This window comes from Macaca mulatta, chromosome 3 (genome assembly GCF_049350105.2).
Source record: "Macaca mulatta isolate MMU2019108-1 chromosome 3, T2T-MMU8v2.0, whole genome shotgun sequence".
NCBI classification, from domain to species: Eukaryota; Metazoa; Chordata; class Mammalia; order Primates; family Cercopithecidae; genus Macaca; species Macaca mulatta.
The window spans coordinates 58,963,343-59,084,245 of NC_133408.1; the positions used below are offsets into that span (position 1 = coordinate 58,963,343).

The 120,903-nt window shown below is 45.5% G+C and overlaps 1 protein-coding gene across 14 annotated transcripts; it reads left to right on the forward strand.

Moving 5' to 3' along the window:
• The first annotated feature begins 27,522 nt into the window (after positions 1-27,522).
• LOC677692 (beta-glucuronidase) lies at positions 27,523-101,411 on the forward strand. Of its 14 annotated transcripts, XM_028845725.2 has the most exons (12): positions 79,819-80,178; positions 81,853-82,038; positions 82,297-82,481; positions 82,666-82,808; positions 85,682-85,869; positions 86,816-86,968; positions 87,178-87,356; positions 87,441-87,587; positions 91,731-91,815; positions 94,203-94,379; positions 97,626-97,761; positions 101,036-101,411. In XM_028845725.2, the coding sequence occupies exons 1-12, from the start codon at positions 79,969-79,971 to the stop codon at positions 101,200-101,202; spliced, it is 1,956 nt and encodes a 651-aa protein (XP_028701558.2). In that variant the 5' UTR covers positions 79,819-79,968; the 3' UTR covers positions 101,203-101,411. The 14 variants fall into 14 exon arrangements, 2 of the variants coding, with proteins under 2 accessions (XP_028701558.2, XP_028701559.2); XM_028845726.2 differs by lacking the exon at positions 82,297-82,481; XR_013415243.1 differs by lacking the exons at positions 79,819-80,178; positions 81,853-82,038; positions 82,297-82,481; ... (6 more) ...; positions 94,203-94,379; positions 97,626-97,761 and adding exons at positions 27,523-27,613; positions 31,403-31,569; positions 32,823-33,484; positions 42,242-42,278; positions 48,517-48,611 and having other exon boundaries at positions 101,036-101,129.
• Positions 101,412-120,903: the final 19,492 nt, after the last annotated feature.

Below are 120,903 nucleotides of genomic sequence, written 5' to 3' on the forward strand. Positions count from 1 at the left end.
CCTGTAATCTCAGGACTTTGGGAGGCCAAGTTGGGCAGATCACCTGAAGTCAGGAGTTCGAGACCAGCCTGACCAACATAGAGAAAGCCTGTCTCTACTAAAAATACAAAATTAGCTGGACATGGTGGTGCATGCCTGTAATCCCAGCTACTCGGGAGGCTGAGGCAGGAGAATCGCTTGAATTGGGTGGCAGAGGTTGCAGTGAGCTGAAATCGCACCATTGCACTCTAGCCCGGGCAACAAGGGTGAAACTCCGTCTCAAAAAAAAAAGAAAAAAAGAAACAGAAGCTGCAAAGCGTTAGGGCTTAGAGGACATGTACACAGGCACCCAGGTAGAAGAGGACAGTCAGTCTGGCTGCCCAGATGACAAAAGAGAGATTATCAGTCCAGGTTTGTTTGCAGCAAACAGCAAGCTTGCAAGCTTGGCATATGTGGAGTCCATGCTGTAGGGATGGAGAAGGGAACTCAGGAAGTGGAGAAAGACAGGAAGGCAAGCTGCGCATGGTGGCTCATGCCTGTGGTCCCAGCTACTTGGGAGGCTGAGGCAGGAGAATCGCTTGAACCCTGGAGGCGGAGGTTGCAGTGAGCTGAGATCATGCCACTGCACTCTGGCCTGAGGACAGAGCAAGACTTGATCTAAAAAGAAAAAAAAGAAAGACAGGAAGGCAGCATAAAGGCTTGCAAAAAAACCCAAAAAATCAAAAACAAATAAACAAAAAGCAGATAAGTCAAAAGTGTCTGCAGCTGAGTCCCTGATGGTTGACACTGAAATGGACATGAGCCTTTATCTTGACAAAGCATTAAAGACTTTATCTTGACTTGGCATTAAAGACTCATAGGAGGGCAGGACACAGTGGCTTATGCCTATAATCCCAAAGATTTACCGGTTTTACCATGACTCAAATCTTAAGATCTGTTTCTACTATTCAGTTCTTCAAACTGAAGCTCATTGAAAAAATAATGTATAATGTTATTTGTTTTATTATAGCAATTATTCCTCATTAAAGCAGTATTTAATGCAATTTCCAGTTATTTCTTTTTTTTTTTTTTTTTTTTTTTTGAGATGGAGTCTTGCTCTGTCACCCAGGCTGGAGTGCAGTGGCCGGATCTCAGCTCACTGCAAGCTCCGCCTCCCGGGTTTACGCCATTCTTCTGCCTCAGCCTCCCAAGTAGCTGGGACTACAGGCGCCCGCCACCACGCCCGGCTAGTTTTTTGTATTTTTTAGTAGAGACGGGGTTTCACCGTGTTAGCCAGGATGGTTTCGATCTCCTGACCTCATGATCCGCCCGTCTCGGCCTCCCAAAGTGCTGGGATTACAGGCTTGAGCCACCGCGCCCAGCCAATTTCCAGTTATTTCTTTGGAGAATTTTATGTCATTGTTGCATTACCTTGCATGTTGTGAAGATGTGATGTGTGTTGCTTATCACAAAAATCAGTAAGCACAATAAAGTGGATGCCAAACCATCAAACACACAGATGTTCCTGCTGTGTCCCTGGATATGTAATAAGCAGGTGTAAAAAATATTTTAGGCTGGGCGTGGTGGCAGCCTGGGTGACAGAGCGAGACTCTGTCTCAAAAAAAAATCATAATAATAAATATTTTAATTACAGTTTTCCTATAAATATAGCTTATGAGAAAAAAACTTGATAGGGATAATACTGTATATTACTAATTTTTAACTATCCCTACGCAAACCTTATGACTCATAGAATTTTCTCATATACAGTATTCAGTGCACATTATGATTGGCTCAAGTACAGTAAGTTACTTCTAAGTAAAACTCTCAAGTCTGAGTCCCTATTTGTAGCTCTGCTTTTGGCTGTACATTTCTAGGATCAAGGCTGCTTATGTCTTTGCGTTCATCCTTGGGGTTTGAGAGCACTGTATTTGGGAGCGAGTTTAAAAATACATTAGGAGAGGGAAACCATTAAAAGTTTCACTGTCAGAGATATTGCAGGTGCTAATACTGGATTTCATCTTTCAGATTTAATTTCTTTTATGGGTCTGGCTGGGCACGGTGGCTCACGCCTGTAATCCCAGCACTTTGGGAGGCCGAGGAGGGTGGATCATGAGGTCAGGAGATCGAGACCAACCTGGCTAACATGGTGAAACCCCGTCTCTACTAAAAATACACAAAATTAGCTGGGTGCGGTGGCAAGTGCCTGTAGTCCCAGCTACTCGGGAGACTGAGGCAGGAGAATGGTGTGAACCCTGGAGGCGGAGCTTGCAGTGAGCCGAGACTGTGCCACTGCACTCCAGCCTGGGCAACAGAGCGAGACTCCGTCTCAAACAAACAAACAAACAAAAAATTTATTTTATGAATCTGTTAGTCATTCAATAAATCCCATAAGTATGTGTAATATTTCCATTATGTAAAACTCGTTTGTTACTTTAAAGCCTGTAATAGTGTGTTTTCAACCCGTTGCAATACCTTTGCTGAAATATTAACACATTAATAAAACTTTTCTTAAAAAAAAAAACAAAAATAAAAATACAAAAATTAGCCAAGCGTTGTGGTGCATGCCTGTAATCCCAGCTACTCGAGAGGCTAAGGCAGGATAATCACTTGAACCCAGGAGGTGGAGGTTGCCGTGAGCCAAGATCACACCACTGCATTCCAGCCCAGGCAATTAAAAAAAAAAAAAAAAAGGCCCAGGTGCTGTGGCTCACACCTGTAATCCCAGCACTTTGGGAGGCCAAGGTGGGTGGATCACGTGGTCAGAAGATGGAGACCATCCTGGCTACCATGGTGAAATCCCGTCTCTACTAAAAATATAAAAAATTAGCCTGGTGCAGTGGCGGGTGCCTCTAGTTCCAGCTACTCAGGAGGCTGAGGCAGGAGAATGGCATGAACCTAGGAGGTGGAGGTTGCAGTGAGCCAAGATCATGCCACTGCGCTTCAACCTGGGTGACAAAGCAGACTCTGTCTAAAAAAAAAAGGAAATATCAATAAAGAGATAGAAAACCTGAAAAAGAAACTAAGAACAAATTTTGCAACTAAAAAGTATAACAAATAAAATGACAAATTGGCAGAATCAGTGATATAGTTTGAATGCTTGTCCCCCCAGACCTCATATTTAAATGTAATCCCAATGTTGGAGGTGGGCCCTGGTGGGAGATGTTTTGGTCATGGGGACAGATCCCTTAAAAATGGCTTGATGCTCTCCTTGCAATAGTGAGTTATCGTGGGATCTGGTTGTTGAAAAGTGTGTGGCACCTCCTGCCTCTCTCTATTCCTCCTGCTCGTGCTGTGTGGTGGGCTGGCTCTCCATCACCTTCCACCATGACTGTAAGTAAGCTTCCTGAGGCCTCACCAGAAGCAGATGCCAGCACCATCCTTCCCACAAAGCCTGCAGAACCATGAGCCAATGAAACCTCTTTTCTTTGTGAATTGTGCAGTCTTAGGTATTCCTTTATAGGAACACAAAGAATGGCCTAATACCAAAAAAAAAAAAAAAAAAAAGCAAATTTGAAGAAAGGACTATGGAAATTATCGAGTCTGAGGAATAGAAAGAAAAAAACTTGAGGAAAAGTGAACAGAGCCTAAGAGACCTGCACCAAAGTATGCATGGTCAAAGTTCCAGAGTAGAAGAGGGGTGGGTGCTGAGAGAATATTTGAAGAAATAATAGCTGAAAACTTCCCAAACTTGACAAAAGATGTAAATATAAAAAATCCAAGAAGTTCAATGAACTCCAAGTAAGATGAACTCAGAGACCCATAGTGAGACACATTATAATTAAAGTTTTGAAAGCCAAGGAGAGAACCTTGAAAAGAGCATGAAGGAAGCAATTCCACATGCAAGGAATCCTCAATAAGATGAAAATCAGCAGATTTCTCATCAGAAGCTATAGAGATCAAAAAGTTAACACAGTGAAGTGGTAAAAGAAAAAGCTGTCAACTAAGTATCTTATATCCAGCAAAACTATCCTTCAAAAGTGAGGGAGTGGCCAGGTGTGGTGGCTCACACCTGTAATCCCAGCACTTTGGGAGGCCAAGGTGGGCAAATCACGAGGTCAGGAGTTTGAGACCAGCCTGACCAACATGATGAAATCCTGTCTCTACTAAAAATAAAAAAATTAGACAGGTATGGTGGCACATGCCTGTAATCCCAGCTACTCGGGAGGCTGAGGCAGAAGAATTGCTTGAACCTGGGAGGCAGAGGTTGCAGTGAGCCGAGACTGTGCCACTGCACTCCAGCCTGGGTGACAGAGTGAGACTCTGTCTCAAAAAAAAAAAAAAGTGAGGGAGATATTAAGACATTCAAGATAAACAAAAGTTGAGGGAGTTTGGGCCAGGGTGGTGGCTCACGTCTGTAATCTCAGCACTTTGGGAGGCCGAGGTGGGCGGATCACTTGAGGTGATCGAGAGTTCGAGACCAGCCTGACCAACATGGAGAAACCCCGTCTCTACTAAAAATACAAAATTAGCTGAGCGTGATGGTGCATGCTTGTAATCCTAGCTACTCAGGAGGCTGAGGTAGGAGAATTGCTTGATCCCAGGAGGCGGAGTTTGTGGTGAGCCGAGATAGCACCATTGCACTCCAGCCTGGGCAACTGAGCAAAACTCTGTCTTAAAAAAAATAAAAAGGCTGGCCAGGCATGGTGGCTCACATCTATAATCCCAGAATTTTGGGAGGCCAAGGCGGGCGGATCACAAGGTCAGGAGTTTGAGATCAGCCTAACCAGCATGATGAAACCCTGTCTCCACTAAAAACACAAAAATTAGCTGGGTATGGTCGCAGATGCCTGCAATCCCAGCTACTCAGGAGGCTGAGGCAGGAGAATCTCTTGAACCCGGGTAGTAGAGGCTGCAGTGAGCGAAGATTGCACCACTGCACTCCAGCCTGGGTGACAGAGCAAGATTCTGTCTCAAAAAAATAATAAAAAACAAAAACCTCATTGTACTGGCTAGACTATTTTGTATGAAAAAAGAGGGAATATTTTGTACAGTGCTGAGTAGAAGTGATGGCAGTGGACATTCCTGTCTTGACCTGATCTTTAGGGGAAAGCATTTAGTCTTTCACCATCAAACATGTTATTACTTGTAGGTTGTTTGATGGTGCCCTTTATCAGTTTGAGGAAGTTCCCTTCTATTCCTAATTTGCTGAATTGATCCTGTCAAACACTTTTCTGAATCTATTGAGAGATATTCTGAATCTAATGGTTTTCTTTTTTAGTTTAATAAAGGAGTTGCGTTGATTGTTTAAAAATAGCCTTATTGAGATATAATTCATATAGCATAAAATTCGCACATTTACAATGCACAATTCAGTGATTAGTACACTCAAAAGTTATGCAACCATTGCCACAACATAATTTAAAAACGTTTTCATAGGCTGGGCATGGTGGCTCACGCCTGTAATCCCAGCACTTTGGGAGGCCAAGGTGGGCAGATCACAAGGTCAGGAGTTTGAGACCAGCCTGGCCAACATGGTGAAACATTGTCTCTACTAAAGATACAAAAAAATTGGCCAAGTGTGGTGGCTGACGCCTCAAAAAAAAAAAAAAAAAAAAAAGATACAAAAAATTAGTGGGGCGTGGTGGCACACACCTGTACTCCCAGCTACTTGGGAGGCTGAGGCAGGAGAATCGCTTGACTCTGGGACGCAGAGGTTGCAGTTAGCTGAGATCACACCATTGTACTCCAGGCTGGGCGACAGGGTGAGACTCCATCTCAAAAGAAAAAAAGAAAAAAAATTTTCTATAAAATAACTCCACAGCTATTAGTGTCTAAAACTTATTTTCTTCCATGCTGTGGATTGTCTTTTCACTTTCTTGGTTGCATCATTTGCAACAAAAATGTTTTGATTTTGATGAAGTCCAACATACTTATTTTTTTATTTTGTTTTTTGTACTTTTGGTGTCATCTCTAAAACAACATTACCTAGCCCAAGGTCATAAAGATTTACTCTTGTTTTCTTCGAAGAGTTTTATAATTTCAGCTCTTAAATTTAAATCTATGGTCCAGTTTGAGTTAATTTTTCTATATGGGGTGAGGTAGGGGTGCAAGTGATTCTTTTGCGTGTGGATATGTAGTTACCTTTGCAGTATTTGTTGAAGAGACAAATTGTGGTCAAGTAGCATCATGGATTTGATTTCTATCTCCTTAGTGAATAATAATGTTGAGCATCTCTTCATATGTCTATTGACTATTTGTATACCTTCTTTGGAGAAATATCTGTTCAAATTCTTTTCTCATTTTTATATTAGGTTGTCTTTTCAAATGTCCCCATCAGATTGTCTTGGAATTCTTGTAAAAAATCAGTTGACCTAAATGTAAGGTTTTATTTCTCTTTCTTTCTTTTCTTTTTTTTTGAGATGGAGTTTCATTCTTGTTGCCCAGGCTGGAGTGCAATGGCATATTCTTGGCTCACTGAGACCTCTCTGCCTTCCAGGTTCAAGCAATTCTCCTGCCTCAGCCTTCCCGAGTAGCTGGGATTTCAGGCATGCGCCACTACACCTGGCTAATTTAGTATTTTTAGTAGAGATGGGGTTTCTCCATGTTGGTCAGGCTGGTCTTGAACTCCTGACCTCAAGTGATCCACCCACCTGGGCCTCCCAAAGTGCTGGGATTACAGGCATGAGCCACTATGCCTGGCAGGTTTTATTTCTCGATATTAAATTCTATTCCATTAATCTATATCTATATCCTAATGCCAGTACTGTATGATCTTGACTACTTTTGAGATTGTTTTGGCCATTCAGGGTCCCTTGCATTCCCATATAAATTTTATACTCAGCTTGTCAAATTTTGCAAAAATAGCAGCTGAAATCTTGATAGGAATTGTGTTGAATCTGTAGATTAATTTGGATAATCTGTAGATTAATTTGGAGAGTATTTATATTTTAACAATATTACATCTTTTTTTTTTTTTTTTTTTGAGATGGAGTCTCACTCTGTTGCCCAGGCTGGAGTACAGTGGTGCGATGTTGGCTTGCTGCAAGCTCCGCCTCCCGGGTTCATGCCATTCTCCTGCCTCAGCCTCCCAAGTAGCTGGGACTACAGGCGCCCCACCATGCCCGGCTAATTTTTTTGTATTTTTTTTAGTAGAGATGGGGTTTCACTGTGTTAGTCAGGATGGTCTCGATCTCCTGACCTCGTGATCCGCCTGCCTCGGCCTCCCAAAGTGCTGTGATTACAGGCGTGAGCCACCAGGCCCGGTCAACAATATTACAATATTACATCTTTCAATCCATGAATATGGAATGGCTTTCCATGTGTTTCTGCATTCCTTAGTTTCTTTTCTTTTTTTTTTTCTTTTTTTTTTTTTTTTTTGAGACGAAGTCTTGCTTTGTCGCCCAGGCTGAAGTGCAGTGGCCTCATCTCAGTTTACTGCAAGCTCTGCCTCCCAGCTTCACGCCATTCTCCTGCCTCAGCCTCCCGAGTAGCTGGGACTACAGGCACCTACCACCATGCCCAGCTAATTTTTGAATTTTTAGTTGAGACAGGGTATCACCGTGTTAGGCAGGATGGTCTTGATCTCCTGACCTGGTGATCTGCCCACCTCGGCCTCCCAAAGGACTGGGATTACAGGCATGAGCCACCGCGCTCAGCCTCCTTAGTTTCATTCAATAATGTTTTGTAGTTTTCTGTGAATAACTCTTGTACCTCCTCAGCTTAATTTTCTTTTCAGCATGTTATACTTTCTTCTTTTTTTTTTGAGATGGAGTTTTGCTCTTGTCACACAGGCTGGAGGGCAATGGCACAATCTTGGCTCACTGCAACCTCTGCCTCCTGGGTTCAAGCAATCCTCCTGCCTTAGCCTCCTGAGTAGCTGGGATTACAGGCACCCACCACTGCGCCCAGCTAATTTTTGTATCTTTACTACAGACGGGGTTTCACCATGTTGGCCAGGCTGGTCTTGAACTCCTGACCTCATGATCCACCCGCCTCAGCCTCCCAAAGTGCTGGGATTACAGGTGTGAGCCACTGCGCCTGGCCTCAGTATGTTATTCTTTTTTGATGCTATAAAATTCTTTTCTTTCTCTTTTTCTTTTTTTTGGAGACAGAGTTTTGCTCTTTTTGCCCAGACTGGAGTGCAATGGTGCGATTTTGGCTCTCTACAACCTCTGCCTACCGGGTTCAAGTGATTCTCCTGCCTCAGCCTCCTTCTAGCTCCCTCTGCCTTTCTGTAGCTTCTGGTGAGGCCTAGCAATTTTTGGCATTCTTAGGCTTATAGATGCATCACTGTGATTTGTACCTCCATCTTCTCATGTTCTTCTCCCTGGGTCTCCTCTGTGTCTCTATATCCAAATCTCCCTCTGATATGGTTTGGCTCTGTGTCCCCACCCAAATCTAATGTTGGATTGTAATCCCCAGTGTTGTGGGAGAGACACGGTGGGAAGTGATTACAGCTGGGCGCAGTGGCTCACGCCTGTAATCCCAGTACTTTGGGAGCCGAGGTGGGCAGATCACGAGGTCAGGAGATGAAGACCATCCTGGCTAACACGGTGAGACCCCATCTCTACTAAAAAAAAAAAAAAAAAAAAATTTAGCCAGGCATGGTAGTGGTCGCCTGTAGTCCCAGCTACTGGGGAGGCTGAGGCAGGAGAATGGCATGAACCTGGGAGGTAGAGCTTGCAGTGAGCCGAGATCGCACCACTGCACTCCAGCCTGGGTGACAGAGCGAGACTCCATCTCAAAAAAAAAAAAAAAAAAAAAAAGTCAGTAAGAAAGTGATTGCATCATAGAGGCAGATTTTTCCCTTATTGTTCTCATGATAGTGTGTAAGTTCTCATGAGATCTGTTTTTTTTTTTTGAGACGGAGTCTCGCTCTGTCACCCAGGCTGGAGTGCAGTGGCACGATCTAAGCTCACTGCAACCTCCGCCTCCTGGGTTCACGCCATTCTCCTGCCTAAGCCTCCCGAGTAGTTGGGACTACAGGCGCCCGCCACTACGCCCGGCTCATTTTTGGTATATTTAGTAGAGATGGGGTTTCACCATGTTAGCCAGGATGGTCTCGGTCTCCTGACCTCGTGATTCGCCTGCCTCGGCCTCCCAAAGTGCTGGGATTACAGGCGTGAGCCACCGCACCCGGCGGAGATCTGGTTTTTTAAGTGTGTAGCACTTCCTCCTTTACTGGCTCTCTCACTCTTGCCGCCATGTGAATACAGCTTGCTTCCCCTTCGCCCTTCCACCAAGATTGTAAGTTTCCTGAGGCCTCCGCAGCCGTGACTCCCGTACAGCTTGTGGAACTGTGAGTCAATTAAACGTCTTTTCTTTGTAAATTACCTAGTCTCAGGTAGTTCTTTTTTTTTTCCGTCTCACTCTGTCGCCCAGATTGGAGAGCAGTGGCATGATCTCGGCTCACTGCAACCTATGCTGCCAGGGTTCAAGCGATTCTCCTGCCTCAGCCTCCCGAGCAGCTGTGATTATAGGTGCCTGCCACCGCGCCTAGCTAATTTTTATAGTTTTAGTAGAGACGGGTTTTCACCGTGTTGGCTAGGCTGGTCTTGAACTCCTGACCTCGTGATCCACCCGCTTCGGACTCCCAAAGTGCTGGGATTACAGGCGTGAGCCACCACGCCCAGCCGGTAGTGTGAGAATGGACTAACACTCCCTCTCTTTTCTCTTATAAATATATCAACCCTTAGATTTAGAGTCCATGTTAATCCAGAAAGATCTTGTTTTAACTTGATTACTTCTGAAAAGACCTTATTTCCAAATGAGACCAGATTTACAGGTACTCTAAGTTAGGACTTGAATGTATATTTCTGGGGACACAGTTTAATCCTCTACTTTAGGGTTTCCACACTTGCCCATAATCAGGTTGAGGAAGTTTCCTTCTCTTTCTAGTTTATTGCTATGTTTGTTTAAACAGTGAATTATACTTATAGAGAGTTAAATAGTAATAAAAGTCTTATATATTGTCCTATGTACTTTCCATTTCCTATGCTCTTTATTCCTTTCTGTCAATCCAGATTTTCATTTGTTATCCTTTTCCTCCTGTGTGAAAAAGGTATTTAATATTTTGTGTAGTGCAGTTCTGTTGGTGATGAATCCTCTCAGCCTTTGTATGTCTGAAAATATCTTTATTTCACCTGTGTTTTCTCTTGAGACGGAGTCTCACTCTGTCGCTCAGGCTGGAGTGCACTGGCGCAATCTCAGTTTACTGCAACCTCCACCTCCCAGGTTCAAGTGATTCCCCTGCCTCACCCTTCTGAGTAGCTGGGATTACAGGTGTGCACCACCACAGTTAGCCAATTTTTGTATTTTTAGTAGAAATGGGTTTCACCATGTTGGCCAGGCTGGTCTTGAACTACTGAACTGAATTATCCACAAGCCTCAGCCTCCCAAAGTGCTGCTATTACAGGCATGAGCCACCATGCCCAGCCTTATTTTCACAATATTTTAATAAATGATTGTTATTGTATAGAAATGCTGGCCAGGTGCAGTGGCTTATGCCTGTAATCCCAAGACTTTGAGAAGCCGAGGCAGGAGAATCACTTGAGGCCAGGAGTTTGAGACCAGCCTGGACAGTAAGTGAGACTCTGTCTCTATTAAAAAAATAAAATAAAAAAGAAAATAAAAGAAAAAATAGAAAAAAACTAGAAATGCTATTTTAGGCCAGGCACGGTAATCCGCTCACGCCTGTAATCCCAGCACTTTAGGAGGCCGAGGTGGGCGGATCATGAGATCGAGATCAAGACCATGTTGGCTAACACAGTAAAACTCAGTCTCTACTAAAAATACAAAAAATAAGCTGGGCGTCGTGGCCCGCGCCTTTAGTGCCAGCTACTCGGGAGGCTGAGGCAGGAAAATAGTTTGAACCCGGGAGGCGGAGGTTGCAGTGAGCCGAGATCACGCCACCACTGCATTCCAGCCTTGGCGACAGAGGCCATCTCTAAATAAATACATAAATACATAAATAAATAAATAGAAATATTATTGTATACAGACATACTTCAAATACATTGCAGATGCAGTTTCAGACAACTTCAATAAAGTAAATGTCACAATCAAGTGAGTTACACACATTTTTTGGTTTCCCAGTGCACATAAAACTTATGTTTAGGGGCGGTTGCGGTGGCTCACGCCTGTAATCCCAGCACTTTGGAAGGCCGAGGCGGGCAGCACCTGAGGTCAGGAGTTTGAGACCAGCATGATGGGGTGAAACCCCATCTCTACTAAAAATACAAAAATTAGCCGGGCGTGGTGGTGCGCACCTGTAACACCAGCTACTCAGGAGGCTGAGGCAGGAGAATCACTTGAACCCAGGAGGCAGAGGTTGCATAATAAAAGTTACGTTTAGGCCGGGCACAGTGGCCCATGCCTGTAATCCCAGCGCTTAGAAGGCAAATGCAGGAGGATAGCTTGAGGCCAGGAGTTTGAGACCAGCCTGGGAAACATAGTGAGACTCTTTCTAAAAAATTAAAAATAAAAAAATTAGCCAGATGTGGCGGCATACACCTGAAGTCCCATTTACTCATGATGCTGAGGCAGGCGGATCACTTGAGCCCAGGTGTTCAAGGTTACAGTGAGCTAGGATCATGCCACTGCATTCTAGCCTCTTTTAGTGAGACCCTGCCTTTAAAAAAAAAAAAAGTTATGTTTATACTATTCTATAGTCTTTATTTATTTGTTTGTTTATTTATTTTTTGAGAAGGAGTCACCCAGGTTGGAGTGCAATGGCATAATCTTGGCTCAACATCCACCTCTGGGTTCAAGTGATTCTCCTGCCTCAGCCTCCTAAGTAGCTGGGATTACAGGTGCATGCCACCATGCCCAGCTAATTTTTGTATTTTCGTAGAGATGGGGTTTCACCATGTTGGTCAGGCTGGTCTTGAACTCCTGACCTCAAATGATCCGCCTGCCTGGGGCTCCCAAAGCGCTCAGATTAGAGGCGTGAGCCATCATGCCCAGCCTGTATTGTCTCTTAACTGTGCAATAACATTATGCCTATAAAAACAATGTACAGGCCAGGCATGGTGGCTCACGCCTGTAATCCCAGTACTTTAGGAGGCTAAGGCAGGCGGATCACAAGGTCAAGAGATGGAGACCATCCCGGCTAACACGGTGAAACCCCGTCTCTACTAAAAATACAAAACAAATTAACCTGGCGTGGTGGCGGGTGCCTGTGGTCCCAGCTACTCAGGAGGCTGAGGCAGGAGAATGGCATGAACCCAGGAGGCGGAGCTTGCAGTGAGCCGAGATTGCGTTACTGCACTCCAGCCTGGGCAACAGAGTGAGACTCAGTCTCAAAAACAAACAAACAAACAAACAAAAAGTACATACCGTAACTTTAAAAATATTGCTTAAAAATGTTAATGATCATCTGAGTTTTCAGTAAGTCATTACATTTTTGTTAGTGGAAGGTCTTGCTTCAATGTTGGTGGCAGCTGACTGATCAGGGTGGTGGTTCCTGAAGGTTAAGATGGCTGTGGCAATTTCTTTTTTTTTTTTGAGATGGAATTTTGCTCTTGTTGCCCAAACTGGAGTGCATAATTAGCCACTATGCCAGGCTAATTTTTTGTATTTTTAGTAGAAATGGGGTTTCACCATGTTTGCCAGGCTGGTCTTGAACTCCTGACCTCAGGTAATCCGCCCACCTCGGCCTTCCAAAATGCTGGGATTATAGGCATGAGCCACCGTGCCCAGCCAGCAATTTCTTAAAATAAGACAACAGTGTGGCCGGGCGCTGTGGCTCATGCCTGTGGTCCCAGCACTTTTGGAGGCCGAGGAGGCTGGATCACATGAGATTGGGAGTTCGAGACCAGCCTGACTAACATGGTGAAACCCCGTCTCTACTAAAAATACAAAAAATTGGCTGGGCGTGGTGGCACATGCCTATAGTCCCAGCCACTGGGGAGGCTGAGGTAGAAGAATCATTTGAACCTAGGAGGTGGAGGTTGCGGTGAGTCGGTACTATGCCTCTGCACTCCAGCCTGGGAGACAGAGTGAGACTCAGTCTCAAAAAAAAAAAAAAAAAGAAAAAGAAAAAAAGATACGACAACAGTGAAGTTTACGGCATCAAATTGACTTCCAACTTCACTGTGGCATGTGATGCTGTTTGATAGCATTTTACACACAGCAGAACTTTTTTCAAAATTAGAGTCAGTCTTCGCAAATCCTGCTGCTACTTTATCAACTAGGATTTTATATAGTATTCTAAATATTTTGCTGTTATTTCAATAATATCCACAGCATCTTCACCAGGAATACATCACATTTGAAGAAGCCATTTTTTTTGCTCAATCATAAGAAGCAACTGCTCATTCATTCAGGTTTGCTCATGGGATTGAGCAATTCACTCCCATCTTTGGGCTGAACTTTTTTTTTTTTGAGGCGGAGTCTCGCTCTGTTGCCCAGGCTGGAGTGCAGTGGCACGATCTTGGCTCACTGTAACCTCCGCCTCCCGCAGCAATTCTCCTGCCTCAGCCTCCGGAGTAGTTGGGATTACAGGCACGCGCCACCGTGCCCGGCTAATTTTTGTATTTTTAGTAGATACGGGGTTTCACCATGTTGGCCAGGCTGGTCTTGAACTCCTGAGCTCAGGTGATCCACCCTCCTCCGCCTCCCAAAGTGCTGGAATTATAGGTGTGAGCCACCGCGCCTGGCCTGAACTTCTAATTCTAGTTCTCTTGCTATTTCAACCACACCTACAGTTCCTTCCTCCACTGAAGTCTTGAACATCTCAGAATCATCCATGAGGGTTGCAATCCACTAGTGTGAAACCTCTGTTCATGTTCATCTTTTGACCTTCTCCCATGAATAACAAATGCTTTTAATGGCATCTAGAATGGTGAATCCTTTCCAGAAGATTTCAATGGCTTCGCCCAGATCTATCAAAGGAACCACTAGCTATGGTAGCCATAGCCTTACAAAATGTATTTCTTTCTTTTTTTTTTTTTTTTTTTTTTGAGATGGAGTCTCACTCTGTCGCCCAGGCTGGAGTGCAGTGGTGCAATCTCGGCTCACTGCAAGCTCCACCTCCCGGGTTCACCCCATTCTCCTGCCTCAGCCTCCCGAGTAGCTGGGACTACAGGCGCCTGCCACCATGCCCAGCTAATTTTTGTATTTTTAGTAGAGACGGGGTTTCACTGTGTTAGCCAGGATGGTCTTGAGCTCCTGATCTCGTGATCTGCAAAATGTATTTCTTTTTTTTTTTTGAGACGGAGTTTTGCTCTTTCACCCAGGCTAGAGTGAAGGGGCACGATCTTGGCTCACTGCAAGTTTTACCCCCCAGTTTTCAGTGATTCTCCTGCCTCAGCCTCCCCAGTAGCTGGGATTACAGGAGCCTGCCACCACACCTGGCTAATTTTTGTGTTTTTACTAGAGATGGGGTTTCACTATGTTGGCCAGTCTGGTCTCAAACTCCTGACCTGAGGTGATCCACCCATTTTAGCCTCCTAAAGTGTTAGGATTGCAGGCATGAGCCATTGCACCTGGCCAAAATACATTCTTCTTCTTCTTATTATTATTATTTTTGAGACAGTCTCGTTCTGTTGCCCAGGCTAGAGTACAGTGGCATGATCTCGGCTCACTGCAACCTCTGCCTCCTGGGTTTAAGCAATTCTCCTGCCTCAGCCTCCCAAGTAGCTGGGATTACAGGCACATGCCACCACACCGGCTAATTTTTTTGTATTTTTAGTAGATACAGGGTTTCCCCATGTTGGCATCGAACTTCTGACCTCAAGTGATCCACCCATCTCGGCCTCCCAAAGTGCTGAGATTATAGGCGTGAGCCACCGTACCCGGCCTAAAATGCATTTCTTCAAATAATAAGACTTGAAGTAGAAATTAGTTATTGATCCATGGGCTGCAGAATGAATGTTGTGTTATCAGGCATGAAAACAATGTTCATCTTCTTGTACATCTCCATCAGACCTCTTAGGTGACCAGGTGCATTGTTAATGATCAGTAATTTTTTTTTTTTTTTTTTTCTGTGAGACAGTCTCACTCTGTCGCCCAGGCTGGAGCGCAGTGGCACATTCTCAGCTCTCTGTAACCTCTGCCTCCCAGGTTCAAGCAATTCTCCTGTCTCAGCCTCCCGAGTAGCTGGGATTACAGGCACAGGCCACCATGCCTGGCTAATTTTTGTATTTTCAGTAGAGTTGGGGTTTCACCATGTTGGCCAGGCTGGTTTCGAACTCCTGACCTCAGGTGATCCACCCATCTCATCCTCCTAAAGTGCTGGGATGACAGGCATGAGCCACCACGCCCGGCCCCAACTTTTCTTCCATAGCTTTCTCACCCCTCTTGGCCTTCATAGAATTCAGGAGAGTTAGGGCCTTCCTCTGGATTAGGCTTTGGCTTAAGGGAATGTGTGACTGGTTTGATCTTCTATCCAGACCACTCAAACTTTCTCTATATCAGCAATATGGCTGTTTTGCTTTCTTTTCATTCATGTGTTCACTGCAGCAGCACTTTTAATTTCCTTCAAGAACTTTTCCTGCCAGACACAGTGGCTCACGCCTCTAATCCTAGCACTTTGGGAGGCCAAGACAGGCAGATCATCTGAGGTCAGGAGTTCGAGACCAGCCTGGCCATCATGGTGAAACGCTGTCTCTACTAAAAATACAAAAATTAGCCAGGTGTGGTAGTGCATGCCTGTAATCCCAGCTACTTGAGAGGCTGAGGCAGGAGAATCACTGGAACCCAGGAGTGGAAGTTGCAGTGAGCTGAGATCGTGCCACTGCACTCTAGCCTGGGCCACAGAGTAAGCCTCGTTCTCAAGAGACTTGGCTAATGGGTACAAGCGACTTTGCTTTTGTTCATCCCAGTTTTCTACATGTCTTCCTCATGATGCTTAATCATTTCCAGCTTTTGACATTAAGTGAGATACGTAGGATCCTTCCTTTCACTTTAACACTTAGAGGCCATTAATTGACCTAATTTCAATATTGTTCTGTCTCAGGAAATAGGGAGACTCAAGAGGGCGTGAGATGGAGGCACAGTTGGTCAGAGAGGCAGTCAGAACACACACATTTGTTGATTAAATCACCATCTTATTTGGGTACAGTGTATGATGCCCAAAACAACTGCAGTAGTAACATCAAAGACCACTGATCACAGATCACCACAGCAGATAGAGTAATAATGAAAAAGTTTGAAATATTGTAAGAATTAGCGAACCGTGACACAGAGGTATGAAGTGAGTATGTGCTGTTGGAAAAATGCCACTGACAGACTTACTCAATACAGGGTTGCCACAAACCTTCAATTTGAAAAAAAATGCAGTTTCTGTGAAGCACGATAAATCAAAGTGCAATATAACAAGGTGTGCGTGTATGTGCTGTGTCTGATTTATACTAAGTGTTCAATAAATAATAGTTGCTATGATTAATACATAAGGGCCTAGTGGGTCAAGGTAAAACTGGTTTGAAATAATAATAACAACAATTAGGATTGCTATGTTTTTGTTTTTGAGATGGAGTCTCAGTCTGCTGCCCAGGCTAGAGTGCAGTGGCACGATCTTGGCTCATTGCAAACTCCATCTCCCAGGTTCAAGCAATTCTCCTGCCTCGGCCTCCTGAGTAGCTGGGATTATAGGTGCCCACCACTACACCTGGCTAATTTTTGTATTTTTAGTAGAGACAGGGCTTCACCATGGTGGCCACGCTGGTCTCAAACTCCTGACCTCAGGTGACCCGTCCCCTTCGCCCTCCCAAAGTGCCAGGATTACAGACGTGAGCCACCACACCTGGCCAGGAGTGCTACATTTTCAGTATTTTTTATGTGAAAAGTACTATTATGTGTCTATCTGTTGTCTTTTACTGTGTAAGGAGACATCCCAGAATGTAAAACAACAATTGTCAGAATTATTACCTCTGATAATTCAGGGTGTTGAATTAGACAGGAGGTCTTGCCTAGGGTTCCTCCTATGGTTACAGTACTGTCTGAGGCTGGGGTCATTTCATTTTCATTTTTATTTTTTGAGATGGAGTCTTGCTCTGTCACCCAGGCTGGAGTGCAGTGGCTTGATCATGGCTCACTGCAACCTCTGCTTCCTGGGTTTAAGCAATTCTGCCTCAGCCTCTCGAGTAGCTGGGATTATAGGCACGCACCACTACCTGGGGTCATTTCAAAAGCTTTCTCAGTCCCGTGTCTTGTATTTAGGCTGGGAAGACTCGAATGGCTGAGGGCTGGAACAGACAGGACATCTCACAGTATAACTGTGGTCTCTCCATGTAATCCCTCCAGCATGGTGACTTGGAGGCAGCTGGGTTTATAGGCTGACTTTGTGCTCCAATGGCCCATATTCCCAGAGAGATCCAGGTGGGAGCTGCATCACCTTTTCTGACGCAGCCTCAGCAGTCATGTAGGTCTCTTCCACCCCATTCTACTCCTTAGAAGTGAGTCAGGGCCAGACGCCGTGGTTCACGCCTGTAATCCCAGCACTTTGGGAGGCTGAGGTGGGTGGATCGCCTGAGGTCAGGAGTTGGAGACCAGTCTGGCCAACATGATGAAACATCATCTCTACTAAAAAATACAAAAATTAGCTGGGAGTAGTGGTAGACACCTGTAATTCCAGCTACTTGGGACCCTGAGACGGGAGAATCGCTTGAACCCGGGTGGTAGAAGTTGCAGTGAGCTGAGACCGCGCCATTGCACTCCAGCCTGGGCAACAAGAGCATTACTCCGTCTCGGGGGGAAAAAAAAATCAACTGGTGTGGTGGTGAGCACCTACGGTCCCAGCTACTCAGGAGGTTAAGGTGGGAGGATCGCCAGAGCCCAGGAGGTAGAGGCTACAGTGAGCCGTGATTGCATCACTGCACTCCAGCCTGGGAAACAGAATGAGATCCTGTCTCAAAAGAAAAGGAAGTGAGTCACGAAAGCCATACCATGTTCAAGATGAGGAGGAATTAGACTCCACTCCATGAGGGGTGTCAAAGAATTTGCAAACATGGGCTGGGAGCAGTGGCTCACGCCTGTAGTCCCAGCACTTTGGGAGGTCAAGGCAGGCAGATCACAAGGTCAGGAGTTTGAGAACAGCCTGACCAACATGGTGACACTCCCATCTGTACTAAAAATACAAAAGTTAGCTGGGCATGCTGGCAGGTGCTTGCAATCCCAGCTACTCAGGAGGCCGAGGCAGGAGAATCGCTTGAACCCAAGAGGCGGAGGTTGTGGCGAGCCGAGATCGTGCCACTGCACTCCAGCCTGGGCGACAAAGCGAGACTGTCTCAAAAAAAAAAAAAAAGAAAAAAGAAAAAGAAATTAGCAGACATGTTTTAGAACCACTGCATGTGTATGATCATAGTTCATTCTTTTAGTGTTACCAAAACAGCGGGGTTCAGCCTAGACCCAGCTGCTGGCCGCACAGAAAGCCAATCATTGAGACAATGATTATTGCCAAGGAAGATTTTAATTGGGTGCTGCAGCTGAGGAGATTGGGAGATCAGTCTCAAATCCATCTCCCTGACTACTAAAATGAGGAGTTGAAACAGCAGGGAAGAAATGCAACTATGTGTGGGAAAACAGGAACTCAGGAGGAGGGGTAAGGAAGCAATCATGATGAATGAGGGGTCTAGAGTCTCATTATCAGGATGCTATGACCTGATGAGTTTCAGTTCTTTGATAATCTTTGAGAGGCCTGGGGATCCTTTCCTGAGGAAAAAACTCAGGTAAGATAAATTAAGTTTCAAGCTGTATGATCAAAAGTGTCAATTTCTTTTTGTTTGTTTGTTTGTTTGAGACAGAGTCTTGCTCTGTCACCCAGGCTGGAGTGCAGTGGCATGATTTCAGCTCACTGCAGCCTCTGCTTCCCAGGTTCAAGGGATTCTCCTACTCGGCCTCCTGTGTAGCTGGGATTACAGGCTCCTACCACCATGCCCAGCTATTGTTTGTATTTTTGGTAGAGACGGGATTTCACCATGTTTTCCAGGCTGGTCTTGAACTCCTGACCTCAGGTAATCTGCCTGCCCCGGCCTCCCACATTGCTGGGATTACAAGTGTGAGCCACCCACCCAACTAGGATTTGTTTTCTTAATCCCTATGCTATATAAATTATACTAGACAGAAATATAAAGGCGATTTGGTTTGTTGTTTGTTTTGTTTTGTTTTGAGAGGTAGTGTTGCTCTGTCGCCCAGGCTGGAGTGCAGAAGCACAGTCTCGGGTCACTGCAACCTCTGCCACCCAGGTTCAAGTGATTCTCCTGCCTCAGGTTCGCAAGTAGCTGGGAGTACAGGAAACCACCACCATACTCGACTAATTTTTTTATTTTTAGTAGAGACGGGGTTTCACCATGTTAGCAGGCAGTTCTCAAACTCCTGACCTCGGGTGATCTGCTCGCCCCGGGCTCCTAAAGTGCTGTGATTACAGGCTTGGGCTGCTGTGTCTGGCCGGGATTTGTTAATAAGCACTTTTTTTTTTGAGACGGAGTCTCTTTCTGTCGCCCAAGCTGGAGTACAGTGGCACCATCTCGGCTCACTGCAACCTCCGCTTCCTGGGTTCACGTCATTCTCCTGCCTCAGCCTCCCGAGTAGCTGGGACTACAGGTGTCTGCCACCACGCCTGGCTAATTTTTTGTATGTTTTGGTAGAGATGGGGTTTCACCATGTTAGCCAGGATGGTCTCGATCTCCTGACCTTGTGATCCACCCGCCTTGGCCTCCTCAAGTGCTGGGATTACAGGCATGAGCCACCGTGCCCTGCCTTTTTTTTTTTTTTTTTTTTGAGACGGATTTTCACTCTTGTTGCCCAAGCTGGAGTGCAGTGGCACGATTTCGGCTCACTGCAACCTCTGCCTCCCAGGTTCAAGTGATTCTCCTGCCTCATCCTCCTGAGTAGTTGGGATTACAGGTGCCTGCCACCACACCCAGCTAATTTTTTTGTATTTTTAGTAGAGACAGGGTTTCACTATGTTGGCCAGGCTGGCTTTCTTTTTTTTTTTTTTTTTTTTTTTTTGATTAGAGACACTTGAGCCCAGGCTGGATCTAAACTCCAGGCTGAAGCAGCTGGGAATATAGGCACATGCCACCACACCCAGCTAATTTTCTGTATATTTACTAAGACGGGATTTCCCCATGTTAGCCAGGCTGGTCTCGAACTCCTGACTTCAGGTCATCTGCCCGCTTTGGCCTCCCAAAGTGCTGAGATTACAGGCGTGAGCCACTGCACCTGGCCTGTTTTTTTTCTTTTTTTTTTTTTTTTTTTTGAGATAGAGTCTTGCTCTGTCACCCAGGCTAGAGTGCAGTGGCGCCATCTCAGCGCACTGCAACCTCCACCTCCAGGTTCAAGTGATTCTCCTGCCTCAGCCTCCTGAGTAGCTGGGATTATAGGCATGTGCCACCACGCCTGGCTAATTTTTATGTTTTTAGTAGACACAGGGTTTCACTATGTTGGTCAGGCTGGTCTCGAACTCCTGACCTCAAGTTATCCACCTGTCTCAGCCTTCCAAAGTGCTGGGATTATAGGTGTGAGCCACTGCACCTGTCCTCTTTTATTTTTTATTTTAGTAGAGATGGGGTTTCACTGTGTTGCCCAGGCTGGTCTCGAACTCCTGAGTTTAGGCAATCTGCCTACCTCGGCCTCCCAAAGTGGTAGGATTACAGGTGTGAGCCATGGCGCCTGGTCTTTTTTTTTTTTTTTAAGAGATAGTATCTCTGTCGCCCAGACTGGAGTGCAGTGTTGGTCACTGTAACCTCAAACCTTGAGGCTCAAGTGATTCTTCCATCTCAGCCTACTGAGTAGCTGGGACTACAGGCACATGCTACCCTGCCTGGCTAATTTTTTGTAGAGACATGGTCTCACTGTGTTGCTCCATCTGGTCTTGAATTCCTGGGCTCAGGCAATCCTCCCACCTTGGCCTTCCAAAGTGCTGGGATGACAGGCATAGGCATGGCCTCTGGCCAATAAGCATTCTTATGCAGTGTTTACTAAGTGCCAAGCGCTATCTCAAGCACTTTTCTGGGGACTGCATATGTTTATGGGAAAAAGCCCAAGGCAGAGGCCCCAGGAGACAGGCCTGCCTGGAGGGCTGGGTTGGGAGTGAAGAGCAGGCCCCCTCAGGACCAGGGAGCCTCCAGGAAAGAGTCCCTCCTCCCAAGGGTGCAGAGCTAAGGCTCCTGCTTGGTTGGAAGGTCCAAGGGGCAATCCTGAGTGGAACACTGTGACTGTCACTCTGATTGTCTCCCTACAAGGCCCCACGGACTCCAGCAGGCAGAGAATGAAAATACTAATAAATTAAAGCAACTCAAGGCATCTGCAGACACGGTGTCAGGCAGGAGGCCATGCCTCAGGGCACAGGAATAACAGCAGCCTGGCCTGCTGCAGCAAGGTAGCAGCCCCTACTGTAGAGGCCAGTGGCAGCCACCATTGGGGGCACAGATTCTGGGGGTGCTTGTGCGTGCGTGTGTGTGTGTGTGTGTGTGTGTGTGTGTGTTTGCATATGACATTTTGAGATACCTGGATCTATCTAGGAGGTATCTGAGAGGTACTCAGCCTCCTGCAGAAAAGGTGGGGACAGACCAGGAGAAGTAGCATTTTTTTTTTTTTTTTGAGACGAAGTCTCGCTCTGTCGCCCAGGCTGGAGTGCAGTGGCCGGATCTCAGTTCACTGCAAGCTCTGCCTCCCGGGTTCACGCCATTCTCCTGCCTCAGCCTCCCGAGTAGATGGGACTACAGGCGCCTGCCACCTCGCCCGGCTAGTTTTTTGTATTTTTTAGTAGAGATGGGGTTTCACCGTGTTAGCCAGGATGGTCTCAATCTCCTGACCTCGTGATCCGCCCATCTCGGCCTCCCAAAGTGCTGGGATTACAGGCTTGAGCCACCGCGCCCGGCGGAGAAGTAGCATTTTGTAACTTTCCACCCTGAGTGAGCAGGAGACAGTCTGCACAGAACAACAGATGTGTGCGGGGATGTACTGATTTTCAATTACGGCAATAACAAACTGCTGCAGAAAACCCCACAAACTTATTGTCTTAAAATTCTATAGGTTAGAACAAGGGTCCCCACACCTTGAACCACAGACCAGTACCAGTCTGTGGCCTGCTAGGAATCACGTCGCACAGCAAGAGGTAAGTGGTAGGTGAGTGAGAGAAGCTTCTTCTGTATTTACAGCAGCTCCCCATTGCTCGCATTCCCACCCGAGCTTTGCCTCCTGTCAGATCAGTGGCAGCATTAGATTCTCATGGGAGCATAAACCCTATTGTGAACAGCGCATGCGTGGGATCTAGGTTGTGTACTCCTTATGAGAATCTAATGCCAGATGATCTGTCAGTGTCTCCCATCACCCCCAGATGGGACTGTCTAGCTGCAGGAAAACAAGCTCAGGACTCCCACTGATTCTACATGATGGTACTTGTATAGTTATTTCATTATCTATTACAATGTAATCATAATAGAAATAAAGTGCACATTTAATGTAACGTGCTTAAACCATTCCGAACCCTCCCTGTCTCCCAGTCTGTGGAAAAACTGTCTTCCACAAAACGGGTCCCTGGTGCCAAAAAGGTTGGGGACCACTGGATTAGGAGTTGATATGGTTTGGATTTCTGTCCCCGCACAAATCTCATGTCGAATTGTAATCTCCGTTGTTGGAGATGGGGCCTGGTGGGAGGTCATTGGATCATGGGGGCGAAGTTCTCATGAATGGTATAGGACCATCCCTTTGGTGCTGTTCTTGCAATAATGAGAGTTTTCACGACACCTAGCTCTTTAAAAGTGTGCAGCTCTGGCCAGGCGTGGTGGCTGACGCCCGTAATCCCAGCACTTTGGGAGGCCAAGGTAGGCAGATCACCTGAGGTCAGGAGTTGGAGACCAGCCTGGCCAACATGGTAAAACCCTGTCTCTACTAAAAATACAAAAAGTAGCCGGGTGTGGTTGTGCGTGCCTGTAATCCCAGCTACTCGGGAGGCTGAGGCAGGAGAGTCACTTGAACCCAGGGGGCGAAGGTTGCAGTGAGCCGAGATTGCGCCACTGCACTCCAGCTTGGGCGATTGAGTGAGAATCCGTCTCAAAAAAATTAAATAAGACCAGGCATGGTGGCTCACGTCTGTAATCCCAGCACTTTGGGGGGGCTGAGGCAGGCAGATCACGACGTCAGGAGTTTGAGACCAGCCTGGCCAACACAGTGAAAACCTGTCTCTACTAAAAATTAGCTGGGCGTGGTGGTGCATGCCTATAAATCCCAGTTAATCAGGAAGCTGAGGCAGGAGAATCACTTGAACCTGGGAAGTGGAGGTTGCAGTGAGCCGAGGTCGCGCCACTGTACTCCAGCCTGGGCGACAGAGGGAGACTCTGTCTCAAAAAAAAATAGAGAAATAAAATAATAATAATAAAATTATGTAGCTCCTCCCCTCCTCTCTTGGTCCTGCTCCTCCTTGCCTTCCACCATGAGTAGAAGATCCCTGAAGCCTCCCCAGAAGCAGATGCTGCCATGCTTCCTCTAGAGCCTGTGGAACTGTAAGCTAATTAAACCACCTTTCTTTATAAATTACCTAGTCTCAGGTACTTCTTTTTTTCTTTTTACTTTTTTTTTTGTGAGTGTGTGTGTCACCCAGGCTGGAGTGCAGTGGCGCAATCTCAGGTCACTGCAAACTCCGCCTCCTGGGCTCAAACAGTTCTCCTGCCTCAGCCTCCCCAGTAGCTGGAATTTCAGGCGTGCACCACCAGGCCCAGCTAATTTTTTTTTGGATTTTTTTTTTATTTTATTTTAGTAGAGACGGGGTTTCACCATGTTGGCCACGCTGGTCTTAAACTCTTGACCTTGTGATCTGCCCGCCTCAGCCTCCCAACATGCTGGGATTACAGATGTGAGCCACTGCGCCTGGTCTTAGGTATTTCTTTATAGAAGTGTGAGAATGGACTAATACAGAAGTATTACATGAGTCTCACTGGGCTAAAATCAAGGTGTTGGTAGGGCTGCAGTCCTTTCTGGAAGCTTCAGAGGAGAATCTGTTTTCTTCTTTTTCCAACTTCTAGTGGTTACCTATACTCCTTGGCTTATGGTCCCTTCCTCTGCCATCAAAGGCAGGAACATTGCATCTCTCAGACCATTCTTCCCTAGCCACACCTCCCTTGGGTTCTGACATTAGCCGAGAATGATTCTATGCTTTTAATGACCCCTGTGATTAAGTCGATACCATCTAGAAAATCCAGGATAATCTTTGCTTTTCATCTCAAGGCCCATTCCCTTAATTGTCATGGCGATCAACTACTATCCAGGGCCAGAGGTGTAGACAGTAAATAGAACTTTTACTTGGCTCGCTGCAACCTTTGCCTCCCAGGCTCAAGTGGTTCTCCTACCTCAGCCTCCTGAGTAGCTGGGATTACGGGTGCCTGCCACCATGCCTGGCTAATTTCTGTATTTTTAGTAGAGACAGGGTTTCACCATGTTGGCCAGGCTGGTCTTGAACTCCTGGACTCAAATGATCCACCCTTCCGAACACCTTGGCCTTCTGAAATGATGGGATGACAGGCGTGAGCCACCACACCCGGCCTAGTGGGTACCATTTGAACACCCAGCTAACTCCCTACTCTAAGTCACACCTGAGCCATTTTGTCATGGGGGCTGTCAGAGGCACTGCTCTTCTCCACTGAAACCCATACCCAATCCCTAGGCCTTATGTGCTTTTCCCCTCACGCACTTCAAAGGCCCATGACTTTGGGACGCGTCTCTACCTCATTAGTCATTCCCTCTTCTGCCCCATCACGTGGAAACACAATACATTGTAGTTATTTATGTCCAGAGCTGGTTCCCCAACTAGGCTGTCAGCTAGCCAGTGCAGAGGGTATGTATTAGTCCCATTTGTATCATCAGTCCCCGATGGGCCATGGCCACATATTTGTTGAGTGAATAATACAAGGAGCATCTTTAGCATTTCTTTGTGGGATCCAGTCTCCTCAATGAAGGTACGGGGAATTCTCCACACTAACCAGGCCAGCTGGGTCTGGGTGGCATTTTATGTACTTTTTGTTGTTGTTGTTGTTGTTGTTTTCCGATGGAGTCTCGCTCTTTCGCCCAGGCTGGAGTGCAGTGGTGCGATCTGCAACCTCCTCCTTCCGGGTTTGGGCGATTCTCCTCCTGAGTAGCTGGGATTACAGGCGCGAGCCACCATGCTGGTTAATTTCTTTTTTTTTTTTTTTTTTTTTTTGGTAAAGATGCGGTTTTGCCACATTGCCCAGGCTGGTCTCAAACTGGGTTCAAGCTATCCACCTGTCTTCATCTTCCAAAGTGCTGGGATAACAGGTGTGGGCCACCACGCTCAGCAGAGTAAAAAATGTTTAACAGCTTTATTAATGTAGGATTCATATGACATACAATTTGCCATTTAAAGTGTACAATTCAATGTTTTCAGTGTATTCACAGGGTTGTGAAACCACCATCACCATCCATAATACTTTTAGAACATTTTTGTTTCCCAAAGAGAAACTCTGTATCTATTAGCAGTCACTGCCCATCCCTGCCCCTAACCGCTCTCCTAGCCTTCTTTCTGTATCTGTAGATTGGCCTCTTCCTGGACATTCTATATAAAGTGAATCATACAGTATGTTTTCTTTTTTTCTTTTTCTTTTTTTTTTTTTTTTTTTGAGAAGGAGTCTTGCTCTGTCACCCAGGCTGGAGTGCAGTGGCGTGATCTCAGCTCACCACAACCTCCACCTCCCGGGTTCAAGCAATTTTCCTGCCTCAGCCTCCTGAGTATCTAGGATTACAGGCGCCTGCCACCATGGCTGGCTAATTGTTGTATTTTTAGCAGAGACGAGGTTTCCCTATGTTGGCCAGGCAGGTCTTGAACTCCTGACCTTGTGATCTGTCTGCCTTGGCCTCCCAAAGTGCTGGGATTACAGGTGTGAGCCACTGTGCCTGGCAATTTTTGTATTTTCAGTAGAGACGGGGTTTCACCATGTTGGCCAGGCTGGTCTTGAACTCCTGACCTCAGATGATCCACCCACCTCGGCCTCCTGAAGTGCTGGCATTACAGGCATTAGCCACCCGGCCAGGTGATATGTATTATTTTGTGTCTGGCGTCTTTCAATCATTAATAGCATCATGTTTTGGGAGGTTATCCATGTTGTAGCATGTTATCTATTGATCTATTTATATGTTATATGCATTTTTTGCAACAAGGTCTCTCACTCTGTAGGCTGGAGTGCAGTGGTGTGATCATAGCTCCTGCAGCCTTGACCTCCTGACTTAAGTGATTCTCCCGCCTCAGCCTCCCCAGTAACTGAGACTACCGGTGCTCACCACCACACACCAGGCTAACTTTTCATAGAGAGGGGGTCTGGCTATGTTGCCCAGGCTGGTCTGGAACTCCTGGTCTCAAAAAATCCTCCTGCCTCTGCCTGCCAAAGTATTGGGACCAAGCCTGGCCTCCTTTTTATTTTTAAGTAGTTTTCCATTGTATAAATGTAGCACATTTTATTCATCTACTCATCAGTCTCTAGTTAATGCATCCCTTGTATTTCTTCAGATTGACTGGGGTTCAGTATCCACTGGACAAGTTTCTAGGTGAGTGACTTTTGGCAAATCATAATCTCTCCAAGTCTGCCTTGGTTTCTTCAATTGTAAAATGTCAATAATAATGGAATCTACTTCATAGAGAGTCATGGTTGTATTGCCACAGTAATTAATAAAGCGCCAGGCACATTATAAGGACTATCTGACACATTTATTATTTACAAAGTAGGGAACAGAGGCTATTGTGGTGGCTCACACCTGTAATCCCAGCACTTTGGGAGGCGGAGGTGCGAGGATCACTTGAGGCTAGGAGTTCAAGACCAGCCTGTGCAACATAGAGACTCTCCCATCATTACAAAAAAATAAAAAAAAATTCTAGCTGACCCTTTGGACAATAATTTTTTTCCCCCTAGAAAATTAGCCAGATGGGGCCGGACGTGGTGGCTCACACCTGTAATCCCAGCACTTTGGGAGCCCGAGGCGAGTGGATCACGAGGTCAGGAGATCGAGACCATCCTGGCTAATACGGTAAAACCCCGTCTCTATTAAAAAAAAAAAGGCCGGGCGTGGTGGCGAGCCCCTGTAGTCCCAGCTACTCGGGAGGCTGAGGCAGGAGAATGACGTGAACCTGGGAGGCGGAGCTTGCAGTGAGCCGAGATCACGCCACTGCACTGCAGCCTGGGCACGGTGGCTCACGCCTGTAATCCCATGACTTTGGGAGGCTGAGGCAGGTGGATCATGAGGTCAGGAGGTCAAGGCCAGTCTGGCCAAGATGGTGAAACACCGTCTCTACTAAAAAATACAAAAATTAGCTGGTGGCAGGTGCCTGTAATCCCAGCTACTTGGGAGCCTGAGGCAGGGAATTGCTTGAACCCGGGAGGCAGAGGCTGCAGTGAAGCGAGATCGCGCTACTGCACTCCCGCCAGCCGACAGAGCAAGACTCCGTCTCAAAACAAAAACAAAGAAACAAGCAAACAAATAATAGAAAACACGAGAGAATCCTGTCCGCAAACGCTTAGCAGTCTGAAGTCGGCCTGGGCAAAGGATACTGGAACACTCCCCTACCCGCCCCGCCGAGAATGGGGAACCGGCGGCGCCAGGTTGTGAGTCCGCCAAGCTCCCGGCAGGCTGCGCGGCGCTCCTGGCGTGCACCTTGGCGTGCGGAGCTGGCACCTTGGCGCCGTGGGCGGCGGCGGGGACAGCTGTGAAGTGTGAAGTTCCTTGTCTGCTGGCAGCCAGAGGCGACGAGTCTGGATGTCATGGAAGTGTAAGTCTCCTCGGGCGCGTCCCTTTTGGGCCGAGGAGCCTAACGGTTGGACCGCTGAGAGCCGAGAGCCTTGGGGACTGGGCGACCGTCGTTCGGGAGTGAGGGCCGGCCCTGTCCGGGAGGGTCCCGGGGTGGGGACGGGGTGAACTGGACTCTCGCTTTGCCCCTCCGAACTTTCGCTTCCCCTCCACACCCTGTGTCTGGGGTGCGGGGCCGACCACCTCCGTGCCCAGCTGCCTTTCAATGTGCCCCCTCCTTCTCTCATTCATTTACCAGCATCTTTGGGTCACAGTGCGGGGGTGGAGCCCAGCCTGGTATCCGAGACGGGACTTAGAAGGCTATAAAGGCCTGAGTCTGTCCGCCCTGAAAGTAGCTGGAGAAGAGACGAATCAGGGCCGGGTAGAGCTCTGCTTTCCTCACTGGGCCCTGGGGAGCCCTTACTCAGAAGAGCTGCTCTCAGAGTTTGATGGGAGCAGTCAACACTGTGAGGGAAACGGTGAGTTTTTGGGTGGAGAAGGGAAGGATGTGAGCCAGGACTGGGACCAGAGAAACAGCACGGGGTGTGTGGGTGTGTGCAGGCGAGGGTAAAAGATTTTCTGACGGCCGGGCGCGGTGGCTCAAGCCTGTAATCCCAGCACTTTGGGAGGCCGAGACGGGCGGATCACGAGGTCAGGAGATCGAGACCATCCTGGCTAACACGGTGAAACCCCGTCTCTACTAAAGAAATACAAAAAACTAGCCGGGCGAGGTGGCGGGCGCCTGTAGTCCCAGCTACTCTGGAGGCTGAGGCCGGAGAATGGCGTGAACCCGGGAGGCAGAGCTTGCAGTGAGCTGAAATCCCGCCACTGCACTCCAGCCTGGGCTACAAAGCGAGACTCCGTCTCAAAAAAAAAAAAAAAAGATTTTCTGACAATTTAACTCCATGTGGTCTTTTCCATGGTTGTTCCTTGCGCCTTGTGCAAATGGAAGTTTTTGCATCTACTCTGAATGTGGGCTTTATATGATTGATATCAACTTGTAGATATTATCTCTCTTGTGTTCCCTGTGAACTGATGGATACAGTTTCCTTCACATCCTCTTGCCTCATGTTTAATGGTTATATGTACTATGGCATTTCAGATGTTTATATTTTTATTTAATTACTTTTGTTGTTTCTCAAGAAACAGAGTCTTGCTGTGTTCCCCAGGTGGGAGTGCAGTGGTGTAATCATGGTTCACTGCAGCCTCGACCTTCTGGACTCAAGCAATCCTGCTTCAGCCTCTCCAGTAGCTGGGACTACAGGCCCACACCATCACTCGCTGTTAATTTTTTTAAAAAAAGTTTTTCTAGACAGAGGGTCTCACTACAGCCCAGGCTCATCTCAAGTGATCCTAAGCTCAAGTGATCCTCCTGCCTTGTACTCCCAAAGTGCTGGGATTGCAGGCGTGAGCCACCTCACCTGGCTCCTTTTGATATATATATATATTTTTTGACTTAACACAATATGTCTGTGTAACTGAAATGAAAGGCTCATGAAACAATAATGTGTGGAGTATACTCTCATATTGTCTATTTTTTAATTAAAATGAAGGGGGCCAAGCGTGGTGGCTCATATCAGTAGTGCCAGCACTTTGGGAAGCTTAGGCAGGAGGATCACTTGAGCCTGGGAGGTGGAGACCAGCCTGGGCAACATAGGGAGACCCTGTCTCTGCAAAAAATTAAAAAGTTAGCTGGGTGTGGTGGTGCATGCCCGAAGTCTCAGCTACTTATGAGGCTGAGATGGGAGGATCGCTTGATCCCAGGAGGCTGCAATGAGCTGAGATCCAGCCAGTGCACTCCTGCCAGAGTGACAGAGCAAGACTATCTAAAAAAAAGAAATATAAGTTGACCCACTGAATTAATTTTGCAACCTACTGATGGGATTTCATCTGCAACCTCAAAAACTATTAATATATTTTATTCTAGTACAAGCCATCATTACTAATTTTTCCCTATTTTCTAAAGCATTTCCTGTGAGCATACAATCCTGCTTTAGTGTATTCATCTTTTTTGAAATGGAGTCTTGCTCTGTTGCCAGGCTGGAGTGCAGTAGCACCATCTTGCCTCACTGCAACCTCCGCCTCCTGGGTTCAAGCAATTTTCCTGCCTCAGCCTCCCGAGTAGCTGGGACTACAGGTGCATGCCGCCACACCCGGCTAAATTTTTCTTTTTGGAATTTTAGTAGAGATGGGGTTTTACCATGTTGCCCAGGCTGGTCTCGAACTCTTGAGCTCAGGCAATCCACGCAGCTCAGCCTCTCAAAGTGCTAGGATTACAGGCGTGAGCCACCGCGCCTGGCCGCATGTCCACCTCTTACTCCATTTCTGCTTCCCATCCCAACAAAACTTCTTGAAAGTGCTGATTAGCCCCTCTTTCTCTCAACCATTCTGTTGGGCTTTCTTCCTCACTGGTCTACAGAAATGAATGTTAAGATTACCTGATCCAGGGGGCACGGTGGCTCACACCTGTAATCCCAGCACTTTAAGAGGCCAAGATGGGCGAATCGCCTGAGGTCAGGAGTTTGAGACCAGCCTGGCCAACATGGCAAAACCCCGTGTCTACTAAAGATACAGAAATTAGCCGGGTGTGGTGGTGGGCACCTGTAATCTCAGCTACTCAGGAGACTGAGGCAGGAAAATCACTTGAACTCGGGAGGCAGAGGTTGCAGAAAACCAAATTGTGCCACTGCACCCCAGCTTGGGTAACAGAGCAAGACTCTGTCCAAAAAAAAAAAAAAAAAAAAAAACCTATCCCTCCATTTTGTCAAATCCAGAGGTTGATTTTCTGGCCTCAACTTTTTTGATCTCTCAACAGTGGTTAATACAGAAACTCTAGAAACTTTCCTTTCTTCACGTTATATGTTCCTTTGTGATACTTCCTCCTACATCAAGGACTACTTCACAGTGTCCTTCCCTGGGTCCTGTTCCTCCCTTGCTTGATGTCTAAGCGTTGAGGTATCTTAGGTCTCAGTCCTGGGACCCTTTCTCTCCACGCTCTGTCATTTAACCCATCTGTGTGCTGATGGTTCCCATAGGTGTGTTTCTAGCCTCTTCTCATCATCTATCCAATTGCATAGACCAAAAATCTAGCCCTCTCTCCTCACTCCGTAAATCCAGTCCATCAGTGGTCCTGTTGTCTCCACCCTAGAATGTATTTTGAATGCAGCTACTTTTCACCGTCTCCACTGTCAGCTTTGTAGTCCATCACCTCTGGGCTGGATTAAGCAATAGCCTTTGAGTGTTCACTCTTCCCCAGCCTCCATTCTGTTCTCCACATGGCAACTGGAGTGATCTTAAGTAATGACTGGAACATGTCACTCCTGGGTAAAACCCTTCATTGACTTTCCATTGCACTTAGAGGAAATCTCCATCTCTTACCAGGACCTGCAAGACCCTGTAAAACCTCACCTACTCCCCAGCCTGACCACTTGCCACTCTCCCAACCTCCCAGACACACACTTTCCACTAACAGGTATTTCCTTCTCCTCTAACCTTCTAAGCACTTTCTGAGGACAATTGCATTGCGATACTCTCTGTCTGGTATGCTTTCCTTCTCGCCCTCACCCTGTTCTCTTCTTTTTATTGTAATTTTTAAGTTTGTTTTTGAGATGGAGTCTCGCTCTGTCACCCAGGCTGGAGTCCAGTGGTGCAGTCTCGGCTCACTGCAACCTCTGCCTTCTGGGTTCAAGGGATTCTCCTGCTTCAGCCTACCAAGTAGCTGGGATTATAGGTGTGTGCCACCATGCCCAGCTAATTTATGTATTTTTGGTAGAGACAGCGTTTCCATGTTGGCCAGACTGGTCTTGAATTCCTGACCTCAGGTGATCTGCCTGCTGCTGGGATTACAGGCGTGAGCCACCACACCTGGCCACCTGTTCTCTTCTTGAAGGCTGTGTCCCTTTTCAAAGTCGCCTTTCCTCTTCAGTAAGTCTAACTAACGTAAGTTCTTTTTGTCTCTCATATCACCTTGATTTACTTTCCCTCAAATAATTACAAGTTGCAATGATAAATGTATGTTTACTTGTTTGGATGGGGGGACCATTGTGTGTTCACCTAATGCTTAGCATTGCATCTGGCACACAGTAGGCATTCAGCAAATACTTGTTCAATAAAGTAATATAACAATACTTTATTAGCTTCATAAATACAGTCATCGCTCAGTGTCTTTGGGGGATTGTTTTCTGAACCCCCTGTGTATACCAAAATTCACAGATGCTCAAGTTCCTTATATAAAACGGTGTAGTATGGCCGGGCGCGGTGGCTCAAGCCTGTAATCCCAGCACTTTGGGAGGCCGAGACGGGTGGATCACGAGGTCAGGCGATCGAGACCATCCTGGCTAACACGGTGAAACCCCGTCTCTACTAAGAAATATAAAAAACTAGCCGGGCGAGGTGGCGGGCGCCTGTAGTCCCAGCTACTCGGGAGGCTGAGGCCGGAGAATGGCGTGAACCCGGAAGGCAGAGCTTGCAGTGAGCTGAGATCCGGCCACTGCACTCCAGCCTGGGCTACAGAGCGAGACTCCGTCTCAAAAAAAATAAAAATAAAAATAAAAAATAAAAAATAAAACGGTGTAGTATTTGCATGTAATCTGTGCACATTCTCCCATATACTTTAAATCATCTCTAGATGACTTATTATGATACCGTGACCTGTAATGCCAGTTTTGGCCATGGTTCCTGGCTCATAACTGCCATAGTCCTTATTACTTCCTAAGTGACTAAAACAGTAAGCATAACTTTTGTTAAAGTATTCGTCCTTTGTCCCTGGTTCCTGAAGTGGCTTTGGAACAGCTTCAGAGCAGTAAAGGTGAAAGACAGTCTTTTTTTGTTTTTTTTTTTTTTTGAGACGGAGTCTCACTCTGTTGCCCAGGCTGGAGTGCAGTGGCTGGATCTCAGCTCACTGCAAGCTCTGCCTTCCGGGTTCACGCCATTCTCCTGCCTCAGCCTCCCGCATAGCTGGGATTACAGGCGCTTGCCACCTCTCAGCCTCCCAAAGTGCTGGGATTACAGGCTTGAGCCACCACGCCCGGCCGAAAGACAGTCTTTTGTTAGAATGTTGGGGTGCTCTAAGCCTCAGAAGCAGGCCTCAGAAAACAGAAGCTCTGTCTGTCTCTTGCCCTCTAATCATCCCCTGCCTTTCTGTCTTAGAGCTAGCCGTAAAGAAATCTCTGACATATCTTGTCTAATTGTAGGTTATAAGACCCCTGTTTCAGAAGGGGTCCTGCCCCTTACCTGCGAGGAAGGAATACAGAGAGGCCAAGGAGAATCTGGACGGGCCTTGCTGGGTTTCTGCACTCAGTCTGCTAGTATTAGATCACACTCTTTATCCAGTCAAGTACTGTGAGGTTGGCCATGCTTCAATCATCTCTCTCCAGTGAAATCTCTACAAAACGCCCAAGAGAACTTCTGGATAGCCTAACAGATGGAAGTTTCTGGAGAGTGGTACGCCTGGGGAGGGCATAGAACTCTGCATCCCCTCTCCATCCCTCACCCTGTGCACCACTTCATCTGTATCCTTGGTAATATCCTTTGTAATAAACCAGTTAAACCTAAGTGACTGTTCAAATTAATGAAGCCCAAAGAGGAGGTCCTGGGAACTGCAGCTTGAAGCCCGTCATTGAGAAGTTCTGGAGGCCCTGACTTGTGTGACTGGTGTCTGAAGTAGGGGTAGTCTTCTGGGACTGAGCCCTCAGCCCGTGGAATCTGACACTGTTTCCAGGTAGTTAGTGTCCGGATTGATTTGGATGGGAAGATACCCAGCTGGTGTTGGCTGCAGAGTTGATTGCCTGCTTATTGGTCGAGAGAAATCCCCACGCGTCTGGTCACAGAAGTCTTCTGTATAGATTGTTGTCAGGTGAGAGCAGAGGAAAAACTGTTTGATTCTCAACCAACTTATAATATCTGATGCAATGTAAAGGCTGTGTAAATAGTTGTACTGTGTTGTCTAGGGAATAATGACAAAAAGCAGTCTGTCCATGTTTAGTACAGAGGCAGCCATCCTAGGCCTAACTACATAGTACATGTCAGCAACAATGTAGCATTTCCTTTTTTTTTTTTTTTTTTTTTTTTTTTTTGAGACGGAGTCTCGCTCTGTCACCCAGGCTGGAGTGCAGTGGCTGGATCTCAGCTCACTGCAAGCTCCGCCTCCCGGGTTCACGCCATTCTCCTGCCTCAGCCTCCCGAGTAGCTGGGACTACAGGCGCCTGCCACCTCGCCCGGCTAAGTTTTTGTATTTTTAGTAGAGACGGGGTTTCACTGTGTTACCCAGGATGGTCTCGATCTCCTGACCTCGTGATCCGCCCGTCTCGGCCTCCCAAAGTGCTGGGATTACAGGCTTGAGTCACCGCGCCCGGCCCAATGTAGCATTTTCTTAAAAACTTTTTTTGCGTGTTTTTCATTTAAAGTTGGTTGAATCTAAGGATGTGGAACCTGAGGCTAAGGAGGACCGACTGTATAGGAATTCATTAGCTAGCATCCTAGTTGCTAGGCGTGTATATTTTCTGACTTTCCCAAGTGAAATGGTTTGAATCAAGGGTTTTTGTTCTTGTAACAGCCTGTCCACTTCTGCCAAGTAGTCAGTGATTTCTGGTAACCAATCTAGAATTTTGCGGCTAGTAATTCATGGGAAAATGAGATTTCCTGATACAGACATGTGATTTGGGAGTGGAAGGGCCCTGGAGTGGAAAGGTCTGGAAGCCTAACTTCTGGTCCTTACCTGGTCTTCAACAGGAGGTGTGGCGTTTGGAAGTCTGCTCCTTGGAATCTTTAGTAGAACCTTGAGTTGCAGATACAGTTGACCCTTGAACAACACGAGCTTGAACTTCATGGATCTCCTTATACGCAGATGTTAAAAAATAAATGCAGTTGGCCCTCTGTATCTGCAGGTTCCACATCTGCAACCCAATGCAGAGAATGAAAATACAGTATTTCAGGGTTGAGAATATACCCGCGTACGTGGAGAGCTGACTTCCTAGCTGCTGGTTCTGCAAGGCTCTCTGGGAGACAAGCATGTTTGGATTGTGGTGTATGTGGGGGTCCTGGGACCAATCTCCAATGAATACCAGGGGATGACTGTATATTGTACCTCATCAGACACTCCCAGAACCTGAAGTGAGGAGGCACAGTGAACAACTCCCCTAAGTTTTTGCTACTTTAAAAATTCTTATTGAGTAAATAACTACTAAGTAAATAATACGTAATAATGACATTAATAATAATACCAGAAATGTCTTCTTTTTTTTCAGACAGAGTTTTGATCTTATCACCCAGGCTGCAGTGCAATGGCGGCTGACTGCAACCTCCGCCTCCCGGGTTCAAGCAATTCTCCTGCCTCAGCCTCCCAAGTAGCTGCCTGGCTAATTTTTGTATTTTTAGTAGAGATGAGGTTTCATCATGTTGGCCAGGCTGGTCTTGAACTTTTGACCTCAGGTGATCCACCCGCCTCTGCCTCCCAAAGTGCTGGGATTATAGGCATGAGCCACAGCACCCAGCCCAGAAATTTATTAAAGGGGAAGAATATTTATGCTTTATTTGATTGACAATTTAAAAATAAAGACTTCTTGACCATTACTTGGAAATACATTTTCCTCAAGTAAAAGGATAGAAATTTTTTTTTTTTTTTGAAATGGAGTCTCGCTCCGTCACCTAGGCTGGAGTGCATGGTGCGATCTCAGCTCACTACAGCCTCCACCTCCTGGGTTCAAGCGATTCTCCTGCCTCAGCCTCCTGACTAGGTGGGACTACAGGCATGTGCCACCATGCAAAATATTTATATAGCGAAGCTAGGTATTTCTGTATGTAAGGTATGTATTATTTGGCTAACTTTGTCTATACATAATCATTGATATGGCTGGAAAGGTTTGTGTCAACTCTTTTATTCTTTTTATTTATTTGTTTATTTATTTTGAGATGGAGTCTCGCTCCGTCACCCAGGCTGGAGTGCAGTGGCGCGATCTCAGCTCATGGCAACCTCTGCCTCCTGGGTTCAAACGATTCTCCTGTGTCAGCCTCCGAGTAGCTGGGATTACAGGTGCCCGCCACCATGCCTGGCTAACTTTTTTGTATTTTTAGTAGAGACAGGGTTTCATCATGTTGGCCAGGATGGTCTCAACCTCTTGACCTCGTGATCCGCCCACCTTGGCCTCCCAAAGTACTAGGATTACAGGCGTGAGCCACCACGCAGCCCACTCTTTTTTTTTTTTTTTTTTTTGAGATGTAATATCGCTCTGTCACCCAGGCTGGAGTGCAGTGGCGTGATCTTGGCTCACTGCAAGCTCCACCTACCAGGTTCATGCCATTCTGCTGCCTCAGCCTCCGGAGTAGCTGAGACAACAGGCGCCCGCCACCACGCCCGGCTAATTTTTTGTATTTTTAGTAGAGACGGGGTTTCACCGTATTAGCCAGGATGGCTCAATCTCCTGACCTCGTGATCCGTCCGCCTCAGCCTCCCAAAGTGCTGGGATTACAGGTGTGAGCCACTGCGCCCGGCAGCCCACTCTTTTATTCTTGAATGTAATATATGTATAATTAGGAAAATGGACACTATCCTCTGTACCATCTTTTTGAGGTAGTATCAGGATTTCTCTCCTTTTACAGCTGGAAATACTGATATTTAGAAAAGGTGGACAATAGGTACTATAACAACCCAGTAACAGGACTGCAGGGAGGATGCTTGTGTACTAGCTCCCAAGAGAATGCTACAGGGTAATTTGTTCATTGACTTCAGAAGCTGCCCAGTTTGCTTGTACCACAGTTTAGTTTTTCAGAGCATGACTTGATAGCATAGGTTGGGCATAGGAGAATTTGAGCAATTCTTTTCGTCATTGCCTGCGTAGGAGTTAACTGTGTGGCAGTTAATAGGCACTGTTTGCATGTGCTGTTTGTGTGTGTGTGCTTCTAAGGAAAGTTCACCATGAGATCATTTTGTTCTGTTTATTTGGAATTCAGTTTCCCGGAGTAGTTGTTTATATCCATTTAATTGATTCACCAAGTTAAGCAAATTTTACAAATTAAGTGTGAACTAGAAAGTCAACTTCAGTCATCTAATTTATTACTTAAGGAAATTAAGTAACTGCCTGCCTGTAGTATAGATTTAGACAGTCTTTAAAATGTACTTGGAGTATTTGCTTTAAATACATGTAAATAAAATGAGTACTATTTTAAGTCCTACAGGAGAATATTAAGATTTTATGTAGTTAAGCAGTTTCTGGAAGTCTGATTGCATGTGAACGTATTACATAATAGTAAAGTGTTAGCTGTAGAGCAGACAATTCCAGCTTTGTAGAGATCTACAGCTTGTACATTTATAATTGCTAGATATGTCCATTAAGTTCTGGTAGCTCTAAAACATTTTTTTTTTTTTTTTTTTTTTTTTTTGAGACGGAGTCTGGCTCTGTCGCCCGGGCTAGAGTGCAGTGGCCGGATCTCAGCTCACTGCAAGCTCCGCCCCCCGGGTTTACGCCATTCTCCTGCCTCAGCCTCCCGAGTAGCTGGGACTACAGGCGCCCGCCGCCTCGCCCGGCTAGTTTTTTGTATTTTTTAGTAGAGACGGGGTTTCACCGTGTTCGCCAGGATGGTCTCGATCTCCTGACCTCGTGATCCGCCCGTCTCGGCCTCCCAAAGTGCTGGGATTACAGGCTTGAGCCACCGCGCCCGGCCTCTAAAACATTTTTGAAGGCCTGGCACAGTGGGTCATGCTTGTAATCCCAGCACTTTGGGAGGCCATGGTGGGGGGCGGGGGCATCACCTGAGGTTGGGAGTTCGAGACCAGCCTGACCAACATGGAGAAACCCCATCTCTACGAAAAATACAAAATTAGCTGGGACATGCCTGTTAATCTCAGCTACTTGGGAGGCCGAGGCAGGAAAATCACTTGGACCCAGGAGGTGGAGGTTGCAGTGAGATGAGATTAGGCCTTTGCATTCCAGCCTGGGCAGCAAGAGCAAAACTCCATCTCAAAAAAACGAAACAAACAAAAAAAACTTTTGGGGCAAATGTATTTTACATACTCAATTATAAGTTACAGTAATTTTATTTTTAACCTTATGGCATTCTTTATTTTAGTTTTACATTTTCATATTCCTTAACTTCTTAGCATGAAAAATTTTAAAGCCTATGAATTAGCTGCAAAAACAGTACCACAAATACCTGTATTATACTCTTTACCTGGAGTCACCACTTGTTAACATTTGCTGCCTTTTTCTTCCCTCCCCTCCCCGCCGCTCATTCCCTCCCCTCCCCCACCGCTCATTCCCTCCCCTCCCCTCCCCTTCCTTTTTTCTCTTTTCTTTTCCCTCCCTTACTCTCTTCCTTCCTTCCTTCCTTCCTTTCTCCCTGCCTCCCTCCTTCCTTTCCTCCCTCCATTCTTTCTTTCCTTTCTTCTTTTTTTTTTGAGACGGAGTCTCGCACTGTCACCTGGGATGGAGTGCAGTGGCGTGATCTCGGCTCACTGCAACCTCCACCTCCCAGGTTCAAGTGATTCTCCTGCCTCAGCCTTCTGTGTAGTTGGAATTACAGGCACCTGCCACCACACCCAGCTAATTTTTTTGTATTTTTAGTAGAGACAGGGTTTCACTATGTTGGCCAGGCTGGCTTTCTTTTTTTTTTTTTTTTTTGATTAGAGACACTTGAGCCCAGTCTGGATCTAAACCCCAGGCTGAAGCTTCCTCCTGTCTCAGCCTCCGGAGTAGCTGGGATGACAGGTGTGAGCCCCCATGCCTGGCATTCCCTTATGTCTTTTTTTTTTTTTTTTTTTTTTTTTTTTTTTTTGAGACGGAGTCTCGCTCTGTCGCCCAGGCTGGAGTGCAGTGGCCAGATCTCAGCTCACTGCAAGCTCCGCCTCCTGGGTTTATGCCATTCTCCTGCCTCAGCCTCCCGAGTAGCTGGGACTACAGGCGCACGCCACCTCGACCGGCCAGTCTTTTGTATTTTTTAGTAGAGACGGGGTTTCACCGGGTTAGCCAGGATGGTCTCGATCTCCTGACCTCGTGATCCGCCCCTCTCGGCCTCCCAAAGTGCTGGGATTACAGGCTTGAGCCGCCGCGCCCGGCCACATTCCCTTATTTATTTTGCACAGGCATGAGCTTTCTCTCCATACACAGGTGCACACACTTACTTTACTGAACCATTAGAGAGTTGTAGACATCAGGTCATTTTACCCCTTCTTGTAAAAGGGCATTCTGTGTAGCTCTAATTGCCTTATCACACTCAGAAAACTTAGCACTGATATATCTACTATTATTAAGATACAATGTAGGCCAGGCGTGGTGGTTCATACCTGTAATCCCAGCACTTTGGGAGCCGAGATGGGCAGATCACTTGAGGTCAGGAGTTCGAGAGCAGTCTGGCCAATGTAGTGAAACCCCATCTCTACTAAAAATACAAAAATTAGCCGGCCGTGGTGGTGCAGGCCTGTAGTCCCAGCTACTCAGGAGGCTGAGGTGGGAGAATTGCTTCAACCTGGGAGGCAGAGGTTTCAGTGAGCCGAGATCGTGCCATTGCACTCCAGTCTGGGCAACAGAGCGAGACTTCGTCTCAAGAAAAAAAAAAAGATACAATGTAAGCTCACATTCCTTCAGTTGTCCTAATAGTGTTCTTTTTCCTCCCAATTCAGGATCCAGTGAAGAACTGCACATTGCATTTAGATGTCATGTTTCTTTAATTTCCTTTACTCTGGAAGTTTCCTTAGCTTCTTTTTGTGACATGGGCACCGTGACAAATGACATTGATATTTGAAAAGTCTAAATCTAACCCAGTTGTTTTGAAGATTGTTCCTCAATTTGGAATTCTCTGATTATATCCTCATGGATAGATTTGAATTAAACATCTTGGGGCTGGATTACTCTGAGGGATGTGTCTTTCTCATGCGTCATATCATCATTGGTGCTGTGAAATTGGATAACTTGATTAAGTTGATGTCTGTCCGGTTTCACCGTATCCTGTTGCCAACAACCTGTCATTTAGTGGTGGTTACAGTAACTTCTCAATGATAAAAACTGCCTTAAAAAAAATTCCCCAATACATACAGCTCGTTTAGGACTTCATAAAAGGTAGATAAGGTACCTCTTGACCTTTTATTAAATAAAGAAAGGCGTAGCATACATTGGCATTTATTCTGAGAATATTTAGCGGGGTTTAAAAGAATTATCTTCCTGATAAAAGAAAATCAATGAATAAATCAGCCAGAGTCTGCAAAATGCAGTACCTGGGTAAACATCGATTGTTCTCTTGATCCGAAAATACAGATTCATTAAAACTTATGTGAAAGAGAGTTTTCCTCCTTTATATTTGTTCTAGAAGAGGCAGAGGCTGTTCTTTGGATTCTTGCATTACAATATTGATTTGTTCAGTGGTGTAGTAACTTGGAATGGCCAAGGACAAATTTCCCAGAGCATGGAATATTCTGAATGACAGAGAAGGGGCCATGATTTGGAAATGAAATTGTAACAGTGCACCTGGGATGTCTTAACACCTCTTATTTTGGAGAGCACAGGGAGTTAAGTTATAACTCAATTTCAAGCAAAGATAGGAGGAAGCCAGTGGGCTAATTTCCTGATTAAGTAGGCAAAGATGACATGTGGTTTGATTCGTCATTTTCAATTTTAAATGAACTGCATCACATGCACTAATTATGCATTGTCCTTCCTGTGTTAGGTTCCTTTCAAATATGATACTCTGTGACCTGAGTGTGTTTGTGGTCATTTGGGCAAAGCAGCACTTTTGTGAAATCATAGCTTGCATCACTGGTAGCATTTGGATCACTGGTAGCACAGAGCTGATTTGATTACAGTGCTGACATCACTGTGCTGATGACCTAAGGCCTAGGTCGAGCCCTGTGTGAACCACTGTTGGTTTTGCTTTATTTATTGGCTGGGAAATCACCTCTCTGTTTGGTCCGTGCTTTTGAAATCCTGGGTCATCATTTGCATCATCTCGCCACACTCCTGGTTTAAGAAAATACAGGTGTCTCTGTTGCACATTATGTCAAGTGCAGACCCCTCTACCTGATTTTTCAGGATTCTGCATTATGAATTTCCATTCATCCAGTCCAGTCTCGTTTCCCACATTTCCCATCGTTACCTTCCACTTTGTTTAGGCTTCTTACTGTGTGACCTTGAGCAAGTTATTTAATTTCTGAACCTTGGCTTCCTCTCTATAGAGTAGGAATCATACGAATAGTTTCTACATCACAGGGTTTTTAATGAGAATTAACTGAGATAATATCTTACAAATAATAACCTTCCATTATGGAAATGTTAATACAAGTACCAAGAACTATTCTAAACTTTTAAAATTTGTTGTCTCACTTCATCATAACAATTTGATGAGGTAGGAGGAGCTGGTGGTGGTGGTAGTTGCACAGGTAGTGGTAATGATAACGTTGGTGCTTATTGAGCACTTATTATGTTCCAGGTACTTTACATGTTTCCAGTGAACCCTATGAACAGTCTTACAGGGTCGATACTATAATTGCATTTCATAGATAGGAAATTTAAGCATCATGAGATGAAGTAACCTGCCCAGATTCACATAGCCAAAGAATTCAGGAGCCGGACTGAAATCCAGGTCACACTTTTAGATACTAGTTTCATCCCATTTTTATTTTAGAATGAAAACTTAGGGAGTAATTAACTTAACTAAAACTCTCACAGCATATAAATGACAGAGCTAGAATATGAACCCAAATCTGATTTCAAAACTATGTTCTTTGTCATACTCCACTGCCTCCAGACTGCTGAAAACAGTGCTTTCTGTTGTGCTATTGTAGAGTGGATTGATTGTGATTTAATATATGTAACATCGTTGTTTCTTCACTCGGGAAAGACGGCATATTGCCTGGATTAACTGTTACACAGGGAACCAGGCTTTTGGCCGCTGCTTGCCACCCTGACTCTGCCTGTTGAGTTGATGTAGGTGGTGAACACCCTTGGAGCGCAGTGGATATTTGGCAGGATACTTGACCATGGCTGGAATTCCCAGTGGTGACATTAGTGTTAAGTGGCCCATTTCTGTTGATTCAGCAGGAGGACGTGGCTGCCCAGGATGTCAGTAGCTGATGGGAGGCAGATAGTAATGGGGAGAGGACATGGCTGTGTGATGGACAGCACTTTGATCCCAAGTCTGTGGACTTAAGACATTTCTCAGTTTCAGTTTTAGGTTGTAGCCCCCAAATTCCAAAATTGGACTACTACATCTTGACAGGAATTCTTTTTTTTTTTTTTTTGAGACGGAGTCTGTCTCTATCACCCAGGCTTGAGTGCAGTGGCGCGATCTTGGCTCACTGCAAGCTCCGTCTCCCGGGTTCATGCCATTCTCCTGCCTCAGCCTCCCGAGTAGCTTGGACTAAGGGCCCCTGCCACCATGCCTGGCTAATTTATTTATTTATTTATTTTTATTTATAGTAGAGACGGGGTTTCACCATGGTCTTGATTAGCCAGGATGATCTTGATTTCCTGACCTGGTGATCCGCCTGCCTCGGCCTCTGAAGGTGCTGGGATTACAGGCATGAGCCACCGCGCCCGGCCCCCATCTTGACAGGAATTCTTTTACAGATATTTGATACGCAGAAAGGGGTGTGAGCGCAGACTGATGATAGTTTACTTTTCTTTTTCAGGAAGGATGCCAATTCTGCGCTTCTCAGTAACTACGAGGTAAATTGAACTGTTACATTTTCCTCTCTGATAATTTGCCCTTTGTAACTAAGATTGTTGAATTCATTTTGATTAGAAATGACTGAATTCAGGCCAGTTGCAATGGCTCACGCTTATAATCACAGTACTTTGGGAGGCCGAGGCAGGTGGATCATTTGAGGTCAGGAGTTCAAAACCAGCCTGAACACCAACATGGTGAAACCCAATCTTTACTAAAAATACAAAAATTAGCCAGGTGGGGTGGCACGTGCCTGTAGTCCCGGCTCCTTGGGATCCCTGCTGAAGTAGGAGGATAACTTGAACCCAGGAAGTGGAGGTTGCAATGAGCCAAGATTGCACCACTGCACTCCAGCCTGGGCAACACAACCAGGCTCCGTCTCCATTTAAAAAAAAAAAAAAAAAAATTATTTGAATTTTCCACTTTAAAACAAGACATGTGGCACCATCTGGTGGACCTTGGAATAGTCTAAACTTAATATGTTATACGTAGTACTTCAGGGAAGCTGGGGAAGACTCTAACTGAGAATAGGAAAATTTCAGTAAATCTCAAAGATTCTAGATAATCATTTGGGATGTAGTCATAGGATAGAAGCATCTATTTTAGAGCTGTTTCTGCACAATTTTACATCAAAATATTTATGCTTTTTCATAGTGGTACCCTTGATATATTTATATATTCATAATGCTTTTATACATTGTTATTTTAATCTTCAAATGGTCTTTTGGGTATTAACATCATTATTTTGAAAGTGAGTTTAGTTGACTTACCTTTCTGAATAGTAGAAATTAACAAATTTATAATTTTTTGGGCTTAGGGTAGGGTTGCTTGGGAAAGGAAAAGAAGGAAAAAGGTTGGTAAGAGAGGAGATATTCCAGCATTTTTGCCTCCTATTTGGCACTAGCAAAACCATCTGATAGGCTCGCTCCAGGTGTAGAAAGAACCATTTCTACCTTGACCGTGAATTTTCCATGTGCTAGAGTCTAAACTCAGGAAGACTCAGAGGAGGTCTAGAAGGTAGTAGGTTAAGTGCGGTGGCTCACGCCTGTAATCTCAGCATTTTGGAAGGCCAAGGAGAGTATTGCTTGAGGCTATGAGTTAGAGATCAGCCTGGGAAACATAGCAAGACCCCCTGCTCTTAAAAAATAAATTAGCTGGGTGTGGTAACAGACACCTACTATGGTCCTAGCTACTTGGAAGGCAGAGGGGAGGTTCCCTTGAGCCTAGGAGTTTGAGGTTACAGTGATCACCACTGTACTCCAGCCTGGGAGACAGCCTTTGAGACCCTGTGCCCCCCCCCAAAAACAGCTCCCAGAGTTGAAGACAGCAAAAAGAAAGTAACCGTCCCCCCTCCGACATTCCCCCTAAAGAAGAGAAGGTAGTAGAATAAACAGAGAGTTGGCCATATTCTTTCCTCCCTAAAGGCTCAGTGTTAAGTGGTTGCAGCTTAGAACAGGAAGGAAATGGTTGAGTGGTTGTTGGCCAAGCCTTTGGCTTTTAGGAGCCTCCTTGTCCAGTTTGGACTTTGCTAGGTGTTTGGGTATTTTATCCATTGGGGAAACATTGCTTTCATTGATCTCATGTCGCTATTTCTGAAAGGAACAGCAGACGAAAGGGGTTCCATTGTATCTAGTAATGGTGTGTGAGCCTGCATTTTCTTCACTTCTCTGATAGAATCTCTAAAACAGGAATGAGATTGAGATTCCCCCTGCCCCCAGCACTAATGCCTGTATGTGTTATCCTTGTGGGGAGAGTTTACTTCTAAAAATCCATAGCATTTTTTCTTCCCCTTTTTTTGGTAAACTCTGTTTTATCACTTACCTCAAAATTTTTCTTTTCCAGAAAGAAATTATTATGTTAGATTTTTTTTGAGATGGAATCTCATTCTGTCGCCCAGGCTGGAGTGCAGTGGCATGATCTCGGCTCACTGCAAGCTCTGCCTTCCAGGTTCATGCCATTCTCCTGCCTCAGCCTCCCAAGTAGCTGGGACTACAGGCACCTGCCACCATGCCCGGCTAATTTTTTTTGTATTTTTAGTAGAGACGGGGTTTCCCTGTATTAGCCAGGATGGTCTCGATATCCTGACCTCGTGATCTGCCTGCCTTGGCCTCCCAAAGTGCTGGGATTAAAGGTGTGAGCCACTGTGCCTGGCCTATGTTAGATTTTTATACTAGAGAAGCAGAATTCTTTTTTAACAAAATATTTGTTTTAAGAAAATTTGCTTTCAAATAGTCTATATTTGAGATCAGAGGAGATTAGTGATGTGTATATTGATCGGAAATATTTGAATTTTTTTTTTTTTTTTTGAGATGGAGTCTTCCTCTGTCGCCCAGACTGGAGTGCAGTGGCGCGATCTCAGCTCACTGCAACCTCTGCCTCCCGGGTTCATGCCATTCTCCTGCCTTAGCCTCCTGAGTAGCTGGGACTACAGGTGCCCGCCACCAGGCCTGGCTAATTTTTTGTATTTTTAGTAGACACAGGGTTTCACCGTGTTAGCTAGGATGGTCTTGATCTCCTGACCTCGGCCCTGACGAGGCCCGCCTCAGCCTCCCAAAGTGCTGGGATTACAGGCGTGAGCCACCGCGCCCGGACATATTTGAAATATTTTAAGTAATTTAATTTTAATTTTAAGTAAATTAATGAATTTGGATTATTTGGCTTATATAAAAGAGCATTTTTTTTTTTTTATGTCATCTGCCTCTGGGACTTATATTTGCTCAAAAACAAGAGTTGGAAGCTGGGTGATGGGCGGGTGAAAGGAAGTACTACACTTTCCTGTTTATCCTTCAAAACCACTGACCTTGGATAGATATATTTGTCAAATTTATTCATAAACATCCTTTGTGTATCTCCTCCTAGGTGTTTCAGTTACTAACTGATCTGAAAGAACAGCGTAAAGAAAGTGGAAAGAGGCCGGGCGCGGTGGCTCAAGCCTGTAATCCCAGCACTTTGGGAGGCCAAGACGGGCGGATCACGAGGTCAGGAGATCGAGACCATCCTAGCTAACCTGGTGAAACCCCGTCTCTACTAAAAAATACAAAAAAAACTAGCCAGGTGAGGTGGCGGGCGCCTGTAGTCCCAGCTACTGGGGAGGCTGAGGTAGGAGAATGGCTTAAACCCAGGAGGCGGAGCTTGCAGTGAGCTGAGATCCGGCCACTGCACTCCAGCCTGGGCGACAGAGCGAGACTCCGTCTCAAAAAAAAAAAAGAAAGTGGAAAGATTAAACACAGCTCTGGACAACAGAACTTGAACACCATCACCTATGAAGTAAGCCTGGGCTTCTGGCAGACCTACCTAAAGTACCACTGAGGGAGGTGAGTTTATTCTGCCGATGACTGGCTGCTGAAATCAAGATCGCCTTTTATCTGATCTGAATAGTTTTACTGTAACCTGATTTTTATTCTGTTTATAAAAGTGGGAGGAGTTTGGTCAAGTGTAGAGTTTAGCCAGCTACAAAGTTAGAGGGAATAGTGTAAAAGATTGCCCTTACTTCTCCTTGAAAGGGGATCACAGCTCACTGCAGCTTCAACCTCCTAGGCTCAAGTGGTGCTCCCAGCTCAGCTTCCCAAGTAGCTGGGACTATGGGCAAGCACTGTCATGCCTGGCTAATTTTTTTTGTTGTTGTCCAGGGTGGTCTCGAACCCTTGGGCTCAAGCGATCTTATCACCGCATCTTTCCAAAGTGGTAGGGACTTAGACACTTAAGGCCATTGTTTATTTTGTAAAGTTTCAGATTCCTCCCAAAATATGTAATTATAATTCCTCCCAAATTGTATCTGTATTCTTCCTCAAAAGCCACAAATTCTGTGTAATCATGAGAAAATATCAGACCATTGCAAATCAATTAAAAAAAAAAACAAAAAAAACCTTTATTTTGAAATCATTTTTCTTTTTTTTTGGAGACAGAGTCTCACTCTTGTTGCCCAGGCTGGAGTGCAATGGTGCGATCTCGGCTCACCACAGCCTCTGCCTCCCAGGTTTAAGCGATTGTCCTGCCTCAGACTTCTGAGTAGCTGGGATTACAGGCATGCACGACCTCGCCTGGCTAATTTTGTATTTTTAGTAGAGAAGGGGTTTCTCCGTATTGGTCAGAGTGGTATCGAACTCCTGACCTCAGGTGATCCACCGATCTCAGGCTCCCAAAGTTCTTGAATTATAGGTGTGAGCCACCATGCCCAGCCATTCTTCTCTTACATAAAAGTTGTAGAGACAGTGCTGGGAGTTTTCATGTACCCTTCCCATAGTTTTCTCTGATGTTAATATCCTACATAACCATGTTAGAGTGATCAAAACCAAGAAATTAACATTGGTACATACTATTAAATAAACTAAGCTAAAATTTTATTTGAATACCCTGTTTTCCCGCTGCTATCTTCTGGATTCCAGGATTCAGTTCAGGATACCATTTTGTATTTAGTTAACATGTCCCCATCATGTCATTTGTTCTGTGTCCTTACTCTTTGTCTTCTTTGACACTTGTGAAGGGCTGGTCAAGTATTTTATAGAACATCCCTTGATTTGTGATTGTCTGATATTTTCTTACGATTACCCAGAACCTATGGCTTTTGAGGAAGAGTACCACAGAGGTGATCTCCCCTTCTCATGTCATGATATCTCAGGGTACATGATATCGATGTTTCTTTTTATTTATTTATTTATTTTTTTGGAGGGACGGAGTCTCACTCTGTTGCCCAGGCTGGAGTGCAGTGGCGCAATTTCGGCTCACCACAACCTTCGCCTCCTGGGTTCACACCATTTTCCTGCCTCAGCTTCCCGAGTAGCTGGGACTACAGGTGCCCGCCACCATGCCCATCTAATTTTTTGTATTTTTTTTTAGTAGAAACGGGGTTTCACCATGTTAGCCAGGATGGTCTTGGTCTCCTGACCTCGTGATCTGCCTGCCTCTGCCTCCCAAAGTGCTGGGATTACAGGCATGAGCCACCGCACCCGGCTGATGTCGATGTTTCTTATGGCTGATATTGTTAACTTTGGTCATTCGGTTAAGATAGTATCTGCCTGGATTGTCCACTGTAAAACCACTGTTTCTTCATTTCAATATTATGTTAGAAAGGATTCACCAAGTTCAGCCCATAATCAAGGGGAAGGGGGAGATTAAGCTTCACCTCTTAAAGGGAGGGATATCAAAGAATTTGTGTATGTGTGTTAAAACCACCACAGTAATTAAAAAATATTTTGTGGGAGATGCTTTGAGGCTAGGAAAACAGCCTACGCTTCCTTAAGCTTTTAATCATCAATTTTAGCATTCATTGGTGGATCTTTTCTGCAGTAATTATGACTATGGTACGGTTGCCTGAGAGTGATTTTAAAAATGTTCTCATTCCTCTATGCTTATTAGTTAGAATTATATATATATGTTTTTAAGAGACAAGATTTTGTTGTGTTACTTCAGTCTGGTCTCAAACTCCTGGGCTCAAGTGATCTTCCTGCCTTGGCCTCCCATAGTGCTGGGATTACAGGTGTGCACCACTGTACCCAGCTCATATGAGTTAGAATTCTTCCATGAGAAAAAGTTGTCTCTTCTTACTCATTTATTTATTCATTAGTATATATCCATGTAGACTTATGGCAATTTATTTTATTCTTTGGGATCCCCCTCTTTAAAAAAATTGTCCGAAATATAACATAATTGTCAGATTGAGTTTTTTTTTTAAGATCAGAAGAGTTTTCTTCTAAAATTTCATTACTTATTCTTCCTGTTCTAGCTACTGATTTTCTCTTTCAGGAATTCATATTGCGTGAAGCTTGGTTCTCCTGAACGCCTCTTTGTTTGTTTTATACGGGATTTTTTTTTTTTTTTTTTTTGAGACAGAGTCTCATTCTGTCACCCAGGCTGGAGTGCTGTGGTGTGATCTCGGCTCATTGCAACCTCTGCCTCCTGGGTTCGAGTGATTCTCCTGCCTGGGCCTCTGTAGTATCCGGTATTACAGGTGTGCACCATCACACCCAGCTTTTTTTCCACTATACCCAGCTTTTTCTTTGTTTTTTTAGTAGAGATGGCGTTTCACCATGTTGGCCAGGGTGGTCTCGAACCCCTGACCTCAGGTGATCCGGCCACCTTGGCCTCTCAAAGTGCTGGGATTACAGGTGTGAGCCACCACGCCTGGCCTGTACAGGATTTTTAAAACAAAATTTTAGAATTTTAATTATAGCCATTGCGTTTCCTTTTTCTCATTCAGGGTTCTTTGTCTTATGCTTGGCTTTTTTCTTTTTTTTTCCCCAGACGTTAAAATACATATCAAAATCACCATGCAGACACCAGAGTCCTGAGACTGTCAGAGAATTTCTCACAGCAATGAAAAGCCATAAGTTGACCAAGTAAGTAAATCTCTTAAGTAGGAAGAGAGTGACACATGGTGAAATGATAGTTGCTACATTCATAGCAACCATGTATTGATACTCAGCTGGGTTTGAATTTAAAGGAGGATGATAGTATCGTAGATGAAACAACTGAAAGTTAGACATAGGGACCCTTCTAGAGTAAGGAACAAAACTTAATGGGGTTTTAAAAATCTTTTCTTGGAGTCCCAGTTTGTATGACCTATTGCATCACCCCCACTCCCAGAATTCAGACCAAATTGGATGAAAAGTAGGGTTTACAAGTTTAAAGTATTTTTTATAAAGTTGATCAATGAAGTTCTTTGATGTTTGTGTTTGCTTGAGGCAAAAGTGGCTTGATCGTATTCTGTGAGTTCTTGTAGTGTCCAGTTCCTTTTCTTGGTTTGGAATGAGTTCAACCTATTAAAATGGAAAACGTCATGTATCAGTAGTTTATAGGAGAAGAAAACTAGCCCAAGTTTTTTAGATTCAGTTCCAGAACTGATAAATTTCAAAAGCTTTTGTCATTTCACTTAGGATAATCAGTAATTTTCTTTTGGAGGAACCATTTGGTGTTACAGCAGGCACACAGGTGGTACCATCAGCAAACTAAATGCACTTCTCCCACTCCTTCCTCAAGAGAACTCTGAAGACAAAACAAATTCCGTGTGTGTGTGTGCAAATCTTCCATGTGTATCTTCTGTATTCTGTATTCATGTTTTTAAAAACTGTAGTAAAATACACATAACATGGCTGGGTGCGGTGGCTCATGCCTGTAATCCCAGCACTTTGGGAGCCCGAAGCAACTGGGTCATCTGAGGTTGGGAGTTCAAGACCAGCCTGACTAACATGGAGAAACCCCGTCTCTACTAGAAATACAAAATTAGCTGGGTGTGGTGGCACATGCCTGTAATCCCAGCTACTTGGGAAACTGGGAGGAGAATCGCTTAAACCTGAAAGGCAGAGGTTGCAGTGAGCTGAGATCGCGCTATTGCACTCCAGCCTGGGCAACAACAGTGAAACTCCATCTCAAAAAATATATAAATAAATACACTTAACAAAATCTACCATTTTAGGCCAGGTGCGGTGGCTCATAGCTATAATCCCAGTGCTTTGGGAGGCTGAGGCGGGCGGATCACTTGAGGCCAGGAGTTCAAGACCAGGCTGACCAACATGATGAAACCTCTTCTCTACTGAAAATAAAAAATTAGCCAAGCGTGGTGGCGGGTACCTCTAATCCCAGCTACTTGGGAGATTGAGGGAGGAGAATTGCTCAAAGCTGGGAGGTTGCAGTGAGCCAAGATCGCGCTACTGCACTCCAGCCTGGGTGATAGAGCAAGACTCTGTCTCAAAAAAATTACCATTTTAACCATTTCTAAGTGTACCGTTCAATTGTTGCAACCAATATGCAGACCTTTTCAGTTTGCAAAACTGAAATTCTGTATCCCTTAAACAATTCCGCACTTGCTCCTCCTCCTGTCCCTGGCAGCCACCATTCTGCTTTTTGTTTCTATGAGTTTGACTCCCTCATACAAGTGGAACCATACAGTGTTTTTTTTAAAATCATACCTGAATGTTTAATTTTTAAAATCATTTTAACAATTGAAGTGTGCAATTCAGTGGCATTAAGTACATTCACATTGTACAATCACTGCCATCTATCCACAGAACATTTTATCTTGCAAAACTGAAACTCTGTGCCCAGTAATCAATAAATTCCCCGTTCTCCCTTCCTCCTAGCCCCTGGCAACCACCAATTTATTTTCTGTCTTCATGAATTTGACTACTCTAAGTATTGCATGTAAATGGAATCATACAGTATTTATCACTTAGCATAATGTCTTTGCCCGGGCGCAGTGGGTCACACCTGTAATCCCAGCACTTTGAGAGGCTGAGGTGGGTGGATCATCTGAGGTCAGGAGTTCGAGACCAGCCTGCAAAATTAGCCAGGTGTGGTAGCACATGCTTGTAATCCCAGCTACTCGGGAGGCTGGGGCAGGAGAATTGCTTGAACCCAGGAGGCAGAGGTTGCAGTGAGCTGGGATCGTGCCATTGCACTCCAGCCTGGGCAACAAGAGCAAAACTCCGTCTCAAAAAAAAAAAGGGCCAGGCACGGTGGCTCACGCCTGTAATCCCAGCACTTTGGGAGGCTGAGGTGGATGGATCACCTGAGGTCAGGAGTTCGAGACCAGCCTGTCCAACATAGTGAAACCCGGTCTGTACTAAAAATACAAAAAAAATTAGCTGACTGTGGTGGCGGGCACCTGTAATCCCAGCTACTCAGGAGGCGGAGGCAGGAGAATCGCTTGAACCTGGGAAGTGGAGGTTGCAGTGAGCCAAGATGGTGCCATTCCCGCCTGGGGTACAAGAGCAAGACTTCGTCTCAAAAAAAAAAAAAAAAAAAAAACAAAAGAAAAAAAAGATGTATGAGAAATTTTTTTTCTTTGTAAAAGTGAATAATATTCCATTTTTTATGTAAATCACATTTTTCTTTCTTTCTTTTTTTTTTTTTTGAGATGGAGTCTCACTCTGCTGCCCAGGCTGGAGTGCAATGGCGCCATTTCAGCTCACTGCAGTCTCCCCATCCCGGGTTCAAGTGATTCTCCTGCCTCAGCCTCCTGAGTAGCTAGGATTACAGGTAACCACCACCAAGCCCGGCTGAATTTTTTGTGTTTTTTAGTAGAGATGGGGTTTCACCATGATAGTCAGGCTGGTTTTGGAACTCCTGACCTCAATTGATCCATCCACCTTGGCCTCCCAAAGTGCTGGGATTACAGGTGTGAGCCACCGCGCCTGGCCCACAGTTTGTTTTTCTAACATCCATTGACATACACTTGCTTCCATCTTTTGGCTATTGTGAATAATGCTGTTATGAGCATGGGGGGTTCAAATATCTGAGACCCTGCTTTCAGTTCTTTGGGTACTCAGAAGTGAAATTGATACATCATATGGTAGTTTTGTTTTTAACTTTTTTGAGGAACCACCATACTATTTTTTTCTATTGGCTACAGCATTTTACATTCCTATCAGCAGTGCACCAGAGTTGCAACTTCTCCACATCCCTGCCAATTTATTTCCTTCCTTCTTCCCTCCCTCCCTCTAGCATCTATGAAATGTGAAGCAGTCTCTCATTCTGGTTTTATTTTGCATTTCTGTAATGATAAGTGATGCCAAGCATGGTTTTATGTGCTTATTAGCTATTTGTATGTCTTCTTTGAAGAATATCTATCCCAGTCATTTTCTCTCTTTTTTTTTTTTTTTTTTTTTTTTTTTTTTTTTTTTTTGGTGAGACAGGGTCCCAGTCTGATGCCTAGGTTGAAGTGCAGTAGTGCTATCTTGGCTCACTGCAGCCTCGACCTTCCCAGATGCAGGTGAGCCTCCCAAGTAGCTGGGATTACAGGCATGCCACCACCATGCCCACTTAATTTTTGTATTTTTTGTAGAGTCAGGGTTGCTTTGTGTTACCTGGGTGGCCTCAAACTCCTGGGTTGCCTGCCTCAGCTTTCCAAAGGGGTTACAGGTGTGAGCCACCACACCTCATCTTTTTCCCATATTCGAATGAGGTTTTTTTGTTCGGTTTTAGGAATTTTATATATATTCTGGATATTAATCCTTTGGTAGATATATGATTTGCAAATATTTTCTCCCATTCTGTGGGTTGTCTTTTTACTCTGTTGGTGAGTCCTGTGATGCACAAAGTTTTTAAATGAAGTCCAGTTTGTCTCTTTTCTTTTGTTACCTGTGCATTTGGTATCAGAGATCCAAGAAATCGTTATCAAATTCAATGTCATGCCCTGGCACAGTGGCTCACGCCCATAATCCCAGCACTTTGGGAGGCTGAAGCGCGGATCACCTGAGGTCCAGACCAGCATGGCCAACATGGAGGAACCCCGTTTCTACTAAAAATAGAAAAATTAGGCCGGGCACGGTGGCTCACACCTGTGATCCCAGCACTTTGAGAGGCCGAGACAGGTGGATGACGAGGTCAGGAGATCGAGACCATCCTGGCTAACACAGTGAAACCCCGTCTCTACTAAAAAATACAAAAAAACTAGCCGAGCGAGGTGGCGGGCACCTGTAGTCCCAGCTACTCGGGAGGCTGAGGCAGGAGAATGGCGTGAACCCGGGAGGCAGAGCTTGCAGTGAGCTGAGATCTGGCCACTGCACTCCAGCCTGGGCGACAGAGCGAGACTCCGTCTCAAAAATAAATAAATAAATAAAATAAAATAAAATAAAATAAAAAATTAGCCAGGCATGGTGGTGGGCCCCTGGCGTCCCAACTGCTTGGGAGGCTGAGGCAGGAGAATGGCGTGAACCCGGGAGGCGGAGCTCGCAGTGAGCTGAGATCGCACCACTGCACTACAGCCTGGGAGACAGAGCGGGACTCCATCTCAAAAAAAAAAAAAAAAAAAAAAAATTAGCCAGGTGTGGTAGCACATGCCTGTAGTTCCAGCTACTCGGGAGACTGAGGCAGGAGAATTGCTTGAACCTGGGAGGCGGAGGTTGCAGTGAACCAAGATTGTGACACTGCACTCCAGCCTAGGCAACTGAATGAGACTGTCTCAAAAAAAAAAAAAAAATTCAGTGTCATGAAGCTTTTTCCTTATGCTTTCTTCTAAGAGCTTTATAGTTTTAGTCTTATGTTTAAGTCTTTGATCCTTTGTGTAAAATTTTTAAAAATTTTTTTAAATTAAAAAATTTTAGGTTGGCGCAGTGGCTCATGCCTGTAATCCCAGCACTTTGGGAGGTGGAGGTGGGCAGATTACCTGAGGTAGGGAGTTCAAGACCATCCTGGCCAACATGGAGAAGCCCTATCTCTACGAAAAATATAAAATTAGCCGGGCATGGTGGCACATGCCTATAATCCCAGCTACTTGGGAGGCTGAGGCAGGAGAATCGCTTGAACCTGGGAGGCGGAGGTTGTAGTGAGCTGAGATCTTGCCACTGCACTGCAGTCTGGGCAACAGAGCGAGACTTGTCTCAAAAAAAATATTAATTGAGATAATAATTTGTGCATATTTCTGGTGTATAAAGTCGTGTTTTGATATGTATATAACGTTTAATGGTCAAGTTAAGGTAATTAGCATATTTGTCACTGCAAATATTGATCCATTTTCAGTTCATTTTTGTATGTAGTATAAGGTAAGGATCCACCTTCTTCCTTTACCTGTGGATATCCAGTTTTTCTGGTACCATTTGCTGAAAAGATGATTTCTTCTTTCTTGAGTGGGTCTTGGTCTCCTTGTCAAAATCATTTGACCATATATGCAAGTGTTTTCTTTCTGGGTTCCCTACTCTATTGGTCTGTATATCTGTTTCTCTGCTAATACTACATTATTTTGATTGCTATAACTTTACAAGAAGTTTTGAAATCGGGAAGTTTGACTACTCAGACTTTATTCTTTTTCAAAATTGTTTTAGCTATTTGGGGTCTCCTCGGATTTCATATGAATTTTAGAACGGATTTTCCTATTTATGAGAAAAATGACATTGAGATTTTTGTTTGTTTGTTTTTGTTTTTGAGACGGAGTCTTGCTCTGTCACCCAGGCTGGAGTGCAGTGGCGCGATCTCTGCTCACTGCAACCTCCGCCTCCCGGGTTCACGCCATTCTGCCTCAGCCTCCCGATTAGCTGGGACAACAGGCAACTGCCACCGCGCCTGGCTAATTTTTTGTATTTTTAGTAGAGACAGTGTTTCACTGTGGTCTCGATCTAATGACCTTGTGATCCGCTTGCCTTGGCCTCCCGAAGTGCTGGGATTACAGGCGTGAGCCACCACGCCCGGCCGGTTCTGCACAAATTTTTTTTTTTTTTTTTTTTTTTTTTTTTTGAGACGGAGTCTTGCTCTATCACCCAGACTGGAGTGCAGTGGTGCGATCTCGGTTCACTGCAAGCTCCACCTCCCGGGTTCACGCCATTCTCCTGCCTCAGCCTCCCGGAGTAGCTGGGACTACAGGCGTCTGCCACCACGCCCGGCTAATTTTTTGTATCTTTTAGTAGAGATGGGGTTTCACTGTGTTAGCCAGGATGGTCTCCATCTCCTGATCTCGTGATCAGCCCGCCTCGGCCTCCCAAAGTGCTGGGATTACAGGTGTGAACCACCGCGCCTGGCCTATTAGTAGTGTTTTAACGTTTACTTTCTGTATTCTTACATATTTTAAAGAACTTAAGAGAACAGAAATAGTCTTTTATGTCTACCCAATGTCATCGTTGTTTTTTACTCTCTATTCCTGAAGTTCCCTGTGTCTTTTTTATCATTTACTTCACCCGGAAGCATTTCCTTTGGCACTTTTCTGAGAATAGGTCTGCTGGCTACAAATTCCCTTATTTCATTTAGCTGAGAATGTTATTATTTTCTTTCATTCCTGAAGGATAATTTCACTGGGTTGATTGGACTTTTCTTTCAGAACTTTAAAGATGTCATTTCAGTGACTTCTGGCTGTCGCAGTTTCTGATTAGAAATCTATGATCAGGCTAGGTGCAGTGGATCATGCCTGTCATCCCAGCACTTTGGGAGGCCAAGGCAGGAGGATCACTTGAGGCCAGGAGTTTGAGACCAGCCTGGGCAGCATAGTGAGACCCCATCTCTTTTTTAAAAAATAATTAATTTTTTAAAAACTTTTAAAAAATCTGCTATCACTCTAACCCTAATGTGTCCTTTTCCTGTGGCTGCTTTTAAGATTTTTAAAATCCCGTCTCTACTCCCACTGCTTCACTTCATTAGCCTAAAAAATTTTTTTAATAAAATTAAATTTTAAAAAAGATTATTCACGTCTTTGGTCCTCAATAATTTGATAATGATATATTTCAGTTTTTTTGCCACAGTTTATCTTTACTGAGCTCCTTGATTATGCAAATTTATGTGTCTTACTAAATTTATGAAGTTTTCAACTATTCTTGAAATATTTTTTCTCTCCCAATCTCAATCTCTTTATCCTCTTTTTCTTGAACTACAGAAACACAACTGGTAGACCTCTGATGCTGCTGTACAGGTCTCTGAGGCTCTGTTTCTTTCTAAAACAATTTGTAGTTCAAATGGAATAATTAATTTCTCTTTTTTTTTCCTGTCTCTCTCTCTCTTTTTTTTTTTTTTTTTTTTTTGAGACAGAGTCTTGCTGTCACCTAGGCTGGAGTGCCATGGCATGATCTCGGCTCATTGTAAGCTCTGCCTCCTGAGTTCACGCCATTCTCCTACCTCAGCCTCCCAAGTACCTGGGACTCTAGGTGCCCACCACCAGGCCCAGCTATTTTTTTTTTTTTCAGTAGAGATGGGGTTTCACTGTGTTAGCCAGGATGGTCTTGATCTGCTGACCTCATGATCTGCCTACCTCGGCCACCCAAAGTGTTGGGATTACAGGCGTGAGCCACCGCTCCCGGCCTCTTGTCTCTTGTTAACAGAGACAGAGTTTCACTCTGTTGCCCAAGCTGAAGTGTGGTGGCGCTGTCAGGCTCACTGCAGCTTCAAAGTCTAATGGGATAATTTCTGTTGATCTGTCTGTATATGCACAGATTATTCTGGCATCTTCCATTATCAAGCCTACCAGTGAATTTTTCATTTCAGGTATTTTTCAGTTCTAAAGTTTCCGTTTGGTTATTTTTTACACCTTCTGTTCTTTCCTGAGAACTTGTATTATTTCATTCATTTCAGGAATGTCTACTTTTACCCCCAGTTGTTATAGTAGCTAAATTCTTGATAACTTTAATGTCTGGGGTATCATGGGCTTGGCACCTGTTGATTATCTTTTCCTTGTAGAATGAGTCGTATTTTCCTCGTCTGGGTAATTGTAGATTGTATCCTGGGCATTTGAGTTGTATATTGTTTGGACTCTGGGTCCTGTTAAAAGCCTCTGGTTTGTGTTTTAGGAGGCTGTTAACCCAATTAGCTTCAGACTTCAAGTCGGTCTTGCCTTCTGGGGCAAGGATTTCAGTGTCATTTTGTTTTGAAACCCACTCTGGGTGTTTGCATATGGGGCTGGACTGGTGGTGTAACTCGCTCCTTTCTCACTGGGGGTCTTTGCTGTGCTGGGTCTGTTCCATGCTTGCTGTTTTGGTGCTGTTCTGCACGTAGCTCAGATGAACCTAGGATTTGTGTTGATTGAAATTCAAATTTGGAGTCCCCTTCTCTAGCTCTCCTCTCTGGGACTCCCTCAATCCTACTCTCTGGCCCACATGAGACCCCTTTTTTGGTTCTCTATCCACAGGTTCCAAGCTTCTCTCAAAAGTTTACCTGCCTGCCTGTGTGTAGTTGTTACTAGAGCTATCCTTGGAGCAGAGCAGGGAAAGTAGAAAAGACAAAAGGACTCTTAGGCAGTCTGGACAGCAAGGGCTCCCTTCCTGCTGCTGGTCCCCGCCTGTGGGGCTGCCCTTGAGTTGTGAGCTCCTCCTGGGTCTCCAGCCTTTCTGTCTCCTGGCCGGAAAGATTGGATTTCTCCTGGAGCTGGAGCTGTCTGTGGGGCCACCACAGCTGCACCAGGATTGAGGCCCTGAGACAAAAGAGGGAAAAAGCCCCAAGAAACTCACATCCATCCTCCACTCCAGATGGTTCTTGGGTTTTGTTTCCCTCCCAGACCACCTGCTTTTGTTTGCTTTTCAGAGTCCTCAGGTGTATTTTTGTATATTTTGTCTGGAGATTTTTTTTTTTTTTTTTTTTTTGAGATGGGGTCTCGCTCTGTTGCCTAGACTGCAGTGCAGTGGCACAGTCCTGGCTCACTGCAACCTGTGCCTCCCGAGTTCAAGCAGTTCTCCCACCTGAGCCTCCTGAGTAGCTGGGATTACAGGCACATGCCACCACACCCGGCTAATTTTTGTATTTTTAATAGAGATGGGGTTTTGCCATGTTGACCAGGCTGATCTCAAACTCGTGACCTCAGATTATCCTCCGCCTCAGCCTCCCAAAGTACTGGGATTACAGGCTTGAGTCACCGCACCCAGCTGACTGGAAATTTTTCATTGTAATCTGTGGGGATAGAAAGGCTTTTGTGGGCTTTCTCAATCTTCTCCTGTAGCAGCAGTGCTAACAGTTGATTTTTAAGGCCTCTTTTCAGCTCTTTGTGTGGGCTGATGTATTGCTTCCTAAGCCAAACATCTTTTCCACTATAAATATGGACAAATACTGTTCAAAAAAAACCTACAAATAGGCATTGTCTTGCAAGCCGATTCATGATTGTCCATAATCTATATAAATTTAAAACAGATTTTAATATTAAAGGATTAATTAACTAAAATCAATTAATTTTAACTCCCTTTTTTCCACTAGTGATCCTAAAATTGAGGATTTTAAAAAATCTTTTTAAAAGGCTTTCTAAACCTTTTAACCTCAACCGTTTCGTTAATTGCTTAGTTTTGTGACTCTGGCAAGAGCAAACGCTACAGGTGGTGTTGTCCAACAGCCAGTAGAGGGAGCGGCAGGCTTCTTCACTGCGGCTGGGCCTGGCTCCTCCTCTAGGAACTTGGCAGCCCTTGCAATTCAAACAGCCTCAGTGTCCCATGACCCAGGGGGCTGCTTGACCAAAGCCATGAAGACCTGGACCATCGTGTGCTAGCTGTTGCAGTTTAAGACATTACACTTACAACAGGAACTGCTGAAGCATCTTTAATCCTGGTGTTTGAATATCCTCAACAGAATTTTTCTCTGCTATTCTCTCAGGGAGAGGAGATTCAAGATAACAGCCCTTAATGAGTCTGATTCTATTAGTGCAAGCTGGGGCTCTATTAACTTGCTTAAATACCTCCACTACCAGAGATCTTGTGGGTAGGGTAAGAATCATGTTTTGGTTGACTTTATAACCTTATTCAGCAAAACAATAGTGTTGGGACTCAACTGTAAGTCACTGTGATACGATGTTCTGTGTCATTTTTTCTTTCTTTCTTTTTTTTTTGAGATGGAGTTTCACTCTTATCACCTAGGCTGGAGTGCAATGGCATGATATCAGCTCACTGCAACCTCTGCCTCCCAGGTTCAACCGATTTTCCTGTCTCAGCCTCCTGAGTAGCTGGGATTACAGGCGCCTGCCACCATGCCTGGCTAATTTTTGTATTTTTTAGTAGAGACGAGGTTTCACCATGTTGGCCAGGCTAGTCCTGAACTCTTGACCTCAGGAAATCCACCCGCCTTGGCCTCCCTAAGTGCTGGGATTACAGGCGTGAGCCCCCGTGCCCGCCTCTGTGTCATTTTTTTCTACAGCATGTTACTTCCTCTGAAGCATTTGACTCTTTAATCATTTTAGTTTTTTCTTCAGGCATCTGTTTCTCAAAGAACTACAGCCTGGCTTGTAGCCCCAGCTCTCATGCTGACATCTCCTCCCTAAGGTATACACTCTGTCTTAGGGTTGGGATTAGGTCTGCCAGGAATGGAGCAAGAGGACTTGCCTTCAAGACCCAGCTTAGGTAGGGTAGTAAATAACTTTGCATCCCTAAAAGGGACTCTTCTGGGCACAGATTATTCTTGGGAGTGGACACCATATTTGGAATGTGTTCCTCTGGGACCAGCAAAGCTCAGAGTCGATGGATGAGTTGTCGGGTTCCCTAGTGTCTGGAGTCCTGGTACCCTGGCTGCTTTCAGAGCATGGAGTCCTGCCCCGTATCTCCCCAGAGTTTTCCCCTTCTCTCCCATGAACTTCTGCAAGTCGGGGCTTCCCTAGCTCTTTCTCTTACATATGCTTCAGATTACGTTTACCTCATGGTAGCTTTGTCTCGGTTGTTGGGGACACAAAGATGAACACAGCGGAAGTGCTATGGTAGGGGCACGGTGGAGAGACACCGAAGTGTCAGCAAACACCATGTGCCAAGTAAGGCCTGAGATCAGGAAGTAGCCTCGTGCTTTTCTGTAAGGTGTTTGCAGTTGGGGTCAGTTGGGATGTGAGTGCAAAGTAGGGCCATACAAAACTGTAGAGACTGACAATGACCAGATTTCAGAGGGTTCTGGGGGCTGAACTAAGGAAATTCAAGTTCAGACCACAACCTGTGAGGACAGTGGGAGGATTACAAGCAGGATAATGAGATGACCATGTTTCTATCTTGTAAAAGAGACTTTATTTGTATGAGTGTAGACAGATTGAAAAGGTGGCAGCCCACTGAAAATGAAGGTCATTGTCCTCTAACCAAGAGGTTGGAGTGGGCTGTAGAAATGGTGAGGAGGGGAGGAGTATCTTTTTTTTTCTTTTTTTTTTTTTTTTTGAGACGGATTCTAACTCTCACCCAGGCTGGATGCAATGGCATGATCTTGGCTCACTGCAACCTCTGCCTTCCAAGTTCAAACGACTCTCCTGCCTCAGCCTCCCGAATAGCTAGGATTACAGGTGCTGGCCACCGCGCCCAGCTAATTTTTTGTATTTTTAGTAGAGATGGGTTTTCACTATGTTGGCCAGGCTGGTCTTGAACTCCTGACCTCGTGAGTCTCCCGCCTCAGCCTCCCAAAGTGCTGGGATTACAGGTGTGAGCCGCTGCGCCCAGCCGGTATATGGGATATTTCAATAGGCATACAACGTGCAATAATCACAGTAGGGTAAATGGGGTAGCCATCACCTCAAGCATTTATCCTTTTCTGATAAACATCCATTTATACTCTTGTAGTGGTTTTTAAATGTATAATTAAATTATTGTTGACCATAGTCACCCTGTTGGGCTATCAAATACTAGATCTTATTCATTCTTTCTATTTTTTCATACCCATTAACCATGCAAACTTCCCCCCACCTCTCCCACCCCACTGCCCATCCCCGCCTCTGGTCTGCTACTCTCTGGTCCTTCTCCTCTCTCTGTCTCCAGAAAGCACGGACTTCTTGGTTACAGCCTGTAGTGGTAGCTGAGATTGTGAGGCCTGGGTGAAGACATCAGTAGGAGGGTCAGAGGATGAAAGTCAGCACCATGAGCATGCCAGAGCCTTGTGGGAGAAGAGAAAATCCAGAAGGAGATGAAGAAGGGAGAATTGGAAGGATCAGAAAAGAATTGAGAAAGAAGGTGTCATGGAAGCCCTGAGGGCAGGCAGTTTCAAGGAGGGAATGATCAACACTGTCACATGTCACCAACAGGATGGAGTGGGACCGAGGAGCAGCCACTATGTGTGGAGGACACCAGGCCCTTGAAGCAAGAACAGTTTTGGTGATCACTTGGGCAAGAGCTAGGGTGTGGGGAGTTGAGAAGCAAGGGGAGAAAGTAGACACAATGAAAGAGGCTTGGTTAGGCCAGGCGCAGTGGCTCATGCCTATAATCCCAACACTTTGGGAGGCCATGGTGGCAGATCACAAGGTCAGGAGATAGAGACTATCCTGACCAACATGGTGAAACCCTGTCTCTACTGAAAAAAAAAAAAAAAAAAAAAATTAGCTGGGCGTGGTGATGCGCTTCTCTAATCACAGCTACTCAGGAGGATGAGGCAGGAGAATCCCTTGAACCTGGGAGGCGGAGGTTGTAGTGAGCCAAGATCACACCACTGCATTCCAGCCTGGGCGACAGAGCAAGACTCTGTTTCAACAAAAAAGAAAAGAAAAAAAAAGGCTTGGTTCTGAAGCCAGTGGGGAATGTTTGTAGCCTGACCCTCTTAACTGCCCCAATACCCCAGACTGGAGTGTGCAGTGTATGGGGCCTGCTGTGACCACAGCAGTGCTCAGCTCCTTGGATGTAGGACAGGGAACTTGCTTGGTGGTTCGACCTTGAGTTGGGGTTCTTCAGGGAGCGGTTGTGAATGTCGTTGCTGATCTTACTTCTGGTCGTCTCGTTACAGATCCCCTGCAGCTTTTAGTCCTTGCAATCCCTCTTCTCCCTCTTCACGTGGAGACCTCTCAGATGGGAACTGAGAAAACTACCCGGAATGAACTCATCTCCCTTCCAGTCATTTCTGACTGACTGCTGTTTTCCCCTCACCGTGGTCATGATGGAACTGTCTCGGTCTTGCTGGAGGTTTGGGCAGCAGTTTCTGAGAGTCTTTCCGTTTCCCTCCTGGAGTTTCAGCCTCTCCACGTGTTTGTCTTCCCAGCTGGTGGCCATTCTCCAGTCTCCCTCCGGACCCTCCCTCCTCAGGCAGCAGTTGCTTTTTTACTTCTGTGTTATCAAGAGGCTGTTTGCTCCACAATCATTCCTCAGTCCCCCGAGACCAGTTGTCATTCTGCTGAAATTTCCACTGTCATTCCACTGCACTGCACAGGCCACCAATGACTTCTTGGTTAGCAAATCCAGTGACTTCTACATTGACACTGTCAACCTATTTTTCTCTCTGTGTCGCCCAGGCTGGAGTGCAGTGGTGTGATCATAGCTCACTGCAGCCTCAGACTCCTGGGCTCAAGCAATCCTGCCTCAGCCTCCCGAGTGGCTGGGAGGACTACAGGTATGTGCCACCATGCTTGGCTAATTGTTTTATTTTTATTTTTTGTAGAGACAGAGTCTCAGTTTGTTGTCCAGGCTTTTTTTGAACTCGTAGCCTCAACTGATCCTCCTACTTTAGCCTCCCAAAGTGTTGGGATTACAGATGTGAGCCACCGCATCTGGCTTCTGGCCCCTTAAATGGAGGCGCTTTATGGTGTTCTGTCCTGGTTCACTCGGTCCACAGTTGGTCTCTGGAGCATAATATCCACTCCATGGTTTCATGTAACTCCTTGCAAATAAAGCTAGTGCTAGTTTTTTTCTTTTAGTTCTAGACCAAATTAGACCTCAAACTAGACACACTTTTTGACAGAAGCCTCTTCAGAGTTATAAAGGTACTACAAACTCAAATTTCATTTGAAATAATATATTTTTTTGTAAACACCCTAACCTTGACTCTATCTGTTCCTTCACTCCTCCTCCCTGCACACAATGTACGCAGGTCCTGTTAACTTTACTTGAGGGTGACAGGAAGAATTTCACATCTTTAGACGCTTACTGGCATGCCTATTGCTGCTGGCCAACTTTATAACCTCATTCTTGCATTCTCGCTCACCCAGGGGTGTTACAGTGTGTTTCTCACTGTCTGCCTCCATTTTTTGTGGGTCTTCCAGAATCGCTGCCAGCACCAGCCAGAGCATGCCCCTCTTCCTTGGTTGCTCTCCTGTATTGACCAAGTCACACCCAGCATCTTGATAAGTCAGAGCCTTTTTGATCTTTTCCCAGATGGTTCTTTCACCCCGTGTCCCACCCCTCTCTAGCTGTTTCCTAAAACTCTGGGAGGTTTCTTTCCTATGGGCATGTCCTTGTGTTGTTCCTGCCCTGGCTATCTGTCCCTGTCCCTCCCATCCCCCCCCTTTTTTTTTTTTTTGAGATGGAGTCTCGCTGTCTTCCAGGCTGGAGTGCAGTGGCGAGATCTTGGCTCACTGCAAGCTCCACCTCCCAGGTTCATGCCATTCTCCTGCCTCAGCCTCCCGAGTAGCTGGGACTACAGGCGCCCGCCACGATGCCCGGCTGATTTTTTGTATTTTTAGTTGAGACAGAGTTTCACCGTGTTAGCCAGGATGGTCTCGATCTCCTGACCACATGATCCACCCGCCTCGGCCTCCCAAAGTTCTGGGATTACAGGCATGAGCCACCGCACCCGGCCCCTCACATCCCCTTTTGAGTTGAAAAGTCATCAGGGTCGAGTGCAAGCGTCATCTCTGTGGAGTCTCCCTTCTTGAGTCTATAGTAAATGTTTGGGGGATTACAAGAAGTAGAACTTGACTAGAGCTGCCCTAACAATGACTGCCATTTATGGAGAAATTATTGTGGGACAGATTGCATTATGACGCTTTCCATCCGTTATCACATGTACACTAGAAGCAGATGGCCAAGAACAGGAGCTTTTCTGCCATTTACTAGCTTTGCAACTGTGGACAAGTTAATTACTATCTCAGTGTCAGTGAAATCTGAGGATTCAATGTACTTCCACATGGAAAACAAGCAATAAATGGTAGCGGTGGCCTCTGGGAAGATTTTCATCCCTCTTCATCCTCTCATAAGATAGTAAGTACTGTTATTGTTCCTATTTCACAGACGAGGAAACTGAGGCTCAGGGAGAGTGGGTAATTGTTCTGCTTCCCCCAACACATGGCTGCAGGAGTCGTGGCTTCTTCATGTTTTCACTCCGGAAGGTCTTTAATGCAATAAATACTTACTGAGCTGATTGGAAAGATGGATCTGCAGCCCCAGAGTCAAATTGAGAGAGAAATATAGAAGTTGTCACCTGCACGGGGGTGGTCATTGCAGTTGTTTGATCTCCTCGAAGTTCTGTAGTCTTTCAGCGTCCACACGATTCAGCCCCCCTTTCAGCAATGAGCTGTGTCTTTCTTTGAGGCAGATGATCACTATATCTAACTGTCACTCAGATGTTTTGTTGTGAAAATTTGCATGTATTTGCCTTCTTTCTCCAGCTGGGTTAAGTGCTTTCAGGGCAGAGGGATTGTACCTTGTATTTCTGTGTATTAACTCCTGCCTCTTTTAGTCCCTGTTTTGTTTACTAAGATAATAGGTCAAATCTGGGAAACAGTAAGTCTTAATCTCAAAAAGGAATTCACCCATTTCTAAGAGACGACCAAACAAGATAATTTGGTGTGTTTTAATTTTTTAGTTTTAGTCAGTTGCAGCCCGAACCTGGCTCTGCCAGCGTTCTCACCTGGCACTGTCATTATTTCTTTGGCTTGATCTTTGATCAGACTGTGGGATCAGGAGAGAGAAGGAGTCCTATTTATTGTTGCTTCCCATGTACTCTGCAATATCTAACACAGCATGCGCTAAATAATACCTACTCAGGGCATGGGTGAGATCTTAGAGCCATGTTTAATCACTCACTTTGTCCTTTTGTTTTGCTTTTTTTGAGATGGAGTCTCACTCTGTCACCCAGGCTGGAGTGCAATGGCATGATCTCAGCTCACTGCAACCTTCACCTCCTGGGCTCAAGCAGTTCTTTTGCCTCAGCCTCCCAAGTAGCTGGGATTACAGGCGCCCACCACTGTGCCCAGCTAATTTTGTACTTTTGTAGAGGCGGGGTTTCGCCATGTTGGCCAGGCTGGTTTCGAACTCCTCACCTCAAGTGATCTGCCTGCTTCAGCCTCCCAAAATCCTGGGATTACAGGCGTGAGCCACCATGCCTGGCCTTTTCTCATTTTTTTATCCATTTCATTTTTTTGCCCTCCTCAACAAAGTTATGTTTCTTTGTCTTGTGGTTTTTTTGTTTTTTTTTTCATGTGGATTGCTGAACCCCACCCAGCCCCTCGTACCCTCTCCAGCCAGCTCACACTCGTTTGTCACAGCTCCTGGAACTCCCATTGACACACAGGGAATAGCCACCCACAGTGGACTGTGCTGTTCTGTTTTCTCCCTTAAATTTATCGTGCTTACAGAATGCCACTTCTGCAAACTATAGTCAAGTAGGAGGCAATGGCTCGTGGATATGCTCGCTTGCTCATCCTCTTTGAAAAGGTAACCAACTCTGAATTCTTTTATCTTTGAGACAGAGTTTCACTCTTGTCACCCAGGTTGGAGTTCAGTGGTATGATCTTGGCTCAGTGCTGCCTCCGCCTCCCAGGTTCAAGCAGTTCTCCTGCCTCAGCCTCTCAAATAGCTGGGATTACAGGTGTGCGCCACCACACCTATCAAATTTTGTATTTTTAGTAGGGATGAGGTTTCACCATGTTGGTCAGGCTGGTCTTGAACTCCTGCTGAGATTACAGGTATAAGCCACTGTGCCCAACCCCAGCTCTGAATTATTTATTTATTATTTTATTTATTTATTTTTGAAACTAAACCAGCCTGGTTTAGTTTAATTTCATTATTCATTCATTCATTCATTCATTCATTCATTCATGACAGGGTCTCGCTCTGTCACCCAGGCTGGAATGCAGTGGTGTAAACACAGCTCACTGCAGCTTCAACCTCTGGGGCTCAAGCAGTCCTCCCACCTCAGCCTCCCAAGTGGCTGGGAACACAGATGTGTGCCACCAGGCTTGCTAATTTTTGTATTTTTTGTAGAGACGGGGTCTTGATGTGTTACCCAGGCTGGTCTTGAATTCCTGGGCTCAAGCAGTCCGCCCACCTCAGCTTCCCAAAGTGCTGGGATGACAGGTATGAACCACTGCAACTGGCCCAAAGACGTATTTTTACTTATAGTGTAGTTCAGCCTTAAGACTGTACCAGCGGATAGAGGTGGAAAAGTAATGTAAAGCGAATATCAAATTACGTTTACAAATAAAGCAGTTGCTCATTAAGGTTTTTTTTAAAACCTCCTTTTTTATTCTGGGTTACATCATTCCCTGGCTGTCTTTACCCCAGCATCAGTGAGTCCTGCAGTCACTATAGCCCCCTGCGAGGACAGATATTTTGGTCACCATCAAGTGGATCTTTATTTTTATCTAACTTTACAATTCTGCCAGTTCTGACCCTTACATTCTCTTGCCTTGAATCCCAGGATCCGCCTCTGGTGTTCACTGTGGTCCAGTGTGGTTCTAACTTGACCCATCAGAAGTCATCTGAATCGCTTTGTGTCTTTTTTTTTTTTTTTTTTTTTTTTAGCACTGCTGAGAGTGCTGGGGAATAAAAAGGGGGTCTTCACTAGGCAGAGACAACCAAAAGGTGCAGTGTTCCTTTTGCGAGAGAGATACTGGAAGATTGCCAATGAAACCAGGTATCCCCACTCAGAAGCCAAGTCACAGTGTTTGGAAAGCAGCCCATTTACTTGAGCAAGACTGACACCACCTGTGTCCCTTCCTCCCCGAGTCAGGGCGACTTCCACAGCAGCAGAAAAGTGCCTCTCGGACTGTTCACCGCAGACTAGAACGTTTCTGGCCTGGGTTTTATGGTCATCTGTGCTAGCAGGGAACACAAGGTGGAAATAAAAGATTTTCTAGTATGGAAATAAAGAGTTGGCATGAAAGTGGCTACTGAAAAGCATCTGAAATCATTTCTGTGCGTCGTGCTGTTTTCAGAGCCTTAACTATGTGTGGACTTTGGAGAAACTGCTGCTCCAACACCCCCACCATGTTCAGAGCAGCTGGTTCCAGAGGGCATCTGCAGAAATAGCCCCATGGTCCTAGGGCCGCCGTGTTTGTGTAGCAAACCGGGCCAGCCTCAACAGGGAGTGAGTAGAAGACTTTCACAGCTGCTGTTCAACTCCTCAGACGAGCTAAAGTCCCACATGTACCAACAAATTCATAGAAACGCTGTCATGCTGCAGCACTTAGCAGGGTCTGTGAGCCAGTTTCCACATAGTTAAGCTGGCAGTGTCTGAACTGGAAGGTTAGAGGTAACTGGTTCTCCCCAGACATCGTTCTGACCTCAGCCATAGGGTCTTGACAGAAATGGGCAGATGAGTGTAAACGCCCATTGGCTTTATCATAATGGATGCCACTGAGTGTGACAAGATCTCCTTAAACAACTCTGCCTACAAATCAGCATTCTATGGCTTTACACCCCGAAATGACGCCACCTACCCCCTCCCAGAGCACAGTCTTTCCTTAAGGAATCTCTCCTCCCTCTCTTCACGGGCTCCAGTAAGGCAAGGATGGTGCATCAGTTCTGATTTGAAGTATATGCTTTGAAAAAATATTCCTTTTGGTGTCCAGTCAGTTGGAATACAATGAACTGATAGAGTCTTTTTTGTTGTTTTGTTTTCTTGAGACAGTCTTGCTCCATCACCCAGGCTGGAGTGCAGTGGTGCAATCTCGGCTCACTACAACCTCCACCTCCGGGGTTCAAGCAATTCTCCTTCCTCAGCCTCCCAAGTAGTTGGAACTACAGGCACCTGCCATCACGCCCAGCTAATTTTTTTTTTTACATTTTTAGTAGAGACGGGGTTTTGCCATGTTGGTCAGGCTGGTCTGGAACTCCTGACCTCAGGTGATCCGCTTGCCTCACCCTCCCCAAGTGCTGGGATTACAGGCATGAGCCATTGCGCCTTGTGGGGGCAGTGTCCCTTTCCACAGGTCTTAAGTTCCAGCACAGAGCACACTTGTTCTAGTCCTTGAAGGATATCTCAGCTGTATTTCCAACGGATTCATCTTTCTTGCCGATGCTACCTTTTTAGAGGATTATACATGGAGTATTCAAGGTAAGCTAAAGTAAAACTATGGAAAAACAGCTCATTAATACATTCTGAGTGTTCACAGAACAGTAGGCAGTGACACATTTTATCATTAATTCTTGACAATCACATATATCATAAACCCACAGGAATTCCAAGATCTAGAGGTCTGAGGACTCTGAATCTTCTGCAAGTTACGTATGATTTAAGAGAAAAAGAATCAACCCTATATACCTTAGAAATGAGGTTACAGTATTGACTTCAAGAATATAAGGCTCCTACCGAGTCTAAAAAGACCTCGTTTCAGCTTCTTTTTTGGAATGCAACCCTACAGTTTAAGAATAATGGGAGCACAACTTCCACAAGCAACTTCTACGTTTATTTTATACCAAAAAAATTATGTGCAACAAATAAACATTCTTACATATTTACATTTGGTTTTATTTACCAGTTAGCGAAACGGTGCCTTAAATCTCTGATAAAGAGTATTTCTATCTAGATTAAAGGGGAAACCTGCCCAGTGAACTCCATTTTAAATGAATGTTTACTCTGGAGCTTAAAGCACTAGTAAGAAATCTTTCTCATGGAACATTCTAGACAGATCATACACCTAATACTTAGGTCATGCCTAATACAGTTTTATAACAAAACATTTCACCTTTTCTAGGTGAATTTGTAGTAAAAAAATGTTTAGCCAAGTAGCTGGGGCTCCCACCCTTGCCTTTTTTGTTTGATGGAAGGGTAGTTGTCACAATTAGAAACCGTAAGTGCTGCCTGAGGTGTCTGAAATGTTTCACCAATGCTTGTGTGTTGGAGGAAAAGGCATGAAGACAGAAACTGTATAATAGGTCATTAGGTCGTCTCCCCAAATAGGTTACCAGAAGTCACAGAGGGTCTCCTTGTTGGCATCTAATATTGATTTTCAAGACAAGATCTCCTGTCACTCTTGGTACCAATCTAAGTTACGAAGAAACTGCTGAAGATAACTCTGTACTTTTGCCAATAGTCTTTTCAAAAACTAAATGAAAAACAAAAGTCAACAAATAGTTTGTTGTTGTTGTTGTTGTTTTGAAACAGTGTTTCACTTGTTGCCCAGGCTGGAGTGCAATGGTGCAATTGGGAACTCACTGCAACCTCCACCTACCGGGTTCAAGCAATTCTCCTGCCTCAGCCTCCGGAGTAGCTGGCATTACAGATGCCTGCCACCATGCCCAGCTAATTTTTGTGTTTTTAGTAGAGACAGGGTTCCACTGTGTTGATCAGGTTGGTCTCGAACTTCTGACCTCAGGTGATCCACCTGCCTCGGCCTCCCAAAGTGCTGGGATTATAGGTATGAGCCACCATGCCCGGCCAGCAAATAGTTTTAATTTCACTGTAGTCTTGGTCCTCTTTGAATGTAGTCTCTTTGAATGAAAATAGTCAATGCTTTGAACATCATTTGAAAATAATGAATTTAAGGAGAGGACACATGTATAAAGGAACAGTGATTCTGGGCACACAGCCAGTTAACCCTGAGTTATTTCACCAGAAATTTACTTTTACTGAGAGCAACTAGCTGTAATGCAAAACCAAATGAAATCCTCCAAATCACCCAGATTCCCTAGAATTTATCATCTAACCCCAATTCGTCTTATTTCTTCAAATGATATTTGTGAGCATCAAGTCAATAAATGGCTTCATTTGGAACAAATTACTTTAAAAAGATGAAGCATGGAGTTACTGCTAAAAACAAAAGTTTCCCCTCATCTGTCCTTTAACACTTGTGGCTAGTAATGCTGCAGTGTTCAAATATTCAGTCTAAAACAGGCAAAACAATCTTCTAATTTTATAACACTGGTGATTCCCCCCTCTTCTGGGCAGAATAGAAGGTATAGAAGGGAATCTGAATTCTCCAGGGCAAAAAACACCCAATAAACACCACCAGGGTTCTGTTACTTACTGAGACACTGGCATTACAATGCTGTTATGACAGGCAGTACGTGTTCCTCTCTCAGTGAGATAAAAGGGTATTAATCTGACTGGGCCATAAGAATGTGGCAAAAAAAAATTTATACAACTGAAACAGTGGTTTCACCGAGGTTTAGAAAAGCAAAGGAAAAACTGAAAGGGTCTGGCTGACCATTTTCCCATGTTTTCTCAGGTAAGAGTTGAAGACATTTGCAAGAATGCAACATCAAGACAAGCTTTAACTATACTCTGCTGATTGATACAAAATAGGATGAAAAACCATTGGATCCTGGGACATGAGGAACTTGTTTAGCACAACCGGTGTTATGTGTACCACAGTTTTAACCATTAGGCCATTTCCACTGTAGCTTAGAGAAAAGAACCAGAGGACTGCCTTGGTAGAGCTGGACGCGCTGCTATAAGACGGCCTCGCTGTACAGCCCTCAAACGTGAGGACTTCTTTCTCCATAGGTACCAGATGGCCAATCAGTGCTTTCTAGAGTTCTTTAACTACTTCAGAATACAAGAATAGTACATCCATACTCCAACAGCCATTGAAAGATTCACATTCATGGGAAAACACAAGTCTTGATGAAATCTTGACTATCTTTTAAGAAACTGGTTGACTATCTTTTAAGAAACTGATTAAATCTTGACTATCTTTTAAGAAACTGGTTGAAACTGGTGAAAAGTTCATTACAATTCAAGCTTGATACCTGCCTCGAGCCAGAAGACCTACGTTGCATCAATTCTGAGTCAGTGGAAGCTACAGAATTGTTGCTGACCCTACACATTTGAGTTTACAGAGCAGAGCCTGTCCCCTCCCTTCAAAGAGAAGGCAAATAAAGCACTCAAGAGGTACTGGTCTCATTGACTGTTTTTAACATAAAATGATTAATCAGATTGGAAGCAAAAACATTACTGCTGCTTCCCAACCGGAGGAGTGAAATGATCACACAGGACCCTTCTGCAGAGTGCGGGTTTTCTACCTGACGGTGAAGACGGGAGGGCAGGACACTTCTGCCCAAGGTCAACACACAAAATATTTGGTTTGAGATTTAAGACAGAAGGCACTTTTAACATTCTGATATCAGATGTTAACCATACAAACGTCCTGTCACAATTTCATTTGGGTTTACTTGAATCCCCTTCCAAAATTCTTCTTACTGCATGTGTGTCATTATGAGAGCAGTGGCGACACGACCAGATTTAGCCTTGAGATGTGTCTACCTGTTCCTATTCTCCCATGAAGCAAACTGCGCAGCATGTCAGCCCTGAAGGTTACAAATCCAGTATTTGACTGCAAAACAACTAAATTAGACATCCGAGTGGTTAGTGCAGAAACAGTGAGCAAGAACACTGGCTCCCACGCTGGAGCGACGGGGCTTAGACTGGTCTTTTCCATCATAATACTGTTTGGTTGACTGGTACCAACGTTAAGGAAAAATATCTGCATGAAAATTCAACTGGTGGAAGAATCTTTACCTAATAATGCCAGGCTTATATTTCCAGCTTTTCTCCAAAGAAAAAAATACCCATTTTTGGTCGGGTGTGGTGGCTCACACCTGTAATCCCAACAGGCCGAGGCAGGCAGATCACGAGGTCAGGAGATTGATACCCTGGTGAAACCCCATCTCTACTAAAAATACAAAAAAAATAGCCGGGCGCGGTGGTGGGCACGTGTAGTTGCAACTACTTGGGAGGCTGAGGCAGGAGAGTGGCGTGAACCCGGGAGGCGGAGCTTGCAGTGAGCCAAGATGGCACCACTGGGCTCCAGCCTGGGTGACAGCGAGACTCCGTCTCAAAGAAAAAAAAACAAAAACGATTTTCGCATCCTTAGTGTCCTGAAGGCCTTGAACTTGAAGGTCTGGCCACATGACTCATTCTGTAAGGTTAACAATTGGTCCAGTTTTATGACTGGACACAATCTGGACTTGAACATTCCAATTCAATTTCTTCCTTTCAGAAGAGGGAGATGAAAGGGAACCAACCACCCTATTATTATTTTTTTCACCCTATCATTTGCTGCAACAACAGCGGCCAGTACTTTCCACAAGATGCTGTGTATAGGCTATTTTCACTATCTCCTCAGTCAATGCTGAACTGACAGTTCTTCAGTGCTACACTCCAACTAAACTGTACAGTAAGTTCTGCAGAAATGGATCTAATATTTCTATCTTTACAAATATCACATAAACGGATTCTAGTTGAATCTACATGTTTAAATCCATTGGCTAAAAACATACTACATATTGTAAACATGGCAATATTTAATACAGTATCTATTCTAGAATATTTTCATGTTATGATCACATTTGTTATACCTGAAATTGAATTTATGCACATTAAAGAATTACTAGCAATGGTTGCTGACTTTACAATTGAGGGCAGGGGGCTAGGGCTACATTTTATCATTTCAGAAACATCTTCAAAGTAAAGTTAAAGCTTGTCTTTGATTGGCTCGGCGTATCCTTTTTGTATCCATATTTAAAATGAAGATTGACACAGAAATTAGCGAGGGCCCCTTCTAATTTACAGGATTTTTAAAAATCAGTTTGAGATTCTTAGGGAAAGTGTCTGTTGTGAATAATAATAATAATAAAAACCTGCTGCAAAATAAACTGAATGGAAAACGGGCTTGAGACTGTCAGGGCAGAGTCTGTCGGGCGTCAGTCCTGCTTGGGCTGCAGCTGCCGCTTCCAGGCCTCGTTCAAGTAAACTAGTCGTTTGTAGTTGATACTGAGAAGAAGGAAGTTCAGCATGTACGTGACGACGCAGATGATGCAGAACTCCTTCAGCACAAAGTACAGAATGTAGGCCAGGTACAGGGACCCCACGACCGACATGATGGAGGACGTCATGAGGATCAAAGCCACCATGGTGCTTGCTGTCATGCCTGTAAGAGAAGAGACGCGGGCTCAATCAGGCCTTGGCGCTGGAGAGAGGCTTTCTGAGTGACAAGGACTAACACTGTGTGACTTGCTGCGGTGTTTGAATACTGATCTTCCTGCCAAACTCTGAAAATTGAGAACAGAAATACTGGTCTGTTTCGTTAAAATTATACAGGTTGACTCTAGCAAAATGCCAGTTTTTTGGCTTTTTTTTTTTTTTTTCTTTTTTTGATACAGAGTCTCACTGTATCGCCCAGGGTGGAGTAGAGTGGCACAATCTCGACTCATGCAACCTTCACCTCTTGAGTTTAAGCAATTCTCCTGCCTCAGGCTCCAGAGTAGCCAGGATTACAGGCACGTGCCACCATGCCTGGCTAATTTTTGTATTTTTAGTAGAGACGGGCTTTCACCATGTTGGCCAGGTAGGTCTCCAACTCCTAACCTCAGGTGATCCACCCGCCTCAGCCTCCCAAAGTGCTGGGATTACAGGCGTGGGCCACCATGCCCGGCCAAATGCCAGTTTTATAGCTGCAATGTTTTTGATTTCTCAATCTTTCAGGTGAAATATTACTAATTTCATAAACTAACCTAGTTGAAAATATGCACACAAAGCAAATATGCAGTCTCACAATCACATTACGCAATGAAGCTGACTTGTAACATCAACAGCCCCAAGACACCAAATGAATAAAGGGACATGAGGACCGCAGCCTTTTTCTTCCGAGCTGCACACATTTGGTGAGAACCTTCTCTGGTTTTCACTACAGCCTCCCCATCTGTGGAAAGTAAAATTTGCTTTTCCATGTTTAGATCAGATTGATTAAAAATCCACAATGAGAGGTGACTACACCAACAAGTTGCTGAGGAGAGAAAAACTCTTGCTAAACATTCCAGGAAGGGCTCACCCTGGTGGATAAGGGAAACCACAGTTAGCTCGTTGGCTGTATGTGGGCCAAACCCGATCAAGAAAAATGGTGGACGTGTGTGCTAAACCCAGGCTCTCAGTACAAAAAGGCACCTAAAGCCAGGCGCGGTGGCTCATGCCTGTAATCCTAGCACTTTCAGAGGCCGAGGCAGGTAGATAAGATGTCAGGAGTTTGAGACTAGCCTGGCCAACATGGTGAAATGGCGTCTTTACTAAAAAATACCAAAAAAAAAAAAAAAAAGAAAAAGAAAAAGAAAAAGGAACCATTAGTTGGGCATGGTATTGTATACTTGTAACCCCAGCTACAAGGCAGGCTGAGGCACGAGAATTACTTGAACCCAGGAGGCAGAGGTTGCAGTGAGCCAAGATTGCGCCACTGCACTCCAGCCTGGGTGACAGAGTAAGACTCTGTCTCAAAAAAAAAAAAAAAAAAAGAAAAGAAAAAGAAAACGAAAAGAAAAAAAAGGCACCTGAATTCTGGACTCTATCTTCACATGTATTGTTTTTAATTTCCTGTGGTCAACAGTATGGAGAATATGTGCATTTATTTTCAAGGACAGAGAAGGCAGAGCATGTTAAACTACCCTCCTACCCAATGACTCATGGGTAAAACTACCCTCCTACCCAATGACTCATGGGTAAGGATAACAGAAACAGGAACAAAATAACAGATGGGAGCAGGTTTGAAGAAGTCAATTAAAGAGACAGATTTTCTTTGTGTAATGTTTTATATACATATTTTTTTCCAGATAGAGTCTCCCTCTGTTGCCCAGGCTAGAGTGCAATGGCACAATGTCAGCTCACTGCAACCTCTGCTTCCCGGGTTCAAGCAATTCTCCTGCCTCAGCCTCCCAAGTAGCTGGGATTAGAGGTGTGCGCCACCACCCCCGACTGGTTTTTGTATTTTTAGTAAAGACAGGGTTTCACCATGTTGGCCAGGATGGTGTCGAACTACTGACCTCTTGATCCGCCCGTCTTTGCCTCCCAAAATGCTGGGATTATAGGTGTGAGCCCTTGAGCCTGGTCTGTTTTTAAAACTTTTGAACCATGTGAATGGATTACCTATGAAAAAATTAAATTAAAAATGCTGTATCTCAAACAGCTTAGAAGTGAGTACAGATGCCATGCTCTGGAAACTGTTGGGTTAGTTCAAATGTGCCTCCCGTAAAGACACCAACATTAAAAAGCATGTGAAGCATCTAAATGCAAGTCAAAAAAATGCAAATGAAAAAAACACATATGATACATATGATTTAAAATATGTATACAGCATGGCATTAAATTAATGGCATAAACAGAAATTTGACTGTAGCACCTCTATCTTCAAAAGTTAATCTAATCAAAGGCTTTTCTTTCTTTCTTTCTTTTTTTTTTTTTTGCGACAGACTTTCCCTCTGTTGCCCATGCTGGAGTGCGGTGGCATGATCTTGACTCACTGCAAGCTCTGCCTCCTGGGTTCACGCCATTCTTCTGCCTCAACCTCTCGAGTAGCTGGGATTACAGGCGCCTGCTACCACACCTGGCTAATTTTTATTTTTTAGTAGAGATGAGGTTTCACCGTGTTAGCCAGGATGGTCTAGATCTCCTGACCTCGTGATCCGCCCATCTGAGCCTCCCAAAGTGCTGGGATTACAGCCGTGAGCCACCGCACCTGGCCATTTCATAGTATTTTCTAATTTATTCAACCATTACCTATTTCTAAGCTACTTTTTTTTTTTTTTCTATTTCACACTGTACTGCTATGAATATCCTTGTCCACACATCTTTGTACTTCTGCAAGATAAACAGATATGGAACTGGGGAAACTCGACAGAACAACTGACAATGATTTAGATTTACAATTTGCCTTATAACAAATCAATTTCAGATAGACAGAAGAGTTACATGTATTTTTAATTAACCAAATTAGAAGAGCTGACAGATAATGGAATATTAATAATTAAAATACAAAGACATTGGTATGCAACAAGATCTTTAAAAAAGGAGAAAAATAAAATGCAAAGACAACAATGGATGGATTTAACTCTAAAAATTTAATACAATACAAATTCATAACAGTAACAAAAAGGATAAAGAATGCGCTAAATGTTTGTAACACATATAAAAACATACTACTGTCGGGATCCCAATAACTAAATGGGCAATAAAAGGAAATTAAAAAGACTAAAATTTAATGTAATAGGTACTAATGTGTAGCTATTAGCAATTTTTCCAGGTTAAGATTATCATTACAATTAAAAAAAAAACAAATTTTACAGAACACTTTTTAAAAATGAAGACTGCTGGAACTTCAGGGAAACCAAAGAACTGAGAGAAAAGCAACTTGGTAACACCAATTAAAATAGAAAAATCTGTGTTTTTTGATCCTATGCCTGGAAATTTATTTTGTGGAGATAATTCAAAGAAGGAAAGAGCAGAAGGTCTTTAAACAAAGTTGATCACTGCAGCATTATTTAGAAGTAAAAGGTGTGGGCCGGGCACGGTGGCTCACGCCTGGGAGGCCGAGGTGCGTGGATCACGAGGTCAGGAGATCAAGACCATCCTGGCTAACACAGTGAGACCCCGTCTCTACTAAAAATACAAAAAATTAGCCGGGCATGTTGGCGGGCGCCTGTAGTCCCAGCTACTAGGGGGGCTGAGGCAGAAGAATGGTGTGAACCCGGGAGGCAGAGCTTGCAGTGTGAGCTAAGATTGTGCCACTGCACTCCAGCCTGGGCGACAGAGCGAGACTCTGTCTCAAAAAAAAGTCAAAGGTGTGAAACCTAGATGTTAACAGTAACTGGATAAACAACACTATGTTGAAACACAGTTCACATTAAATTATTATTAGTTTTTGAGACAGGTCTTGGTCTGTCTCCCAGGCTGGAGTGCAGTGGTGTGATCTTGGCTCCCTGCAGCCTCCATCTCTTGGGCTCAAGTGATTCTCTCACCTCAGCCTTTCAAGTAGCTGGGACTACAGGTGTGTGCCACCACACCCAGCTACTTTTTATATTTTCTGTAGAGATGGAGTCTCGCCATGTTGCTCAGGCTTGTCTTGAACTCCCGGACTCAAGTGATCTGCCCTTCTCAGCCTCCCAAAGTACTAGGATTACAGGCATGAGCCACCGCACCTGGCCCCAAATTATTATTATTATTATTATTATTTTTTTTTTTTTTTTTGAGATGGAGTTTTGCTCTTGTTGTCCAGGCTGGAGTACAATGGTGCGATCTCAGCTCACTAAAACCTCTGTCTCCTGGGTTCAAGGGATTCTCCGGCCTCGGCCTCCCGAGTAGCTGGGATAACAGGCACTTGCCACCACACCCGGCTAATTTTGTATTTTTAGTAGATACAGACTTTCACCATGTTGGCCAGGCTGGTCTCGAACTCCCAACCTCAAGTAATCTGCCCACCTTGGCCTCCGAAAGTGCTGGGATTACAGGCGTGAGCCACCGTGCCCAGCCCCAAAATTATTTTTAAAAGCAGAAGACTGTGGAAATAGTGGATATGTAAAGGTGATGGGATTATGAATATGGTTTCTTGTTAATGTCCCCTCAATATGTGATATTTTTCAAGGCTACACAGTCTATAAAATAAGGAAACACATTTACAGGGAACATGGGAGTGATAATTTCTGGAATGGGACTGGTTTTTCTGGACATCATGAGATACAGCTCTCCATGATTAAACAGCAATTGACATAAATTCAACATTAATATAAAAAAATTTTAGTGAATCAAGTTTTCACAACACAAAAATGTTGTACATGCTAGTGGCTCTATAACACATGCTTTTATTTAACATCAAGACACTTCAAGGCAAAGACACAAACTACTAAACGGAATATAACAACCTTATTTTTGTATTGATAAATACCAAGTAATAACTGTAGTATATAAAATATAAGTCCTAAGACACTGTTTGGCTGGTTTAATACACCATCCTTTCCAAAAATAGAATCAAAAAGACCAAATTTTCGACCCCATCTGTAAAATAAGGAAAACCAGTAACCCTATATTTGAATTTCCCTATTTAAAAAAATGTAAAATTATTTGAGAACGTTATCCAATTCTAAAATCAACTAAGTTGCCATATGTCTTAAATGTCCTGTGTTGAGGGAGTGATTTACCCCAAAAAGGGAGGCCAGTCACTAGATTTCTGATTAAAAATAATCATCTAAAATGAACATATCTAAAAGTGCCAATATACCCATCTGAATCAGTTGCCAATTTCTATATATTCTCTTTTCCAAAAGGTAGGGCAAAGTATTCATTTTCCAGTGGCATTAGTATTTGCAGAAGGAGACTTCTCTCTGCTTAAGCCAGGGTCTCTTAACAGTGGACCACTGACATTTTGGGCTACATAATTCTTTGTGTTGTGAGGTGTTCTGTGCATTACATAACAGTACCCCTGGGCTCCACCCACTAGATGCTGCTAGTACTCCTCCACCCCAGGTGTGGCTACCAAAAACGCAGTCACAGCCATTGCCAAACGTCCCCGGGACACCACTGTCCCCATTTGAAAGCCATAGATGTAAGTTGTGCTATTTATTCACTCAAATAATATAGATTGAAACGTTTTTTTCTTCACGAATTTCACCAGGATATGCATTAAGAAATATACTGGGAATGTGTTTTTTAAATGTAGGGCTGGGCATGGTAGCTCACGCCTGTAATCTCAGCACTTTGGGAGGCCGAGGTGAGCAAATCATGAGGTCAAGAGTTCGAGACCAGGCTGAAACCCCTGTCTCTACTGAAAATACAAAAAATTAGCTGGGTGTGGTGGCACACGCCTGTGGTCCCAGCTACTCAAGAGGCTGAGGCAGGAGAATCGCTTGAACCCAGGAGGTGGAGGTTGCAGTGAACCGAGATTGCACCACTGCACTCCAGCCTGGGCAACAAGAGCAAAACTCCATTTAAAAAAAAAAAGGTAGGATAATATCAGAAACCGTAGGTCTTTCCTGGAGTCCTATCTCAGAAGTAAAAAACCAGATACATTATATGCCCTTTCAGGTTTTATTTGCAAGTTAACTTTAAATCTTGCATTTGACTTAAGATTTTTTAAATCTGATTTTCTTTTTATAAATTGTTAATACTGATTTGATAAAACTTGATACAAATATCAAACTAGCACTCATTTTGAATAAAAAAACCTTTAAAGGTAATGTTAACTCTGGATGGAACAAGAGTGCTTCTTAAATACTAAAAAACATAACCAGTTATGGTGTTAAGTCAGTACAGAAACACTCTAAATAAAATCTAAACTTTGGTTCTGAAGACAAACTGCCCCAAAGCAAGGATAAATAAGTGATTCTTCACTGGCCACAATAGTTTAATGGCACTCGATGCCCAAGATATAGAATGAAACCCCTGCATAATGATGATGTTGGACGAGAAAAATCACCCCGATTTTACAAACAAGTGAAAGCCATGAAGATTTTTATTGTACAATTATGCAATCCTTTTTTTGCGGGGGGGGTGGGCGGGGCGGGAACGGGACAGGATCTTTCTCTGTTGCCCAGGCTACAGTGCAGTTGCAGTCATGACTCACTGCAGCCTCAACCTCCCAGTTTCAAGTAATTCTCCTGCCTCAACCTCCCAGTTTCAAGTAATTCTCCTGCCTCAACCTCCCAAAGTAGCTGAGACAACGACACCCAGCCTTTTTTTTTTTGTATTTTTTGTAGAGTTGGGGCTTTGCCATGTGCCAAGGCTGGTCTCGAATTACTGGGCTCAAGCAATCCTCCCACACTGGCCTCCCAAAAATCTGGGATTACAGGCTGAGCTATCACACCCAGCCTTCAGTTATACGTTTCAAAGAAAATAAAATAATTTCCATTATATTCATTTCTTCTTTCACTCATCTAAAGACTTATTGGGCATGTACTGTGTGCACTGGTGCTAGGTGCTGGGGATGCAGAAGTGAACAAGCCAGACAAGGTGCTGCCCTTGTGGACCTTAAATTCTATTTAGGGAAGAAATAAACAGGTAAACAAACGCCAGGTTACCTGCAGAAATGGACACACCTGGTAACAGATACACGGGAAAACACTGGCCTCAAGTGATCCGCCCCCCTCTGGTTCCCAAAGTGCTGGGGTTACTGTTCCTGGCCTCTGTCCCTGCATCTTTATGTGCCTGCAACACCAAGAGGGAGCTCTTGACCCCTGGATTAGGGTCAGGGCCCCAGAGGCCCAGGGTCAAGGCTATGGCTGCATCCTAAGGACAAGAGGCTGCATCTGACAGGTATGGAAGAGGCTCTGCTGAGGCCTCCTTGAATTCCTGCTGGGGAAAGCAAGTGGAGGTGCTCCTTGAAGAAACAGGGGGATCCCACCGATCTCAGGGGTTCTGTTCTGGCCTGCGACCCTGGATCGTCCAGCCTGGGCCGGGATGGGGAGCAGACCTCGCCCTTCTTGGCTGGGGCTGAGGGTGAGGGTCCCGTTTCCCCAAAGGCCTAGCCTGGGGTTCCAGCCGCAAGCCCCCCTGGGCAGCGCCCAGCCTCGCCCCGCCCCGCCCCTCCAGGCCTGGCACTCGTCCTGAACCAAGATTGCGCCGACGGCCTCGGGGGCGTCACACCACCTGCCCGTGTCTCCCGACCCGCCCTAGGGGCACCTCCTGCGCTGCTCTTAACCCCGCAGATGGTGGCCGAGCGGGAGAGCGGGAAGCATGGCCCGGAGGACGGCGGTGGCCTGGGCGGCGCTCGGGCCGCTGTTGTGGGGCTGCGCGCTGGCGCTGCAGGGCGGGATGCTGTACCCTCGGGAGAGCCCGTCGAGGGAGCGCAAGGAGCTGGACGGCCTCTGGAGCTTCCGCGCTGACTTCTCCCACAACCGACGCCGGGGCTTCGAGGAGCAGTGGTACCGGCGGCCGCTGCGGGAGGTGCGATCTGGGGGCAGGGCCGGGAGGCGCCCGGAAGCCCGGCGATGGGAGTGGGGGAGCCCGGGCCCCCCCGCAGGCTCCTTCCCCTGGGCTTCCCGGAGCTGGGAGCCCGCAGGAGGTTAAAGGTCAACGGGCTTAGGGGGCGTGGGGTTGGGGGACGTGGGAATGGGAGCACCCTGGAGGGCCGGGGTGGAGGAGGCAGGAGGAGGAGAAAAGGCTTCTGCCCAGCCCCTTCCCGAGGCGAAGGCTGAGCTTGGGCAGTGTCCTTCCTTTTAATATTTATTTTTAATTAAAAAAATTTTTTTTGAGATTGGATTTGCCCGTCTCCCAGGCTGGAGGGGAGTAGCGCCATCCTAACTTCTGAGCTCCAGCAGTTCTCCCGCCCCAGCTTTGCACTTTAGCTGGGGCCACCACGCCTAGCTAAGTGAAAACACACACACACACACACAAAACCTTATCCAGGCTCGGTGGCTCACGCCTGTTATCCCAGCACTTTGGGAGGCGGAGGCGGGTGAATCACCTGAGGCCAGGAGTTTGAGACCAGGCTGGCCAACATAACATGGTGAAACCTCGTCTCTACTAAAAATATAAAAATTAGCCGAGTGTGGTGGCTCACGCCTGTAATCCCAGCACTTTGGGAGGTCGAGGCGGGTGGATTACAAGGTAGGAGATCAAAACCATCCTGGCTAACATGGTGAAACCCCGTCTCTACTAAAAATACAAAAAAATTACCTGGGTGTGGTGGCGGGTGCCTGTAGTCCCAGCTACTAGGGATGCTGAGGCAGGAGAATGGCATGAACTGGGGAGGCGGAGCTTGCAATGAGTCCGAGATCCCGCCACTGTACTCCAGCCTGGCAACAGAGCAGACTCTGTCTCAATAAATAAATAAATAAATAAATACTCACTCCGGTACCCAGGCTGGTCTCAAACTCCTGGCCTCAAGCCATCCTCCCACGTTGACCTCCCAAAGCGCTGATTACAGTCATGAGCCACCCAGACACTTGTCAGGCCAGAGTGACAGGCGCTGCACAGAACTGGGCCAGGGGATCGGGAGGAGGGGACAGTTTAGACATCCTGAAGTCAGCTCTGCTGAGGAGGGAAGGTCCCTTGGTTTTCATGGTTCAGATAGAGGACAGGACCTGACATCAGGCCAAGGACGCGACCCCTGTTCCTCTCCTGACTTGGATGTGGTCAGCAGAGAAGTGGGACCCGGTGAGGTCTATATCCTCTTTTTCCGACTTTGCAGCATTCAGTACAGGAGGCAGAGAGGAGGGGGCTGGGTGCCAGTGTGCGCCCCATTCACAGTGTCCTAAGCAAAGTTCCCCCCTATCCCCCCAACCAGCCTTCCTCCCTGTGACAGGCAGTGGGCCATCTGCCTCTTAGTCACGGGTCTGAACCTTCTTGCCTCTGGCTGGGATGTGGCCCTGGGCTCGCTCCTGTCTCAGGAGATATTGGGCCCCACCCATTCCGAGGAGGAACTCCTGGCTCCCCTGGCCCAGGTGCACTAACCGCCCTGGCAATTGACCTGTTATCAGCAAGTTATCTGTCTGTTCCGCCAAGAGTCCTCACAATGTGTCAGGGCTTTTGCACTAAGCCTGGGACACAGCTGTGCAGCACACTGGTCCCGGATCCCTTTGGGGGCCTAGGAGCTGAGCCCAGCCCTTCTCTCCACAGTCAGGCCCCACCCTGGACATGCCGGTTCCCTCCAGCTTCAACGACATCAGCCAGGACTGGCGTCTGTGGGATTTTGTCGGCTGGGTGTGGTATGAACGGGAGGTGATCCTGCCGGAGCGATGGACCCAGGACCTGAGCACAAGAGTGGTGCTGAGGATTGGCAGTGCCCACGCCTATGCCATCGTGGTCAGTGCGGTCAGGAGCAGGCAGGGTGGGTGGGCACGGCTGTTGCACGGCATGGGACCCCCAGCTGCCACCCACAGCCTGTCTGCCAGGGTGGGATGGTGAGGTGGCCTGATCTACCCCATTGGAATGCCATTCTTCCTGTCTGGTGGGCAGGCCCCAGAGCCCCATACTGTTGGATATGTGAGGGAGTGCCCGACAGCTGGGCACCTCCTCATGCCCTGACCTGCCACCCCCTGCCCATGTCTCCTGTGTCTGCAGTGGGTGAATGGGGTCGACACGCTAGAGCATGAGGGGGGCTACCTCCCCTTTGAGGCCGACATCAGTAACCTGGTCCAGGTGGGGCCCCTGTCCTCCCAGCTCCGCATCACTATCGCCATCAACAACACACTCACCCCCACCACCCTGCCACCAGGGACCATCCAATACCTGACCGACACCTCCAAGTGGGTACCATCCTGCTTCCATTGCACGCACCACCTTCTCGCCCCACCCCATGGTCTTCCTGCTAGGGACAGGGTGGCCTTTGCAGAGTGGAGGCCCTGGATCTGGGGAGGCTGGGAAGGCATGTGAGCTGAGGTCAAGGGACCCGGGGTAAGGGCCCAGCGAACCACAGTCCTCCCACCCTAGGTATCCCAAGGGTTACTTTGTCCAGAACATATACTTTGACTTCTTCAACTACGCGGGACTGCAGCGGTCTGTGCTTCTGTACACGACACCCACCGCCTACATCGATGACATCACCGTCACCACCAGCGTGGAGCACGACAGTGGTGAGGGCTTCTGGTAGGATCCTCCCTCAGCGGGGCCCAGGGTGGCTCTGTTTGTTCCCTGTTTGGAAAGCTCTCCCAGGAAAAAGGTGCTCCCAGCATCTCTAAACCCTCACAGGTTCCCATCCACCTACAAAGCTAAATTCCAGGCTGTCTGAGTGGGCACGGGCTCCCGAAATCACCCGTGTGGTTGACCTCCCTTGGAGAAGAGGGGTCTGGCCTAACGTCACACAGCTCAGGGTGGCAGTTGTGTCCCTTCACCACTGTGCTGCTCTCACTCCAGCTCCCCTTGCTACACATCATGTTCAAGGAACAGGCAGCTTCGGGGGGCCGGGCACGGTGGCTCACACCTGTCATCCAGCACTTTGCAAGAAGGCCCTGGTAGAAGGATCACTTGAGGCCAGTAGTTCAAGATCAGCCTGAGCAACATAGTGAGGCCATCACCACAAAAATTAAAAAATTAGCCAGGCATGGTGATGCATACCGGTAGTCCCAGCTGCTGAGGCAGGAGAATCACTTGAGCCTGGGTGCAGTGAGCTATGACCATGCCACTGCACTCTGGTCTGGGCAACAGAGGGAGACCCTGTCTTTCTTTCTCTCTCTCTCTCTCTTTTTGTTTTTTGAGATGGAGTCTCTCTTTGTCACCAGGCTGGAGGGCAATGGTGCGATCTCAGCCCACTGCAAACTCTGCCTCCTGGGTTCAAGTGATTCTCCTGCGTCAACCCCCCGAGTAGCTGGGATTACAGGCATCCGCCACCAGGCCTGGATAATTTTTGTATTTTTTTTTAGTAGAGACGGGGTTTCTACTAAACCCTCTACTAAATCATGTTGGCCTGATTGGTCTTGAACTCCTAACCTCAGGTGATCCACCCTCCTCAACCTGCCAAAGTGCAAGGATTACAGGTGTGAGCCACCTCACCCAGCTGGGATACACTGTGTGCTTTTTTTGTTTTTGTTTTGTTTGTTTGTTTGTTTTTTGAGATGGAGTCTTGCTCTGTTGCCCAGGATGGAGTGTGGTGGCATGATTGTGGCTCAGTAATCTCTGCCTCCCGGGTTCAAGCAATTTTCCTGCCTCAGCTTCCCGAGCAGCTGGGACCTCAGGTGGGTGCCACCATGCCCAGCTAATTTTTGTATTTTTAATAGAAACAGGGTTTCACCATGTTGGCCAGGCTGGTTCGAACTCCTGACTTCTGGATCCACGTGCCTCAGCCTCCCAAAATGCTGGGATTACAGGTGTGAGCCACCACACCGGGCCTGGGATATCCTGTATTTAAGAAAAATCTTTGTTTTAAGTTTTTTCTTTTTTAAAAATAGGTCTTTTTCTCTTTCTGAGATGAGGCCTTGCACTGTGGCCCAGGCTAGAGTGCAGTGGTGAGACTACTGACAGCTGTTGTGGGGCCACAGTTCTAAGTTTAAAAGAATTTAGGCTGGGTGTGGTGGCTAATGCCTGTCATCCCAGCACTTTGGGAGTCCAAGGTAGGCAGATTGCTTGAGCTGCAAAGTTCGAGACCAGCCTGGGCAACATAGTGAGACCCTGTCTGAAAAAATAAATAAATAAAAAAGAATTGAAAGAAGAATCACACAGCCAAGGCGATGGAGCATAGAGCAATTTATTGCCCAGGAAAAGTATTTTGGAAGTCAAGTTTAGAATACCCTGGGTGCAGTGGCTCATGCCTGTCATCCCAGCACTTTTGGAGGCCAAGGCGGGTGGATCACTTGAGCTCAGAAGTTCAAACCAGCCTAGCCAACATTAGCTGGGCATTGTGGTGTGAGCCTGCAATCCCGCTACTCAGGAGGTTGAGATGGGAGAATTGCTTGAACCCGGGAGGTGGAGGTTGCAGTGAGCTGAGATTGCAACACTGCACTCCAGCCTGGGTGACAGAGCGACACCCCAACTCAAAAAAAACAGTGAAGTGCAAAACACACGGTTCACCCTGAGACACAGAATTCAGGACAGGCTGCTCGTAAGGATGAGACAGCGCTGATTATTACTGGGGAAACTCCCTTTCTGGGAGTCTTCCATGATGAATTCCTAAGGAGCTGGGAAGAGGTGTTACTGTAAGCACGTTCTGGGCTGTCCTCTGGGTGCTGCACATGCGCAGTAGCTGTACATGCGTGTTCACACGTCACGTGTCTCAACGCCGTGGCTGGCATGTCCAAAGGGCACAGTCACTTCTTGACTACCTACCCTGCCTCAAGATCATAGCTCACTGCAGCCCCGAACTCCTGGCTCAAGCAGTCCTCCCACTTCAGCCTCCCAAGTAGCTGGGGCTGCTGGGACTGCAAGCACGCACCAGCACGCCCGGCTGATTGTTTGTGTTTTTAGGGAAGAAGTGGTTTCCCTGTGTTACCCAGGCTGGTCTTGAACTCCTGGGCTCAAGCGATCCTCCCACCTCAGCCTCCCCAAGTGTTGGGATTACAGGTGTGACCACTGTGCCTGGCCAAAAAATATCTTTTTTTCAATTAAAAAAAGTACTGGGTGCGGTGGCTCACACCTGTAATCCCAGCACTTTGGGAGGCCAAGGTGGGTGGATCACCTAAGGTCAGGGGTTCTAGAGCAGCCTGGCCAGTATGGCAAAACCCCATCTCTACTAAAGATACAAAAATTCACCAAGCATGGTGGTACAAGCCTATAATCCTAGGTACTTGGGAGGCTGAGGCAGGAGAATCACCTGAACCCCAAAGGTGGAGGTTGCAGTAAGCTTCCAGCCTGGGGGACAGAGTGAGACTCCATCTCAAAAAAATAATTAAAAAATTAACTTTAAAAAAGCAACAGAAGCAAATGGCTGCCTGGCAGCGGTGGCTGCAGGGCACTCTCGTTTGTGCCACTCAGGTCGTGTCCCTCCCACAGCCCTGCTCTCTCTCGTTTCTCGCAGGGCTGGTGAATTACCAGATCTCTGTCAAGGGCAGTAACCTGTTCGAGTTGGAAGTGCGTCTTCTGGATGCAGAAAACAAACTCGTGGCGAACGGGGCAGGAACCCAGGGCCAACTGAAGGTGCCGGGTGCCAGGCTCTGGTGGCCATACCTGATGCACAAACGCCCCGCCTATCTGTACTCGTTGGAGGTAATGGTGGTTTGGGGCTTGCCCAAGGGAGGTCTTTTGCCCACATCTGGTGACCTTGGCTTCAGCAGGAGCCCAGGACAGGTGAACGGGCAGCGTGGTCCTCTGAGCTTTCTGATGTTTCTCACCCTTGGTGGGAGGCCCAGTTTTTTTTTGTTGTTGTTGTTTTGTTTTTGAGATGGTCTCACTCTGTCACCCCGGCTGGAGTGCAGTGGCCTGATCACAGCTTACTGCAGCCTTGAGCTCTCAGCCTGCAGCAATCCTCCTACCTTGGCCTCCTGAGTAGCTGGGACTACAGGCACATGCCGCCATGCCTGGCTAATTAAAGAAAAAAATTTTGTAGGCTGGCCATGGTGGCTCATGCCTATAATCCCAGCATTTTGGGAGGCTGAGGCAGATGGATTACTTGAGGCCAGGAGTTTGAGACCAGCCTGGCCAACATAGTGAAACCCCATCTCTACTAAAAATATGACAATTTGCTGGGCATGGTGGTGCACACCTGTAATTCCAGCTACTCGGGAGGCTGAGGCAGGAGAATTGCTTGAACTCAGGAGGCAGAGGGTGCAGTGAGCTGAGATCACACCACTGCAGTCCAGCCTGGGGGACAGAGTGAGACAGTCTCAAAAAAAAAAATTTTTTTTAATAGAGATGGGTTGCAGTCTGTCACCAGGCTGGTCTTGAGTTCCTGGACTCAAGTGATCCTCCTGCCTTAGCCTCCAAAAGTGTGAGAACTCCCGGCATGAGCCTCCTTGTCTGGTCAAGGGGAAGGCCCCAGGGAAGGCCCCATTTTGAAGGGCACTTCCCCAGGGTCAGCCAGGGAAGGGCAGAGCCTCTGATTGCTGCATCTCTGCTTATAGGCCCAGGGGCACCTGCTGGGGTGCACGAGGGGCCTTCCTGGCAGAGGGCTCAGGCTGTTGGGGTGCTCACACCTGTGCTTTGGTTGTTGTAGGTGCGGCTGACTGCACAGACATCACTGGGGCCTGTGTCTGACTTCTACACACTCCCTGTGGGGATCCGCACTGTGAATGTCACCAAAAGCCAGTTCCTCATCAATGGGAAACCTTTCTATTTCCACGGCGTCAACAAGCATGAGGATGCGGACGTGCGTTGGGGCTCCTGGATCCTTGGGGCTGCTTCTGGTCACCCTCCACTTTCACCTTCCCTGTGTCCTGCAGTTAAGGGCAACTCAGGGCAATGAGGCAAATGGCTCCAAATGGAGAGGGGACTTGTGGGGTGGCTCTCCAGGGTCCTGGCTCTAGGAGAAAGTGCACCTTTGACAGGGACGGGTCATTCAGTTCTGTTGTCCCGTAGATCCGAGGGAAGGGCTTCGACTGGCCGCTGCTGGTGAAGGACTTCAACCTGCTTCGCTGGCTTGGTGCCAACGCCTTCCGCACCAGCCACTACCCCTACGCCGAGGAAGTGCTGCAGATGTGTGACCGCTATGGGATTGTGGTCATCGATGAGTGTCCTGGCGTGGGCCTGGAGCTGCCGTGAGTTCCTGCTGTGCACCTGCTCCACCTGCCCAGCCCGTGGGCTGCACCATGACCCTCTGTCCCTTCCCTCCTGGCCTGCAGGCAGTTCTTCAACAACGTGTCCCTGCAGAACCACATGCGGGTGATGGAGGAAGTGGTGCGCAGGGACAAGAACCACCCCGCCGTCGTGATGTGGTCTGTGGCCAACGAGCCTGCGTCCTACCTAGAATCTGCCGGCTACTACTTGAAGTGAGTGCCCCTGCCTGCCCTCGGCTAGGTTGGGGAGGGGACCCTGGCAGGCGGCTGGCTGGGGTGGGCGTGTGCTGTTCGAGATCAGCCTCCCGTCCAGCCCAATGGGAAGGCCATCTATACCTGGACATTCAGGGGACCAAATACCCACCCACATTGTGGTTTTCTATTTATTTATTTTTATTTTTGAGATGGAGTCTCACTGTGTTGCCTAGGCTGGAGTGCGGTGGCGTGATCTTGGCACACTACAACCTCTGCCTCCCGGGTTCAAGTGATTCTCCTGCCTTAGCCTCCCGAGTAGCTAGGATTACAGGCACCCATGAGCCACTGTGCCTGGCCTGGTTTTTTGTTTTTGTTTTTTTTTTTTCGAAACAGGTTCTCACTCTGGTTGCTGAGGTTAGAGTGCAGTGGTGCAATGTTGGCTCACTGCAGCCTTGACTTCCCAGGCTCACATGATCCTCCTGCCTCAGCCTCCCAAGTAGCTGGGATTATAGATGTGTGTCATCACACTCAGCTAATTTTTGCTTTTTTTGTTTGTTTTTTGATATGGAGTCTCCCTCTGTTGCCCAGGCTGGAGTGCAGGGGCATGATCTCAGCTAACTGCAACCTCTGCCTCCTGGGTTCAAGCGATTCTCCAGCCTCAGCTTCCCGAGTAGCTGGGATTACAGGCATCGGCCACCACGCCCGCTGACTTTTGCCTTTTTTGTTGTTGTTGTTGAGATGGAGTCTCACTCTGTGGCCAGGCTGGAGTACAGTGGTGCAATCTCAGCTCACTGCAACCTTCACCTCCCAGGTTCAAGTGATTCTCTTGCCTCAGCCTCTTGAGTAGTTGGGACTACAGGCACACGCCAACACACCCTGCTAATTTTTGTATTTTTAGTAGAGATGGCGTTTTACCATTTTGACCAGGGTGGTCTCGATCTCTGATCTCGTGATCTGCCCACCTCGGCCTCCCGAAGTGCTGGGATTACAGACGTGAGCCACCGCGCCTGGCCAACTTTTGCATTTTTCAGTAGAGACGGGGTTTCACTATGTTGGGCCAGGCTGGTCTTGGACTCCTGACCTCAGGAGATCCACTTACCTCGGTCTCCCAAGTGCTGGGATTACAGGTGGGAGCCACCGTGCCCGGCTAATTTTTGTATTTTTAGTAGAGACTGGGTTTCACCATGTTTGCCAGGCTGCCCTGGAACTCCTGGCCTCTAGTGATCCTCCTGCCTCAGCTTCCCAAAGTGCAGGGATTACAGGAGTGAACCACTGCTGGCCCCCTTTTCTTCCTTACAATCGTGCAGTTCTAACTTAGTGTCCAGAGTAGGTTTTTCACTTGCGGTAGAGGCAGCAGAGGTGGTAGAAATGCTTCTTGACTCATACAGCACACCCCAGTTTCATACAGTGCTTTGGGCTGAGCCAAGTCTGCAGCAGGCAGAAGGCTCTGAGAAGTTGTCGCAGCCTGGGCCGTGGACAATTCAGAGCTCAGGCCACAGGGGTGTGCTCAGCAGGACTGGGTGGACAGGACGTTTGTTGCGAAGGGAAGGGGAAGAGTACAGGCTTCCAGGAGCAGGTGTTTGAGGCTTCTAGACAGGCTTCTTTGGGAGGTGGCCAGAGGAGATGCCTGTTTTCTGGGGCAGGATTTGGAGGGAGCCACCCAGGCTGGAGAGGTTCAGCCAGGCTGTCCCAAGACTTTGAAGCATCCCATCTGAGAGCCTGGCTGTTGGAGAGTGTGGGTTTGGAACTTGAGGTAGGGGGTTCTGTTCTGATCTGTGCCAGTCACAGCCTTTGGATGGGCAGAGCAACGATTGGGGAGGGCGTAAAAGAAGAAATGAACTGAGGAAGGAGGAAAACAGGCTTCAACAACAGTCTAGGCTGGGCGTGGTGGCTCACGCCTGTAATCCCAGCACTTTGGGAGGCCAAGGTGAGTGGATCACCTGAGGTCAGGAGTTTGAGACCAGCCTGGCCAACAGATATATTGAAACCCCATCTCTACTAAAAATACAAAAATTAGCCAGGCGCGTAGGTGGGCGCCTGTAATCCCAGCTACTTGGGAGACTGAAGCAGAAGAATCCCTTGAACCTGGGAGGCGGAGGTTGCAGTGAGCCTAGATCATGTCATTGCACTCCAGCCTGGGCTACAGAGTGAGATTCTGTCTCTTAAAAAAAAAAAAAAAAAAAAAAAAAAAAAAACACAAACAAACAAACAAAAAACCAGTCTACTGTGGAGGCCTTGGGTGGGTGCTGGGAGCTCTGAGCACAGATGGGTTCTTCTGTTGGGTTTTTCTTCTTTTCATCCCTACTGGTTAACTCTACTCAGCATCAGGGCCATTTCTTCTTCTTCTTTTTATTTTGAGACAGAGTTTTGCTCTTGTTGCCCAGGCTGGAGTGCAATGGTGCCATCTTGGCTCACGGCAACTTCTGCCTTCCAGGTTCAAGCAATTCTCCTGCCTCAGCCTCCTGAGTAGCTGGGATTACAGGCATGTGCCACTATGCCCGGCTAATTTTGTATTTTTAGTAGAGACAGGGTTTCTCCATGTTGGTCAGGCTGGTCTCAAACTCCCGACCTCAGGTGATCCGCCCACCTCAGCCTCCCAAAGTGCTGGGATTATAGGTGTGAGCCACTGCGCCTGGCCTGCGGGCCGTTTTTTCTAAGAGGCTGTCCCTGACTCTCCAGTCCAAGTTATGTTTATTGTCTAGCAGAGCCCAATTTCTGCCACCACTTGTCACTTCCATTTGAAACATTTCTTTCATTGTTTGTTTTTCAGAGTCAGGGTCTCGCTGTTCCCCAGGCTGAAGTGCAGTGGTGCAGTCACGGCTCATTGCCACCTCGGCCTCCTGGGCTTAAGCGATCCTCCCCACTCAGCCTCCCAAATACCTGGGACCACAGGCGTGCACCGCCATGCCAGGCTAAGTTTAAATTTTTTTTTCACAAGATGGAGTCTTGCTCTGTTGCCCAGGCTGGAGAGCAGTGGTGTGATTTCAGCTCACTACAACCTCTACCTCCTGGGTTCAAGCAATTCTCCTGCTTCATGTGTAGCTGGCATTACAGGTGCGTGCCACCATGTCTGGCTAGTTTTTTTTTTTGTATTTTTCGTAGAGATGAAATTCCATCATGTTGGCCAGGCTGGTCTGAAACTCTTGATCTCATGATCCATCTGCCTTAACCTCCCAAAGTCCTGGGGGGATTACAGGCGTGAGCCACCATGCCCGCCCCTAATTTTTAAATTTGTTGTAGAAACAAGGTCTTGCTATATTGCCCAGGCTGGTCTTGAAATGCTGGTCTCTAGTAAGCCTCCAAAGTGCTGGGATTCTAGGCGTGAGCCACCATGCCCAGCTCTTACACCATTTCTCTGTGCATACGTCTCCACTCCCACTGCCCAGGACCTGTGGACTTAGATTTGATCACTGCTGAGCACCTCGCACCCAGCCCCATGCCTACTTTCCAGGGAGTGCCCCTGTTTGCTTGATGCATTAATAAATACCCCACCCAATTCTGCACCCATCCACTCCTGTGTTCAAGAGCTGTTTCAGGGAGTCAACCTCATTTTTAGCAGTGTTAAGCCCAGTGGCCTCGGCTCTGTGTACCTGGAAGGGTGGCTACTCTTCTGGGAGGATAGGATTCAGAGACGGGGGGAGAAAAAGTGATGTTAGAGAGCTCGGTCTAGGACTACAGGAACATGTGCCCTTACTTAAAATACATCTCCAGTTAGGGAAGAAAGCAGCAGCTCCATGCTTTTTTGTTTTTTGTTTTCTTTGTTTTTGTTTGTTTGTTTTGAGACAGGGTCTTGCTCTGTGGACCAGGCTGGAGTGCAGTGGCGCGATCTCAGCTCACTGCAACCTCCACCTCCTGGGTTCCAGTGATTCTTGTACTTCAGCCTCCCAAGTAGCTGGGGTTACAGACACGCGCCACCATGCCCGGCTAATTTTTGTATTTGTAGTAGAGAAGGGGTTTCACCATGTTGGCCAGGCTGATCTTGAACTCCTGACCTCAGGTGGTCCACCTGCCTCGGCCTCCCAAACTGCTGGGATTACGGGTGTGAGCCATCTTGCCTGGCCCCGTGTTGTGTTCTGGCGGGGGAAGATGGGACAGAGAGGATGGGAGGGTGTCTGAGCCCTTGGACTGACAGAACCCGTGTCTTCTGCCTTTTGTGGACAGGATGGTGATCGCTCACACCAAAGCTTTGGACCCCTCCCGGCCTGTGACCTTTGTGACCAGATCCAACTATGCAGCAGACAAGGGGGTGAGCCTGGGGGCCCCCGTCCCACTTCTCCCTGACTTTGCCTAGGCTCGTCCTGAAACCTGCTCATTGGAACATCTGGAAAGAACCATGCGCTGCCAGTCTGGGTTTTTTTTCATTTTGTTTTTTACTTAAAATTATAGAGACAGGGTCTTGCCATGTTGCCCAGGCTGGTCTCGAACTCCTGGGCTCAAGCGATCCTCCTGCCTCAGCCTCCCAAAGGGCTGGGGTTACAGGTGTGGGCCACTGTGCCCAGCCACATCCAGTCTGTTTTCACAGATGGTCTTTGGGTTAATGAGAATTCTCCCCCTGCTTACTGGCCAGGCAGTGCGGCTTTCTCAATCCAGTGAGGCTGGGCATAGGGAGATGGGATTTGTTTGCTCAGTTTGGACTCAGCGTTTTTTGCACTTCAATGTAATAGACTCATAAAACATCAAAGGTTTAAGGGAACTTAGAGTTCATCTGGTCCACGCCTGGCTGATGAGAATCTCTAGGGGAAGTTTTTATGAAATGCCAGATCTCTACATTCTTAGATCCTGATTTAGTAACTCCAAGGTTGGAACCTAAGTTTTCCTTTTTCTTGTGTAGAGGCAAGGTCTTACTCTGTTGCCCTGGCTGGAGTGCAGTGGTGTGATCACAGCTCACTGCAGTCTTGAATTCCTGAGCCCAAGTGATCCTCCTGCCTCAGCCTCCAGAGTCTCTGGGACTCCAGGTTTTCACCACCGTGCCTGCCTAATTTTACATTTTTTTTGTAGAGGTGGGATCTCTCTATGTTGCCCAGGCTGGTCTCAAACTCTTGAGCTCAAGTGATCTCCTGCCTTGGCCTCCCAAAGTGCTGGGATTACAGGGACGAGTGACAGGGCCTGGCTGACATTAACATTCTTTTTTTTTTTTGAGATGGAGTCTTGCTCTGTTGCCCAGGCTTGAGTGAAATGGCGCAATCTCAGCTCACTGCAACCTCCTCCTCCCGGGTTCAAGCAATTCTGCCTCAGCCTCCTGAGTAGATGGGATTACAGTGGACAACACCACACCTGGCTAATTTTTGTATTTTTTAGTAGAGATGGGGTTTTGCCATGTTAGCCAGGCTGATCTCAAACTCCTGACCTCAGGATCCAACACCTCGGCCTCCCAAAGTGCTGGGATTACAGGTGTGAACCACCGCACCCAGCCAGCATTTTTGCTAGAAAGAAGTGTGTTCAGGACACATTAGAAACTAGCCAGTTGGACACAGAAGCCTCTGCTGCTCAGCCGTGAGCACTGCTTTGCTGAAGCTGGGGGTGGTCCTACTCAGTCTTCCCTGCCCTGCTCCTAGGATGGACTCTTGCAAGGCTTCTACAGCCCACAGTGCTGCCTCGTGAAAGCTGCCTCAAGATTCTCTGTGACAGCCAGGCATGGTGGCTTACGTCTATCATCGCAGCACTTTGGGAGGCTGAGGCAGGCAGATCACTTGAGGTCAGGAGTTCAAGACCAGCCCAGCCAACTGGTGAAACCTCGTTTCTACCAAAAATACAAAAAACTAGCCAGGCGTGGTGGTGCGCACCTGTAATCCTAGCTACTCGGGAGGCTGAGGCACAAGAAGCACCTGATCACGGGAGGCAGAGGTTGCAGTGAGCTGAGATCGCACCACTAACATTCTAGCTTGGGCGACAGAGCGAGACTATGTCTCCAAAATAAAACAAAAGATTCTCTGTGAGAATGACTTCATCGGCCCCTCGGGTGGGAACGCTTCTCCAGGGCAAGGTGAGGGGAAGCCCAGTGATGGGAGTGCTGCCTGGAGAGGACGCAGTTCCAGTGGCGGGGGCCCTGGGCTTTGGCTGAGGACTGTGCGTTGGCAGCTGCTGTGCCTCCCACAGCCCTTCCCAGCTGCGCATGTCGTGAGCATCAACGTGGAGTGACAGGCCTGCCTCCTTTGGGCCACTGTGTGACCATGTTTCCTGCCTATGGAGCAGGGTAATTTCAGGATCTAAATTGGTGTACTTGCATGTTCTCAGCCCCAGGAGACAGCTCTTCCCGTTCTAGGTGTTTTTTTTGTTTGTTTTGTTTTTGTTTTTAGTAGAAATGGGGACTTGTGATGTTGCCCAGGCTGGTCTCGAACTCCTGGGATCAAGCGATCCTCCCACCTTGGCCTCCCAATGTGCGGGAATTACAGGCATGAGCCACCGTGCCCTGCTAATTTTCTTACTACTATTTTTTGTAGAGCTGGGGTCTTGCTGTGTTGCCCAGGCTGGTCTCGAACCCCTGGCCTCAAGCCATCCTCCTGCCTCAGCATCCCAGAGTGCTGGGATTACATCCCCTTCTTACCTTCTCTGTCAGAGAAGCCCCCACAGTGTGTGAGTGCTGAGTCATGCTGTCTTCTGGGTGCTGAACGGTCTCTGCCGCTCTGGTCCTAGGCTCCGTATGTGGACGTGATCTGTGTGAACAGCTACTACTCTTGGTATAATGACTTCGGGCACCTGGAGTTGATTCAGCGGCAGCTTACCACCCAGTTTGAGAACTGGTATAAGACGTATCAGAAGCCCATTATTCAGAGCGAGTATGGAGCGGAAGCGATTGTTGGGTTTCACCAGGTAAGCGGTGTTGAGCTTTCTGTTTGTGTGTTCTCTCGAGGCAGAGATGTCACTCACCTCCCCCGGCCTGCCCTGCGCCCACTGCACTGCTCCCCTCACTTCAGCTTTGGGCTCTCCTCCCTCTGCCCTGCCCACGTTCTCTCCTGCCAGCAGCCAGGCCTTGGCCCCCTTTGCTTGGTCCTCAGAGGTGGCCTCCTTACCGGCTTTGTTTCCAGACAGCCTCCTATCACCTGTGCCCAAGTAGTCTTTCTAGCAAATCCAGATTTGTATTTGTTTTTGAGACTGGGTCTCTCTGTCACTAAGGCTAGAGTGTGGTGGTGCAATCACTGCTCACTGCAGCCTTAACCTCTTGGGCTCAAGTGATCCTCCCACCTCAGCCTCCTGAGTAGCTGGGACCATAGGCACATGCCAACATGCCTGGCTAATTTTTTTTACTTTTGTAGAGACGGGGTCTTGCTGTGTTGCCCAGGCTGGTTTTGATTCCTGGGCTCAAGTGATCTCCTGCCTCACTGAGATTACAGGTGTGAGCCTCTGCGCCAGCCACAGGTGACAATTTTGGGAGTCCTGTCATCGGCTCCCCCAGGCCCACAGGACAAAGCCCTAAACCCTGGTCAGGACACTCAGTGTCCTCTGCTCTCTCCTGGGTTTTCATCCTCTTCTCCCCTCACTCCCGGCCACTGATCTGTTTCCACTGCCCTCGTTTGCTCTCTCGCTCTTGCTTGAACTGTTTCTTCTACCTGGAATTCCCATGTTGGCAACATAATCACCAACTAAAGGATCCTTTTTTTCATCTTTATTGTTTTAGAGATAGGGTCTTGCTGTGTTGTCTGGGCTGGTCTCGAACTCCTGGACTCAATTGATCTTCCCACCTTGGCCTCCAAAAGTGCTGGGATTATAGGCGTGATCCACTGCGTTAACCTTTTCCTTTTTTTTTTCTTTTTTTTTTTTTTTTGCAGGGTCTTGTTGTGTTGCTCAGGCTGGGATGCAGTGGTGCCATCATAGCTCACTACAGCCTTGAACTCCTGGGCTGAAGCGATTCCCCTGCCTCAGCCTCCTGAGTAGCTGGGACTACAGGAATCACCACAATGGGCAGCCTATTTTTAATTTTTTTTGTAAAGATGGACTCTCGCTATCAGGCTGGTCTGGAACTCCTGGCCTCATGTGATTCTCCTGCCTTGGACTCCCAAAGTACTGGGAATCCAGGCATAAGCCACCATGCCCAGCCTGTCCCCATGTTTTTAATCCATCTCATTTTTTTGTCCTCCTCACCAAAGATATGTTGGTTTGTCCTGTGAGGTTATTTTTTTCATGTGGATTCCTGAACCCCGTCCAGCCCCTCGTACCCTCCCCAGCCAGCTCACACTTGTTTGTCACAGCTCCTGGGACTCCCGTTGACACACAGGGACTAGCCACCCACAGTGGACTGTGCTGTTTTGTTTGCTCCCTTAAATTTATCATGCTTATAGAATGCCATGCAAATCCTTTTAGAAAAGGTAAACAGCTCTGAATTTTTTTTTTTTTTTTTTTTTTTTTTTTTTTTTTTTTTTTTTTGACATAGTTTAGCTGTTGTCGCCCAGGCTGGAGTGCGGTGGTGCAATCTTGGCTCACATACCTCCACCTCCTAGGTTCAAGTGATCCTCGTGCCTCAGCCTCCCGAGTAGCTGGGATTACAGGCATGCACCACCATGCCTACCTAATTTTGTATTTTCAGTAGAGATGATGTTTCACCATGTTGGTCAGGCTGGTCTTGAACTCCTGACCTCAAGTGATCCACCCGCCTTGGCCTCCCAAAGTGCTGGGATTACAGGCATGAGCCACCATGCCAAGTCCCAGCTCTAAACTCTTAAGAAACTCTTGAGAGGGTCTAGGTCAGTGCTGATAGAACCTCTGCAGTGCTGGGCCTGGTGGCTCGCACCTGGAATGCTAGCACTTTGGGAGGCCAAGGTCAGAGGATCTCTTGAACCCAGGAGTTTGAGACCAGTCTGCGTAACACAGACCCCATCTCTACAAAAAATTTAAAATTAATTGGGCATGGTTGTGAGTGCTTGTAGTTCAAGCTACTTGGGAGGCTGAGGTGGGAAGATTGAGCCCAGTAGGTCGAGGCAGCCATGATTGCACCACTGTACTCCCACCTGGGTGACAGAGTGAGACCTTGTTTCAAAACAACAACAACAACAAAAAACTCTTGCAATGATGGAAATGTTCTACATTTGCACTGTCTGAAATGGTACACACTAGCTACACATGGCTATTGAAGTCTTGATATATGACTAGGATAACTGAATTGATTTAGTTTAATTAAAAACAATGTTTTTGAGACAGCCTCACTCTGTTGCCCAGGCTGGAGTGCAGTGGCATAGTCACAACTCACTGCTCACCCTCCTGAGCTCAAGCGATCCTCCCTCCTTAGCCCCCAAAGTAGCTGGAACCACAGGCGTGCGCCACCACGCCTGGCTAATATTTAGGCTTTTTGTAGAGACTGGGTCTCACTGTGTTGCCTAGACTAGTCTTGAACTCCGGGCTCAAGTGATCCTCCTGCCTCGACCTCCAAAAGTGCTGAGATTAGAGACCTGAGCTACCATGCCCAGCCTGGTTTAGTTTAGTTTAATTTAATTTAATTAATATACATATATATATTAGAGACAAGGTCTCACTGTGTCACCTAAGCTGGAGTGCAGTGGTGTGAACACAGCTCACTGCCACTTCGATCTCCAGGGCTCAAGCAGTCCTCCCACCTCAGCCTCCCAAGTAGCTGGGACCACAGATGTGTGCCACCAGGCTTGGCTAATTTTTGTATTTTTCATAGAGATGGGGTCTTGATGTGTTGCCCAGGCTGGTCTTGAACTCCTGGGCTCAAGCAGTCCGCCTACCTCAGCTTCCCAAAGTGCTGGGATGACAGGTATGAACCACTGCAACTGGCCCAAAGGCATATTTTTACCGGTAGTGTAGGTTAGCTTTAAGATTGTACCAGCAGATAGAGGCAGAAAAGTAATGTAAAGTGAGTATCAAATTACATTCATAAATAAAGCAGTTGCTCATTAAGGTTATCTTTTTCTTTAAACCTCCTTTTTTATTCTGGGTTACATCATTCCCTGGCTGTCTTTACTCCAGCATCAGTGAGTCCTGCAGTCACTATAGCCCCCTGCGAGGACAGATATTTTGGTCACCATCAAGGGGATCTTTATTTTTATCTAACTTTACAATTCTGCCAGTTCTGACTCTTATTCTCTTTGCGTTGAATGCCAGGACCCGCCTCTGATGTTCACTGAAGAGTACCAGAAGAGTCTGCTAGAGCAGTACCATGTGGTTCTGGATCAAAAACGCAGAAAGTACGTGGTTGGAGAGCTCATCTGGAATTTTGCCGATTTCATGACTGAACAGTGTAAGTGGCAGTTTGGCTCATGGGATAAGGTACCCGTCCTTATTTTTTCAGGTTGCCTTGCCAATGCTGGCCATTTCGATTGTAAGAATATTGGAAACAGTGGGGAAGCTGGTTTAATCCATGTAGGTTGCGTTGAGAATTTCGTAGGAAAAGTAAGTTGTGCTTAGGAAGCAGGAAAGCAGTCAGGCCCCCGCCTCCTCCCAAATGTGGTCAAAAAGCAGACAGGAGAGTCAGCTATGGTGAGATGGAAATGGCTAGCTTACCTTGTTCTTGTCTATTTCATAGCCAAGGAAGAAGGAAAAACGGGACCTCATTATGGATTTACTTTTGGGAAACACTCATTATTCCATAGTAGGGTACAAAGCCTGAGAAGCTTAAGGTATTTCAGGCTGTTGTACATTACTCACTTGCAAAAGTGAATACAGGTGAGTTTCAACGCATCTTGAATGAGGCAGCATTTAAAAGTCTTTAGGCTGGGCATGGGGGCTTATGCCTATAATCCCAAAACTTTGGGAGGCCAAGCTGGGAGGATCGCTTGAGACCAGGAGTTCAAAACCAGCCTGTTCAGCATAGCAAGACCCCATCTCTACAAAAGCAAATTAGCTAGGCGTGGTGGTGTGTGCCTATAGTCCCAGCTGCTTGGGAAGCTGAGGCAGGCGAATCACCTGAGCACAGGAGCTGGAGGCTGCAGTGAGCTGTGATTGCACCACTGCGTGAGAGCCTGGGCAACAGAGCGAGACCTGCCTTTAAAAAACAAAATTGGTCTTCAAAGAGAATAAGATCTGTGTTCTCACATGGGGACAGATGAGGGGCTGCCATGTTCGCAATGAATGTGTCCCATTTCTTCTTAGTTTATGGACTTACTGTAAACTCAGGATGGCAGTTTGGTGGGTTGGAGAAGGATATGGTAATGGTGGGAATTATATTACTTACAGGGGAAGACAGGCCTTTGAAAGGTTAAAGCTTAAAAGTGAGAGTGGAAAAGGGATGAATGAATGAACAAGATGAGGTGAGAAGGAAGAGGGAAAGGGAAAAGGAGAACAGGAAGCTCTCCTCTGCGTGGCACCTGCAATAAATGGTTTCTGGGGACATCCGTGATGGCAGTTTTGTGGAGAGGCGTGAGGCTTTATGTGATAAGAAATGGTCTGCGGGCTGGGCGCGGTGGCTCACGCCTGTAATCCCAGCACTTTGAGAGGCCGAGGTGGGCAGATCACCTGAAGTCAGGAGTTTGAGACCAGCCTGGCCAATATGGAGAAACCCCGTCTCTACTAAAAATACAAAATTAACCAGGCGTGGTGGCGCATGCCTGTAGTACCAGTCACTTGGGAGACTGAGGCATGAGAATCGATTGAATCTGGGAGACGGAAGTTGCAATGAGCTAAGATCACACCCTGTACTCCAGCTTGGATGATAGAGTGAGACTTCTTTTTTTTTTTTTTTTTTTTTTTTTTTTTTTTGAGATGTAGTTTTGCTCTTGTTTCCCAGGCTGGAGTGCAGTGGTGCTGTCTCAGCTCACTGCAACCTCCACCTCCCGGGTTCAAGCAATTCTCCTGCCTCAGCCTCCCAATTAACTGGCATTACAGGCATGCGCCACCACACCCGGCTAATTTTGTATTTTTAGTAGAGACGGGGTTTCTCCATGTTGGACAGGCTGTGCTTGAACTCCCAACCTCAGGTGATCCGCCCGCCTCGGCCTCCCAAAGTGGTAGGATTACAGGCATGAGCCACCATGGTGGGCTGAGACTCAGTCTTAAAAATAATAAAATGAGCTGCATCACGATGGGCAAGTCACATAAGCCTATCATAAGCCTGTCCAGTGGGGATAATGCCGCCACCTTGTGGGTGTTGTAAGGGCTGCATTTGACAAAGTACTTGGCGGTGCCTGTGTTCACTCATGGAAGAAACAGTCTTGAACCTTTTGGTGGGGAAGGCCTCCTTTCCATTTAACATTTCCATTTACTGGTGGTCTCACCGGGGACGGAGAGTGTCCTGAGAGCACAGTCCTGATAGCTCGATGCCAGCTGTGCTCCCCTCCAGGCTCAGCTCAGGCCTAATGACCACTGGTGGTGGGTGCTGCCATGCTGGACGTTGGCCCCAGAAGGCTTTGAGCTCCACCAGTAGGTCCCACATAGGCACCTGTGGTTGGTCAGGACCCTGGCTCCCACTCGGCGCTATCTCTTCAGAAAGGCCCAAGTGTTTTGAAGGGTAAGTGTCCCAGATACCCCCAGCTCTCTGCCGACCCAGTTACCAGACAGCTGGGTACCCAGCATGTAAACCTTATTTTGCAATTAAAAGATAAACTTTTGGTGTTTTTTTTTTGGGGGGGGGGGAGGAGTCTCACTCTGTCGCCCAGGCTGGAGTGCAGTCACAATCTCAGCTCACTGCAACCTCTGCCTCCTGGGTTCAAGCAATTCTCCTGCCTCAACCTCCTGAGTAGCTGGGACTACAGGCGCCCACCAGCATGCCCGGATAATTTTTGTATTTTTAGTAGAAACCAGGTTTCACCATATTGTCCAGGCTTGTCTTGAACTCCTGACCTTGTGATCCAACTGCCTTGGCCTCCCAAAGTGCTGGGATTATGGGCATGAGCCAATGCGCCTGGCCTGTTTTTTGTATTTTTAGTAGAGATGGGGTTTCCTCATGTTGGACAGGCTGGTCTCGACCTCCTGACCTCAGGTGATCCACCTGCCTCAGCCTCCCAAAGCGCTGGGATTACAGGCATGAGCCACCACACCCAGCCACTGTTTTGGGTATTTCCCCTAACAGAGTAGAAAATGAGGAATTAACACACCAGGGAACCCGGGTGTTTGAGCAGAGCAGTGGTATTTAAATATTTCAACCCATAAATTGTCACTTCACAGCAAGCATCCTGAAACTATAAGAGGACATTTGGCTGAACATGGTAGCTCGTGCTTATAATCCCAGCACTTTGGGGAGGCTGAGGAGGGCAGATTGCTTGAGCCCAGTAGTTTGAGACCAGCCTGGGAAACATAATGAGATCTTGTCTTTACTTAAAAAAAAAAAATTAGCCGGGCATGGTGGTGCTTGAGAGGCTGAGACAAGAGGATCGACTGAGCCCAGGAGGTTGAGGCCACAGGGAGCTATGATTGTGTCTCCGCATTCCAGCCTGGGGAACAGTGAGATCATCTCAAAAGAAAAAAAACAAGACATTTCTATGTAGTGCCTACCTTGGCTCCAGTGTGGTTCTAACTTGACCCATCAGAAGTCATCTGAATCGCTTTGTGTCTTTTTTGTTTTGTTTTGTTTTTTTTAGCACCGCTGAGAGTGCTGGGGAATAAAAAGGGGGTCTTCACTCGGCAGAGACAACCAAAAAGTGCAGCGTTCCTTTTGCGAGAGAGATACTGGAAGATTGCCAATGAAACCAGGTATCCCTACTCAATAGCCAAGTCACAGTGTTTGGAAAACAGCCCGTTTACTTGAGCAAGACTGACACCACCTGTGTGTCCCTTCCTCCCAGAGTCAGGGTGACCTACAGCAGCAGAACAAGTGCCTCTTGGACTGTTCATGGCAGACCAGAACATTTCTGGCCTGGGTTTTATGGTCATCTGTGCTAGCAGGGAACACAAGGTGGAAATAAAAGATTTTCTAGTATGGAAATAAAGAGTTGGCATGAAAGTGGCTACTGAAAAGCATCTGAAATCATTTCTGTGCGTCGTGCTGTTTTCAGAGCCTTAACTATGTGTGGACTTTGGAGAAACTGCTGCTCCAACACCCCCACCATGTTCAGAGCAGCTGGTTCCAGAGGGCATCTGCAGAAATAGCCCCATGGTCCTAGGGCCGCCGTGTTTGTGTAGCAAACCGGGCCAGCCTCAACAGCGAGTGAGTAGAAGACTTTCACAGCTGCTGTTCGACTCCTCAGACGAGCTAAAGTCCCACATGTACCAACAAATTCATAGAAACGCTGTCATGCTGCAGCACTTAGCAGGGTCTGTGAGCCAGTTTCCACATAGTTAAGCTGGCAGTGTCTGAACTGGAAGGTTAGAGGTAACTGGTTCTCTCTCCCAGGACATCGTTCTGACCTCAGCCATAGGGTCTTGACAGAAATGGGCAGATGAGTGTAAACGCCCATTGGCTTTATCATAATGGATGCCACTGAGTGTGACAAGACCTCCTTAAACAACTCTGCCTACAAATCAGCATTCCATGGCTTTACACCCCGAAATGACGCCACCTACCCCCTCCCAGAGCACAGTTTTTCCTTAAGGAATCTCTCCTCCCTCTCTTCACGGGCTCCGGTAAGGCAAGGATGGTGCATCAGTTCTGATTTGAACTATATGCTTTGGAAAAATATAATATATATATACACACACACATAAAACATATATAATATATAAATATATAATATATAAACTATATAAACATATATTATATAATATATAAAATGTATTACTATATGTAATATGTACTATATATAAAATATTATATATAATATATACTATATATAAAATATATCGGCCATGTTGGCCAGGATGGTCTCCCACTCCTAACCTCAGGTGATCCACCCACCTCGGCCTCCCAAAGTCCTGGGATTACAGGCATGGGCCGCCATGCCCGGCCAAATGCCGTTTTATAGCTCCAATATATATTATATATATACTATATATAATATAATATATAAAAACCTGCCGCAAAATAAACTGAATGGAAAAGGGGCTTTAGACTGTCAGGGCAGAGTCTGTTGGGCGTCAGTTCTGCTTGGGCTGCAGCTGCCGCTTCCAGGCCTCGTTCAAGTAAACTAGTCGTTTGTAGTTGATAATGAGAAGAAGGAAGTTCAGCATGTACGTGACGACGCAGATGATGCAGAACTCCTTCAGCACAAAGTACAGAATGTAGGCCAGGTACAGGGACCCCACGACCGACATGATGGAGGACGTCATGAGGATCAAAGCCACCATGGTGCTTGCTGTCATGCCTGTAAGAGAAGAGACGCGGGCTCAATCAGGCCTTGGCGCTGGAGAGAGGCTTTCTGAGTGACAAGGACTAACACTGTGTGACTTGCTGCGGTGTTTGAATACTGATCTTCCTGCCAAACTCTGAAAATTGAGAACAGAAATACTGGTTTGTTTCGTTAAAATTATACAGGTTGACTCTAGCAAAATGCCAGTTTTTTGACTTTTTTTTTTTTTTTTGAGACAGAGTCTCACTGTATCGCCCAGGCTGGAGTATAATGGCACAATCTCAACTCATGCAACCCTCTCCTCTTTGAGTTTAAGCAATTCTCCTGCCTCAGCCTCCAAAGTAGCCAGGATTACAGGCACGTGCCACCATGCCTGGCTAATTTTTTATTTTCAGTAGAGACGGGCTTTCACCATGTTGGTCAGGTTGGTCTCCAACTCCTAACTTCAGGTGATCCTCCTGCCTCAGCCTCCCAAAGTTCTAGGATTACAGGCGTGGGCCACCATGCCTGGCCAAATACCAGTTTTATAGCTGCAATGTTTTTGATTTCTCAGTCTTTCAGGTGAAATATTACTAATTTCACAAACTAACCTAGTTGAAAATATGCACACAAAGCAAATATGCAGTCTCACAATCACATTAAGCAATGAAGCTGACTTGTAACATCAACAGCCCCGAGACACCAAATGAATAAAGGGACATGAGGACCGCAGCCTTTTTCTTCCGAGCTGCACACATTTGGTGAGAACCTTCTCTGGTTTTCACTACAGCCTCCCCATCTGTGGAAAGTAAAATTTGCTTTTCCATGTTTAGATCAGATTGATTAAAAATCCACAATGAGAGGTGAGGTGGATAAGGGAAACCATATTTAGCTCGTTGGCTCCATGTGGGTCAAAATTGATCAAGAAAAATGGTGGACATGTGTGCTAACCCCAGGTTCTCAATACAAAAAGTCACCTAAAACCATGCACGGTCACTCATGCCTGTAATCCTAGCACTTTGGGAGGCTGAGGCAGGGAGATCATTTGAGGTCAGGAGTTTGAGACCAGCCTGGCCAACATGGTGAAACCCCGTCTCTACTAAAACATACCAAAAAAAAAAAAAAAAAAAAAAAGGTGGGCATGTTATTGTACACTTGTAATCCCAGCTACAAGGGAGGCTGAGGCATGAGAATTACTTGAACCCAGGAGGCGGAGGTTGCAGTGAGCCGAGATTGTGCCACTGCACTCCAGCCTGAGGGACAGAATGAGACTCTGTCTCAAAAAAAAAAAAAAAAAAAAAAAAAAGATGGAGGGCGCCAGGTGCAGTGGCTCAAGCCTGTAATCCCAGCACTTTGGGAGGCTGAGGCGGGCAGATCACAAGGTCAGGAGATCGAGACCATCCTGGCTAACATCGTGAAACCCTGTCTCTACTAAAAATACAACAATATTAGCCAGGCGTGGTGGCGGGCACCTGTAGTCCCAGCTACTCAGGAGGCTGAGCCAGGAGAATGGTGTGAACCCAGGAGGCTGACCTTGCAGTGAGCCCAGATCACACCACTGCACTCCAGCCTGGGCCACCGAGCGAGACTCTGTCTCAACAACAACAACAAAAAATAATAATAATAAAAGGAAAAAAAGCACCTGAATTCTGGACTCTATCTTCACATGTATTGTTTTTAGTTTCCTGTGGCCAACAGTATGGAGAATATGTGCATTTATTTTCAAGGACAGAGAAGGCAGAGCATGTTAAACGGCCCTCCTACCCAATGACTCATGGATAAGGATAACAGAAACAGGAACAAAATAACAGATGGGAGCAGGTTTAAAGAAGTCAATTAAAGAGCCGAAATCCCGGTGCCTGTTGGCAAAAAGAAAAGCAACAAGAAGACGCCTATGGGCTGGCTGGGCTGGCTCGGCCACAGCCACGGGACTAGATGCTTTCATAGGGCACTTCAAGACTAAGGTGCTGCTGAATTACTGCAGGGACTAGCAAATCTGGCCAGCTACCTGCTTTAGTAAATAAAGTTTTATTGGCACTCAGCCATGCTCATTCATTTATGTAATGTCTGTGACTGCTTTCACACTAGAAGGCAGAGTTGAATGGCTGCAGCAACTGGCAAAGTCAATTTTCTGCCAGGCCCTTTACTGAAAAAGTTTGCTGACTTCACCTATGCTAAACAACTAACATTTCAAAATTAATGCGGTCACAATTTTATCTAAGAAAGTTAATTTCAAAATGAGACGGGCAAGTTATTTCTTCCTGCATGCCTCTCTTTTCTCAACTGTAAAATTGGGATGACAATCATGCTTACTTCCCAAGACTGCTGGACAATTAAATGAGCTGAGATAATGCAGGGTTAAAGCACTAGAATAGTGTATAAATACCAGCTCTCCGTTAAATACTACCGTAATGCAACTAGGTACTTGTGGCTCAGGGTAAAATTCCCAATGGAATTTAAAATGTGCTGTAACTCTAAACAAATGATGGTACAATTATGCAATGGATTATTCTGCAGCTGTAAAAAAGAATGAAGACATTTAATAAACTGACATGGAAAAATCATCACTATATATCCATCAAACAAAAAAAGAAAAGAACATGCAAGCTGTAGAACAGTGGGTATAGCATCTGCCTTTTATATTTTAAAAAGGAGGAAAATTAAGATTGTGTATGTGTACTTTCTCGTATATGCAAAAAGAAACTCTAAAACAATAACAAGCTACCAGTTGGGGCTGAGGAGCAGTGGAAACCAGGGAAAAAGAGAAGGGGTGGGACAGATTTTTCTTTGTGTAACATTTTATACATATATATTTTTTTCTAAAGGAGTCTCACTCTGTCACCCAGGCTGGAGTACAATGGCGTGATGTCAGCTCACTGCAACCTCCACCTCCCGGGTTCCAGCAATTCTCCTGCCTCAGCCTCCCAAGTAGCTGGTATTACAGGTGTGCATCACCACGCTTGGCTGGTTTTTGTATTTTTAGTACAGATGGGGTTTCACTGTGTTGGCCAGGCTGGTCTTGAACTCCTCACCTCGTGATCCATCCATGTTGACCTCCCAATATGCTGGAATTATAGGCATGAGTCACTGCATCCTGTCCTTTTTTAAAAGTTTTGAACCATGTGAATGAATTACCTATGAAAAAATTAAATTAAAAATATATCTCAAACAGCTTAGAAGTGAGTACAGATGTCATGCTCTGGAAACTGTTGGGTTAGTTCAAATGTGCCTCCCACAAAGACACCAACATTAAAAAGCATGTGAAGCATCTAAATGCAAGTCAAAAAATGCAAATGAAAAAACACATATGATACATATGATTTAAAATATGTATATACCATGGCATTAAATTAATGGTAAAACAAAAATTTGGCTGTAGCACCTCTATCTTCAAAAGTTAATCTAATTAAAGGCTTTTCTTAGGTTCTTTGCCTTTAAGGGAAAATGCCTTGCATTTGGGCTTATACTTCATATTCTTCTCTAGAAATCCAGCAAAACGGAAATATGCAGAATACAGAGTGAAATTTCTCCCTCCTCCCAACCACCAGACCCTTTTCTATGCATTTACATGCATGTATACAAACATGTTTGTCCTATATTTATTATACCAAAATTTGCATTTTTCACTAAATAGTGTCTTTATCTTTCTAGGATATAAATATAGATCTCCTTTTTCCTTTAATGGCTACGTAGTATTTCATAGTATTTTCTAATTTATTCAACCATTATCTACTTCTAAGCTAACTCCTTTTTTTTTTTTTTTGGCTATTTCACACTGTTCTGCTATGAATATCCATGTGCACACATCTTTGTACTTCTGCAAGATAAATACTTAGATATGGAACTGGGCAAACTTGACAGAACTACTGAGAATGATTTAGATTTATAATTTACCTCATAACAAATCAATTTCAGATAGAAGAGTTGCATGTATTTTTAATGAACCAAATCAAAAGAGCTGACAGGTAATGGAATATTAACAATTAAAATACAAAAGCATTGGTATGCGACAAGATCTTTAAAAAAGAAGAAAAATAAAATGCAAAGGTAACAATGGATGGATTTAACTCTAAAAGTATAAAAATACAATACAAATTTGTAACACTAACAAAATAGGATAAAGAATGCATAAAATGTTTGTAACATATATAAAAATGTACTATTATCGGGATCTTAATAAGTAAATGAGCAATAAAAGGAAATTAAAAAGAGTAAAATTTAAGGTAATAGGTACTAATATGTAACTATTAGCAATTTTTCTAATTATTGTCATTACATGATTAATGTAATGATTATCATTACATGATTAATATAATGATAATCATTACAATAAAGAAGATTATCATTACAATAAAAAATAAATTTTACAAAACACGTTTTAAAAATAAAGATGGCTGGAGCTTCAGGGAAACCAAAGAACTGAGGGAGAAGCAACTTGGTAACACCAATAAAAATTGAAAATATCTGTGTTTTTTGATCCTATGTCTGGAAATATATGTTGTGGAGATAATTCAAAGAAGGAAGGAGCAGGAGGTCTTTAAACAAAGTTTATCACTGCAGCATTATTTAGAAGTAAAAGGAGTGAAACCTAGATGTTAACAATAACACTTAGGATAAACGACACTATGTTGAAACAGAGTTCACATTAAATTATTGTTAGTTTTTGAGACAGGTCTTGCTCTGTCACCCAGGCTAGAGTGCAGTGGTGTGATCTCGGTTCCCTGCAACCTCCATATCTTGGACTCAAGGGATTCTTTCACCTCAGCCTTTCAAGTAACTGGGACTACAGGTGTGTGTTGTCACACCCAGCTATTTGTGTATATTCTGTGGAGACGGAGTCTCGCCATGTTGCCCAGGCTTGTCTTGAACTCCTGGACTGAAGTGATCTGCCTTTCTCGGCCTCCCAAAGTGCTAGGATTACAGGTGTGAGCCACCACACCGGGTCCCAAATCATTATTATTATTTATTTTTATGAGATGGAGTTTTGCTCTTGTTGCCCAGACTGGAGTGCAATGGCACGATCTCAGTTCACTACAACCTCCGTCTCCCAGGTTCAAGTGATTCTCCGGCCTCAGCCTCCTGAGTAGCTGGGATTACAGGCATGCACCACCATGCCCAGCTAATTTCGTATTTATAGGGAAAAGAAAGAGAGATCAGACTGTTATTGTGTCTATGTAGAAAAGGAAGACATAAGAAACTTCATTTTGAACTGTACCTTGAACAATTGTTTTGTCCTGAGATGCTGTTAATCTGTAACTTTGCCCCAACCTTGAGCTCACAGAAACATGTGTTGTATGGAATCAAAGTTTAAGGGATCTAGGGCTGTGCAGGATGTGCCTTGTTAACAAAATGTTTACAGGCAGTATGCTTGGTAAAAGTCATCGCCATTCTCCAGTCTTGATAAACCAGGGGCACAATGCACTGTGGAAAGCCGCAGGGACCTCTGCCCTGGACAGCCAGGTATTGTCCAAGGTTTCTCCCTATGTGATAGTCTGAAATATGGCCTTGTGGGATGGGAAAGACCTGACTGTCACCCAGCCCGACAACCATGAAGGGTCTGTGCTGAGGAAGATTAGTAAAAGAGGAAAGCCTCTTCCAGTTGAAATAAGAGGAAGGCCTCTGTCTCCTGCCTGCTCCTGGGAACAGAATGTCTCGGTATAAAACTCGATTGTACATTTGTTCAATTGTGAGATAGGAGAAAAACTGCCCTGTGGTGGGAGGTGAGACATGTTGGCAGCTGCTTTGTTATTCTTTACTCCACTGAGATGTTTGGGTGGAGAGAAGCATAAATCTGGCCTAGGTGCACATCCAGGCATAGTACATTCCCTTGAACTTATTTGTGATGGAGATTCCTTTGCTCACAGCTGACCTTCTCCCCACTATCACCCCACTCTCCTGCCACATTCCTCTTGCTGAGATAGTGAAAATAGTAATCAATAAATACTAAGGGAACTCAGAGATTGATGCTGGTGCGGGTCCTCTGTATGCTGAGCACTGGTCCCCTGGGCCCACTCTTCTTTCTCTATACTTTGTCTCTGTCTTATTTGTTTTCTCAGTCTCTCGTCCCACCTGACAAGAAATACAGGTGTGGAGGGGCAGGCCACCCCTTCATCTGGCGCCCAACGTGGGGCCTTTAGGGTGAAGGTATGCTAAGAATGTAAGCATTGAGGACAGTCGACCAGAGATTCCCAAATATGTCCACGGTCAGCGTTGCGGTAAGCTTGTGCACTCGGAGGAGCCCAGGGTAACAATGGGACAAACTGAAAGTAAATATGCCTCTTATCTCAGCTTCATTAAAATTATCTTAAGAAGAGGGGGAGTTAGAGCTTCTACAAAAAATTTAATTATGCTATTTCAAACAATAGAACAATTCTGCCCATGGTTTCTAGAACAGGGTACTTTAGATCTAAAAGGCTGGGAAAAAAATTGGCAAAAAATTAAAACAAACAAGTAGGAAAGGTAAAATCATCCCACTTACAGTATGGAATGATTGGGCCATTATTAAAGCAACTTTAAAACTGTTTCAAATAGAAGAAGATAATGTTTCAGTTTCTGATGCCCCTGAAAGCTCTGTAATAAATAGATTGTAGAGAAGAGGCAGGAACAGAATCCCAGAAAGGAATGGAAAGTTCACATTGTAAATATGTAGCAGAGTCTGTAATGGCTCAGTCAACACAAAGTGTTGACTACAATCAATTACAGGAGGTAATCTATCCTAAAACATTAAAATCGGGGGGAAAAGGTCCAAAATCATCAGGGCCACTGGGACTAAAACCACAATGGCCACCTCCTCCTCAGCTGAGTGAGTGCTGGGGGAGGGAACCTGAAACTAGGCTCACTGCGACTCGGCTAGTGGTGCCCATTATTGCCCAACCTACAGTTCACTACGGTGAGGGAACAATTCAGACTCACCCTGTAGCATCCTGTCTGGGTCATGCAGTGGTCGCTCCCTAAGAAAAAGTTGGGGGCGCTACATAAAATAGTCAAAAACTATTTTAAAAAGGAAATGTTTCACCTATTTTTCTCTCCTTAGAATTCTCCAGTGTTTGTAATTCAAAAAATATCCGGCAGAAGGCGCATGCTGACCGACTTAAGAGCCGTTAATGCCATCATTCAACCCATGGGGGCTCTGCAAACTGGACTGCCCTCTTCGCCCATGATCCCCAAAGATTGGCCTTTAATTATAATTGATCTAAAGGTTTGCTTTTTTACCATTCCTCTGGCAAAATAGGATTTTGAAAAATTTGCTTTTACTATACCAGCCATAAAAAATAAAGAACCAGCCACCAGGATTCAGTGAAAAGTGTTGCCTCAGGAAATGCTTAATATTCCGACTATTTGTCAGACTTTTCTAGCTCAAGCTCTTCAACCAGTTAGAGGCAAGTTTTCAGACTGTTATATCATTCATTATGTTGATGATATTTTGTGTGCTACAAAAACAAAAGACAAATTAATTGACTGTTACACATTTCTACAGACAGAGGTTACAAATACAGGACTGACAATAGCATCTGATAAGATTCAGACCCCTACTCCCTTTCATTATTTGGAAATACAGGTAAAGGAAAGGAAAATTAAACCACAAAAAAATAAAAAATAAAAATACAAAACACATTAAAAACATTGAATGACTTTCAAAAATTGCTAGGAGATATTAATTGGATTTGGCCAACTCAGGCATCCCTACTTATGCCATGTCAAATTTGTTCTCTATCTTGCAAGGGGATCCAACATTAAATAGTAAAAGAACATTAACTCCAGAGGCAACTAAAAAAATTAAATTAGTTAAAAAAAAATTATGTCAGCACAAGTAAATAAAATAGATCACTTAGCCCCACTCCAACTTTTGATTTTTGCTACTACACATTCTCCAACAGACATTATTGTTCAAAATACAGATCTTGTGGAGTGGTCATTCCTTCCTCACAGTACAATTAAGACTTTTACATTGTATTTAGATCAAATGGCTACATTAATTGGTCGGGCAAGATTATAGATAGTAAAATTGTATGGAAGTGACCAGATAAAATCATTGTTCCTTTAAACAAGGAACAGGTTAAACGAGCCTTTATCAATTCTGGTACTTGACAGATTGATCTTACTAATTTTGTGGAAATTATTGATGATCATTACCCAAAAACAAAAATCTTCCAGTTTTTAAAATTGACTACTTGGGTTTTACATAAAATTACCAGACATAAACCTTTAAAAAGTGCTCTGATGGTGTTTACTGACGGTTCTAGCAATGGAAAAGTGGCTTACACCAAGCCAAAAGAACGAGTCATTGAAATTTAATGTCACTCAACTGAAAGAGCAGAGTTGGTTGCTGTCATTTCAGTGTTACAAGATTTTAATCAGCCTATTAACACTGTATCAGATTCTGATATGTAGTACAGGCTACAAAGGATATTGAGACAGCCCTAATCAAATATAGTATGGATGATCAGTTAAACCAGCTGTCTAATTTGTTACAACAAACTGTAAAAAAAGAAATTTCCCATTTTATATTATTGATATTCGAGGACATACTAATTTACCAGGGCCTTTAACTAAAACAACCAAGCTGACATGCTAGTATCATCTGCCTTCATAAAAGCACAAGAACTTCATGCTTAACTCATGTAAATACAACAGGACTAAAAAATATATTTGATACCACATAGAAACAGGCAAAAAAATATTGTACAATATTGCACTCAGTGTCAAGTCCTACACCTGCCCACTCAAAAGGCAGGAGTTAATCCCAGAGGTCTATGTCCTAATACGTTATGGCAAATGGATGTCACACATGTACCTTCATTTGAAAAACTGTCATTTGTCCATGTGACAGTTGATACTTATTCACATTTTGTATGAACAACCTGCTAGACAAAAAAACAAAGTACTTCCTATGTTAAAAAACATTTATTATCTTGTTTTACTATCATAGAAGTTCCAAAAAAAATTTAAAACAGATAATGGGCCAGCATACTGTAGTAAAACATTTCAAAAATTCCTAAATCAGTGAAGAATTACACATACAACAGGAATCCCTTATAATTCCCAAGGACAGGCTATAATTAAAAGAACTAATAGAACACTCAAAGCTCAATTAGTTAAACAAACAAAAAAAAATAGGAATATAACACTCCCCAAATAAAACTTAATCTAGCACTCTATACTTTAAATTTTTTAAACATTGACAAAAATCAGACCACTACTTCTGCAAAACAACATTTTACTGAAAACAAAACAAAACAAAACAAAACTGATTTGGTGAAAAAACAACAAAAATAAGACATAAAAAATGAAAAAGTTAATAACATGGGGAAGAGGCTTTACTTGTGTTTCGCTGGAAAAAAATCAGCTTCCTGTATGAATACCCACTAGACATTTATCTACAATAAACCCATCAAAGCTGCAAAAAACAAACAAACAAACAAACAAAAAACCCTCTGCAAAAACGAAAAACCCACAATCAAGCATCATCAACTTGCCAAGTAAACAAAATTGCAATATCAAAAAAACAGATAAAGCTACCATCCACCAAAAAAGCGGAACCGCCGACCTGGGGTCAACTAAAGAAGCTGACACAGTTAGCTAAAAAAAAAAGCCTAAAAAAAACAAGGGTAACACAAACTCCAGAAAATATACTGCTTACAGGTTTGATAATTGTATCAACGGTGGTAAGTCTCCCCATGTCTGCAGAAACAGCTGCAGCTAATTATACTTACTGGGCCTATGTGCCTTTCCTGCCCTTAATTCAGGCAGTCACATGGATAAATAATCCTATTAAAATATATGTTAATAATAGTGCATGGGTACCAGGCCCCACAGATGATCGTTGCCCTGCCCAACCTAAAAAAAAATAAATAAATATTTCCATTGGGTATTATTATCCTGCTACTTGCCTAGAAATGCTTAATGGATGCTTAATGCCTACAACCCAAAATTGGTGGGTAGAAATACATACTGTCAGTGGCACCAGGAGATTTACTTATCACATGGTAAGTGAAATGTCACTTGAGCCACAGATAAATAATTTACAGGACTCTTCTTATCAAAGATCATTAAAATTTAGGCCTAAAGGGTAGCCTTGCCCCAAAGAAATTCCCCAAAAATCAAAAGGCCTAAAGTCTTGGTTTCGAAAAACTGTGTGACTGATACTGCGGTGGTATTACAAAACAACAAATTCAAAACTATCATAAACTGGGCCCCTTGAGGACAATTATATTATAATTGTAAGGGCCAGACTCATGTTCACAGGCCCCATCTGTCTGGCCCATTAATCCGACCTATAAGAGTGATTTAACTAAAAGGTAAGACCAGGTTTATAAAAGGTCAAAACCACCCTATCCATAAAAATGTGGTAAAAAGAGAATTTCATCACCTCAACCAAAGTTAGTTAGTCCTGTTACTAGTCCTAAACATCCAAAATTATAAAAACTTACTGTGGCTTCGCACCACATTAAAATTTGGTCTGGAAATCAAGCTATAAAAACAAAAAATTACAAGCCATATTATACTATCAACCTAAATTCCAATCTAACAATTCCTTTACAAAGTTGTGTAAAACCCCCTTATATACTAGTTGTAAAAAACATAGTTATTAAACTAGATTCCCAAGCTATAACCTGTGAAAATTTTAGATTATTTACTTGCATTGATTCAACTTTTAATTGGCAGCATTGTATTCTACTAGTGAGGGCAAGAAAGGGCGTGTGGATCCCTGTGTCCGTAGACTGACCATGAGAGGCTTCCCCATCCGTCCATATTTTAACAAAAGTATTAAAAAAAGTTCTCACAAGATCCAAAAGATTCATTTTTACTTTAATGACAGGGATTATGGGTCTTACTGCAGTCACAGCAACTGCTGCGGTTGCTGGAATTGCTTTACACTCCTCTGTTCAAACTGCTAAATACGTAAATAACTGACAAAACAATTCCTCAAGATAGTGGAATTCTCAGACCCAAATAGATCAAAAATTGGCAAACCAAATTAATCATCTAAGACAAGCTGTCATTTAAATGAGAGATAGGCTCATGAGCTTGAAACATCTTTTGCAGTTACACTGTGACTGAAATACGTCAAATTTTTGTATTACACCCCGAGCCTATGATGAGTCTGAACATCACTGGGACACGGTTAAATGCCATCTACAAAAAAGAAAAAATAATCTTACTTTAAATATTTCAAAATTAAAAAACAAATTTTTTAAGGCATCAAAAGCCCATTTACATTTGGTACCAAAAACTGAGACAATTGTAAAAGCTGCTCATGGCCTCACAGACCTTAATCCCATCACTTGGGTTAAAACTATCAAAAGTTCCACTATTGTAAATTTTTTATTAATCCTTGTATGCCTGTTCTGTTTTAGTCTGCAGGTGTACCCAACAACTCCAAAAAGACAACAACCAGCAAAAACGGGCCATAATGACGATGGCGATTTTGAAAAAAACAAAAGGGGGATACATAGGGAAAAGAAAGAGAGATCGGACTGTTATTGTGTCTGTGTAGAAAAGGAAGACATAAGAAACTCCATTTTGACCTGTACCCTGAACAATTGCTTTGCCCGAGATGCTGTTCATCTGTAACTTTGCCCCAACCTTGAGCTCACAGAAACATGTGTTGTATGGAATCAAGGTTTAAGGGATCTAGGGCTGTGCAGGATGTGCCTTGTTAACAAAATGTTTACAGGCAGTATGCTTGGTAAAAGTCATCGCCATTCTCCAGTCTTGATAAACCAGGGGCACAATGCACTGCGGAGAGCCGCAGGGACCTCTGCCCTGGACAGCCAGGTATTGTCCAAGGTTATTTCCCATGTGATAGTCTGAAATCTGGCCTCGTGGGATGAGAAGGCCTGACCGTCCCCTAGCCTGACACTCGTGAAGGGTCTGTGCTGAGGAGGATTAGTAAAAGAGGAAAGCCTCTTCCAGTTGAAATGAGAGGAAGGCCTCTGTCTCCTGCCTGCCCCAGGGAATGGAATGTCTTGGTATAAAACTCGATTGTACATCTGTTCAATTCTGAGACCGGAGAAAAACCCCTGTGTGGCAGGAGGCGGGACATGTTGGCAGCAATGCTGCTTTGTTATTCTTTACTCCACCGAGATGTCTGGGTGGAGAGAAACATAAATCTTGCCTACATACACATCCAGACATCCTGCTATCACCCTGCTCTCCTGCCACATTCCTCTTACTAAAATATTAAAAATAATAATCAATAAATACTAAGAAAACTCAGAGACTGGTGCTGGTGCGAGTCCTCCATATGCGGAATGCCAGTCCCCTGGGCCCACTTTTTTTTCTCTATACTTTGTCTCTGTGTCTTATTTCTTTTCTCAGTCTCTCGTCCCACCTGATGAGAAATACCCACAGGTGTGGAGGGGCAGGCCACCCTTTCAGTATTTTTAGTACAGAGGGGTTTTCTTTATGTTGGCCAGGCTGGCCTCAAACTCCCAACCTCAGGTGATCCGCCCACCTCGGCCTCCCAAAGTGCTGGGATGACAGGCATGAGCCACCACGTCCAGCCCCAAAATTATCTTTAAAAGCAGAAGACTGTAGGAATAGTGGATATGTAAAGGTCATGGGATTATGAATATGGTTTCTCATTAACGTCCCCTTAATATATGATATCTTTACAAGGCTACAGAGTCTATAAAACTAGGAAACACATTTACAGGGAAGATGGGAGTGATAATTTCTGGAATGGGACTGGTTTTTCTGGACATCCTGAGATACAGCTCTCCATGATTAAACAGCAAGTGACATAAATTCAACATTAATATAATAAAATCTTAGCGAATCAAGTTTTCACAATACAAAGATGTTGTACATGCTAGTGGCTCTATAAATAACACATGCTTTTATTTAACATCAAGACACTTCAAGGCAAAGACACAAAGTGGTAAATGGAATATAACAAACTTATTTTTGTATTGATAAATACTTACCAAGTAATAGCTGTAGTATATAAAATATAAGTCCAAAGACACTGTTTGGCTGGTTTAATACACCATCCTTTCCAAAAATGGAATCCAAAAGACCAAATCCTCAACCCCATCTGTAAAATAAGGAAAACCAGTAACCCTATATTTGAATTTCCCTATTTTAAAAAATGTAAAATTATTTGAGAACGTTATCCAATTCTAAAATCAACTAAGTTGCCAAATGTCTTAAACGTTTTGTGTTGAGAGAGTGATTTACCCCAAAGAGGGAGGCCAGTCACTAGATTTCTGATTAAAAATAATCATCTAAAATGAACCTATCTAAAAGTGCCAGTATACCCATCTGAATCTCTCAGTTGCCAATTTCTATATATTCTCTTTTCCAAAAGGTAGGGCAAAGTATTCATTTTCCAGTGGCATTAGTATTTGCAGAAGGAGACTTCTCTCTGCTTAAGCCAGGGTCTCTTAACAGTGGACCTCTTAACAGAGAGACCCTCTTAACAGGGTCTCTCTGCCTTAGCCTCCTGAGTAGCTGGGACTGCAGGTGCCTGCCACCATGCCTGGCTAATTTTTTTTTTTTTTTTTTTAATAGAGAAAGGGTTTCACCATGTTAGCCTGGATGGTCTTGATCTCCTGACCTCGTGATCTGCTCACCTTGGCCTCCCAAAATGCTGGGATTACAGGTGTGAGCCACCGTGTCCGCCTGAGTATGTTTTTTTAATAAGGAAAGGTATAAGGAAATGTATAAGGCAATGTAGTGGTATTGATGAGGAATCAGAGAGACCGAAGGGACTGAGGAGAATATTTATTATTTAGGTGCGCCGGCCCAGTCAGCTTAACAACCGAAGGACTGAGCCCTGAATATAGAGTTAAGTTACCTTTTAAGCATTTTGTAGGCCAGGCACGGTGGCTCACGCCTGTAATTCTAGCACTTTGGGAGGCCAAGGCAGGTGGATCACCTGAGGTCAGGAGTTCAAGACAAGCCTGGCCAGGATGGTGAAACCCTGTCTCTACTAGAAATACAAAAATTAGCCGGGCATGGTGGTGGGCCCTGTAATCCCAGCTACTCAGGAGGCTGAGGCAGAGAATTGCTTGAACCCAGGAGGTGGAGGTTACAGTGAGCTGAGATTGCGCCACTGCACTCCAGCCTGGGCCACAGAGCGAGACTCCGTCTCAAAAAAAAAAAAAAAAAAAAAAAAAGCATTTCATGGGGTAGGGGGAGATCTGTGCAGGGGAAGCATATTACAGAAGCAAGAAACAAGACAGTTATTTAATTAATTGAGACATGCATTACATCATTTCTTACTTTTCAAGGAAAAACATGTTTTATGACTTGAGTTTCTCTGTCTAGTGACCTTGCAGCTGCACAGCTAGGGAATCAGGGTCTTCCCAATGCCTGGGAAAGGAGGAGAGATAAGGCTCGCTAGCCACAGAAAAACAGGCAGCTAATTTTTAAAGGACTTCAGCTCTTTCTTTCTCAGGGGGAATTGGGTTTTCTTACATACAACTGAGTGTCTGCTTACACATTCTTTAATTTCTTTAAATTCCTGTTCCAGTACAACAGACATGTTTCCACTGATGGAAAAGAGATGGCCGGGCGCAGTGGCTCATGCTTGTAATTCTGGTACTTTGGGAGGCCAAGGCGGGTGGATCATGAAGTCAGAAATTCAAGATCGGACTGGCCAAGGTGGTGAAACCCTGTCTCTACTGAAAATAGAAAAATTAGCCAGGTGTGGTGGCACGTGCCTGTAATCCCAACTACTCAGGAGGCTGAGTCACCAGAATTGCTAGAACCTGGGAGGTGGAGGTTGCAGTGAGATCGCATCACTGCACTCTAGCCTGGGCAACAAGAGCAAAACTGTGTCTCAAAAAAAAAAAAAAAAAAAACCTAAAACCAAAATAAAACAAAATCCCTCAGGGCTTTTCTTCAGGGAAAGCAGGAGAAAATTGTAACTCAGTTTTGCTATAATGTTCAGCTAATTTTTAAAAGAAAATAAAATCACAGAGCTAAAAAGATTATTTCTGATGAATTTTGGTACAAAGCAGAATTATAGAGTAAATGTTTGATTTTAAAACATTAAGAGGCAAATAACCACACATTCTATGATTTCATTTATTTAGTTAGTTAGAGGTGGAGTCGCACTCTGTCACCTAGGCTGGAGTGTGCTGGCACGATCTTGGCACACTACAACCTCCACCTCCTGGGTTCAAGTGATTCTTCTGCCTCAGCCTCCCAAGTAGCTGGTATTACAGGCGGGATCACCAAGCCTGGCTAATTTCTTGTATTTTTAGTAGATAAAAGGTTTTGCCATGTTGTCCAGGCTGGTCTCAAACTCCTCATCTCAGGTGATCCACCTGCCTCGGCCTCCCAAAGTGCTGGGATTATAAGCGTGAGCCACGGTGCCTGGCCTCTATGATTCCATTTATATCGCAAGCCAAAGAAAAGGACTGAGATGCGTCTGATTCATTTTAGTTGATTTTGCCAATGTTGAGGGCGTGTCCAGGAAACACACACACACACACACACGCAAAAGTACAGGACACATCTGCTATCTGTGCTTTTTCCAAAGAGGGTTTGGGGACTTCTACAAATAAAGGGAAAAGAGCAGGCAGTAGGGGAAAAAGCAAAGAAAGAGAAAAGAGAAGGTATATATCTAACAGAGTTGCATTTCAAAGCAGTTGCATTTGAATCATTTGATCAGTGTTTACTGAATCCACATTTTACATGTGGAAGGAGAGGGTAGAAGAACCACCTGCACATTAATTTTGCACTTAGTGAATCTGCATTTTACATAAGATAAATAAACATAGAGTAGAGGAGGCAGCCAGACATGGATTTGTCTCAGGTGGGTGGAAGCGTGACTATTAGTTCTGTCGTTTGTTCATCACTTGTGAACATAAGTTATCCATAGACATTATCAGGGTGAAATTCAACAGAACTCTTTTTTTTTTTTCCTGAGGTGGAGTCTTGTTCTGTCACCCAGGCTGGAGTGCAGTGGCATGATCTTGGTTCATTGCAACATCTGTCTCCCGAGTTCAAGCAATTCTCCTGCCTCAGCCTCCCATGTACCTGGGATTACAGGCACCTACCACCATACCTGGCTAGTGTTTGTATTTTTAGTAGAGACAGGGTTTCACCATGTTGGTCAGGCTGGTCTCGAATTCCTGACCTCAGGTGATCCACCTGCCTCAGTCTCCCAAAGTGCTGGGATTATAGGCATGAGCCACTGCACCCAGCCTCAACAGAACTCTTTTAGGGTCAATATCTTGAGGCACACAAGGAATTTTCTTGGAGCAAATTCTGAGGGAGGTATGCAGACTTTTATCTTTGTAGATATCTTTTTTTTTTTTTCTTTCTGAGAGGGAGTCTCTCTCTGTCGCCCAGGCTGGAGTGCAGTGGCGCTATCTCGGCTCACTGCAAGCTCCACCTCCCGGGTTCACGCCATTCTCCTGCCTCAGCCTCCTGAGTAACTGGGACAATAGGTGCCCACCACCATGCCTGGTTACTTTTGTTGTTGTTGTTGTATTTTTCGTAGAGACAGGGTTTTACCGTGTTAGCCAGGATGGTCTCGATCTCCTGACCTCATGATCTGACTGCCTCGGCCTCCCAAAGTGCTGGGATTACAGGCGTGAGCCACAGTGCCTGGCCTGTAGTTATCTCTTTATCAAATAAAATGGGTGACAGGTTTGCGTGACCCAGTTCCCTGCTTGACTTTTCCCTGTAGCATAGCGAGTCTGAGGTCCCGAGATTTTATTTTCCTTTTATTATATAAACATGAAATAATAATATATATTTGTAAGATCTGAAAACTACAGTGTAAAAGAAAGAACACACACAAAGAATACACACACACACACACACACACAAACATATATACATATATACACAAATGCACATATATGGTCTCTGCCCCTGTTTCCTGGGTGCGCAGCTCCTGAAACCCTTGAAATCTGCAAAGTGGTAAGTGTCTTTGTGGATGCTAATGAGACGACTGATTTCTGGGGCCTCGTGAATAGCCTCAAAATGAGGACTGGTTGCCAGGGGAGTCAACCTTGTGATTAGGGGGTTGGAAATTTCAGCCCTCTGCCCCCAGATTTCCAGGGATAGGGAGGAGCTGAAGGTTGAGTTGATCATCAGTGACCAATGATTTAATCAATCATGCCTATGTGGCCATCGCGGTGGCTCATGTCTGAAATCCCAGCACTGTGGGAGGCCAAGGCAGGAAGATTGCCTGAGGCTAGGAGTTTAAGATCAGCCTGGGCAACGTAGTGAGACTCCATCTCTACAAATAAAACAATTAGCCAGGCATGGTAATGCTACTCAGGAGGTGGAGATGGGAGGATCACTTGAGTCCAGGAAATCAAGGCTGCAGCAAGCTATGATTGCACCACTGCTTGCCAGACTTGGTGACAGAGCTAGGCTCCTGTCTCAAAAACAAAACAGAACAAAAAACAAACTAAAAACCAAATCATGCCTATGTCATGAAGTCTCCATGAAACTCAGGACAGCAACTGGGCATGGTGGCTCATGCCTGTACTCCCAGCACATTGGGAGGCCAAGGCAGGCGGATCACTTGAGGTCAGGAGTTTGGGACTGGCCTGGGCAACATAGCAAGACTCTGTCTCTATTTTTTGTCTTATTTTGTTTTGTTTTGTTTTGTTTTTGAGACAGAGTCTCGCTCTGTTGCTCAGGCTGGAGTGCAGTGGCGCGATCTCGGCTCACTGTAGGCTCTGCCTCCCGGGTTCATGCCCTTCTGCTGCCTCAGCCTCCCGAGTAGCTGGGATTACAGGCTCCTGACACCATGTCTGGCTAATTTTTTGTATTTTTAGTAGAGACGGGGTTTTGCCGTGTTAGCCAGGATAGTCTCAATCTCCTGACCTCTTGATCTGCCTGCCTTGGCCTCCCAAAGTGCTGGGATTACAGGTGTGAGCCACCGCACCTGGCCTATTTTTTTTAAGGTTTTTGTTTGTTTGTTTGTTTGTTTGTTTTTTAAAAGAGAAAGTAAACATGGGGCAGAGGAAGCAGTCAGATACGCAATTGTCTCACGTGAGCAGAGGGATGACCTTGGGGTCTATCCTTTGTCCTGCAAGGATAAGCTATCAATTTACATTTTCAGGGTGAAATTCAACAGAACTGTTCTAAGGTCAAAATCTTGAGGTCCACAAGGAATTTCCTCATGGGCGAATCGTGAGGGAGGTACGTAGCTTTTTTAAAAAAAAATCTTTGTAGGTCGGGAAGGTGGCTCACGCCTGTAATCCCAGAACTTTGGGAGGCTGAGGCAGACGGATCATGAGATCAGGAGATCGAGACCATCCTGGCTA

Coding starts and splice junctions, on each gene's coding strand:
- LOC677692 (XM_028845725.2), top strand. CDS start 79,969: ATGGCCCGGAGGACGGCGGTGGCCTGGGCGGCGCTCGGGCCGCTGTTG. Junction 82,482..82,665: donor TACCTGACCGACACCTCCAA/GTGGGTACCATC, acceptor CTCCCACCCTAG/GTATCCCAAGGGTTACTTTG. Junction 91,816..94,202: donor ACTATGCAGCAGACAAGGGG/GTGAGCCTGGGG, acceptor CTCTGGTCCTAG/GCTCCGTATGTGGACGTGAT.